The sequence below is a fragment of the Hermetia illucens genome, chromosome 5 (assembly GCF_905115235.1).
Source record: "Hermetia illucens chromosome 5, iHerIll2.2.curated.20191125, whole genome shotgun sequence".
NCBI lineage: Eukaryota > Metazoa > Arthropoda > Insecta > Diptera > Stratiomyidae > Hermetia > Hermetia illucens.
The window spans coordinates 98735634-98872988 of NC_051853.1; the positions used below are offsets into that span (position 1 = coordinate 98735634).

At 41.4% G+C, this 137355-nt stretch overlaps 3 protein-coding genes and 1 long non-coding RNA gene across 5 annotated transcripts in view; all 4 read right to left on the minus strand.

Annotated features, from left to right (window-relative positions):
* Nucleotides 1–1514, minus strand: part of LOC119658224 — a 16696-nt gene extending 15182 nt beyond the window's left edge. Inside the window, exon 1 of one of the 2 annotated variants that reach the window (XM_038065490.1) lies at nucleotides 1391–1514. In XM_038065490.1, the coding sequence (XP_037921418.1) occupies nucleotides 1391–1399 (9 nt within the window). In that variant the 5' untranslated portion in view covers nucleotides 1400–1514. Of the gene's footprint in view, nucleotides 1–1071; nucleotides 1324–1390 lie in introns of those variants that run through there. The other variant, XM_038065491.1, reaches the window with a different exon arrangement.
* Nucleotides 1515–14738: 13224 nt separating this feature from the next.
* Nucleotides 14739–71442, minus strand: LOC119658176. The gene is made up of 9 exons (XM_038065443.1): nucleotides 71328–71442; nucleotides 64857–65209; nucleotides 64613–64781; nucleotides 64243–64551; nucleotides 63765–64181; nucleotides 15907–16259; nucleotides 15677–15845; nucleotides 15308–15616; nucleotides 14739–15248 (listed from the first exon to the last, which is right to left on the minus strand). Exons 1-9 carry the CDS (start codon nucleotides 71334–71336, stop codon nucleotides 14829–14831), a joined length of 2508 nt encoding a protein of 835 aa, XP_037921371.1. The 5' UTR covers nucleotides 71337–71442; the 3' UTR covers nucleotides 14739–14828.
* LOC119658226 lies at nucleotides 29515–31545 on the minus strand. Its single transcript, XR_005250202.1, has 2 exons — nucleotides 31392–31545; nucleotides 29515–30922 (listed from the first exon to the last, which is right to left on the minus strand). It is a non-coding gene; the product is annotated as an uncharacterized LOC119658226 (long non-coding RNA).
* Nucleotides 71443–90508: 19066 nt separating the features above from the next.
* LOC119658225 lies at nucleotides 90509–113579 on the minus strand. Its single transcript, XM_038065493.1, has 5 exons — nucleotides 113428–113579; nucleotides 91811–92163; nucleotides 91567–91735; nucleotides 91195–91503; nucleotides 90509–91134 (listed from the first exon to the last, which is right to left on the minus strand). Exons 2-5 carry the CDS (start codon nucleotides 92161–92163, stop codon nucleotides 90751–90753), a joined length of 1215 nt encoding a protein of 404 aa, XP_037921421.1. The 5' UTR covers nucleotides 113428–113579; the 3' UTR covers nucleotides 90509–90750.
* Nucleotides 113580–137355: the final 23776 nt, after the last annotated feature.

The following is a 137355-nucleotide window of genomic DNA, read 5'->3' on the forward strand; positions in this document are numbered from 1 at the left end:
AGTCTAGATTAAGTGGCGCTTGCTGTCTTGCTTTTTGCTTGCTCTTCTTCTCGGTGCTTCCCTTCAAATCTTTGCATAGCCGGCAATCAAGGGTACTTCCAAATATTGATGCAATTCGTTTAAACAGGAAACAGGGAAACAGCCGGGCAGAATCACCATCAGCCTTGATTCTCTCCACTTCCTACTCCAATAACATAATCGTCAACCATTCAACTCCGCTTATCGTACTCATTTCCCATCCCGGGTTCAGCTGATCAGCTTTCTACCCATCAGCCAGTCCAGGTACCGCTAATCCTCTATACAAAATACATTTTAATTCGCCTCAAGAAGAAGTGAAACGTTGTATCCAATAATAGCAAGTTTATGTGCAGGATCAACATTCTCTTTTGACTGGTCATGCAATATTCGAGAATCATCATTTCTTACAAATTGACAAATTTTAAAATATAAATGAGTTTTAAAATTTTAGGGAAACAGGTGATAGGTTTCGATAAATAAAAGGATATTATTAATATTTTAATTTAAGATGGTTGATGTAAGTGAATGTCGGGGTGGTTAATAGGAAATTGGGAAGAGTATGCTGGCAAGTTAAGGGGTGTTAAAATTGAAGAAAAGGGGAGAACATTACATAATAGTAGATGCATTCTTTTTCCCTTTTGTCTCTGGAAAGTTTCGGCCACTACAAACACGACACAACAGTTTATAATATAACACAGTCCTCAGAGATAACAGTAGTGGTTCCGAAATGAAAGGGGATTCTGCAATCGCTTTGGATAACCCATTCTTAGGGAGCGTTTCAAACCAGTAACAGTAACCAGTAACATTATTGATATCATATGTGGTTGGCCAATACAAAAGCAGAAGCCAAATAATAATAATCCTTCGCCCAACAATTCAGTACCTTTACAGTACATTGGGAGGATTAAGCGTTCTTCCATTACGACTGCCTAGTGGTCTGACCACTTATGGATCGCGACAAAAGTCAAATAAACCGAAAAAAAATGGATTTAAGAGGCACTAGTAGGATGTTAGCAAAATATGAAATTGTTCATTGCTCCATTAATTATTCACCTCAACTTTCGTCTTTCGAGATCACTTTCATCCCTTTAAGGGACGCAGATCATGAATAGCAAATGAAACACAAGTTCGAACATATAAAATTTTCAGCTCTTCACTTCTGCAGGACACTGGCGAGCGGTAGAATTTCCATCAAAATTATTATTCGGGAGACCTTGAGTAGACTCGCTTATATATAAATAAAGTTTGGATATTAAACAATACGTTTAACAGCAAGACGAAAGATTAGGTTCCCTGCAATCACTTTTTAAAACAATCTTGCATTTTACCCGCTGTGGTCCAAACATTAGAATAATGAAGCGGTTTTACTTACTATGCTCATCTAAAGAACACCGTGGTTTTCTAAAACTGGACTAGCTCCGTGGCGCTTTCTGTACCGACTTAAATATTTTGAACGCGTGCAGAATAAGCCTTTTGACCGAACATTCTTATCTAACTCCAAAACATTTTGGTGCTTCCATCAGAGAATTCATAGCTATACTTATGTATCTCCATATGTAGGTGTGTATAGCTTATTTCTATATGTATTTCACGTAAGAGTGTGGTCATGAGTGCCCGAGAGAACACTTTTCTATGATTTCAAATTGCCACCCTTGCGTTATTGTCGCTGATGAACGATGACAAGACATCCCGGAAGTATTATCTGTTCAATAATAGATAGATGTTTTGCTTCATATCTTTTATAGACTTTGTACCGTTGGCATCATTGTAAATAAATACGTCCTGATAAGACAGATTGAATTTTTGAGAAACTTAGGGTCCATCTCAAAAAGCTGACAGTCATGTCATTAAGGATTTTCATAATCATCATTATAAACAAGATCACAAAATTTAACTGGCATCATTATGTTAACAACTTTTTTAGGCAGAATAGCAGTTACTTTGCGATTTCCGGGTCAAAATATTGTAACGAAAAACCATGTACGATCCCTTCTTCCATTCCAGCTGCTAGTGTATAAATACATGCATTAATTATGTTAGATTCTATAAATGATACCTTTTGGACACAGTAAAACTCTGTGTAGGAGACCACTTCGGTCTACTCTCATTTATAATATGTTTGTGCTTCTGAAAAATGGTGTATTCCTAGCATGAACTTAAGGGGCTCAACTAGAGTGTGGGCCTAAAAGAAAGGTAGTTTTTCTTTACTTTTTTAACAAAAAACTAATGGATTGATGTTTTGAAATTTTTAGTGTATATTTTTGGATACGCATTCATGGTGAAATTTTGGGAAGAAAATATTCGAACGCTGCAAACTATTCAGGATTTCCAGAGTCTCCAAAGAAAGTCTCTCCCCCCCCCCCCCCCCCCCCCCCTTTGTTGCAGTGTGTGTACATTTCAGAGGGCGCGAAATACAAAAAATCGTTAAACTAGAAGGTATTGTCTATACACTGACTAACAATTGTGAAAAAAGAAAAGAAAAAATTTAACAAAATGGCGAAGTTTAAAAAAAATTTAGAATTTGACTTAAAAGACTTAAAAAGATCAAGTCGATCAAGCAACATGTTATCTAGTTATAATTGTAGTAAATTCGAAAAATTTATTTTTCAGAAAAACGCGATTAAAGATAAAGTACTGATTTCATTGTTGTAAATCGATAAATATAATATATAATGGAAACAAAATTCCTGGCATTATTACCTTCTCATACGCATTTGTGTATGCGGTCCCTAATAGTATTACGATTATTTAAATCGGCCGCATAACCCGAGCAATAAGTTAGGGGCGGCCCCTCGGGTAGCGCCCAGTTATAACCGACGGGCAACTACTCTTGGAAGGCTGTAACTCATATTTGAGATACAATCTCGAAAATTTTTTATGTTATTTTTAAAAGTATAAAAGAAAAAAATTATTTTCTGAAAATTTTATATTAGCCACTTCAGTGGATTTTAACTTATTGATTTATTAAGTTGTTGCACATGAAAAGGCCGATTTGGCAATAAAGCGAAGTTAGTTGCGATTTTGCTGTATCAAACTACCACCAGTTGGCGCTGTTGGTGTCGGATAATGAGGTATAAATACTCCTTCATTTAATCAAGCAGTCATTTCAGTTTTGACCGTCGTTGCGATAACAGTGAATAAAAAGGAAGAAAGGATGGAAAAGACCCAAGAAAGTATACTTTTTCTATATGAGTTCAAACTCGGTGATAAAGCAGCGGAGGCGACCAGGAACATTAACAGCGCATTTGGAGTTGATACGGTAAGCGCACAAACAACACGACGATGGTTCGAAAAATTCCGGTCAGATGATGTAAACCTTCAAAGTGGTCCACGCGGACATTCAGTACCATCGACGAGCTGCTAGTCGAATCCGACGGGCGTAAACTATTCGACAGTTTCCCGGCACTTGGAGCAACTTGAAAAGGTGAAAAAGCTCGAAAAATGGGTTCGGTATGCCCTTATGGAGCAAACCATGGCGCTTCGAATGGAAATTTGCAGTTTTTTACTCTTCCGCAACAGAATCGATCCCTTTTGCACTGAATAGTGACATGTGATGAAAAGTGGATATGATGCGACAATCGTCGCCGATCAGCACAACGGCTAGATGCTGATGAGCCACCGAAGCATATGCCGAAACCGAGCCTCCATCCGAAGAAGGTAATGGTGACTGTTTGGTGGTCTACAGCAGTTATCCACTATTCTTTTCTGGCACCTGGAGAAACGATAAATGCACAGATATACTGTGCCCAACTCGCAGAAATGCACCAAAAATTGAGTATTCAACGGCCGAGATTGGTCAACAGATAGGGTGCGATATTCCTTCATGATAATGCACGACCTCATGTATCCAGAACAACGGTTCAAAAGTTGAACGAATTGCAGTATGAGACTCTGCCCCATCCACCATATTCACCGGACTTTTCGCCAACCGACTACCACTTTTTTAAGCATTTGGATCATTTTTTGGCGGAAAAACAATTTAGGAATGAAGAGGCCATCAAAATTGCCTTCAACGAGTTTACCAACACCTGAAAATTTGACTTCTACGAAAGTGGCATACATGCTCTTGTACCTCGCTGGGAGAAGTGTTTTGAATCGACTGGCACCTATTTTGATTAATTAAATAAATTTTTGTAAGCTTTACAGTCGTTTCAAATTTAGTACGAAATAGGTCATTTCATGTGCAACAACCTAATATTATTATCAATTTATTTTCAAGAAAGTTCGGAATAAAAGACATATTGAGAACTAATTTTTTCCTTCCGGCATCAACTCCGAAAACCGGAAGTTCGGCGCTTTAATTATGGAAGGTTTTATTCATCCTTTGTGTAAGAATATTTGCGTATAAATAGATCGGTTTTTTAGAGAGCTCATGCGATGGTGTTTTTGCACTGATTTCGACGTATAAGCATGCGTCGGAATCTGACAACTTTTTCGCATATTAACTTTATGTCCAGCTAAGTATTTTGCAAGCTACATCCAAAAAGGCGAAGGTGCTTTTTCTGCAATTTTCGAAATCTGGGGCACGATAGGTCACTATATTCGAGATAAAATGAAACAATGTACAAGTTTAGAAAATTAATATTTCAACGTTTATTTCAAGGGTCGCCATATATGCAAAAAGGCGGTGTTTTATTTTTTTACCAAATGTAGTCATGTGGTATATAAAATGAGGTTCGATTATTACCTTCCGATGCCAAGATGACATCTGCTCGAAAAGTGGGTAGTGCGGGGGGCCGAAAATTATCATTTCTTTCACGGACCCACTCTCAGAAACTACTTAACCGAAAAATCTGAAAAAAATCATAATAGCAAAAAATTTTGCAGCAATGCAGGCTATGATATAAAGCAGTTTGGTGGAAATCATGCTATTACTAACAAAGTTATAATAGGTAGAACTTGTGGCTTCTTTGAGAATGCAAGATTTTGAATGTCAATATCACGCGAAAGTGGGTATTCTCATACAATATGTGCATACATTACGTTCTAGGTTCTAATGGCTTTGCACAAATGGTCAAAATTGGTTTTGAGAGGCAAAATACTCCTCCATCGAGAAGCTGCATGCGATGGTTGGGGTGCGAAGGCAGCAATAATCCAGCAATTGCCATGTGAGATTCGTGGTTATCCATGATGAGAAAGTTTCTTCAGTGTTGGATCGGATTACGTAATATTTGAAGTGCTGCAGCCATTCGAAGAACGTGTCGTTAGTCTGCCATCCCGACTCGATTTGCTACTCCTCTTGCATTCGCACTGCCATGTAGTAAAAGCTTGTCCTTAAATTTTAACAATAATAATAATCGTGAGCACAACAATCCATATTGGATCAGGGCCTTGAAGTGTGTTAGAGCACTTCATTCAAGACCGTAACGGTATACTACAGGATCACTGTACCCCGTAGGAGGCAATGTGGTCAGCATTGCGTTCGCCCGAGATTATTACCCTGATTTGACTCAGGTACTCATTCACAGCTGAGTCGACTGGTATCCGACAATCAATCACGATGCAAATCCCACTGCCATCAGTGAGATTTTAACCACGACCTTTCGAACGACAGCCTTGTGCTTTAACCACTCTGCTATCCGAACAGACATTACGAATTACTTTAATGTAAAGTCACTGTTATTAAGGTTATCCTTTAGCCGTTCAATGAAACGTTTCAAAGAAAATATAACAAAGTTTGGAATTTTGTTCGTGGACAAATGAAGAATGGCGGGATTTGATCGTGGATAAATAAAGAATGGCGGGGTTTGATCGCCTACAATGACTCGTACCGCGTTCGCCAGGATTTATTGCGCCAACACATCTGGTAACTTTAGGTCCTACAACGAATTTGGTTTTATGGGTAGTGCACAGTCCCGTCTCATCCATATTCCACACATCAGCAGCCTTATACTGATGTTAATTGCGCACTTTTTCGTAAGTGTCAAAAAAAGCATTAACGACTGGTTTGTTGGAAGCTGCGGTATTCAAATTCTATTCAAAGCAGTGGCTTACAGTGCCTCTAAGCTGGTGACCTATTGTGCCCCCAAGCACATGTTTATGTTGGGGTGGATATTTTCCTCAAAACTAAAAGATATCAAAAATCTAACACAATGTTCCTGTTCAACGATAACTTTTACATAACAAAATACTTACTTGACAAATATTTTTATTGATTAAACACACTGCAATGGAGAAGAAAAACACTGTTACGTCGCAAAAGGACACGTGAAAAACTAAACTGCTATAACTTTGTTAATAATAAGAGAATTTTCATCAAACTTTCAGTTATGATGCTTCAAAACTAATCTTCCTGCAAAATTTTATGGATCTAGAATGAATTTAAGAATTGTTTGCGGTAAATTTCCAAAATTGAATAATACACCCCAGGGATAATAAAAAAAAAGTTTTGGCTAATTCTAATTTCTTAGTACTTTTAAGGCTTTGTGTGAAACAAAACTTTATTACAATATATTCGATGTCTGTCTGTCTGTCGCATCCAGTTCATTCGGAGATGGCTAGACCGATTCTCACGAAAATTGGGTATTTGATATTGGGTCAAATGTAGAGGAATGAATGTGACTCTGGAAAAGTGTAACAGGTCTTCTTCTCAGTACCTGTCCAATCGAAAAGTCTGAAAAAATCACAGTGGTGTATCTAAATGAAACCCGGCTTCAAAACACATCTCGTTCCGATATCTGCATAAATAAAGTTAATAATAGTATATTACCGTATTTTAGAAATTTTTCCAGAATCCCCCTTAATTTCATACTAGACGTAGCAATTGCATGAGGGATAATATAACCAACACCAACAGCTCTACTAACAAACCCTATCTCCACCTCCATGTGGTGACCGCTGGGAGCCCATTCTTAACGAAAAGCTGCATACGGAGAAGAATGAAAAGGCGTGTCTCCCGCGCCTAAAAATGGGACAAATTTTACCAACTGGTCCTCCGGGTTGGTGGTTCGGTACGGCTGACAACCCTACACGGAAAACCGTAGTTACAAAGCCATAATAGGCGCCTTGGACTAAACGGGTGATACAACGACGAACTCGAAAACGACAAAGGAATAACGATTTGCGCATTTTTCGTGGAACGTGCCCTCTTTGTACAGAGATGATATATATAGGGCTAATGTAACAGCGTTGCAGGAGATGCGTTGGACAGGGACCGGTTTCCTGGAGAAGAGTAGATTCCTTAGACAGCCAAAAAATAAAACCTGCTGTTACCGCCTTTGAAAACATAAGCGAACGGCAATACACTCTGCGCTTGCGAGGCAAATTTAGAAATATAAGCCTCATTAACGTTCATGCCCCTGCAGAGGAGACTGCAGAGTCGGAGAAGGATACCTTCTACGAGGTAGTAGAATGAACCCCCGAAGCCTATCCCAGACATGATATCAAAATCATACTTGGGGATTTTAACAGCCAAGTAGGGAAGGAGACCCTATTCAGGTAATACGTTGGCTCCTATAGCTTACATCAAAATACAAATGATAAAGGACTGGGGATCATTCAATTAGCAGTGTCACACGAATTGGTTGTTGGAAGTACCTGGTTTGCTCGGAAAGCGGTCCACAAACATACGTGGGCCCCGCCAGGCGAGATCACTTTCAACCAAATTGATCACGTGTTGATCGAACCATCTCTAAGTCTTGATGAATGTCAGAACAAATAAGGGCTCGGATCACTATCTCGTAGGTATGGTGCTTCGAGGTTGAATAACCACACCACCCACAATTCCTTCTGACAATCAAGTGACAGTTAACACTGAAGCCATCCACAACACAGTCCTCCGCAACACCTATAAGAGGGAAATGGATGCCGCAATAACCAAAGTCAATAGAGATCCTGGAGATAAAACATCAACAAATGATCTTTACAATGACCTGAAGAACGTTATTATAAATACGGCCACCAACATACTTGGCACCAGCCCCAAAAAGAGTCGAAACGGCTGGTTTGACGATGTATGTAAGCTAGCAACGGAACGAAAGAATGCTGCATACTGAGTAATGCTGCATTCTCAAAGAACGTGGGCACGCGCGGAGACTTATCACGCCCTCCGGCGAGTGGAGAAGCGAATTCACAGTACTTCATCAACTTGTGCTCAGGTTGTGGGACCGCGAATCAATGCCTGGCGACTGGCAAACAGGCATTATTTATCTCATACATAAAAAGGGAGATATCGCACAGTGCGGCAATTATGGAGGTATCACGTGGCTGACTGCCATCTATAAGATATTCTCCACTATCTTGCTAGGCCGGATAGCCCTATACGCCCACAGCATCATTGGCCCATACCAAAGAGGCTTCACTCCATGCAAATCACCAACAGATCAGATTTTCTCTCTGGGGCAAGTGATGGAAAAACTGTTGGAATATGGACATCAGTCGCACCATCTGTTCATCGACTTTAAAGCCGCCTATGATAGCATAGGCAGGGTAAAACTGTACACGGTCATGAGAGAATTCGGTATCCCGACGAAATTGATAAGACTAACTAGGCTGACCCTCACCAATGTGCGAGGCCAGATAAAAGTAGCAGGATCACTCTCAAGACCATTCGATATCAACAACGGTCTACGACATGGGGATGCCCTATCATGCCTCCTTTTTAACCTGGCCGTGGAGTTAGTGATCCGTGATGCTGATGTAAATGCAAGAGGTACGATCCCCTTTAAGTCCACCCAACTACTGGTCTATGCTGACGATATCGACATCATGGGAAGAACGACCCGAGACGTACATAGCGCCGTCATTCAGATCGAGCAGGATTCTTTGGCATCAATGAAGGCAAGACAAAATATATGGTGGCAACCTCAGCACCGAAAACCAACCAACAACATCAAACCGCACTGGTCAAACGGGAAGAATAAGAGTAGGAGACTACAACTTTGAGACCGCTGATAATTTCTCCTATCTAGGGTCGAAAATCACAACCGTTTACAGCTACGATTATGATATCCGCGCATGTTTACAGTCAGCTAACAGAGCCTATTTCAGCTTACAAAAACTGTTTCGTTCGAAACTTCTCACCATTGGATCAAAGCTCTTACTGTACAAGACTATGATCTTGCCAGTCTGTATTCCTCAGAAACTTGGGTTCTTAGCAAGAAAAATTGTGAACTCTTGGCCGCGTTCGAGAGAAAAATTCTCCGAACAATTTTTGCCCCCCTACATGAGATGCCTACAAAACGACGAAATCTATGAGCGATACCATGACCATCAAGTTGAGGATAAAATCCGGCTCAATAGGTTACGGTGGGCGAGTTACTTAATCCGTATGGATGAGGATGATCCAGTCCGGAAAGTCTATAAGGGCAATATCTATTGTAGGAAGAAGACGAGGCAGACCCTGCCTAAGATGGAACGATGGCTGAATTGGTGGACTTCGGCCCAAAACCGGGATATCTGGAGTTCTTTATTAAGGCAGGCCTAGACCGGATACCGGTTGTTGCGCCGTTGATGTTGATAATATAAGGCATAGTTTTGGGAAGTTTGATGGAAATCCAACTATTGTTAATAAAGTTATAGAAGGTGAAGCTTTTACATTTTGTGTGAATTTTGTGCATTCTGAAACGTGTATGACGTCATCATAACATATCAGTTCGTGAATATCATAACAGAGTTAGCTCACGTGAATGGGAGGTCGCAGGGACACATTTCGTTTTAGTTTTTTGATCATTTATATATCAATATCTATTACTTCAAGCAGCCATATGTAAGTATTTATATGTATATGTAAATGAAGCCTAGGAGTAGCGTCGAATTCATTGTACATTGAACAAGCCTTATTCAATACATGTACTTTATATGTACATATGTACACTTTCAGGCAGGTATGATCAATTTATATACATGTATATAGAATACAGTATTCGGTAATTTGTAGGCAATGTTTATTTGGTAAGGTGAGCATAATATGTACATCTGTAATATGCACGAATTTTTTGTAGTTTGAAAAAATATGAAGTAATATTTTGGGTTTAAAAGTTTTTCACATACGATGAAGACAAAACCTTTCTATCTGAAACGTCCAGCTTCCAGTTTCTCGACTTGTTAATAATTTGTGGTGGTAAACCAAATTGCGAATGGAATGTAATCAGTTGTTTGAAAGGAATAACTCTTTATGTGGATTTTTGCTATTTCTATCCAGCGGGTCATGTTCTGATTGCACATATCTGTCGGGAAGATGTTTACTATTGAAGGTGGTGTAGTTGGAGGTTGTTTTAGTGTTAGATCATGGTGCATTGAATGGCACTAAATTAAGTTATTTTCACTTTTATAGTGAAATATATTGATCGACTAGAATTTTAGTATTCTTCACCTACCACCTAAATAAAAAGAATGATGAGTGTATTCATTCATAATTTTTTTTACTATGTACCTATTTTAAATATATAATAGTATACATAGCTGTTAATGATTTTTATTTTATTTTATTTACTTTTATAGTACTGACTGCCCTTATAGGTTGCATATTCTTTTATTTGCAAGTGATTGTATTAAATGCAAGATTTGTATGCATACCTGTACTTTGCTTCTTACTTGTTATGTAATTGTATGTATTATTATTTTCGCTGTCTGTTATCTATCAATTAACGCTATTGATTGATATTGTGATCTAAAGTCTTTTATAGAGTAGTTCCAATTTTTTTTTCTACAGATAATAGTACATTATCTCCTATGATTAATTGAATGGGAGTAGCATTTTTATCTTTGCTATCCTTTGTTTTCATTTTTGCTTGACTTAATAGGTATTTTCCTCTGTTAATTATTGGTTGTAGTCGATATTTAGCTTTAACTGTATTATTATAGATAGGGTCTATGCCAGCATTTTGTAGTTCAGAAAGTAGATTTACTTCCTTCTCGAATATTAATTCGAAAGGGATATAACTATTTATGTCCAGATAGCTGAGTGGTTAGAGTACAAGGCTGGCACACGGAAGGTCCCGATTCAAATCTCACTGGTGACAGTGGGTCGATCTAAGTGATCATCTCTTTAACGGACCCATTCTCAGAAACTGTCCAACCGAAAAATCTGAAAAAAATCAGGAAGCTTCCACTATATGGTGCCTAAGCTCCGAAAGTCCCCTCATACCGATATCCTTTCAAATAAAGTTAATAATAGTATATTACTATAATTTCCAGTAATTAGCTGCATTATTCGCACATATGTTATATATGTTTACACGTGTCCGCCTCGCGCAATTTATATTAAAATGCAAATAACTGGAAACTTGACGCTTCACGCATAAAAGGTATTGTGTTTCCCTATGTGAGGAGCGATGAGGGCAAATGTGAAGAACTTAACCAACAACAGATACAAACACGTTGGAATACCGTAAGCAGGTGCTTCGGGTAAAAAGGTTTTTTGGGTTCAACTTTGTGAGGAACTTTCAACGCACATTTTTGGAGTCGTATATGGCTAAAAACCCGAAATATTCCTTAATTTTTTTTTCAAACTACAGACATACGTACATATTACAGACGTAAATATTATGCTCACCCTAAACAAACAAACGTTGCCTATTACTGAATGCTATACTTAACATATATATGCACTTATATAAATTGACATTCGTATATTGAATACCGCTAGTTTAATGTACAAATATATATATCTGAATAAGGCACTACCCCAAAGCTTTACTGTACATATAAATACATACATATAGTGGTCTCGAGTAATTGAGATTTATATATAAATTATTAAAAACCTGAAAGGAAATATTTCCCTGCGACCCCCCTCATTCAGATGCGTTAATTTTGTTGCTGTATTGACGAATTGATATGTTATGATGACATCATACACCTTTTAGAATACACGAAATTAAAATAAAATGTAAAAGTTTCACCTTATGTAACTTGGTTAATAATAGTTAGATTTCCGTCACACAGTTATGCCTTTGTCGTTTCCTATATCACTGCCAAATCTTGAACTTCTAGCGTGAACTTGAGGGGGTTTCCGGCAAAATTTCCAAAATATGGTAATATACTATTATTTACTTTATTTGTGCAAATATTGGAACGGGATGTATTTTGAGGACAAAACTTCGTTTAGATACACCACCGTGATTTTTTTCTGGTTTTTCGGTTGGATAGGTCCTGAGAACGAAACCTGTTACACTTTTTGGGGTTTATATTTTGAGCCCTCACTCCCTTATGTTTTATGCGATATAAAATATGGGACCAGTTTCGAAAAATACTAATCAAGCCCTATCATTTGATACCCCACAGGGCCATATTCTGTAAAAAAAATTACACCCCCCTTTTGTATGTATGGGCGGCCTTCCTGAAACTCAACACAAATTGGCGCCACTTGCTATACACACACGCGTTCTCGCCCAATTTTGTTAAAATTGATCCAGCCGTTTTCAAATAAATCGGGTGTGACAGACAGACAGAGAGACGTACACACAAAACCTTAAAAGGCTGGCGAGAAGTAAATTCTTCACAAATGCGACTTAAATGACGCGAATGGTAATTATTCTCGTTAATTATGACGTCAGCATCTTGTTTGCATGGCTTCAGATTCAGTAAATTCACCCGAAATTGCTAAGTTTGTGCATTTTAACTCTTTACTCACCCACTTGAAAACTAATATCAGCTTCGGAAAGTGGTAACCGAAACCTTTTATTTGATACTTCATACGTCTGTTCCCAATGAAAAAAAATTAAATTCCCCTTTTGCTTGTGTTAGGAGCCCCTCTTTAAACTCCACCTAAATTTATGTCACTTACTATATGCGTGAGATTTTATAATTCCCATCTGTCCACCAAATTTCGTACGGTTTAGGCGTTTTTGAGAAATGTTTGTATGTTTTGCACAAAACCTCAAAAAAAAAAAAATAGGAAAATTCAAATGTTCTCACGAACTGATTAACGAGAATAATGGACATTCGAGTGAAATGTTAAAGTCTTATACATGAATTAGCTACTTCTCCCCAGTCCTTTGCCCTTTGCAGATATTCGTAAAACAAAACCTTATTAAAATCGATTTACTGTCTGTCTGTCACACGCACTTTCCTCAACAACGGTTCTATCGAATGATATAAAATTCGGAGAAAATGTGGGGGCTATGAATGCTCACGTACGCAGTGAGTTAAATTGTTCTGTGTGGAATTTAAGTTTCACCAAATATGGTCATGTGGAGAATCAAATCAAATCCTACTCGAAATTTTTAAAGGGGGAAAGGCGAGGGCTGAAAAGTGGTCATTTTTTCCACGACCCGTTCTTAGAAAATATGCAATCGAAAAATTTGAAGAAAATCGCAAAACTGTCACTGTATGGTGCCCAAGCTCCGAAATGGCCTTCATATCATACCGATACCTTTTCAAATAAAGTTAATATTATAATAACATATTAGGACAATTTTTAGTAATTGACAGTTAACCCCCCCCTAATTTAGTAATAGAATCATGAAACGCAGTAATATACTATAAAACATTATCCTACAAAGTTTGGCGTAAATCGCACTATTACTAACAAAGTTATCATTACCATCAACGACGCAACAACCGGTATTCGGTTTAGGCCTGCCTTAATAAGAAACTACAGACATTCCGGTTTTGTAAAGAGTTTCACCAATTTAATATCCCTCAAAGCTGTCTGGCGTCCAGACTTACGCTACTGCTCCATTTCAGGTAGAGTCTGCCTTGTCTGCTTTTTCTACCATAGATATTGCCCTTATGATGATTTACAGGATTACCACTATAATATATGATGTAGTGGCTCTTCTCTAGGAAAGCGGCTCTTGTCCTACGCATCTCCTGCAACGCTGTTGTAGCAGCACTATAGTGGGACTGGGAATCGGATAGCTCCTTCTCACATGTTCCATGAGAAAATGAGCAAATCATAATTTTGCTTTCGTTCCTTCCTTCCGTTCCTTCGTAACAAATTGTTTTCCGTATAGGGTTGTCAGCCCTACCCAACCCCAAACCTGCAGTACCAGTTTGTACAATTTGTCCGGTTTTTAGGCGAGGAAGACAATTTTTCGCAGTTTATTTTGGGCTTGTATAGCTGATACAAACAGACGAAGCAATTATGATCATTCTAGTTCATTTTGTAATTATGAACTGGCAGAGCTGTATAAATTTAGGTGGAATCAATCAAATAGTTTTCGAGATAGCATGGTCGTAGTTTGAAAAAATTGTGTTTTGAGAAAAATGTGTTTAAAAGTTGTTATGAACACACACTTGCTCTGGTTTACTAACGTAACTTTTCAAGGGCTTCGATTTTCGAAAAATCGAAAAATTTTTTTGTCTGACACTTTAGACGAATCCCTAATGCAAATAGGAAGCGTGCGGCAATTCGTCAGCCTGAGGATCTTGGTTTTCTTTGCTCCGAAATGTATATAACATTTCGTTAATTTCGGGGCCATTTGTCCAAGTTCTGTGATCCGGTAAGAGAATAAGCATACGCTGTTAGGTGGAGGTGTTTGACAAAAGGTGGCACAGCTCATTGTCCTCAATGTTCTTCAGGGAAAGTAGCATAAAGGGGGATGATAAGATGATAAAGCATCTGAAAATGTAACGTTGGCGGCATCCGCTTCGGCTTCCTCGATTCAGACGTCGTTGTTTGTGGCTCTAATAATATGCACTATAGGTTTCTTGGAAATGTGTCTTCTGTAAAACGGGTTTTGGATATATTTCCTACTGAACCCGACGAAATCTTCCTTCAAAGTGATAAATGAGGAAACATGGTAATTTATGTTTTGAATAAACCAAACAAAAGATTAATTCATAAACGAATGCATTTTGTCTTTAGTGTTCATATAAACTTTAAATAAATTTGAAAACTAAACAAACAATACGAACGGAATACGTTAATATTTACTTATTGTTTTGTCAATAAGATTTTCTAAATCTTTCACGGTATATTTCAGTGACTCGGAAAATCTTTCGCTGGACATTCCAATCAACGTCTTTTGGAGCGCCTTCTCCTTATCTGCAAATTGTTCATAGCTATTATTTTTCGATTCTTTTCGATCCATCGACACCAGTGGTAAGACGCCAATGAGGCAGAGTAGGGCATACATTTCTCGTTGTTTTACTTGATTGATCACAACTTGGAGAGTGGGGATAGATCCACTTCCGAAATCCTTCAGTGCTTCCACGAATACAGGATAATAATATTTTTCGATTAGTTCGATTTTCCGCATAAGCACATCCACTTGAGAACTCGTGGCGAATAAATAATTCAAATCGATTCCCAAGCTATTGAAGAAGGTTCCTTGGTAGTCAACCTAATATTATAGAAATCGGTCAGAAAAACGAGAATCTTTCTACGAAATTGGAAACTTACAAACACTATGTCAGTTGGCCGTTGTGTCTCTTCATCATATTTGAAAAGAAAGTTGTTCACCCACAAGTCACCATGATTTAATACTTTTATATCATTCTGAGGATCAAGTTTTACCGTATTCAAAGCAACTTCTTTGTAGTTATCATGGATTTTCATCAACTTTGGATGGAATCGTTCATATCCTGGTATCTTATTCAATTTTTCGGCAGCTAATTTGATATTTCCTTTAAACAACATTTCGAAAACTTTATCGACTACCGACTTTTCTGTAAAGAATCCGTCACCATAGTTTCTCTCAATTGCCGGATCCTGAAATTAAATTGGTAATGAATCAGAATGGTGGCTCGTTCGAAGGGAGTAACTTTCTACCTTCTTCAAGAGCTGAATGGATGCGGCATGAAACTTGGCAATTTTGTTCAAAGCCACTTTGAAGTGCTGCTCATCCAGTCCAACCTCTCGATCAGCAACTTTGTATCCCAAAACTTTCATATCTTCGAATACAATATTGCAGTGAGGCTCTCTGAAAACATCGAAACATCTTTTCGAAGGAGAAGAAACGATTAATCTGTTTCTTACACTAGCAGAAGATTAATACTGACTTTGGGGCCACTGGTGTATTACCCAATATTTTGGAAAGCTTGGGCAATAACTCAACGTAAACATTGACCTCCTTATCCACTACTCCTAACTCTTCTAGTGAAGCGCGGTGCTCATCTATTGGAATACTTTTCACAATTAGGGAGATTTCCGCATTTCCTGAATTTGGCTGTTTGTATATGACATTGACTCGATAAATTGTACTTGTGTAGTTATCGCCAGGTTGACTTCCCAAAGTTATTTGGAAATCAACAATGTCAATTCCGCTTACGTTGAGCCCATTTTCTAGGCTTCTTTTAAAAAATGCCTTGTCCAAGTGATCTGGTGAAACAAATTTGTTTATTTCGGACGGCATCTGTAAAGAAATGGAGAATTAATTAAGGAAAGTAAAGAAGAGAGTTGATGGCTAACGGTCAACATTATCTGTAATGATAATGTACTTCTGTTGTTGTTCTGTAGTTTATTTAGTATAATAATAATCGAACAGCAACAACAGTTGTAATCCGCAAAGTGTGTTAGAGCTCGTAGTTCCTATAAGGTAACGGTCTTAGTATGGATGGCCTACTATTACTGTTCTTGATTTGATTATGGTACTTACTCACAACTGAGGCAGCTAACGTTCGATACAAATCTTTTTAGAAGCGGCAAGATTTGGCGACACCCAAATGATTTTAACCACTAAACCATCCGAACTCCATTTCTGATCTGAAGTTCAGTTCTTGGATTGGAATAAAGTGAAGAATCCAGTTTGACTTCAATGGTAACCAGCTTCTCCTATGAGCATGTGTTCAGTGTTCGGCAGAATGATGCCGCTTCTTTCATCCAACTAGGTCGGAACCATAACTTAAGCAGTTGGGGTAATGGATCAGAAAAGATATATATGGTTGCACTCAATTTTTTTGGTTTAGAGGTTTATGAGGCAGACTGTTAGACTCCCGCAACAGTATGCTGGAATACCAACTAAAAACCTCTCTGTTATTAGAGAACTAGCCTAGAACCGTTACATCGGATTAGCCCCCTCGCTCGCCGGGCTTAGGGATTCTTTAAGTCAGGGAATTTTTCTCTCGAATGTGAGGGGACAAAAGGGAGGGAATTGTTAGTTCAGGGAACCCCTTGCCATTCGGTCCGCCGTCTACCCTAATCTTCTACGCAACAAGAAGAGCCCAAACATAATGCGCAACACGACTGCACCTGCTAGCACTTTTCAGCGTCTCTTTGACAATGTCGTCTGTAGAGAGTTCTTCTGTTTCTGCATAAAGTTACTGAAGAAAGCCTCCCTACCTTGCACAAGGGAAAGGTGTCTCTTGGTCTATTTTACCAAGAGAGTTGCGTTCGGTAAGTGCGCGTTGACATTAATCAGGGGCAATCACCTCTTTTAAATCTTCACCCTTGTGACTGTAGATAGCTTTACGTTCCTCAAAAAGTAGGGCAACGGGGATCACTCCTGTGATCACCTTCACCGGCAGTTCTGAGAGAGTGCCATAAGTAGACGCCACTCGCAAAACTGTCTATATTTACACTTGGGCAAGGTGCTTACGATTTACCTCCTTTCTAAGGGCATCACCCGATATTACCGTACCGAAGGACAGAACGGGCTGCGTTGTTACTATAAGAAGACGTCTCGAAGTAGACATAGGGCCTCCAATATTCGCCATTAGTCGATGTGAAGGACCGGGATTCTCTTTCTAGTTGAGATGAATACTTACTATTTACTTTTTCCAGCCCAAGCTAAAACCGTGACTATTAATCCTCCTTTCAGATAATACGTTAATATCTGCAGGAGATAGCTTGGCACGCGGAATGAATTTTCTAATGTAATCAAATTTTTGGCCCCTATATGAGGATGGATGATTCCTACACAATGACGAAATCAATGAGCGATACCATGACCTTCCGGTTGTGGATAAAATCCGGCTCAATAGGTCACGGTGGGCGGGTCACTTAATCCGTATGGATGAGGATGATCCCACCGGGAAAGTCTATAAGGGCAATATCTATGGTAGGAAAAGAAGACGAGGCAGACCCTGCCTAAGATGGAGCGATGGCGTAGATCATGACGTCTGACAGCTTTTAGGGATATCGAATTGGTGGACCTCGGCGCAAAACCGGGATGTGTGGAGTTCCTTATTAAGGCAGGCCTAGACCGGATACCGGTTGTTGCGCCGTTGATGATGATGAATCAAATTTTATGGAATTGAAGGATTTTTTAATGTCAAGCGTTATGAGGAGCATTATCCGTCGAGATAGCTCGATGAACCGCATTCACGACATCCATAACAGCTTTCACCGTGGATTATTGGTCTGAACTCGAACGTCTTGAGGATAAGTCCCCGTCAGCGCTGATCGCTTGAGTAAGTCTACCCCTAATAAGCTGTTCCAGTACTTTCCCGGCCATGTTATGCATACACAGCGGTCGGCATGCAGACGACCACCTTCCAAAGAGAAGGAGAAATGTCCTCCTTCAGATAAACGTTGGGCGCCCCGAGCAGAAAGTCAGGCAGTTGCGCGAACATCAGTTTGCAAACTTTCGCCGGAATTCCATCAGGACATTCGTGGACTGCGTCAACGGCACCTACGGACCATCGTTCGCCGTTACCTGAAATGCGTTTCAGCATGAAAAACGTCACCGATAACAAGAAGAAATAATATCGATGAGAAGATGCAACCCAGGTAGACTCCGATTTGGACATCAAAATCATCCTAAATTTTGCATCTGTGCAGCACGTGACATTTTGCGTCATAATATGTCGCTCTGGTAATCGCTGTTAGTTTCTCCGAAACGTCCGGTCTGCGGAAAATACCCCAGATACACTCCCTGTTCACGCTTCCGATTGCTTTCTCGGAATTGATGGAGAGGAGCGAAGGTCTAAATTCCGCGGACTGTTTTTGAAAATGATCCGTATGGTGTTGATGTGGTCAATGTAGGAAGATCCGGATTGAAAACCAGAGATGTCGTTTGATGCTTTCCAGGATGATGATGATGATGAAGGACAGATATAGTTTGCGTTATTGTTACGAGAGCCGAGGTTAATTATATATTATAAACATATAATAGTTTGGGCTCTGATTGATCTACGAAACTTAGGCAAAATTACTTATCGTCTCTCCTTTGGTAACATGTCCATAACTGTCTGTATAGCTGAGTAGTTAGAGCACAAGACTGTCGTCCGGAAGGTAGCGGTTCAAATCTCACTGGTGGCAGTAGTATTTGTATCGCGTGATTTGACGTCGGATATCAGCCGACTCAGCTGTGAATGGGTACCTGAGTCAAATCGGGGTAATAATCTCGGGCGAGCGCAATGCTGACCACATTGCCTCCTACAGGCTATCCTGTAGTGTACTGTTGCAGTCTTGAATGAAGTTCGCTAACACACTTCAAGGCCCTGATCCCATTGGATTGTTGCGCCAAGGAGTATTATTATTATTGGGTAACATGTGGATTAGAGGGGACATTTTTCAAGCATTCTATATAACCTAGCTACTGATAGTAACGACAACAATAAGTCCTTAGCGCCAAGTTTCTGCATTGCACAATTCTATCGAATTCAGTAGGACATCGGCTAGGTTTCATCAAAGAGTAGAATTTGGTTAATTACCATCCAGCTTGGTTCTATACTTTCCTCAGCACAATTCATTTTTCGTGTACTAACCGCCGGTATATCCCATGCCCTCATGGGATCCGGGAATATAATCACCAACATGTAATAGACGCAGAGTCCTACCATTCCTGTCAAATCCTAATCTCGCCCCCACGTTGATATCCTCGGGCAGGAGTCGAAAGACGATGAACGAAGGGTTCTCTGCACTATAAAAGAGAGGTGAGATGATTGTTCGGCCAGGTTGGGGAATTGCCACTCTGTTCTCGGTATATTATTACAAGCCGAAATCGAGCCTCGGATCGGAAATACAATGACGACTACGGCAACGGAAAAAGGAATACAAGTTTGGAAACTGGAATGCGCACTCCTGCTTAGAACTAACACTTTTCGAATTTTCATTGAATAGATCGAAAAGATAGATCGATGGCGGTCCTGTAAATGAAATTATTAAGCGGCAAGATGTTTGACTTCGAAAGCATACTAGTGGGGAAAACGTTTATAACACACCGTTTTACCACTCAAAAAAATTCTCCTGCAGCATCACAGAACTAAAAGATTAATCAACGAAAATATCGCTTCGGGTAAAAGCCAAATTTTTCAACGTTAGGCTAATCAAGTTATATGCTACCACGGAAGGAAAGGACAGCTCCGCAAAAGATGAATTTAATGGTTGCCTTGTGTCAGTAATTTACTTATTGGTGTTGAAAGACTCAACTACTATATTCGGTAATTTCAACACAAAGCGATATAACCAACGAGCGTAGAAGGCTTACTAAGGAACATGCCGGTCTCATAGAGTTGTTTTCTTAACTGGAGAAAGTAGACTTTTGCAGACGCGACGCTCAACCACCTCTCTTTACATCTAGCGTCTTTTAAGTACGCTCGTACCACAGTGGAAATTGCAACAAGAACCATTACCTTGCCAGGGCAGTTTCACCTCTGATATCAGGTTTGATATTAAAAAGCTGCTGGACGAAAAAAGAAGCCGCAGCAAAAACGGTGAAGCGTTAAAAGAACAAATCGAGCATATATAGAAAGAACACTAGGTAGTCGATGGCATTGGCGTGAAGAGAGGTGAACTGCAGAATAAAATTAACAGAAGTAAAGTCATTCACATGACGAGATTAGCATATTGATCAATAACTTGAAGAGACATTATTTAAAATTCAAGTCAAGGATGTACTAAAGATGCTGAGAAACAACAAAGCCTCCAGCGTGAATGGAATGGCAGGGGAGCTATAAAAATCAAGGGATAGGTAGACGGCGACCAAGCTTTATGAGCTTATAGACACTATGTTGTCTGACAAAACTATGCTGCAAGATTGACGCAAAGGTGCCAGTTGCCCTACTAATGAAAAAGGTGACAAACTCAATCAGGAGAACTGTAGAGGGATACCATTGTTGCGTGCACATTGCAAGGTACTGTCAAAACTAATCGAAAGATTGCTCAAAAATTATTGATGGCGACTACTAAGGAGAATTTCGACTTGCAAACTCAACGATTGATCAGTCTCAGTCAACGTTGTCGTCTATTAAATTTTCGTTGACTGCCAACCGCCATATGACAATATCTACCGATCGATGCTATACAAAATGTTGTCTGAATTTCAAGTTTCAGCGTACCCTGTTTAGACTTAAGTAAAAGTACCAAACCAAATAATGAGGAGAATATAAGGGCCAGTGAAAGTGAAGGGTTGTTGTACTGCGAACCGAGAACTCCTGTCCATATTAAGATTCAAAGGTTGAATTAGGGAGGCAAACTAAAGCGTATGGACGACAGAAGTATTCCCAGCTGTCTACTCAAAGGCAAGCTGGAAGATAGACAATCACCAGGAAGATTTCGAAACGGATGAGAAAGATAGGTGTGTAGTTAGGTATCAGCGGCCGCCGAAGCCCCATTAGTGCGAACCCCTTTAACGAGGAGCCCCATTAGTGCTGCGGTGCGCCATTTTGATGCCACAAACTCCCAAGACCATAATTGCTCTGGAGTAAGAACAAAAGGCAGAGCTCAGCCGGCTCAAATCTTCATAGCCAGCCAGTCGCAATCATGAAGAAAAGCTGCTCTTCCATCCTACAGTTAAATATCTGTCTGGGGTCCGGAAAGAGTGTCCATAGCCTGGCTCTAGCTAGAGTTGGGCAATCACAAAGGAAATACCTGAGGAGATGCCCTCCTACAGGTTAATGTCACATGAAGATCGCTATAATCTTGGGATGGGAGGACGCTGCCAGGTTTTCGAAACTGGAAAATGCCGTCGTTGGGCCGGGAAAAATCGATACGAAGATTTCGCGAGGCCAAGCACCTCCATTGTACTGAAGCGCCATAGAAGAAGCAGGAGGTAGAAGAATGTTTAGCTGCTACGCTAAATTAACCCAATTAGAAGAATTCATAATGACATATAAAGAGTTTGTTTCCGAAGAAAGTCGCCACTAACGGATAATGATATGTGAAGAGGCAGCCGCGTAACAAGAGGCGAGCTAAGTTTTAGGAGTAGCATATTCAACACAAAAACGTGAGTCAAGACCTGCAAGCAATCACTTTGAAAAGCAAAATTGAGCATTTCGAAGGTTACGCAAACTGAGTTACCCATCACTAATCCTGATTTGTTGGAGGATACCATCAATATTCTTTCGTCACAAGCTCAAAGTGCGTTTAATCTATCCACTGTTCAGGTAAATCACAATAAAATTCATGCAGTTTCCAGAAAAATTAAAAATTAAAGTGTGATTTTTAACAATAAAATTTTAGCTGCTATACCTGGTCCACAAACTTTCAGTTTCTTCAAAAAAGTAAAGTAAAGTAAAGTTTTGGTTCAATTCTCGCTCCTAGCGTCATTTGCGAGTTCGCGCTTCACTACGGCGATCGGCTTGAACCTGACATTTGACCCCTGACTATTAACACAATAATTTCCGAATGACTCGGAATATCGAAAAATCACTTTCCTCAAATATTCTACACGAAAAAAAAAATTGATTTTCCGGTCCTGATACACGGGATTAGCTTTAAGCCAGATAAATTTCTGGGTGATCCTTCGTCCTACATAAACAGTAAACTTATGCCGATCGTAGATAAGGAGAATGGTCTCTTAGTCAGGTAGATAGGGTTTCAAAAGGCAAAATCTACTCTCAATGCAATTAGTACGGTGCCGAAAGTTTGCAGAGACAGAAATGAAAAGCAATAGAAATTGCCCGTTGACAGGGATGAGAGGGAATGTCTTTAATTCTGCGAAACAGAGCTAAACACTGACGTCCTAATTGGGGGCCCTCAAAGCCCTCGTTGTAGAATTCTTGCTGGCAAGCTCAGACGAGCATATTCAGCTCAGCTGAGCAGCAGACTTCAGACAATGGAATTGAAACGCATCGGGCAATCTGTGGCATTTTGGCGTTACACTTCACTAAAGGAGAGACATCATGACGTCGAAGTGATCCATACAATCGAGCAATTCGGAAAATTATATCTTGGCTAGAAAACGCTGGTAGATCATAAAGCTGAAGTAGTGCTAACCACAAAACAGAGAAAGGGGCGGTCCATAAGTTTAGGATTTTCGAGAAGGAGGGACGCTGATGCACATTGCTGGCATAAATAGATCAACCAATTGCATCACGTTAGACAAAAATCCACAGAAGAAAAAAAACCACGAAACGCACCCAATATATAACTTACGCTATGTACTTCATCAAAGAATCGTCGTATGAAGAGTCGCGTTAAAGACCTAGCTCCGGGTAGTGCCAGAATTGCCAACAATTTGGTCACACAAAAAGGATACTGCAATCTACCCAGTGTTTCTGCTTTTGTGGAGATCTGCACGAAACAGCTAATTGTAAAAAAAATAAGGACTGACTAAGGTATTAAACAAAACTGTAGCAATTGTGATGAACTACACAAGGCACACTAAAGTGATTGCCCAGTTTATGCTGAAATCAAATAAAAGTCACAACCGAAACATCGTTTCATCGCCCCGAAACAAGCATTACTCCAGCCAGCATATTTGCAGGTGCGAGCTATGCTAACGTTTTGAAATCCGCACCTTAAAGGTAAGAAAATACAAGCGCCCCAATCTATAATCTGGAAGGACTTCTCCTTACACTGACTCAAACGATGAATCAATTTCTGGTTTCGATGGAAAACATGATGCAAGAAATGATGCGTAATCAGCTCCAGCCCTTACAGGTCCTTCTCATAACCAAAGGAATCAGCTTAAAATATGTCACTGGAATGCAAACTACGTGAGCTTGTATAAACTGGAAAGACATACTTGCTATTTAAAAAAGAAATCGACATGCTCATATCCGAAACACACCTCACTCACAAAAGCAATTTGCAAATTGATAGGTATTGCTTCTACGACACTAAGCCCACGGCGATACGGAAATACTTATCAGATCCCGCAATAACCATTACCTTCTGGGGGATTACTGCAAAGACTGCCTTCAAAGAACTTCACTCCGATTCCTGGAGTGTATTAGCGAGATAACTACTGCCACGAACTATTGTCCTCCAAAGTTTACACTGATTTTTCAGAGATTCGAAGAACACATTGGGGAACAAATTTCTTGCCGCTGGGGATTTTAATGCTAAGCACACTCATTAGGGATCCATACTGGTCACTCCCAAGGGAAGACAATTGTGGGACGTGCTAGCTCGAGACACACGACTTCATATAATCTCATCTGGACAGCCTGACTTTGGTGTTACCAAAAAATGTGAGGCGAGAGTTGATAACGAACGAGCCGTGCTACGAGCTGTTTTCAGACCTTACGTTCGTCATTATAGTGCTTGGGAGCGTATTTGCTATAACAAGCCATGCAAGTAGGAAATTAACAACCAAATCAACGAATCAATTGAATTTAATAATAAGTAATCGTTGGCGCAACAATCCAATTAGATCAGGGCCTTGAAATGTGTTAGAGTACTTCATTCAAGACCGTAATGGTACACTACAGGATTACAGTGCCTTGTAGGAGGCAATGTGGTTAGCATTGGGCACGAACGTGATTACTACCCTGATTTTGGTCAGGTACTCATTCACATTGATTGAATTTTCGTTAGTATATAAGCACCCATCTATAAATCAACACTTCCTTGAAAGCCAGAGGTGAAATATAAAAAGCCCTGTTGAAATTCAACGAAATAATGACCCTGGCCGCACATCTCTCCATCTCATGCTCATGAATCGCCAATCTTCCAAAAAATAGTACACCGCATGGTATGCTACAGTTGGTCCAAGTAAGACAATGCAGTTTCATGGAATTTTTGAATTTATCTTGGAGCGCAAATTCAGGGTGAAATGCAAAAGCCTGACGTCTCGCGAGTGCAACACTCAAGTTGGAATCCCTGAAAGGCAGTTTACTTGGACCTCATCTATACCTCGGATTTACCAACTGATCCAAATCTGATGACTTCAACGTTTGCAGATGGTACTGCCGTTTTGAGCACCCAGACCAATCCTCAGGTTGCATGAAAAAACTTACAAATCTACCTGGGACGAATTAAAAATTAGTTAAGAAAATGGAAAATCCCCGTAAGTGAAACTAAGTGCTGTCGTGTCAGCTGTCATCCTGAATCGGCAGAATTGCGATAAGGTCTCAATCAATGACAATCCCTCCACAGAATGACGTAGAGTATCTTGGTTTGTACCTGGATAGTCGACTAACGTAAAGAAAACATATTAAGGCGAAGGCAATGGAGCTGAGAATAAAAGGTATGTATTTGCTTCTAAACAAAAATTCTATGCTGCTGGGACTCGATTGCAAACACCTAGTCTACAACGTCGTCATATTGCCAATATGGACTTACGGAATTGAGCTGTGCGGCTCAGCGCGCACATCTAACATCGAGCTGCTACAGAAAGCCCAGTCCAGGATATTGCGAATAGCCTCTGGTGCACCTTGGTATATGCAAAACTAAAGCATCCACAGGGACCTTCAAGTTGCGATAGTGAGAGAGGAGATCTCATTCTAGGTGATAAAGTACAAAACAATGTTATCTTCCCGTCGTAACCCTTTCCCCGGGAGACTGCTACAACAGTTTAGTGAAAGCCGATTAAAAAACATGAACATTCTACAATGTAAATAAAGTCTGAAGACAAATCTGTAATTTTACTTTGAGAATAATGCATTCTATAGCACTGGCGGAGAATACATCTGGTACCATCAATCAATGGTTTAAACTTTAAGATTTGAAAACTTCGTGTTAGTATCTATCAATTTGTCGTTAAAAAAAAACACAAGAAAAAAAATTGAATTAAGCGACTTTCGACCACCATGTGCCTACCATCCAATGTGTTCGATCCAATCAAATTGTGAGTGTGATAGCAGGCGCACTCTATCAATATTTGGGTGAACGAGAGTCGACACTCTATGGCGCAACATATGAAATTGATGAGTCTCATACTTACCGTCAACAACTGGCATAGACTGGGTCTATTCTGGGGTGCCAAAGGGGTCCAAAGCGTTCATAGAAGGTATCGGGCACACCATTGTCACTTCAAGGGCGAGGATTCTCCATATTGCCGGAGATGAGAAATGATTGTGGAGGATGTAGAGCATGCTGGTTTCAGATATCCAAGATTTGCTGCGTACATGGTGACTGTTTTCACCTGCGGATATCATGGAATACATGCCTTCATTGCAAACAACTTGAAATGTTGTCGAGAAATTCATGAAGGCGATCCACAATGTGCGACGGAGGAAGGTGATGAATAACAAGGCGAGCCGGAACTGATATTGCCTGGCTATTAACTTTGTGTTTTTTTATTTGTGTTTCCAGATCCTGTAAATCTTCAAAAGACTCTGGCCTGGCCATGCCAGGGTATGGGATTTATACCCAATAAAACGCCAGAGTATGGGATTTATACCTATTCCTATTCTACTCCGTCTTTTCCACCCCACTCTCGCACCAAGCCTTAACAATACTGATTGGTTCGCTTGAGTACAACTCAGCATCTTCGAGGTGCTTTACGACCACAATCAGTGCTATGTCGTCGGGCCCAATACAGAGCCCTGTGGGACACCCGCGGAGACACTGTACTCCCTGGGTGCATCATCGGTATTATACCAGAGCGTCCGCTCTTGCAAGTAGCTATTGGCAATAGCAGCGAGGTAGGTGGGAACACCAATCGTCGCCAGAGACGTTCGTGTGAGGTTTCAATTGACTGATATGAATGCATTCCCTACATCCAGGATCACCACCACGCAATATTTACTGGTGAAACCCCTTTCGTGAATTGCATTTTCTGTCAAACCAGTAAGCATTTTGAAGCATCAACGGTTGATCTGGTTTTACGGAACTCATATTGCCGATCTGAAAGGTCTCTTTGGCTCTCAACGATCGGGAGTAATCTATTATAAATTACCCGCTCTAGCGTTTTAACATCAGTCGAAGGCAGCAGCACCAGCGTTTACCGCTTCTATGGTGCATGAAAGATACTCTTGGATATGCAGGTTTTGAATAGGTCGGCATCACATTCAGGGGGCGTTGGAAGGTGTCAATACCCCCCTCTTGCCCGGGACATAACCTCTCGATTATTTTCAACAAGAGTATAGGGAGCGTGATCCGCGGAGATTAACAGACTCTGAATCGTCCTGCCACGACTTTATAGGCGCTACGCCACGGATTTATGTCCGCTTCCGAACCGGGCTCCTTAAAACATTCATTTTTACTCCATTGGATGGCGAACTTGAGGTTCTTGCGGGATCCCCTATAGGCATGCTCCTTTTGCCTTTGATCGATATTACCTATTGCCCTTTGAGCCTATCGTCTGGCTCGGTGGTAAATTCTGGCAAGTTCACTATTTCACCAATAATTGGGTCTTCTAGTAGGGAATGAGTATTTCCAAGGCATCGACGCGTCACATGCTTTCTGTGACATGGAAAGCTCTATCCGTCGAGGTGCCCGCTTTGCTAGGCAGGTCTAACCACTCCTGGATGAATGTTTGTTCATCCATAGCTTTTGCAGACTATCCTGACGCTCTTTTGGATTTCAGCTTCCGGGGTGGTCCTCGCTAACTTGCCAGGACATGTCACGTGCCAGGGCAGGGCTGACAAAAGTCAGATTTATAATTGAACCAGATCCCCTTTTCTGTCAAGTGTTCACATCACCTTCCAGAACTACATCCAGTTGGCGAATACTTTTAATAAGCATCGCGCCCTTCTATTATTCTCTTTGCTGCCCCACTCGATGGCTCACCCATTAAAGTCACCGGCTACGACCTTCGGATCTCGTCCCCTTGCGTTGTGAACGAGATCGTCTAATTGATCTTCAAACTCAGGAAGTGTGAGACTCGGTTTTGTCTTGGGGTAAGGGGTGCTTCCCACACCTACAAAGGGGGGTGGAACATTTTTATTACTGAATATGGTCATGTGGGGTATCAAATGAAAGGTCCATTACTTTTCCAAACTGGTTCCATATTTGATATTAGTGAAATATAGGGGAGTGAGAGCTGAAAATATGAACCCCAAAATGTGTAACAGGTCCCGTTCTCAAAAGCTATCCAACCGAATATTCTGAAAAAAATCGAAGCGATATATCTCAACGCAATCTAGGCCTCAAAATACATCCCGTTCTTAAATCTGCATAAAGTTAATAATAGCATATTAGCATATTTTAAAAATTTGACCGGAAACCTCCCTTTCATCCTAGATGCACACAATTTGCCAGTTGTATAAAGGATAACATAAGGCCTAATGTTCAGTTTTAAGGAGATCCAACTATTATTAACAAAATTATAGAAAGTGAAACTTTTACATTTTATGTAAATTTCGAGCGTTCTAAAACGTGTATAACGTCAGCAATGTACAATTCGTCAATACTACACACAGTGATCTCATATGAATAGGGGGTCGCAGGGAAATATTTTGTTATATATCAATATCAATTTTCAACACAGATATTTGTATGTAATAGGTTGTTGCAAATGAATTGGCCGTTTTGGTACTAAAATTTAAAACGACTGTACATCTTACAAAAGTTTATTTATTTAATCAAAATAGGCGCTAGTCGATTCAAAATACTTCTTCCAACGAGATTCAAGAGCATGTATGCCAGTTTCGTAGAAGTCCAACTGTTGGGTGTTGATAAATTCGTCGAAGACAATTTTGACAGCCTCTTCGTTCATAAATTGTTTTTCCGCCAAAAAATGATCCAAATGCTTAAAAAAGTGGTAGTCGGTTGGCGAAAGGTCCGGTGAATATGGTGGATGAGGCAGAGTCTCATACTGCAATTCGTTCAATTTTTGAACTGTTGTTCTGGATACATGAGGTCGTGCATTGCTGTGAAGGAGTATCACACTATCTCTGTTAACCAATCTCGGCCGTTGAATTCTCAATTTTTAGTGCATTTCCTCGAGTTGGGCACAGTATTTCTGTGCGTTTATCATTTCTCCAGGTGCCAAAAGAGAATAGTGGATAACTCCAGCTCTACACCACCAAACAATCACCATTACCTTCTTCGGATGGAGGCTCGGTTTCGGCATATGATTCGGTGGCTAACCAGCATCTAGCCATTGCGCTGATCCGCGACGATTGTCGTATAATATCCACTTTTCATCACATGTCGCTATTCTGTGCAAAAAGGGTTTGCTTCTGTTGCAGGAGAGTAAAGAACTGGAAATGTCCATTCGAAGCGCCATGCTTTGCTCCGTAAGGGGTTGCGGAACCCATTTGTCGAGCTTTTCACCTTTCCAAGTTGTTGCAAGTGCCGGGAAACTGTCGAATAGTATACGCCCAGTTTCTCTGCAATGTCTTTCACAGACTGACATGAGTCGGATTCACCTAGCACACGCAGCTCGTCGTTATCAATCGATGGTCCTGGATGCCCACGTGGCTCACTTTGAAGGGTTACGTCGCCTGGCCGGAATTTTTCGAACCACCGCCATGTGGTTCGTTCGTTTACCACTCCAAGTGCACTGTTAATGTTCCTGGTCGCCTTCGCTGCTTTATGACCGAGTTTGAACTCATACAGAAAAAGTATACGTTTTTGGCACAACGATGGTCAAAACTGAAATGACTCCTTGATTCATTTCATTTCATTTATTTACTCATAGTGACTTACAACTAGACAATGATTACTTAATGCTAGCTTAATAACGGCTAATAGATCTTAATGCTATCAAAACGGGTGACTATTACATGGTTTGGCCAACCCGACCTTCTCTGTAATCTACTTTACTGTGTATATCTTTATTTATATACATCGATCTTGACAATTTGTAATAGAACTTGGTATTTTCAAACTGCGCCCGCACTAAATGACTCCTTGATTAAATGTAGAAGTATTTATACTTCATTATCCGACACTAACGGCGTCAACTGGTGGTGGTTTGATACAGCAAAATCGCAACTAACTTCACTTGATTGCCAGATCGGCCATTTCATATGCAACAACCTAATATATGCAAATGATGCTTTGTGGTAGCGCTTAACTTAGATAAATATATTTGAAGATTATTCCTGCAGTATTCAATATACATACAATTTATATACATGCATGTATAAATATAGGATTCGGTAATAAGCAATGTTTGTTTGTTTAGGGTGAGCATAATATCTACGTCTGTAATATGTACGTATATCTTGTAGTTTGATAAAAAATATGAAATAGCATAAAACTTTTATACCCGAAGCACCAGCTGCCCGTATTCCGAATTGTTACATCAATATTATTGGCAAGTACCAAATAAATTTTGGAATTTTCATATGCAACATAATTTTATGATTCTTGGAGATTGCAGGAGTGTTTCCGTAACGAAGCGAGTAAACCATATCCGAAGAGTGTTCATATTGTATGCAGTTGGTCAGTGCAGCAAGAGAAGGTAAATAAACCGGAAATGAATGGACTTAGATATTAGTAGCATGGGCAAAGTATGAAAGTGCTGATTGCGTCTTGAATTTTGTGCCCCTGTTTTTAGTTTCTAAAACTACCTGTGTTTAAGCAAAGGTAAAATAGAAGACTTCAAACGGTATGCAAGGTTTTGTTAATTTTTTCTGTAACAATAACAAAACTTGATATTCAATTCGTTGTGAAACTGATATTCTACCCCTCAGGGAGTAGTAAGTTAATGCGAAACAGCAACTTCGACCTAACATATAACTTTGTTAATAATATAGACATATTAGAACCTACATTACTGCGAACACGATTATTTGATGAACTTAAGGGGGTTCGCAGTGAATTATCATAATACATTATTAACATTTTTTGAGTCGGCGAAGGGCATTTTGGAGCCCAGATACCATGTCCATGGATCATCATAATTCTTTTTAGATTTTTCGGTAGATTAATTTCTTTGAATGAGTCCTTGAAGTAATTGACCTCTTCCGAAACTTACCATTCCTCACCCTTGCAACCAATATCAACACTAATATCCGACTCGGAAAGTACATATGGAGGCTGCAATTCGCCGTGGTGATTCACAAATCAAATCTTTAAACATAATTTCGTGTCAATAGGTATAATCGTTTTTTGAGAAAAGTGCGTGTGACAGAGATAGAAAGCGATAGACAAATAGTAAACCAATTTTTCCAACAAAATCCCAATAAGATCATTTCATCATTCAGCATTTTCCATCAAGTTTGAAATTTTAGAATTTTACTCGTAGATGTCCCGCATCTGCGTGCATACATCTGAATTAACGAAAGGTATTCATTCTGCCGATTTAATTACCGCACAGTTTTCTAAACAAGAAGTCTCGTTAGAAAACGGAATTAATTATCAAAATAAAATCTTTTCATTTGTAAGATTCAATAGTATAATACAAAGTTTTGATATAAAACGATATGTTTGAAACCAACACGCACTATTAGGTTAGCTATTATACAATCGCTTTTTAAAACACTCTTGAATTTGAACCACTGTTGCCTAAAAATTAGAATAATTAAACAGTTTTACTTACTATGCTCATCTATAGAATACCGTGGCTTCCTGAAAACTCGACTTTCTCCCTGGCGTTTACTTCAACGATTTAAATATTTTAATCGAGTGTGGCATAAGCTGCGAACCGAAAATTATTATCTTATTCCAAAACATTTTAGTGTTTCAATGATAGAATTGTTGGCCATACCTATCTCCATATTTATATATAGTTGTTCTGTACGTGTGTATTACGTAAGTTTTCATGGGCACGTGCTCCTGAGAAAACACTTTTTGCATTCTCAAATCGTAATTTTTGTGTTATTGTCACTGACTAACGATTACTAGGCATCAGCGCAGATAATACTATCTATTCAATCATGCATAAATGCCTTTGTCACATTTTTTTTTGTAGAAATTGTGTGTTTCTGAAATAAATTAAATATGATAACGGCCGTATAATTTACTATAATTACCAATCTACTACTATCATATGTAAATAAATGCGTACAGATAAGACAGTTGGTGTTTTTACAAACTTAGAGGCGACCTTCAAAAATTGAGAGTCATGTCAACATCATCATTTCATTTAACAGAGATCAAAAAATCTAATTGGCATCATCATTTTAGCCGGTTCTATGCAGAATCGAAGTATATTCACTTCAAAATATTGTAAAGAAATATAATAGAAAGTGTTCCTAAATTGCCATAGGGAGCAATAAGAACCAAAATATAAACAACATTCAAGTCAACTCATTAGCTGAACTAATTTATTGACCTCTGAGGGCACTGAAAATTATTAACTATTATCCTCTTCATGTCGATGTCCGTTTTAAGCCTGACTTAGTAAACTCCAATCAGGGTAATAATCTCGGGGGAGGGCAATGGTGACCACATTGCCTCCTACAGTGTACTACTGTAGTGTACCATTGCGGTGTTGAATGAAGTGCTTTAACACACTTAAGGCCCTGATGAATATGGATTGTTGTGCTAACGATTATTATTATTAGTAAACTCCACACATTCCAGTTTTGCGTTGAGGTTCACCAATTCGATAGGCGAATTTGAACGGGGTGAGGTTGACAAAGGCCAAATCTGGATGCAATCACGGGCTTGTAAATCCCCATTCAGCGTATCAAACCACTGTTGTTTCGGCCAGCCTTTTGGTGATTTACCATCGACTTCGACGTTCAGACCAATCTTGCCAAGTGAATTCTCGATAGCGCGAATTACATGATCATACCATCGAAGACGCCTCTCTCACAATTTTTCCACGGTCAGTGCAACCCCATATCGATCGCGGATATCCTCATTTTGGATGTGATCAGAATGTGTCACATCACTAGCCCAACGCAACATTTTCGTCTCCATTACCGCAAGATGCCGTTCATTGTCTAGTCGGCCAAAACTCAGAACCATAGAGAGCGGCAGGACGGACGACATTACATCGATCACAAAGAACACCAGTTGTGGAAGAAAACTTCATTCATTGGCAGATTGCATTGACCCGAGATATTTAAATAGCTCAGTTCTAGGCAGGTCACTGCCGTTAACAGAACTGAGTGATTTATTTATTAAATATCTCGTGTCAATGCTATCAGCCAATGGAGAACTGCGTTATGCTCTTCACGTCGGGAAACGAAAAACCCTTTATTCCTTAGTATTAGACCGTTGTTGAGGATGAAAGGTCTAGAGAGTGATTGTGCTGCTTTTATCTAACCCCGTACATTGGATACATTGAGTAAGCCTACTTAGTCTTAAAAGCTTCCCCGGGATACCAAATATACTGTATAGTGTACATTTTTACACAGGCGGTGCTATCGCAGGCTACCTTCAATTTGATGAAAAGGTGATGCAATTGATCGCTACATTTACTGCTTACCGCATAGAGGAAATCTGATAAGGTGCTGATTTCCCGGAGTGAAGCCCCTTGTTTTTAGGGCCGAAGATATTCTGCGCGTATGGGACTATCTGTAATGCGTGGTATCCGTTTTCTGTCTGCGTTTTTTGTATAAATGAGAGAGAGAGTTTCCAGCTTCCTCCCCTCGCCCTCTGAGAAAAATCGTGGACAGAAGAAGATAACATATTCGAGTCCTCGGTATTAATTCACGGTACGGAGGACCTCTTGTAGCTACTATGGCCTGACAGAAATTCAGGCGGTAGTTTGTCTCGCCGAGTCGTCGCTGAATCCACTCCTAAATGGGGAGAATCAGTGTGCGGGACTAGCGACTCCTCTGCGAGTCATCCCACCATTGCTGCTGCTTTTCCAGTAGTTCTCACCTTGTCGCTTTCGGTATTTTTCATCCTGCTAACGATAGGTTGGTATTTACTGTTTCCTCTCAGGCATATTTCAGGTGTACCTTGAAATTGAATCACAACCCCTGCGTATAACCGGCTTTGAAGTGATTATATGGCCGCCAATACGAACACTAACCGAATTCTTACTCATACGATTTGTAATCAACACAGCTTCCCCTATTTGTTGATCAAGCTGAACCTTCTCCACCCACGCTTTTAATGCACTAATGTTTTCATTAGGGTACACTTTAACATCTTCAGGTTCTTTCGGGAAGATATCCATGGTTAGATGATCTGCAAAACCGGTTATCGCTGCCCTTTTGGCGCGAGAAGAACAAGGACACCATTTTCCATTACGTTCCACAAAAGTGAACCCAGCGCTAAGCTTGCCCCCATTGTACTGCTTGTGTCCTTCATTTGTATCGTACCAAGGTGGCCTCTAAGTAACTTTCAAGTAGTTTAGTCCAGCAACTATAAGCAGTCATTTAAGTTAATGAGCCTTTTATTTATTCGCAGCTAACTGAATTGAACATATGTTTTACGTCCAATATTTCCACGGCGCAGCACTTATCTAGGGCTTTGCATCCCAAATCAGCTTCAAAACCACCTCCACCCTGCCGATGATTGAATGAGCTTTTGAAAAACATACTGTCGCTCCGATAGGTTATCTCTATATTCAATAGTAGGGAAAAGTCTAATATCTTGCCAACCATGTCTATAAGGCAAATCGGGCGGCATGATTATTTATATCCGGGTTAATTATTGGGCCACAGTAGTACAACTAATTTCTGCCTCTTCAATTGAGCGGGGAAACCTCCTTCTACGTTGCAAGCCTCAAATACGCAGATTAACCAGTTGGGTCTGATCGATCTAGCGAGCTTTATTGTCGTTGTACGGTACGGCTCGATGATTATCGGTTCTTCGGCTCCTATGTCATAGATGGCCTGTGAGAGCGGGTTTTGCAATGGATAAGATTGATTTGTATGAACCTTATTTTTTAATCGCCTGCTGTGTGCGATGCGGTGGCAGTCGATGCTCCTTTTCGCTTTGCAAAGCATGCGTTCAGGTACAGCTTCCCACTTCCTGAATATATTAATTTCGTATTTCCGCAATTTTTACACCTCTTTGCAATGCGGACAAATTCAAGGCATCTAAGAGCTCTGCACACTGAGTTGCAAAAAGACCCAGCCTACTTACCAACTGACTGGTCCAAATTGTCTACTTGCAAACTGGGTGGTCCAAACATCAACTTTGAACTCCTTACCCAGTTCCAGAGAAGGGACAACAAACACAAGGGCATCACAGGGAAGGATGATCTGTAGGTGTTTCCAAGTCTGAAGCGGACTATAATCAACGGTGGATTAACTCACCCCAGTATGTTAACCGTATCCTCCTGTTATCTTTCATTGCTCATAGTTTTTTTACAGATTGGGGGTCGATTGCATCACAGTCATCCTGTGACCATTCTCCACATCAAGTTTTCTGACACCTTCAGTTATATAGAGATTCCTAGATGATTTTTCTTTTTATTCCCAAATTGTGGGCAGAGGGAAAGCGCACCTCGAGTGTACGAAGGGGGACCCAAAAAAAACGGGAATTTCGTCATAACTTCTTTATTTCTAAATATTTTTACACCAAATTTTGATCACCTTCAAAGTATTCGCCTTTGACTACAACGCACTTCTCCAAACGATTCCTCCATTGTTTAAAGCATTTTTTAAATTCACTCAACGGGATGTCCTTTAAGCCTTCCAGCGATTTTTGTTTCACCTCCTCCACAGTGGCAAAACGCTTTCCTTTCATATTCCTTTTGAGTCGTATCCATACCACCGCAATTCATCACCAGTAATCACCTTGGAGAAAAATTCAGGGTTCTCTTCGAGCTGATTTTGAAGCTCAAAACATCCCTGAAGTCGACGCTCCCTTTGCTCATCTGTGAGAAGGCGCGGGACGAATCTGGCTACAACCGTTCTCATGTGCAAATCTTCGGATAAAATTCTCTGAATTGAACACTATGACATTTCCGATATCTCACAGAGTTGATCAATGGTTCGGCGACGGTCTTCACGAACAAGGGCATTGATTTCGTCGACATTTTCATCAGTTCTTGACGTTGAGGGGCGAGTTGGTTTTCAATAGACATTTCTTCATTTTCAAAACATCAAAACCAATCGTAAACTCTGGTTTTTCTTAAGGCAGCATCCCCATAAACAGTCTTAAACATTACAATAGTTTCCGCGGCCGACTTCCGCAATAGGCAACAAAATTTCACAGCCGCGCGTTGTTCTCGACAATCGGCCATTACGTTTTCGCCGAAATGTAAAAAGTTGTTTTACTAAAAAAAATCTCACGGGCGAACCGATGGACTCACAGTGAGACAGCTTCGCACATGACGCAGGTGGCGTAACACTAGCGGACCTGTGGTCAAACAATAGGTTCCCCCACTCTCCCTACCCACCACAGCGTAATTCTCGGAACTTATGGGTCCCCCTTCGTACTGTCGTGTGAAATGTTTACCTTAAACCTGTAGTGGAGTTCGCTACATGTCTCGTGGGAAACTTGGTGTGATTATAATTGCATTCTTTTCAACTACTTTTTTAATGCTTTACGGAAGTCCTGAGTCCGACATCTTTTTGATCGTGGTCGGATCCAGAGTTTATTTCTGATGAATTGCCTTTGCCCTGGACGAAATCGTCTCTATACTTTTATGACTGGGGTTAGCTTGTGACATTGTATAAAACAAAATCTTACTAAAATAGGTTTACTTTCTGCTTCTCTATCTATCCGTTTGTCTGCCACATCAATATTCTTAGGAAAGGGTACTACTATTGATACGAAATTTGGTATAAAGATGGGAACTGTGAATCCCTTTGCATGCAGTGATTAAAGTCTTTATTGGTTGAGTTTAAGGGAGAAGGGGTCTCAGTACATACATAAGGAGGGCCTAAGATTGTTTTTCACTGAATGTAGTCATGTGGAGGATCAAATGAAAGGTATCGATTAGTATTTTCCAAAGCTGGCAGTAGTTGCGAGTTGCAAGATGGGGAACCGTGAAAACTGAAAATTGGTCATAAGAATTAAACGAAACCTTTCATACAAAAGAATTCACCTTTCGGTTTCCTGGCTTGTGTCAACGTTATCATCACCTTTACCACGCATGTATTATAATTGATCCCTCTCCTTTGGCATGTTTGATTTACTTTCCGCAATATTCTCAAGACGACGAATTCGGCGTCATCCGGTATGATTCTGAAGGTGGAGCACATTTTCTCAGTTGTCCTTCTGTAGACCATATTTAGTTCATGTGTATTGCATAAACTATATACTGCCCATTCCGGAACGGGCACTCTCCAACGACATTTTCACAGGACTTATTAATTTGCATAAGTAAAGCCTCATATCCGCGAGATGCTTTGCATCCACAATCAGTGCTATGTTTGCGGCATAACTTATTACTATGGCCTTCTCCGGAACTGGAAATCTAAATAAGTACTCGCGTTTGGGGAATTGAAGTCTAGGTGCGGGTTGGGGTTGTTCAGGTTTGTTTTCAGTTCTCTAAACTAAGGTAGGGGAAATCGAAATTTGCTGTTCATCCTAGAGGATAATTGACTGTTTGAAAAGCCACTTACTGTTCTTCGTTAGTTAATTGTTTACACTTCGCCCATCGATTGCATTCGCAACCACGCCTTTCTCGTTCACTGCATTCCAGCACTTCTAGCATGCAAGCATTTTTCCAATTATATTTTCCGGTGCTAGTGTTCCTCCTAATGTCTCCTCTAGATTCTAACTTTTCCTCAGCGAATCTAGGACAATGGAAGAAAACATGCTCCGGGTCCTCCGGAATACTGTCGCAGCTGAAACAGTTGTGTGATCTGTTCAGTTTAAACCTATAGAGATATTTACGGTAACTGCCATGTCCCGTGAGAAACTGCGTGAGAGATCACACTTTATTTCACCATGCGTTCTATGCGTCCACACCTTGTTGCAGGGAATCAATCTGTGGGTCCATCGACCCTTTTTTGCCTGTTCCCACCGTTGCTGCCACCTGCTTAAGGATTCCTCCCTTTCGGCGTTTTTCATTTGTCGATCAGAGGAAGAATTGGGTCCATCATAGATATGTGCCATCTCATCGGCGAAAATGTCGATCGGCATCATTCCGACTACTGCGTAGGCCGCTTCATCGGAGATGGTTCTATAACTACAGTACACTCTTAGGGCGGTTTTTCTCATCTTTTGAGCATTGCATGCGGTATGCAATGCAGTTGACCAAACTGACACTGCGTAGAACACTATATAGAGCGCACCACTATAGCTATAAGCAGTCTACGTGTGTATCGCGGGCCCTCAACATTAGGCATCATCCTTGCCAAGACATTGCTAACACTGGACGCCTTGGTGCAAATATTTTGTAAGTGCTGCCTGAAATTCAGCCTCGCTTCTATCATCACTCCAAGGTATTCAATTGCTGGCTTTGAAGTGATGATATGCTTCCTCATTATAATACGGGCAGTGGTTTCCTTACGCCGCTTCGTGATAAGCACCGCCTCTGTTTTATCCTCCGCGAGTGGAAGACCTGCATCATTCAGCCACTTCTTTATAGCAATCATTGCTACGAATGAATACAATTCCATATCTACCAAATCTTATGGAACAACAATCACCACTATGTCATTGGCATACCCCACTATTGTGGCCTCGCTATCAACTGGGACGTTAAGGACGTCATTATACACGATGTTCTATAATGGAACCCCCGCGGAGACAATGTATTCTTTGGTTCCATTGCCTGTGTACCAGAGCCTTCTCTCTGTTAAGTAGCTGTCGACTAGCGTAGTTAAGTAACTTGGTACACCAATCGCCTACAATGACCTCCATGTGAGGTTCTAACAGACAGAGTTGAACGCATTTTGCACCTCAAGGGTAATCACTGCACAATACTTGCCAGTGCCACCCCTTCCGTGCATCGCATTTTCAGCTAAACCAGTGACCAGTTTGATAGCGTCGACCGTTGATTTGGCTGTACGGAAGACGAATTGTCGGTCTAATAAGCCTTCCGGACTTTCTACAGCCAGAACCAAACTGTTGATTATTCGCTTCAATATTTTCCCCATAGTGTTTAATGGACATATCGGCCTGTAGAAAAATAGTTGACCAGGAGGCTTACCAGGTTTAGGCAACAACAGCAACCTTTGTTTTTTCCATACCTTGGTAATGATCCCATCCGCCAAGCATGCTTCAAACAACTCTACGAATATGTCTGGCCTCGACTTGATGGCCAGCTTAAGGGCTTCGTTTGGTATGCCGTTGAGGCCGGGCACTTTGTTGTCTCCCAGCCTACCACAAATCTCTAGTACTTCTTCCTTCGTTACTGGGGGTATTACAGCCACATCTAAAGATGTATGTAGACTGTAACCCCTTGTGTTCTCCTGAGGGAACAAACCCTGAACGATTTTCAGTAGGAAATCGGGATATGTAATTTGTCGGGCTGCCTTATCTCTAAATCCCAACATCACAACCCTATACGCGCTTCCCCACGGGTCTATATCCGCCTCTGCGCAGAGTCGCTTGCAGCAGTGCTTATTGCTTCGCTGTATATCCAGCTTCAGGTTTCTTTGAGCTACTTTATAAGCTCGCTGTTTCACCTCCTGGTCAATCTTACCTATCTCTCTCTGAGCCACTCGTCTTGTCCGATGGCACACCGACTGAAGATTTGACAATTCACTATTCCACCAGCACGTCGCGGCATCGATGAGTCGCATGCCTTCGCGATACATTTCGTGATATAGAGGGCTCTTCACGATGGTGTAGCTTGTATAGTGTCCTGGTCCAACCATACATCTATGAAAGTTTGCTCGTCAATTGCTTTCGCAGACCAACCTGACGTTCTCCTCATTTTTTGACGAGTAGATTTCCAACCGCTTAACTTGCTCTTTAGGTCAAAGAGTATTGCCTGCTAATCACTATGGGTGTACTATTCACTGATGTTCTATGTCCTGGAACGTCAGTGAACAGTACACCCATAGTGAGCTAATGAAGGACTAACAAAAGTCAGATCCACAACCCAACCGAACCATCTTTCCAGTAAGTATTAACCTGATCATCGTTAGCCAATATGATATGTAACTGCGCGAAAGCCTCCAAGAGACAATGCCCTCTTGCATTCGTCAGCGAAGTTCCCCATTCTGTGGTCCATACCTTGAAATCCCCGGAAATGACTTTTGATTTTCGTCCTTTTGCATCTAGAATCAATCTGTCCAGCATGTCCTCGAATTCGACCAGCGTCAAGCTTGGAGGAGCGTAGCAGCTGTAGAAGTATATGCCGTCTATTTTTGTCCATACAAACGCACTTGTGGGCTGCCTCATACATTCCTCTATGGCTTAGCCCCTGCATGCCCGCAAGGCCGCCCACCTGTTGGATCGGCTACCCATACATTATTGTTAGAGTTTCTATAGGGTTCTTATAGCCACTTTCACCTCTGACTCATGGGTGGTCTGTGAGAGCAGATCTTGCGCGACCTTACAGTGATTGAGGTTGATTTGGACCAACCCCATTTTCTCGATGCACTTTTTTGAACTCCCGCCCGCTGTCCTATCACAAAACCTGCATTTGGGATTCTTGTTACAATCCCGAGCTTTAAAATAGATGCCTCCTGCAAACCGTGCAGCTCGAACGCTAAGGCAGTGCAGATTTCCGCCTCAGAAGTGACCTTATCTAGGTTCTTGTACTGTATAGCGATCTCGTGCTTTGGAGCAGGCAAGGCAACACTTTCCCCAAAGTAAATTTTTGATCTGGCTGCGGAAGCCTTGGGCTTTGATTTCTCCGGCCCTTTTCAGTTCCAGCATGAGATCTCCATTTCGGTTCCTCGGGATCCTGCTAACATTCTCCAAAAGTATTTGAGATCAGGGTCAGCTTTCACTTTTCTTGGTATGTCTGCATAGGACATACTACCCGTGCTTGAAAAAATGATTGCCTCGGGACGGATTCTCATTCTCTCCCTCTACTTTTTTGGCTTCTGTGGTCCAACCTTTGTTCAACCATCGTGTACATTTTGAGGCATCGGCTCCCTTGGTGTTTTAAATACTATTTCCCGCCTACCGAGGTTTTAGGGTCCTTCCTTAAAGTGGGTGGTACGCCTTTTTTTTGGAAACCTGCTGATGTCCTGCATATTCGTCTTCCTTCTTCCGAACCCTCTTTTTCGTCTGCCCATCCGCAAGTCTACGGTTGGTTGTCACCTGCATCGACCGCTTCATCGTTAAAGGAGTAATTCAAGGGCTCGCCTTCAAATATTTCTCATCTTCCCGCGATTTGTTGTATAGAGCCCTGATGGTATGCAGGAAGACTCTTCCAGGTCGGATTTCTGTTCCAAAGCCTCTATTCTTCTTTCCGCACATTTTCTTTCGTCAACCGGATTCCTGTGGGCCAGGTCCTTTTCTGCCTTGGACATTGGGGATATCTCATAATTGTTGAGCTTTTCCTTAACGGATCCGGCTCTCAATACCTAGCTCTTTACGCTCGGATGCGGTTGGCGTCACTGCGGCTTTAAACGACCAACGTTGTCCCATGGGCACATCCTTCTGCGCATTTGCTATGGGCGCTCTAGGGAGTGATGTCTTCGGTTTAAGTACCTCCTTGTCAAAGCTGCTTGTAGCACTAGATGCCACGGTTGGCAAGCGGTCCACCACTGTGGCATTGCAGTCGAGGGATATCGACGACCAGGAGCCTCTTTGCCCACTCCCAAAAGCCGCGGGTACTGGGGTTCCGAGCCCCTGCACGGTTAGTTTATACACCTGCTCTTCGTCCATATTGGTCTATTATCCTTCCCATAGTCATTTTTATACCCGGGTGGGCGTTTTTTTCCCACCTACCCAACCTGCGCATTAACATGCCCATGCACGCACACCTTCGAATGCGTGCAAGTACACACGCATCCGTCGAGCATTTCCTTATCCGCACGGAGAAACGCGCCTGAAGAAAGATCTGGCGACTCCTCACAAGTCGTCTGTCTGTCGGTTGCACGCATTTTTTTTGGAGACGATTATAACGATTCACACCAAATTTGGTACAAAGGTGCGAACTGCGAACGTTCACGCATACAGTAAGTTAAGTCCTTTTAGGTCGAATTTAAGAGGGGGTCGTCATGGATGCCAAAGGGGGTATATATTTTTTTTCACGAAATCTAGCTATGTGGAGTGCCAAATAAAAGGTTTCGGTTAGTGCTTTCCGAAGCGGGTCTTAGTTTTGACATTTGTTGAAAAGGTTGGGAGTGTGCGGGGTTTCAGTGTGTGTTCATCGTTTTAAGGGACCCATTCTCAGAAACTACCGACCGAAAAATCCGAAAAACATCAAGTGGTTGCCACTGTATTGTGACTAGGCTTCGAAGTACCCTCCACACCGATGTCCTTTCAAATAAAGTTAATAATAGTATACTACTATAATTTTTAGTAATTGACAGCAAAACGCCTCTTAAACTAATCCTAGCACCACAAGATTGTAGTAATGGAGGCGATAATATGGAGCATGATCCTACCAAACTTGATCGAAATCGCACTATTCCTATTACGCACTATTACTCATCATCATCAACGGCGCAACAACCGGTATCCGGTCTAGGTCTGCCTTAATAAGGAACCCCAGACATCCCGGTTTTGCGCCGAGGTCCACCAATTCGATATCCCTAAAAGCTGTCTGGCGTCCTGGCCTACGCCATCACTCCATCTTAGGCAGGGTCTGCCTCGTCTTCTTTTTCTACCATAGATATTGACCTTACAGACTTTCCGGGCTGGATCATCCTCATCCATACGGATTAAGTGACCCGCCCACCGTAACCTATTGAGCCGGATTTTATCCACAACCTGGGGGTCATGGTATCGCTCATAGATTTCGTCATTATGTAGGCTACGGAATCGTCCATCCTCATGTATGGGGCCAAAAATTCTTCGGAAGATTTTTCTCTCGAACGCGGCCAAGAGTTAAGAGCTAAGAGCTAAGAGCTAAGAACCCAAGTCTCCGAGGAATACATGAGGACTGGTAAGATCATTGTCTTATACAGTTTTTATAAGCTGAAATAGGCTCTGTTGGCTGACAACAACCGCGCGCGGATTTCGTCATCGTAGCTGTTATCGGTTGTGATTTTCGACCCTAGACAGGAGAAATTATCAACGGTCTGAAAGTTGTATTCTCCATCTTTATTCTTCCCATTTGACCAGTGCGGTTTGATGTTGTTGGTTCGTTTCCGCTAATCTTGGTGGTGGAAATATTTGTCCGTCGTCTTCAGTTGGCGGGACCTCCAACTCGCCGATGTTCTGGTTGTTCAGTAGCTCATCAAAGTACTCAACCCATCGCTCCAATATGCCCATTCTGTCGGAAATCAGATTTTCCTCTTTGTCTCGGTAGGATGAGCATCGAGGTGTAGGTGGCTTCATCCTGCTGACTTGTTGGTAAAACTTGCGCGCCTGGTACGGTTGCTCCGTGTACTTTTCTAGTTCACAGACTTGTTGGTTCTCCCAGGCTTTCTTTTTCCGTCTGTGAAGTCGCTTCTCCGCTCGTCGGAGTTCGTGATATGTCTTTGCGCGTGCCCGTGTTATTTGAGAATGCATCATTACTCGGTATGCGGCATTCTTCCGTTCCGTTGCTAGCTTACATTCACCGCCAAACTAGCTGTTCCGACTCCTTTTGTGGCTGGGGCCAAGTATGTTTGTGGCCGTATCAATAATAATGTTCTTCAGGTGGTTGTGAAAATCATTTGTTGATGCTTCATCTCCAGGTCCTCTGTTGACTGCGGTTATTGCAGCATCCATTTCCCTCTTATAGGTGTCGCGGAGGGTTGTGTTGTGGAAGGCTTCAGTGTTAACTCTCACCTGATTGTCAGAGGGGATTCTGGGTGGTGTTGTTGTTCGAGCCCGGAACACCATGCCAACGAGATAGTGATCCGAGTCTATATTGGCCCCCTATATGTTCTGATACTCATCAAGGCTGAGAGGTGGCGGCGTTCAATCAATACGTGGTCAATTTGGTTGAAAGTGGTCCCGTCTGGAGAGGCTCACTTATGTTTGTGAGGTAGCAAACCAGGTACTTCCAACAACCATTTCGTGTGACGCTGCTAATTGAATAATCCACAGTCCGTTATCATTTGTATTTTTATGTAAGCTATGGGAGCCAGCGTATCGCCTGAATACGGGCTCCTTCGCTACTTGGCTGTTAAAATCCCCAAGTATGATTTTAATATCATATCTGGGACAGGCTTCGAGGGTTCGTTCTACTGCCTCGTAGAAGGTGTCCTTCTCCGACTCTCTGTGGGGCGTGAACGTTAATGAGGCTTATATTTCTAAACTTGCCTCGCAAACGCAGAGCGCATAGCCGTTCGCTTACGTTTTCAAAGCCGATGACAGCAGGTTTCATCTTTTGGCTGACTAAGAAACCTACTCCGAGTACATGGCTTACTGGATGTCCACTATAATATATGGTGTAGTCGCTCATCTCCGGGAAACCGGTCCCTGTCCAACGCATCTCTTGTTACGCTGTTACATCAGCCCCATATTGGGGCAGGGCATCGGCTAGCTGCTCATCAGTTTCATCTCTGTACAGGGAGCGCACGTTCCATGAGAAAATGCGCAAATCGTTATTCCGTTGTCGTTGCCGGGTTCGTCGTTGTGTAATCCGTCCAGTCCGAGGCTCCTGTTGTGGCTTCGTAACAAGTTGTTTTCTGTGTAGGGTTGTCAGCCCTACCCAACCTCCAACCTGGAGGACCAGTTGGTACAATTTGTCCGGTTTTTTGGCGCGGGAGACTCGTGTTCATCCTTCCCCGTCTGCAGCTTTTCGTTAAGAAAGAGCTCCCAGCGGTCACCACGTGGAGGTGGAGATAGGGTGTGGTAGTAGAGCTGTTGGTATTGGTTTAGTAGGCATTTCCCAGGTTTTATGCTCCATCGTGGGTACCAATCCACGTTTCTCCCTGGGACCTATACTACCCTTTGAACACTATTACTAACAAAGTTGTAGTAGGTCTCCTTTGCAAATTCAAGGCTTTGAATGTGAACATCACCTGAAAGTGGATACTCTGACATAATACATGCATATATTACGTGCTACGTACTAATGAGCCAAATACACCTTCAAATGCCTTTATATAATAACTACATAAAACCTTCCGTACCTGAAGCGTCTAGCTTCCGGTTTCCCGACTTGTTTATGCTTACGTTACTTTCATTTCCCTCCTCCTTATTTTCTTGTTACCTGGAAAACAGTAGTCCTCCAATGTTACCTCTTCTTCGAATATGCTTTTGTAAATGTCACTATTATCAAAACATTAATTCCAGGAAGTCTCTAAAAAGTTACCTTGAAAGGAAGCTAAACTTGAAGTCGCATGTGGTTCTGCAGCTCGAGGAATATGCCAGCTTAAGCCCCGATTCACTTGATTCGTTAGAATGGAATATGTAAAATATAGTTTTCTTCATTTTCAAACATAATTTTGGACATGTTGTGTAAGGTTTGTGGTCGATTGGTCGATATTTGCACTCTGTCTTCCGCTCGACGATTGATTGGGCTTTAGCTTGTCTAAACATAAATTGATTGATTTCCAATGAATGTTGTCAATTTTCATAGAAAGGCCTTGGACTTAAATTTATTAATGCCCGATCTAGAGTCAATTATTCGTCAATAATACGCGTTTGTGTTAAACGGTTTCGACTATTTCTTGGGTTGTTCAATTAGTTGTTTTGGAAGCTCCTAAGTAAGACCAATTGGTTATGAGAACAAATAGTAGTTATTCTTCTTCCAATTGCAATCAGATTCCTAGATTCATGGATTCATGATTTTTTTTGCTTACCATGCTTACCAACACTGACCGATTCCGCTAACATGAGAAAGTATTAAGCACCAACATTCGCTGAAACCCCTAAATCTCAAGTGGCTCTGTAGATTAAAATATCAATCATTTCGAAAAGATGATTGTAGCGCACAGATAAATTGATATTAGGAACTATGCTGGATTGGTATCTGAAAACCTTTTAGTTCACATTCAACGCAAGCATTGATTTGTGTTGCATACATCTTCCTTAAGAAGGCAGGACTTAAATGGCTCACCTAAGGTGAAACATGTCCGGATGGCTTAAGGGGGTCATCCCGTGTGAAGGCCGTTTTTTCTGCCTTTCTTTGAAAAATTATTTTGGAGGACTGGATAAAGATAGAAACGTGATTTTTTCACCATATGTTTATTGATATCTCTAGTATATGTGGTAAATTTTTCAACTTAATATCGTTGCTAGTTTTCGGAATACGTGTCAATTTATGCACCCATCTCCAAAAAGAGGTGTTTTTCTGCTGCCACGCTGGAGGGCGCTGTGTTCATCTGATGAAAAAAAACTAAACGGCATTTTAATGTGGACAATATTTCACGGTCCGCAAACTAGGATAATTAGAAAATATTAAAAGGTAAATTTTTTGTTAGCTTTTAAATTTAATTTTTTGGATTTTAGTGTTTTTTTACGGCTTTTTTTATAAATAAAAAAAAACGACCCGTCCGATTGCAATTATCCTAGTTTGCGGACCGTAGAAATATGTACTAAAGAAGTCGTGAAAATTTCAAAGAGTTTGGTTGGATAGATTTTGAGCTATGGTGGCAGCCAATTTTCAAGATACAGTTTCGAGAAAAACGCATTTGAAAATTTAAATGTGATTATCAACAGTAAAATTTTAATTCACCATTAATCTGCTATACCTGGTCCATAGAGAGCACCCTCCATTTCTTCAAAAAAGTCTTGTAAGCCCGATTGTTGCTCTCTGGTTTCAATTATGGCTCTTTTAGCGAGGTCAGTCGACCGTCGTTCGGACCGCCAAATTCGCGCTTCATTACGGCGGTCGACATAAACCTGACATATGTGACCAACTTGACATCCCATTGTCACTAGGATTTTGAGAATGCCATTGAATCCTTCATTGAAAATAATTACAGCCAGAAAAGTGGCTATTTCTACGACCTTGGCCCCAGAATGAAGGTGTTTAAGAGCGAAAGTCTAGATCAATGCATTTAGTGACTCATTGTTATTCTGGGTCTCTGCTCCTAAACGTCTATTCAAGAGATCATCTCGTGACAAATCTTCGTACATTGGTTTGATGACTGTTTGAACTTCTTCAGGCAAAGGTGCCTTCTCGTCGTGGAAACTATCCAGTTCTCCTTTAGCTTCCGCTTTGCCCTATTTGCACCAACTGTCCTCGCCTGCTGAACAATTTTGATGCTGAGGATTTTCGTCTGTAGAATATTTATGGAAGAAAGTTGCCCAAATTTCTTGCTTCATTCCTTCTATCGAATTTGCATGTCGACGAATAGCTAGCCCAAAAAATGTAGTGAGGTCGTTAATAACCTTATCAGTAAGTTCTCCAGCCGCTTTTCCACCAATGCCTTTGTGGTTCTTCTTTGAATTTCTTAGCAGATTTCCCATTCTTTTCTCGACATGTCCTACACATTCCTTTTTTACTACCACGTATATTTTATTATTTACAGAAATTTGTAGAAATACCCGAGAAAATTCCAGCAAAATCCAATATACAATTTGCAAAACTTGTCGCAATTGGAACATCTATGTTCATGCTTGCTAAAAGTTTCTTTGCTGATGTTGATGCGAAGTCCTTTTTCTTCTCTGATAAGTATCGATTCCCATACTCGTTTTCTAGTGCGAGCATGACGTTGAACGTTGAAGCGATCTCCCTTTGTACGATCCATTTAAAAAAATCACTGAACACACAAACACCACAATACTTACAACAAAATATAACTGAGTATTGCATGAAAGCCTTTCAGTGCTCACTCTAGACTGGATTATCCTTTTTATTCCAAACAGCAAATAAGTTTAGACAATTGATTGGTTTTCCACCTTTTTATATTTATACCTGTGTTCGAATTTATAAGGCTCAGGTAAAAAACTAACAGGTAAAAAAAGATTGGATGCTCTTTCTCATCGAGTACTCTAGCCGCGGCTGCAAACTCGTTACCTCTTTAACACTGTAATTCAAATCTCACTGGTCGCAGAGGGATTTGTTATCGTGACTGGATGTCGGATACCAGTCGACTCAGCTGTATATAATGAGTACCTGAGTCAAATCAAGGTAATCATCTCGGGTAAGAAGACTAATGCAGAGATTAGAAAGGCTTTATCCTCTCATAAGTCCACTTATAATATTTGTCTTCAACGGCCTTCGCATTACAATTAACTTCATTCGATATCACCTGATGTGTACATACTATTGGACTCCTAGACTTCCCATCTGACATCTCCTGTCTTCTCCTATAAATCCTGCATGAAAAAGTCAAAATGGGTAAATTAAATACATAGACCAACAGGCGAAACTTCTGCGTTAATTACCAGATACTGACCATTAGATAGCTTTGTTGCCCTGCAGTTAGAAACGCTTCCCTATTTTGATGAGAAAATTGACATATAGCAGATAGAATAAGAAAATAATGTGGAAAAGTATTAACATATTTCTGGGAGAAGTGCTAGCCCGGGTGAAAATATTCCAGTCTGATTAAGAGATGGTTCCTGCAGGACTGATTTTTTACCGCTATTCCATAAACCTATGTCTGCCTAGTTTGAATACAAACTTTCAGATCGGTAGCTCTGTTAGCGTTCGTTTGAAAACTTCTTGAAGAGGACGACTTGATCCTATTTTCACGTGAAAAATAGAGTAGTGCTATCATCAAATACTCCTATTTGAAAGGCCGTTTTTTCTGAATTTTTTTTTTGAAATTTTTTGTGAAGAACTGGATAACTATACCAATACGAATTTTTCACCATGGATTTATTAATATCTCGAGCGTGCATAGTAATTTTTTCAGCCCGATCTCATAGTTCGTTATTGAAATACAGAGCAATTTATATACTCATCTTCAAAAAAGGTATTTTCCTGCTGCCACGCTAGAAAAAAAGTAAATAGCATTTTAAAGTACAGACTTAACTACAGCCCGCAAACTAGGATTATTAAAAAATATTAAAAGCTAAATTTTTGGTGCCGTGTTAAACTTTTTTTTGTGAATTTTGGTGTTTTTTCACGACTTTTTCAATGAAAAAAAAAACTACTGAATGAATCGCAATTATCCTAGTTTGCAGACCGTAGAAATATGTTTTGAATAAGTCGTGAAAATTTCAAAGAATTTCGTTGGATAGATTTTGGGTTATGATGGCAACATGCAGTTTCGAGAAAAACGCATTTAAAAAGTAGAATGCGATTTGTAGCCATAAAACTTTAACTGACCATTAATCTGCTATACCTAGTCCATAAACCTTAGGTTTCTTCTAGAACCACATGTACATCCTTGGCTTCAATTCTTGTCTTTTCAGCGAAGTCACTCGAACATCATTCGGACAGATAAATACGAGCTTTATTACGGCGTTCGACATAAATCTGGCATGTGTTAAACACGTGATAATGTTTAACACTATAATTTCCGAATAACTCCGGATATCAAAAAATAACTTTGCCCATATATTCTACACTATATCTAGATATAATTGATCCCAAAAAAAAATTCGACTCCTCAGATCCGACACACGGGATGACCCCCTTAAATCAAAGAAGAAATGGATTCAACACTGAAAGGCTCTTCTCCATCATATTCAACAGTCAAACAATGGGTTTCTGAAATTTGAAAGGTTGCATGAGCACTGATGGAGCACCACGTTCAAGAGGCCCCGTTACGATAAAAACTGTCGAAATTATTCAACACATTCATAAGAGTTGACGCACACATAACGTGATCTTCCCTTCTGTGGCACTTCTAGCGTACGCATGCAGGGGTCAAGTACTAGCGCTCTAGTTTTGCTACAAATAGTGTGCCTGAAACATGTTTTCCCCATCGGGAACACCACAGTGAGCAGATCTAGTTCGATCAAATACTTGGGAGTAACTCTGCATGAACTCCTCAAGTTCAAACCCCACCTTCAGCTCGCTATCAGCAAGGCACGCGGTGCAGTCAGCGACATCTACTATCTTCTTCGCAAGACAGTAAGTCCCAGCAGCAAAACCGAACTGACTCTGTATAAGACTCTAATAAGACCCGTTATCTGTTACGGAGCACCAACTTGGATCTCAAGCTCCAACCAAGCCATTGCAAAATGCGAGTCATTCGAACGCCGAATCCTTAGACATTGCACAGGCTTGTCTTACAACTGGAAAACCGAAAAGATCGGCAAAAACGCCGAAGTGTACAGGCGAGCCAAAGTCAAACCACTTCGAGAATACGTTCTCACACCAATGGAAAGGTTCTTCGAAAGAACGGAGGACCACCCCAACCCATTAATTCGGCATCTCTACCAACAGGGTAAAACCTCTCCATTGGCCTGCCAAATCGTGAGTTCATCCCTCAGACCCTAAATCCGCATCCTTTTTGAAACTCCCTGCCTGGTAGGAGTGGATAGAGACTAAGCACAGGAAATTGTAATGTGCTTATTGTAAATATTAGTTAAGGATTAATTATGTTAGATTAAGCTAGGTTAAGTTAAAATAAGTTAGGTTAAGTTATTTTTAACTAGGTTAAGTAAGTAAATTTCAACCTTCTCGCGCCTTTAGTGCGGGCGCAGTTTTGAAAAAGCGTAGATTATACTACAAAATTGTCAAGATTCATGTATATAAAGAATAATATACTAAGTAAAGTAAATTACAGAGAAGGTCGGGTTGGCCAAACAATGTAATAGTCACCTGTTTGATAGAGTTAAGATCAATTAGCCGTTATTAAGCAAGCATTAAGTAACCATTGTCTAGTTGTAAGTCACTATTTGAATAAATTGAATTGAATTGAATGTTTTCCCCAAGTTCATCTTCCAACGAGGAAGAAGTACTGCTTTTGTGCCGCCTAATGGATTCCAAGAGAAAAAGAAAGCTCCGGGTGCACATTTAATACCCTTTTTGCTGAATTACTTGAAGATGACGGAGGTTCATTTATAATATATTTTTTTTTCTTTCATATTTAAATAAAAAGCTTCAATTAATTGTACAATAATATAACGTGGTATACAAACACTAGATACCAACTGGAACTCATGTGCCATAATTGTAGATCTTACTTAATTCGCCATAGCAAAGAAGGTAAAAACATTTTTTTGGATGAATAAGATTTTTCGCGACACGAAAGGAATCATTTTCATTAATTACCCTCAGAAGGGTAAAACTATTACTGGTGAATACTGCACAGGGATTTTGTAACTTTTGAAAGACGAAATACGAAAAAACGATCGCACCTCGCGCAGAAAAACATTTTGCTTCACCATAACAACGCAGCAGCCCATACATTGATGGTCATAATAGCAGTACAGAGGGAACATTGGCGACGCACAACTTCGACTTGATGTTGGTGTTTAGGTGCCTATACATCCAGACTTTGGACAAATCATTAAAGACGGATCTAGCGTTGTCAATACGTCGACCAACATTGAGTTCGTCATCATCATCGGCAGAAGCAACGCTGCCCAGATATAACAATCGTTAAGTGCCTCGATGTTCGGATCATTGTTATAACAAGTATTATTTCTGAGAATGGGTCCGTGAGAGAAATTATCACTTTCGACCCCCACACTTCCCAACTTTCCAATGAACGACAAAAGTAAGACTTGCGTCGGAAAGTATTGATCGAAACCTTTCATTTGATACCCCCCCCCCCCACATGAGCATATTCGATGGAAAAAATATCACACCCGCTTTTGAACGAATAGTGGTGGTCTATTCAATTTCTTCGCATCTGTTCGCTGTCCGTCAAGTTTTCGAGATAATCTTTGGTAAATTCCAGCATTATTTTAGCTATTATCTTTGCGGCGGCAGGGAGCACGGAAGTTTTTAATGGCAGTGCAATGCTCATTCATATTCTTATGCGGGTTACTCAGTGTCCGTCCGATCAGAAAGGTAACTTTGCCACTGGCAAACGACAACTAGATCATACAAGTGGTCCATATTGAACTTGGCGAGTCACAACTCTCCAACCCTACTAGAAAGTGGCGGACGTAATTTCGGGAGTCACAGGCAAGCGACTATTAAGTGATTATCGCTTGCAAGGCCGATTCCAGCACCTCTCATGTTACGTATCTTCAAAAGCCAACTTTTAAATTTATTGTTCATCCCAGTGTGGTCAATCGACCTTGTTGCAAGCTCTATACTGGAACAATGTGCCACCAATTACGAGGCAGTGGAAGGTGGAAATGTCCACAAACCTCTCGCCATTATTGCTACCGTGTTTCCCATTACATGTCCTAGCAGGGTGTCGTAAGACCCAACCATTCACATCTCCCATTACGGTCACAATATTACAATATCTTGAACTGCGTGTAATTGTTAATAGAAAACATGTTTTTCCGCTATACTACTTCTACCAGAATTTCTGGAGTGGACAGTGCCGCAAGATAATATCCAGCTTGTAACGCTGGATCTCAGGCGGAAATTGAAGAAATCGACATTCGATATCGTTATCGAGGAAATTAGGCGTATTTTAAAAACCAACTCGCTTCGAGAGACAATAGCCTAAAGTCGTAACTACCAGGTCCGACCTGGTATGAATAACGGTATGTGGTATGTGTTTTGAATTGTGTAGCAATACTATTGAAACAGGGTTTTTGAAAAAACCAATCCCTACTGCTTTCAGACACATTTTTTTGTACCAGGTTTTGTTCCAGGTTGTAATGTTCTTAAAAAAAATGGTTGATGGGTCAAGACTCTTGGTCCTTTGGATAACTATTCTGCTGAGAGGAATTGAGAATAGGAAGTTATTTAGTAAGTAATTTTTTAGCGACCGAACGTAATAGCTTTGCTGTCAACCTTGGAACCCCTCGAATAAAACCTGATTGTGTCTGAAAGCAGACGGATTCTATTTTTTTAAAACGCTGGTTCAATAGTATTACTACACAATTCAAAACACGTATCTATATCATATATGTTTATAACATACATGAATATATGTTAAAATACACCCCCAACATCATACTGGTGAAAAAATATACGTTATAAAAACAGTATGAACCCACCCACCTCCCATTACAGATACAATTTTTAAAAAAATGTTAGTTAAAACGTGATTATCTGGCGATGAAACGACCTGCTTCGGTCTGACTCGTCCCTCCTCCTTTTCCAAACGGGATAGGAAGCATCTTTGGTGGAGTTAATTATATGTAAGCTACTACGAAATTGTTTATTGAAATTTTTCGCACTATGGAAGGTCTTATAAAGCTGCGTTAGGGGGTATTTTGGTGGAAGTGTAGTAAGAAGGAATTAGTAATCACTTTGCTCTCTTATCTTTGCAAACCTCTACATTTATATAATATTATATATATATGTGTACATGGTCCATTAAATGAACTGGCTCTAATTCATAACTTTGATCCATTAAAAAAAATTCAAAAATTGGAAGCTCGACGCGTCAGGTAGAGAAAGGTTGGGTTTTCGTTATATAGCCCATAATATGTCAGGCTATTCACTCTAGGGTAAAAAGAAGCAGACAAGTTTGGCCTACCATAAAATCCCACACCGCGATTACATCCTAGTAGCATTTTATGATTTTGGGATGAACTTAAAAGGGAATATCAAAATGTGCTGCTGTTGGTAACTTTATCTAAACAGACATGAATGTGAAAGATATGGTGACCCCTTTGTAATACATTGGAATAGCTTCACAATTATTTCAGATTTTTCATTTAGATAGTTTCTAAGAATTGGTCTGTGATTCTTAGCTGCACTTTCCACGCACCCCTTAATTTTACCAACTGATAGTTGCAGAGCATTTTTTGAATAATGGTTAGGATTTTGTGAAGTCCGGCCGACTTTTCGTTTTTACTCTGTTTAATAGACCTTGCGATCGTTTTGGGTTTCACGACCTTAATTGATGAGGAAGAGCAAGTTTGAACCTCTTTAATGATTTGCGCAGGTGTTTTCTCCTAAATTTAATAAACACAATTTTCCGTAGAAGTTACGAGCTTTTGTGCAGCTTTGTATTCAATTCAGCAATTCAGCCCTATTCTCCATCTTCTTCCTCCAAATCGTTGACCATCCGACTGTGGCTATATCCCACTGAAAAGTAACCAAATATTAACTGCGAAAGGGAAGTGTTAAAGAAAAGATAATATCCTTACTGAGGATGCAGCCCAACGTAAAATTCGTTTTTACTGATTACTGAAAGACCCGCGAAGTGTCCACGACAAAAATGGTTTTCGCGGATAGATGATCGGACTTTCGGTGTTCTGACATACATGTATTGACCTTACAATAAAAACAAGTCGGGAAACCTGAAGCTGGACGCTTCAGGTATGAAAGGTTTTGTATTTTTCTTAGTACGTAGCACGTAATATATGTGTATATTATGTGAGAATATCCACTTTCGGATGATATTGACATTCATAGTCTTGAATTTGCGAAGAAGCCACAACTTTGACGTATTATAACTTTGTTAGTAATAGCGAGATTTCCACCAAACTTAGTGAGATCATGCTCTATGTTATACCCTATATTGTTGTGAAATTTCGTCATGCTAGCATGAACTTAAGGGGGGTTTTGCAGTCAATTACTAAAAATTATAGTAATATACTATTATTAACGTTATTTGTACAGATATCAGTATGGAAGGTATTTCGGAGCCCAGGCACCATACAGTGGCAGCCTCCTGATTTTTTTTCAGATTTTTCTGTTGGGTGGTTTCTAAGAATGGCCCCCTTGAAGAATGATCACTTTCAACCCCCCGCTCTCCCCACATTCCCCAGAAATGTCAAATCCAAGACCGGCTTCGAAAAGTACTAACCAAGACCTTTAATTTGATACACCACATGACAATATTTTATGAAAAAAAATGTACGCCCTCCTTTTGCATGTATGGGGACCCCCCTTAAATTCGACATAAAAGGATGTAACTCACTGTATGCGTGAGTGGTCACAATTCCCACCCTTCTACCAAATTTGGTGTCACTCGCTATAACCGTCTTCGAGAAAAATGCGTGTGACGGACAGACAGACAGACTCTTGTTGAAAATAATCCAGCAAGAGCGGGGTACTAGCACTTTCAAGCATCCCCGGAATGTGACGCCGATTCCACCAGTCACCAGGGGCGAGTTGCTGGAGATCTGCAGTCGAATAGGCGACAACAAAGCCACGGGTCTGGACGGCATGCCGAATAAGGCCGTCAAATGTAGACCGGATATGTTCGCAGAGCTGTTCGAAACGTGCATGTCCAGCACCGTGCACCGGGCCTCTCAGATAAGCAGTATGGGTTCCGTAAAGCCAGATCAACCATTGATGTCACCAAAATGGTTACTGGCTTGGCCGAAAATTCAATTCACGGAAGGGGTTGTACCAGCAAATATTGTGTCGTGGTTACCCTGGATGTGAGGAATGCATTGGAACCTTATACGAAAGTCTCTGGCGACGATTGGGGTTCCTAGCTACTTGCATGAGCGGACACTCTGGTATAATACCGAGGATGGACCCAAGGAGTACGTTATCTCTGCGGGTGTCCCACAGGGCTCTGTACTGGGCCCACTACTGTGAAACATCATGTACAATGATGTGCTTAACCTTTCGGTTCCGGAACCGGCCACGGTGGTAGGTTGCGCCGATGACATAGCACTGGTTGTGGTTGCAAAGCATCTCGAGGATGCTGAGTTGTACTCAAGCGAAGCAATCAGTGTCGTTAAAGCTTGGGTGGAGAGTGCTGGACTGGCAATCGCGGAGGAAAAGACGAAAGCGGTCCTCATCACTAAGCGCCTGCATTAGAATCGGGAATCGTATCATCACTTCCAAGCCGGCCATCAAATACCTATGAGTGATGATAGACGGAAAACTCAATTTTAAGCAGCACATAGAGCATACTTGTAAAAAAGCATCCATCACGAGTATTGCTCTCGCAAGGCTGATGCCGAACGTAGGAGAACCGCGGCATATTTGCAGGTTGCTCATAGCCAGGGTGGTGAGCTCTATCATGCTGTATGCAGTCCCAGTTTGGGGCAACGCGCTGCAGGTTTTAGGCAATGCATATAAACTGAGTTCGGTTTACAGAAGAACAGCGTTAAGTGTGTGTTCGGCCTTCAGGACCGTCTCAGACGATGCAGCGTTCGTCATCTCGGGAATGATGCTAATTGACATCCTGGCAACCGAAATGATGAACATTTATAACACCAGGTCCATCTCTCCCTTATCCCAGATGAAAAAAGCAGAAAGAGAGGGATCCATGAGCAAATGACAACAGCGATGGGACCAGTCTGAAAAGGTTCGTTAAACTTACAGGTTGATCCCTTCCATCAGGGAGTGGCTGGAGAGAAAGCATGGGGAGATCAATTGTAATCTCACCCAGTTTTTCACCGGCTATGGAGGATACCGTCAATACCTGTACAGGTTTAAATTGGACACCTCGCCTAATTGTACAAACTGCGACGGGGTCTTAGAGGACTCAGCGCACGAATTCTTCCAATGTCCTAGGTTCGTGCAAGATAGAAGGAACCTAAAGGAAACTCTAGGTGAAGTGCTATCACCGGAAAATTTTGTCCGGAGAATGGTAGCTTGCCAGAAAGACTGGGATACGATCAATTCCATGATCGCAGTAATCCAGGAGAAACTGCGAAAAGCAGAAGAAGTGAAGAAGGCGCGGCTACGAACCCCGCGGGAAGACGTAAGGAGACCTAGCTAAAGTAAGCTAACTCCGCCCCGTGATGTAATACGTAAAGGTGGTTCCACGGGGTGGGGGGAGACGGGGGTGATTTTAGCGGGTAAAAATCCAACACTCTGGCGTGCCCAGGCCAGAGTCTTTTGAAGATTTCCACCTGCTCCAAAAAAAAAAAAATACAGACAGACATACAGACGGACAGACAGTAAACCGATTTTAATAAGGTTTTGTGTGTACACAAAACCTTAATTATGCAATGAATAGTTGCTTTTCCTGCATTTACTTCTTGAAGCGAGGAGATGTTTTCCTTTTTTACCACTGTGGCGGCAGTTCCTTTTTAACCGGGCTTGAGACTATGTTTGGTATAGATGATTGGGGAATCAAAGTTGTTGTAATGAAGGGCGTGGTACAATCCTAGGATTGAGAGTTGTTAAGGATAGTTGCATGCTGAAGTAACAAAGGAAAAGTGACTTCATCGAAAAATTTGTTGGAACTGAGTGTGTGAATTTTTTAGGATCCATCAATTCTTCTCTAATTTTGATTAAGTACGTGAGATTGAGATTTTCCAATAGTTCTGCTTCGGATTGATAACATTGCTTGCTAACTATGCGAGTGTTCTGTAGAGTTTAATTCAAACCTAAACAGCTGATAACGCAAACCATATGGAACAAAGAAATTATATAATATAATGGCTATTGTAATGATATTGGCAACTCACAATAGAAGTAGTTAATTCATTTCAACCAAATGGAAGCATCTTATCTTAGCTTTTCATATGGGGCTAATTGAAGTAACCAATCAACCCTTACACTATTTGATCCAGCTTTCCATAGCGTCGACTGTGTCTAGTTATCTACGTACTTTTGACTCAATATTGATATGCTTTTAATTGTAGAATTACGGCACAAAAGTTACACCGATGGTGGACAGTTTTGTTTATCCCACTTTAATTTGCTTCGATAAGTTATAAACGGAGAGGCGGCAACTGGAGTTTTTTTTTTGTCAAGAGAAAAATTCCCATGCTAGAAACGGTGTTTAGGCAGTTATTACCTGTTTGAATTGGAATTTTAAATGGAAGGAGTTGCACAGCTTAGATACTAAGTGTGTTTAAATCTGTAAAACGTTAATTGCTATTGAATAAATAGTCGTATGCTAGGTGTCTAGTGCATCAATTGCACTTACTGCACTACATTTGCACGAACCAACCATAACTTGATGTTGATCCCAAGATACTAGTTGGAAATGCTGGAACAAACCATTGAAAGCGGATTCAGTATCGTAAATGTGAGTGTCATCAAGTTCGGTGTCGATTTCCAATGAAGTGATGTTTCGCAATCTAGGCAGCCAATTTGCCGGGCCAAAATGTCATACAGAAAGGATTTCCCAATAAGTTTGTCGTTTCTCATGTTGACATATATGGCAAGAAACGCCACCTATCACAAATCAAAAAACTTACCAACATCACGGGCTTCAATTTTACATAGCAAGCAATGACGGTCAAAGGACAGTATAGGTCCTAGGGCGAAATGTGAATTGGCACCCACGATGGAGTATAAAACCTGGAAAACGCCTGCTGAACCAACATCAACAACTTTACTGTCAAACCTTGTCTCTCCCTTCACGTGGAGTAAGAAAGAACTCCCCTCTGTAGACAAAAAAGGATGAAGGCGACTTTCCCGCACCTAAAAACGGGACAAGTTGTACCAACTAGTCCTCCAGGTTGGGGAGTTCCGCTGAATTGACAACCCTACACGGAGAACAAAAGGAACCTCCGACTGGATCGACAACAAAACCATGAACCCAGCAACGATAACGGATAATGATTTGCGCATTTTCTCATTAAACGTGCCCGCTTTGTACAGGAAAGGAGCTGACAAATAGCCAGCTGATATCCTGTTCTAATATAAAGCTGATGTAACTGCGTTGCAAGAAATACGCTGGATAGAGACCAGTTTCCTGGAGAAGAATCACTACACCGTATATTATAGCTGCGATCCAGTAAGCTACGTGCTCGGAGTAGGTTTACTAGTCAGCCAAAAATTGAAACCGGCTATTATCGAATTTGAAAGTAAAAGTGAACAGCTATGCTCTGCGTTTGCAAGGCAAACGAAATATAAGCCTAGCTTGTAGCTTACACAAAACTACCAATGACAACGGACTGTAGACTATCCAATTAGCAATATCGAACGTAATCGTTGTTGATGGAGGTTCTTGCTTTGGGTGGAAAGCGGTCGACAAACATACGTGGGCCTTCCAAGACGGGATCACTTTCAACCAAATTGAACACGTACTAATCGAACGCCTCTCAGCCTTGATGAATGCCAGACCATATAGAGGGCCAATGTAGACTCGGACCATTATCGCCACAATCGCCTCTCATTCAGGTTAGCATGAAGTAATCCATAACAGAGTTCTCCGTAGCACCCATAAGGGGGAAATGGATGCCGCAACAACCGCAGCCAACAGAGGTCCTGGAGATGAAGGATCTACAAATAATCTTTATAATCATTTGTAAAACTTTATCATTGATACGTACACAAAGTCGCAAAATTGGAACGACTGGTAGGGAACAATGTAAACTGGCAACCGAACGGAAGAATGTTGCATACCGGGCAATGATGGACTCTCAAACAACACAGGCACACGCAGAAACGTATCACAGCAGGATGAAGCCTTATTAACCTCGATCATTTTGCCGAGGGAAAGAGGGAAATCCGATTTCCGACAGAATAGGCATATTGAAGCGATGGGTTGACTACTTTGATGAACTGCTCAACAACCAAAATATCGGCGAGTTGGTGGTCCCGCCAACTGAAGATGACGGAAAAATACTGCCACCAACAAGCATGGAAGATACAGTCAGTGCAATTCATCGGCATAAAAGTCATAAGTCGCCAGTAGCAGATGGAATTACATCCGAACTGGTTAAATGTGGAGGTGACCTACTACACCAAGCGGTTCATCAACTGATGCTCAAGATGTGGGACAGCGAATCAATGCCCGACGACTGGCAACGAGGCATTATCCGTCTTATACGTAAAAAGGTAGATATCACACAGTGCATCAATTATAGAGGTAGCACGTTGCTGAATACCATCTATAAGATATTCTCCTCTATCATGCTAGGCCAGATAGCCCCAGAAGCCAGATAAAAGCAGCAGGATCACTCTCGAGACCATTCAACATCAACAACGGTCTAAGACAAGGTGATGCCCTGTTTTGCGAGTTACGTTATCGAAATGGTTCTGTGAAACACAAATTCCAGAAAACATGATTTCATACAAAGAATCATGTTCGCTTAAGTCAGAATGGCAAGAATTAAATTTTAAATATCTGTCTAGTTGCAGTGTCTATCAAAACATGATTTCTTGCCAACTTAGCATGTTTCATGAGAAACTATTTGGCTACTGGAAAACTAGATAGTATAGCGACAATTGGTCTTAAAGCCGCAGCGAACACTAACAGATGTAAATTACGGAATTAATCTAATAATGATTGTAGAAATATATCCTAAATGCTAATAAAATTCCACCTAAATCCCTCACGGCTTTCCTTGATGTCCTGGGACTCTCACACAGTCTGGTTCAAACCATACAGAAGCATACCGTTCTGCATACTTGCCCGATGTTGCAGGGAGTTCTCGACGGATTCTCCCATTGACCTACAACCGGCCCATACCACCAGCGCCCCTTTATCATTTAAGTAGGTAAGATCGTCCGGGCCTAAATGCCTGGCACTTAGCACTAAGGTATTAGGTAAAATCCGGCATCTGTCGAGATTGTGACAACTTAGAAATAAGTAAAAAAAAATGTACAAATTGCTTTCATCCAAATCGAGCAGAACGCGCGAGATCTTGGGCTACACATAAAAGAAGCCAAGACGAAATACAACGTCAACGTCAGCCCCAAAAAGTAAAAGAGCGACAACATTAAATGAACAATAAAGGTAGAAGACTACAACTTTGAGACTATTGACAACTTCTCTTATTTAGGGTCGAAAACCACAACCGATTTCAGCTATGATAAAATCCGCGCATGGATGTTGGCAGCCAATAGAGTCTATTTCAGTTTACACAAACTATGCTACTCGAGACGTCTCCCCGTATGGGCAAGGCTCTTATTATACGAGATGAAGATCGGCTATGCACTCTGCGCTTGCGAGGCAAGTTTAGAAATATAAGCCTCATTAACGTTCACGCCCCTACAGAGGAGACTGCAGAGTCGGAGAAGGACACCTTCTACGAGGCAGTAGAACGAACCCTCGAAACCTGTCCCAAATATGATATTAAAACCATACTTGGGGATTTTAACAGCCAAGTAGGGAGGGAGCCCCTATTCAGATGATACGTTGGCTCCCATAGCTTACACGAAAAAAACAAATTATAATGGACTGCGGATTATTCAATTAGCAGGGTCACACGAAATGGTTGTTGGAAGTACCTGGTTTGCGCGGAAAGCGGTCCACAAACATACGTGGGCCTTTCCAGACGGGACCACTTTCAACCAAATTGACCACGTGTTGATCGAACGTCGCCACCTCTCAGCCAGAACATATAGGGGCGCTAATATAGACTCAGGATTACTATCTCGTTGGCATGGTGCTCCGAGCTCGAATAACAATACCACCTAGAATCCCCTCTGAGAATCAGGTGAGAGTGAACACTGAAGCCATCCACAACACAACCCTCCGCGACACCTATAAGAGGGAAATGGATGCCGCAATAACTGCAGTCAACAGAGGACCTGGAGATAAAGCATCAACAAATGATCTTCACAATCAACTGAAGAACGTTATCTGGATACGGCCACAAACATACTTGACCCCAGCCGCAAAAGGAACGGAAGAATACCGCATACCGAGCAATGCTGCATTCTCAAAGAACGCGGGCACGCGCAGAGACTTATTACGAACTCGAACGATAACAGCTACGATGATGAAATCCGCGCACGGTTGTTGTCAACCAACAGAGCCTATTTCAGTTTACAAAAACTGTTCCGCTCGAAACGTCTCACCATAGGGTCAAAGCTCAAGTACAAGACAATGATCTTGCCAGTCCTCATGTATTCCTCGGAAATTTGGGTTCTTAGCAAGAAAAATTGCGAACTCTTGGCCGCGTTCGAGAGAAGAATCCTCCGAAGAATTGTTGGCCCCATACATGAGGATGGACGATTCCGTAGCCTACACAATGACAAAATCTATGAGCGATACCATGACCGTCCGGTTATGGATAAAATCCGGCTCAATAGGTTACGATGGGCGGGTCACTTAATCCGTATGGATGAGGATGATCCAGCCCGGAAAGTCTGTAAGGGCAATATCTATGGTAGAAAAAGAAGACGAGGCAGACCCTGCCTATGATGGAGTGATGACGTAGGTCAGGACGCCAGACAGCTTTTGGGGATATCGAATTGGTGGACCTCGGCGCAAAACCGGGATGTCTGGAGTTCCTTATTAAGGCAGGCGTAGACCGGATACCGGTTGTTGGCCCTTGATGATGATGATTATGAAGATCTTGCCAGTCTTCATATATTCCTCGGAGACTTAGGTTCTTAGGAAGAAAAATTGCAAACTCTTGGCCGCCTTCGACAGGAGAATGCTGCGAAGAATTTTCGGACGCCCATGTGAGCATTGATGATTCCGTAGGTTACAAAACGACGAAATTTATGAGCGATACCTCGACCGCTTGGTTGTAGATAAAATCCGGCTGAATACGTTCATTCAACCCGGAAAATCTATAAGGGTAATATCTATTGCAGAAAGAGAAGACAGGATAGAATCTGCCTCAGGTAGAGTGGTGGCTGAGCCCAGCACATCAGACATCTTTTAGTGATATCGCATTAGTGGACCTCGGCGCAAAACCGGGATGTCTGCAGTTCCTTACTAAAGCAGGCCTAAAGCGAATACCGGTTGTTGCACCGTTGATGATAATAATTGTGATAATGAGGCAATGTGTTTCATGGTATGATAGCGTCATCATTGACAGTTACATTCTGTCTAGCCTGAGCTTTTAAAGAAATATGAACGAGTGATCAGACCGATGAAACCGCACCGAACTAGTGTTTTCTGTGGATGTAGCTCTTGAAACTTTTCAGGTTATCCATTGGCTGATACATGCCAATTTTATTTACAAATGTGAGACAGTAATGCGGTGATTGCGTGCACCACGAATACTTCTAAGTTCCTAAAAAATAGTTTTAATTGAATGATGATTTTCATAGTACAGCTGGACAATTTGGAAATACTGTTATGGCGTCAATCTTACATGATGATTTGCGAAACGGTACTGAATAAAAGAGAAGCAATTCCTTTTTGGCCAAATATTGAAAAAACAATGAAGATTAATTTCACTTTAAAATCACTAAAATTTCGCATTACAGAGACAATTTTGGTTGAGAAACTGGACACCCTGCCCACAACCAGCGGTTAAAATTCAAGAAGTCAACTTCTTGTCCAGCCACGATCGCAGTATTACTTTTTCTTCCAAACCCAAAATGGACCTCCTTGTATCCAGCTGATCAGCTGTCCATACAATCAGCCGGTCCCGCAAACCCTGATTCCCCGGCCTTGAACTTCAATATTCAACGGAGGCACAGCAAAAGCAAGAACTTCGAAAACACTCACCATGTCTCGTCCAGAGTCAAACGACGGCTACAGTATGCAGCCAGTAACTCGATAATCTCATGGCTATGTTGAAACGCTAAACATACATTTTCCTCGTTCAATATTCCCTTTCACTATTTGGAAATTAATAATAAATAAAATTTGGAATTGTTCAAATGTAAATAGATTCTCGAGTTTAGGGGAAAGAGACCAATTATTTTTGGGTTTTTGGGTAAATTAATAAAATGAATTATTTTACCTATTGGAGATAAATGAATATAGGGATGGGAGTGGGAAAATTGAAAGGTCTTTCGAGTAGAATACATTGAATAGATTTGAGGATTATTATATGTATCTGGAACATCCATATCTACCTATGATGTAGATGATCCATCCCGAAAAGTCCAATATCTATGGTAGAAAAAGAAAACGAGGCAGACCCTGCCTGAGATGGAACGATTACGAAGGCGAAGGGGAATTGCTGGACCTCGGCGCAAAACCGGGATGTCTGGAGTTCCTTATTAAGGCAGACCTAGACCGGATACCGGTTGTTGCGCCATTGATGATAATGATCCATATCCACCTACAAACTGCAGTTAAATGAAAATTGATTGTTGTGCGACCCAGTATCGAAGACTACCTATTGGATATAACAAGTAGTCACTGCCCAAAAGCATATCTTTAGCTTACTGCAACCTAGATTGAAATAGTTGTTAACTGCATATTGAGACCGAGGGAGCATAGACATCTGCGAGTGCTTGCATCATAAATTTGAACAAAATAATTTCAGATTATTTTTTTAAATACACATGTTACCAAGTTTAAAAATGTACACTACTTTCAAGATCTATATAAGCTTTCAACAATATCTAAATCTAAACTAACATCACTAATCCAATATGTTAATATTCACTTATGGTTTTGTCAATCATGCTTTCTAAATATTCTACGGTATATTTCATTGACTCCGAAAACCTTTTGCTGGACATTCCAATTAATGTTTTCTGGTACGACTTCTCCTTGTCCGCAAACTGTGAAAAGTCATTCGTTTTTGATTCTTCTTCGTTCATCGATACCAATGGCAAGACGGCAAAAAGGCAAAATAGATTATACATTTCCCGTTGTTTTACTTGACTGATTACATCTTGGAGGGTTGGAATAGATCCAATGTCCAAACTTTTCAGAGTTTCCGTGAATACTGGGTAATAATATTTTTCAATTAGTTCAATCTTCCGTTTAAGAACATCCACCTGGGCACTCGTGGCGAATAAATAGTTCAGATCGATTCCCAAGCTATTGAAGAAAGTTCCCTGGTAGTCAACCTGATTTTATAGAAATTAGAGATAAACAACAGAATCTTTTAAAAAAAACTTGTAAACTCACAAACACTATGCCTATTGGTCGCTTGTCCTTTTCATCATATTTGAAAAGGAAGTTATTGACCCATAAGTCGCCGTGATTTAATACTTTTATGTCATTGTCAGGATCGGGTTCCACCATTTTCAAAGCAACTTCTCTGAAGTTGTCATAAATTTTCATCAACTTTGGATAGAACCTTTCATACCCAGGTATATTGCTCAATATTCCGGCAGCCAATTTGATATTCTCTTTAAATACATTTTGAAAAATTGGGTCTACAATCGATTCTTCTGTAAAAAATCCTTCACAATAGTTTTTTTCGATTGCTGGGTCCTGAAATCAAAATAGTATTGAATTAACTCTTGATATTTTGCATAGTTTAATGATTTCCTACCTCCTTCAGCAATTTAATCGAGGCGGCATGGAATTTTGCAACTTTGTTCAGCGTCACCTTCAGGTGTTCCTCATCAAGCCCAATCTGCCGACTGGCAACTTTGTATCCCAAAGGTTTCATATCCTGGAATACTATGTTGCGGTGAGGTTCTCTGAAAATATGGAAACATCTTTCGGAAGAAGTAACGAAAAAGTTAATATCTGTTTGTTCTACATACATATTAGTTGCAGAATAATATACTCACTTTGGGGCTATAGGAGTGTCACCTAGTATTTTGGAAAGTTTGGGTAATATTTCAATGTAAACGTTGATCTCCTTATCCACAAATCCGAACTGTTCTATTACGGCGCGATGCTCGTCTATTGGAATACTCTTCACAATTAGGAAAATTTCTTTGTTCTCAGAATTTTTTTGTTTGTATATGACCTTGATCCGATAAATTGTGCTGGTGTAGTTATCGCCAGGTTGACTTCCCAATGTTATTTGGAAATCATTGATATCAATTCCGCTAATTTGAAGTCCACTTTCTAGACTTGTTTTGAAAAATTTCTCGTTTAAGTGATCTGGTAGAATAAATTCTTTGATTTCGTGGGGCATCTGCAAACAAAATTGAAAATTTATTGAGCGAAATAGTGTGAAGATTTCCTTTATTTTCGCGACGGGATTTAATGTTTAGCGTGAAAAAATTTCACTTTTATTATTTGATTAATATTTGCCGCAGTACCTGCATGATCATACTCATTCCGTCCAATTGAGTTACTATCCAAACTCTTACCTAGCACTTCTCTGTAAACCATATTGAAGTGGTGGCAACATCTGCAGTGATTTGCGGACAGCACTGTCAGCACATTGCATTAATCTCCGAAGATTGGTCTTGCGATTAAAATAAGATTGCGTGCTTTTTGTTAATATGAGTCCAATTGCATAGCACTTTGGACCTAGTTTTGCGATGAATGCCGGGTTTTATTTGAATTGCCTCTCATCATCTGTTGGAGGAGTCATGGTTGACCAGAAACCGAAGTACAGCGCTGACAAAGAATAGCCCATGGAATGCTGTCAGCTCCTTACCTCCATAGTCTGGCCCGTCACATTATACAAAGATCCACAGATGAAAAAAATTGGAGCTCTATAGCCATTAAGTGCATTACGTAGACCATGTGCCTACCATCCAATCAAACGATATGACTGCAAGTACGGTTTGCATCAATATTTTCGTGAACCAGATTCGACATTCTATGACGCAACATATGCGATCGATGAGTCTCATACTTATCGTCGTCAATTGGCATATACTGAGTTTATTCTGGAGTGGCAAGAGATCGAAAGCGTTCAAGGTATCGGGCACCCCTTTACCGCTTCGATCGTAACGACTCCATATTGCCCGAGATGATTGCGGAGGATGTGGAGCATCATCAACGGCGCAACAACCGGTATCCGGTCAAGGCCTGCCTTAATAAGGAACTCCAGACATCCCGGTTTTGCGCCGAGGTCCACCAATACGATATCCCTAAAAGCTGTTTGGCGTCCTGACCTACGCCATCGCTCCATCTTAGGCACGATCTGCCTCGTCTTCTTTTTCTACCAAAGATATTGCCCTTATAGACTTTCCGGGCTGGATCATCCTCATCCATACGGACCTATTGAGCCGGATTTTATCCACAACCTGGGGGTCATGGTATCGCTCATAGATTTCGTCATTATGTAGGCTACGGAATCGTCCATCCTCATGTAGGGGGTCAAAAATTCTTCGGAAGATTCTTCTATCGAACGCGGCCAAGAGTTCGCAATTTTTCTTGTTAAGAATCCAAGCCTCTGAGGAATATATGAGGACTGGGAAGATCATTGTCTCGTACAGTAAGAGCTTTGACCCTATGGTGAGACGTTTCGAGCGGAACAGTTTTTGTAAGCTGAAATAGGCTCTGTTGGCTGACAACAACCGTGCGCGGATTTCATCATCGTAGTTGTTATCGATTGTGATTTTCGACCCTAGATTGGAGAAATTATCCACGGTCTCAAAGTTATATTCTCCTATCCTTATTCTTACCGTTTGACCAGTGCGGCTCGATGTTGTTGATTGGTTGGTTTTTGGTGCTGACGTTGCCACCATATATTTTGTGTTGCCTTCATTGATATGCAGCCCAAGATCTTGCGCCGCCTGCTCGATCTGGATGAAGGCAGTTTTTACGTCTCGGGTGGTTCTTCCCATGATGTCGATATCGTCAGCACAGGCCAGTAGTTGGGTGTACTTAAAGAGGATCGTACCTCTTGCATTTACCTCAGCATCATGGGTCACTTTCTCGAGGGCCAGGTTAAAGAGGACGCATGATAGGACATCCCCTTGTCGGATGTGGAACATGCTACTCTCAAATGTCCAAGATTTGGTGCGCTCTGACTGTTGTCGACTGAGAATAGCGTTCACCACATGCTAGGTGCTTAAATATCTTGGGGGTGCTGTGGAAAAATTCACGTAGGTGATCCACAATGTATCGAGGAAGTAGAAGCTTCGAAGGAAAGTAATGAATAACAACATGAGCCCGAAGGGATCCCGCCTCGCGACGTGATACCACAAAGCGGGGTGAGCAAAGGTTATTAACTTTAGGTTATTTTTTTGATCAAATTTCTTTGGACTCTGTTCAATTCGGCAATCTCACGTAACGGTGGTCACCTTTCGACTGGGAATAAGTGCTACGATTTTTTGATGCCACCTTTTCTAGTACCGTGGATTCTCGTACGCTTTTCTGATGAGCTTTAGTGAGGTCTCTGAAGTTCATCAATTTTTTTCAGATACATCTCCTTTTTCCGCAAGTAGGCACAACTGCATGATTATAAAGTTGGATATTTTCCCGGGGGTTGACGCAATCCACAAAATATTTATATATAATGTCAGGATAGCACTTCATCTTTACACTTGTTAGTAACAATCTTCTTAATCACAAAAGACGGTAAACCTGCACCTCTTATGGTTTTGATAAATTAATGCAACGTTTTTATCGATCATTCAACATAGAAAATGAGCACACGGGGTACTGTACCAGAGTTAGGAATGTATGTAATAGTATTAACCAACTATTTTCTGGATCGACATTTAAATTATTATTAAAATAACTTTGGAATTTGCGCGTTATTCAAATCGCAAAAAGTGTAGTATACTGTTATATATCTAACAATTGACTGTATCAAGGTGTTGTTGACATTGCAATATGATTGCCACGTATATGTCTGCTTGGATACAGAGATTTTCGTATTCGCACTGGTTCACGTACCTGAGACTTCCAAAGTTCTCTTTATTCGCAACCCCCACAACTCTGTAATCGGAGTCCTTACACTATTCTTCTTTATTGAAATATATGTTTAACACTTAATTATACAGCATTTAATTACGTATATTGACATCGTGCTTATAATCGACGCTGGATGGACTTCTGGATATTCAATATCTCACTAAATATTCCAGAATACTTTGCTAGAAAAATTGCATGTATTCGTATGTGTTTGTATTGAGAATTTGATAGATTTTGATATATCTACCTTTTAGGTTAACTGAAAGGGAAAAAAAAAACGGCATACGAGCAGCAGCTTATTGCAGAAACAATTGCTGGAGAATCTATCCCACCCGACAACGATGATGAGGAATGGTTTCCTGTTTCAACTGATACTCCAGAACGAGAGAGTGAATTTTCCGACAATGACGAAGTCCCTGAAAGCAGGGACAGCGAAATAGAGCAGGATGATGACAACACCTAGGTGGAGATGTTGAACTTGGAGTATCTTCAGACACTGCATATTTCGTCGCTAAAGATCAGACATAAACGGACCGAATGCCAACTGCTATCAAGCGTCAAATTCCGACACGAATATTGTGCGCCAAAAATGAGATCCACATAGAAACACTGGAACATTTCCCTACTTGTTATCTTTGTCTTGGCACGATTAGCATTGAGATGTATAAGGCTTCATCCTGCTGACTTGTTGGTACCTGTAATTTTCGAGTTCGTGGACTTGTTGGTTCTCCCAAGTTTCCTTTTCGGTTTGTGAAGTCGCTTCACAAGTAGCCTATGTAACGACGAAATCTATAAGCGGTAGTATGACCGTCAGGTTATGGGTAAAATCCGTCCCCATAGGTTGCGGTGGACGAGTCACTTATTCCGTATAGATAGGGATGATCCAGCCTCAAAAGTCTACAAGGCAATATCTACGGTAGAAAAAGAATCCTGCCTGAGATGCAGCGATGGCGTAGGCAAGGACGCTAGGCAGCTTTGAGAGATATATATATGTAAGTTATTGGAGCCGATGTATCGCCTGAATACGGGCTCTGTTCCTACTTGACTGTTAAAATCTCCATATATGATTTGGATATCATAGTTGGGATAGGCTTCGAAGGTCTGCTCTACTGGCACGTATAATTTATCCTTCTCCAACACTGTAGTCTCCCCTGTAAGGGCGTGAACGTTTATGAAGCTTATATTTCTAAGCTTGCCCCGCAAATGCAGAGTGTTTTCTTTTCAAAACCGATAACAGCAGGTTTCATTTATTGGTTGACTAGGAAGCCTACTTCGAGCACGTAATTTACTGGATGGCAGCTATAATGTGTGGTGTAGGGGTTCTTCTCAAGGAAACCGGTCCCTTTGCAACGCATGGCTTGTAATGCGGTTACATCAGCCTTATATTAGAGGGGGGGATCGGCTAGCTACTGAGCAGCATTTGGCCTATACAGGGAGCGCAGCCCTACCCAACCCCAATCTGAAGGATCACTTGTTACAATTTCTGCTATTTTTGAGCGTGATAGATTCACCTTCATCCTTCTCCGTCTGCAGTTTTGGAGGATGGAGGTGGAGGTAGGTTTTGGTAGTAGAACTATTGGTGTTGGTTCAGTAGGCGTTTCCTAGGTTTTGGGCTCCATCGTCGGTACCAATCCACGTTTCGGCCTGGGACCTAATCCCCATATATCAGTATTTTTCAGGATCCGATGCAAGGACTTGAGAATTTTTGTTAAATGACGCGTGGCGGATCGAAGTGCTTAAAGGACCCCCCGCATTCCACAGAGCACAGAGCCGTTCAAGCACGTGTGGCCGCAACTTCAAAATTTGTGGGCGGACCTTCACGGTGAATTTGGTTATTTTTTAGGTTTCTGGGATAGCGCTTCCCTGTTGGTCGTCTCCGGCCATTCAGGATAGTCATTTGACCATCGAAAACTCCATATTTGCCATTAGAAATTACCTTGCCACGGATTTCCTAATGACACTTGAGTTATTATATTATTAGCAAGGATTCTTGCTAAGTACGTATTCGCCTACAATTTTAATTGACCTTACACATATTTTTCCAAAGCGATTTTTAGCTTAATGTTACTAGCAATTTCCCACTAAACTTTAAAATTTTCAAGTTTTGTAATACAAGTTCATGTTATATTTTGTGGGATTCCAGGAGCGGTTCCGTAACAAAACGAGTGAACCATAGTGTTTCAATCCAGTAAAATCGTTCATATCTTATGCAGTTGGTCAGCACAGCAGCAGGAGGCAAACAAATCGGAAAAAAATGACAGATACTAGTAGCATGGACTAAATATGAAAGTGGTGTCTGCTTGTTTGAATTTTGCATCTTCGATTTTATAATAATTTCTAAGTTTACTGGCTTCCAAGGAAAGGTAAAACAGAAGTCATAAATTACAAACTAAATATAAGTCGGAAACCGGAAGCGCGGCGCTTCAAGTATGAAAGGTTTTGTTGATTTTTGTTTTTAACAATATTTGGGTAGACGATGGACCCATGCACAAAGCTTGTAGTGTATATACATAGGTAGAATATACTCGAAATTCAATTCGAGTGATACTTAAATTTTATCTCTCAGGAAGCGGTAATTTGAAGCAAAACAAATAACTTTGACCTACTATAACTCTATTAATAATAGTACATTTTTTACCAAACTTTCCAGCAAGATGCTACATATGTATTAGAACGTTCATTACTGCAGATTCGACCGTAGGATGAAGTTAACGGGGGTTCACAGTAAACTTTCAAAATATCACAACTTACTATTATTAACATTATTTAAGCAGAAATCATAGCGATGCGTATTTTGGCGCCATGTGGACTGGTAACCATAATATTTTTCCACTTCAATTGACTTTTCACTTTAATTGACCCCTTTTGAACCTAGCACTTCTCACCGTTGCAATCAATATCAAAACTAATACCTCATTTATTCGGTGAGAAAATGTTGCAACTGCCTTTTACGTATAAGGAGAAACTTAAACATGCTGCAATGTATGTACTCCACCACATTTGTGGGGTTCACAGTTTCAACTTTTCTACGAAATTTAGTGTCAATGGGGCCGACGGTTCCTGAGAAAAGTGCGTGTGACAGCCTGTGTACCGATTTTTTCAAGGAAACCTTAATAAAATCGTGCGTGTAAAATTTTCTGCCGTTCACTTGTACAGGACATTTTTCATGGAGTTCAAAATGTTGTAATATTAGATGTCCCGCCCCTGTGTGCACACATTTGAATGAACGATAAATATTGCTTCTATCTATTAACAATTATTCAGTTTTCCAAACAAGTAGTGTTGTTAGAAGGTAGAATTAATAATCACAGCAAAGTCCTTTTTCGATATATAACAACATATTTGAAACCAGCACGAACGATTAGGTTCCCAACAATCACTTTTTAAAACACTTATAAGTTTGAGCCACTGCTGTCCGAACTGTTTTTACTTACTATGCTCATCTACAGAATACCGTGGTTTCTTGAAAACGACTTGCTTCCTGGCCCTTACTTTAACGTTTAAAATATTTTAATCGAGTGCGGCATAAGCTGGTAACCGAAAATTATTATCATTTATTTTGGTGCTTCGATCAAGAAATTGTTGGCCATACCTATTTTCATATATACTCGTACATATAGTATTTGTATATAGCTTTTTTGTTTGTATATGTAAGCGCATATGGGCATGTGTGCTTGAGAAAAAAAAATTTCTGCATCTCCAAATCATCATTCTTGTGTTATTGGCCTGGCTAACGATCACCATGTATTAGTCGGGATAACATTATCTATTCAATCATGCATGAATGTCTTTTCCTCATTTTTTTTGTGGAAATTGTGGCGTTTCTGAAATAAATCAAGTATGATAACGGCCGTATAATTTATTATAATGACAAATCTGCTACTATGTAAATGAACATGTGTGTAATCGTAGAGGCGATCTTAAAAAACTGAGAGTCATGTCATCTCACGTAACAGAGAAATGGTTAACAGTTTGTGTGATTTCTTACTAAGAAACCAAGTATCCGTGGTATCATGATGACTGGCAAAATCGCCGTCTTGTACAATAAGAGCTTTAAATAGTTGTACACAAAACCTTATTACCTTATTAAAATCTGTTTACTGTCTATTTGTTTGTATGTCTGCCTCTCTGCATATCCGTCTGTCAATCACATCCATTTCCTCTGAAGTGGTTACAATAATTTTTACGAAATTGGTGGAAAGATGAGCACCGTGAATCCATTCACATGCAGCCAACAATATCCTTCTACGCTGAGTTTATGGGGGAGGGGATCCTCATACATGCTAAAGGGGGTGTACATTTTTTTCATGGAAGATAGTCATTCGGGGTATCAAATAGAAAATCTCGATTAGTACTTTTCAAAGCAGAAGCTTGTTTCGACATTAATTGCAATGGGGAGGAGGACGGGGGTTCGAAAGAGGTCAATTATTTCAAGGATCCGTTCTCAGGAAGTAGTCAGCCGGATGATTTGAAAAAATTATAGTGGACCAACCACATGGTATCCCGGCCTCAAATTACCCTACGTTAGGATGTCTACTCAAAGAAAATTAAAAATAGTATATTGCTCAATTCAATCTTCTTTTTCTTCAACCTTTGTCCCGTTTACAAGTGGGGTAAGGTCGTCGTGATCGATTTCGCCATTTGGCTCTATCAAATGCCTGATCTGGATGCAATCTCGAGGCTTTTAAATCCTCTTCCGGCGTATCAAGCCAGCGTTGTTTTGGCCGGTCTCTTGGTTGTTTACCATCGACTTCGATGTTCAGACCAATCTTGGCAAGTGAATTCTCATTATCGCGAATTACGTGACCATACCATCGAAGACGCCTCTTTCTTAATTTTTCCACAATCGGTGCATTTCCATATCGCTCGCGGATATCCTCATTTCGGATGTGATCAAAGCCTGTCACGCTACTAGTCCAAAGCAACATCTTCGTCTACATTACCGCAAGACGGCGTTCATTGTCTTTTATAGTCGGCCAACACTGAGAAGCATAGAGGGCGACAGGACGTACGACATTGCGGTAAATTTTCGATTTGAGACGTTCACAAAGAACACCAGTTGCAGAACGCCACTTCATCCAAGTTGCTATAATGCGTGAAGCAATTTTGTAACGCAGTTCTCCATTGGCTGATATCGTTGCCCCGATACATTTAAATCGGCCAGTTCTGGGCAGGTCACCGCCGCTTACAGTGATTGCACCTATTTCTTGGAGATCGGTCGTCAAAAACCCAGTTTTATTCTAATTCAATCTAAGACCGTGTTACATGAGGCGATCATTCCATTTCTGGACAAGTTTCTCGAGATCATTTTTCCCATTAGAGCTAGGAAAATATCATCTGCATAAATCAATGTATAGGGCGCTGGACGCTGGATGTCCCGTGTCCATAACAAGAGCAAAGAGGGGTGGTGAGAGGGCGCTTCCTCGATGAACACAAACAGAGACACCAAGCGGTTTTGATACGTTCGCCGCACTTCGAACTTTACTTTTCGGATCATAGTGGAACAACTGAATCCAGCGCACGAGTTCTTCTGCCACTAAGTGTCGTCTTGAAGCGTACCAGATGGGTGATGGGTGAAGCGCTTTCTCTAGATCCCGAAATGCAATGTGAAGAGGGTGATGTTTCTCACAGTGTTTCTTCATTCTTATAAATTTGCCAATTGCGAGCGTGTTATAGTCGTTTGTGGCAGAGGTGTTTCTTTTCACGCAACTTCATTTCAACATCGTCATTCCAAAGCCAAGTATCTTGGTTGATGTATAGCTCGCCTGGATTGGTGACCCCGAGGGTTACAGAGGCTGCTTTGTGGATCGTGTCTTTCATCTGGTTCCACGGTTATTCCATATTCGTAATGGTTTGTAATCGTATAAGTGAGATCATTTCTTTCTTCAAACGAAATCGCCACCATTTAATGCACGGCGAGCCAGTGCGTTCCTCATGCTGTTTTATTGGTGGCTTAACTCGCAGGACGGCAATTAACGGCCAATGTTGAGGTGCGATGGTCTCATATGGAACAGCTTTGCAATCAGTGACAGTGTTAAAATGTTGGCGTCTTAGGAGAATACGATCGATTTTGCGTTTTACTGTTCACGCTACATAAAATGTAGGAAGATGAGACAATCTCTTGATGAACCATGTGTTCACAAGTATACGCTAGCCATCCTCAATGCGCGCTCCAAAGCACTTCCCCCTTTGACACCTGTTACCGGCTGCCTTTCCACAAACACCATTAAGGTCGCCAGCAATGATGATATAGTCGCGTGGCACGTGACAAATCTTTTCATCGATAAGTTGCCAGAAGGCGTCTTTCTCGGCATCAGGTCGACCTGCCTGTGGTACGTACGCGGTGAAGAAGTGAAAAATGCGATCAGCTGATATAATGGTGAGCTTCATCAGCCGCTCATCAAATCGTTCGACTTCCTTAATAGCATTGCGGAAACCCTCCGGGATGACAATGCCAAAACCATATTGAGTGTGTGGATTACCAAAACAGAGAAGTTTATAGCCATTTTTTACCGCGTTCGCGATCAATGTCGCAGCTTTTGGCATCAGACCATCGGGTTTCTTGAAGACCGCAGATATCAATGCACCTTTTCCGAAGGGCTCTTGCGAGTTTGTCGGTCTTTCCAGTTAGGGTACCAACATTTTGCGTGCAGACACATATTCGTTTTGTTCGTTGTGTGCGGACTAACTTACTTACGTCCTAATACGTCCTACCGTGCCGACTGAGATGGATGCCCTAGCATTTTTCCGAGGCTTGTTATTCGATCCGATCATCTTGTTTCTAACAACTTTAGATGCAAATTCTTGGTAGGCTTGTTGCGGGACCTGTCACCAAGAGAGATCAGGTAGGATTTACCATAGTAGAGTAACTCAAACTATACTCTACTCTGGTCTCAGCATTTAATTTTTGTTTTACTGAGAATAGTACAAAGTACGTTGCCTCAAACAGTCCTCCTTTACCTGGGCCTGGGATCAGCGTACGATGTTGTGTGTGTATGTGTGTTTGAGGACAGGGAGAGCCAAAACTTCTGAGCACTCAGACCTTATTGGTCCATTATACTCGATTCCCCCGTCTAACGGAATATGCCGGATTCGTTAATCTATCGCAGGATTTGCGCTAGCGGATGAGAGGCTACCTGCTGCAGTTGGAGCACATCAACACCGAAAATCTAATAGGCGGGGCACTCACAGAGAAAATGTTCCATGGATTCCGCTTCCTCATTACAGGATGGACATGTATCATCTTGGATAATTCCTTTTCTGAGCATATGCCTAGCTAGTGAATTATGGTCAGTCAGAGTGCCCACAATACTCCTGCAAGTCTTCCTGCTTTTCGACAGGATAAACTTTGCAGTATGTTTGTTTGGTTGTGACAGGAAGAGTTTGGTCTGTCTAGCAGCATTAAGGCTTATGTCATTATGGGAAGCTTGTTCTCAGTTTTTGATAGCAGCATCAGCCAATGCTACTTACACCCCAATTGCTGGTTCCGGTCGCAAATTCTGCGTTAGCATAGCGTAGATCCAATTTATTAGAGTTTCGTCAACACCATACTCTCTGGCGGCAGCACAGAGCTTTTGTAAGGGCGCACAGTCAAAAGCCCCTTCAATGTCCACGAACACCCCCATCGCGTACTCACCCTTCAGAGTTACATCCTCTATCTTTGAAACCAAAGAATAAAGAGCAGATTCACAGGACTTTCCACGTTGGTAAGCATGTTGGTTTTCATTTAGGGGGTGCGACTTTAGCGCCTTCTTGCGAATGGGATGCTCATTCAGTCTCTCCAGACATTTCGGCGAAAATGATGCTAGACTGATTTGCCTGAAGTTTTTTGAATTAGAATAGTTATCTATCCCAGGCCTTAGTATGAAGACTACCCTCACCTTCTGCTAAGAGGAAGGCACGTAGCCCAGAGCAAGACATCCTCGAAAAATATAAATAATGAGACCTGTTCTCCTGGGTGATGTGCATCCAAGAGAGTCTATATAGACTCAACCCTGGAGTTCTTGAAAGTACCATCCGGTTTTCTAAGAGAGCTTAGAACTTAGAAAGTGGCCGTCGTCCTTATTAAGGACTCTGCACAACCTGGAAGTTTCCCTTTCACCTTCCAGTTCCTCACAGTGTTCTCTAAAAGAGTCACGTTTCGAACGTTTAACGAGCCGTTTATATTCATGCTGTGAGCTCTGGTAGTTTAGCCAGTTTTCGTCTTTATTGGTGTTGCAAGCACGATTTAGAAGTCGATTTCCAGAGTATCTGCAGTTCTCGGTTCCACCAAGGAACGGTTTTACCACGTTGGCCTCGGGAAATAGGACAAGTCTCTTCAAAGCACTCTAAAAGTGTGCAATTCAGAGTTTCGCCTAGTGAGCTTAACTTTGTCGCCAAGAAGTTCATTGAACTTCGTCCAATCCGTTTTCCTAGGATTCCGTCTTTATATTACAGGCTGTTCGTCTGCAATAGTTAGACTAAATTCTAAGTAACGGTGATCTGAGAGTGAGACTTCATCAAGCACTCGCCAGTTTTTAATTAACTCTAAAAACTTTGAAGTGCAGACTGTTAGACCAATTACTTCACTTCTTCTAGATCCCACGAACGTAGGGCGCACCTTACGTTCGCGGTCGTCAGACCAGCTGAAGTCATAAAATCAAACAGCTTCTCTCCTCTAGGATTGCATTTGCTACTGACCCAACGAATATGCTGAACGTTCGCATCGCAACCTATTAAAAGTTCAAAGCCACTTGATTCTGCATACACTATCAGATCCCTTAGTTCTTGCGTCGGTGGAGGGCGCAAAGAATCATAGGGTAAGTAGGCAGAAGCAACGATGACGTTTCTCCTCTTACCATTATCCTGGTATTGAAAGTTCACCGGAGCAAGGTCTTGGGAACAGAATTGTCTCAGCATGGTGGCCTCTAACAATTTTGACATCAGAACGCAGGCCCTCTGACTCGAGTATCTTTCATCGAAGAACATCTTAGTTCCCTTGACTGACCCAATACCACAGATTTTATTAAAACGAACCCATGGCTCTTGGACCAGAAATATATAAAGACAGTCCTGCAACTTTGCCAGCATTGCCGTCAGTAGATAGGAAGAAGTTTTGGCATGCTGCAGGTTGATTTGACTAACTCGTAGCCATAAGTGCAGTTTAATATGAGAACCCCCGCTAACTGAAAAGTCTGCTGCATTCAGTGTGAATCTCACCGGAGTTACCAGCTTGTCCTCACCTTCCACCGAAAGTTCCGCTTTCTTGCGTACGGTTTCTCTATATATCGCCTCACATGGTAGTGTACCAACGTCCATGTCCTCATTCCCAAAAAACTTCGCCTTCTTTCGCAGTGGCTTCCGTTGTTGTCGGCTAGAAGCCCTCCAAGGTTCACAGAGGCCGGGCTGCATGGATCTGTTTTCGTATACAGGCGTTAGACCTGTCGTGTCCACATTACCAACTTCCCTTTCCGCCGTTTTTCCGGGTACAGGCGGAGAAGAAGGTTCTGACAAGGAAGTCTGTAGTCCCTTCTCCTTTACAGCTAAAGTTTTCTTTTGCCCAGCCTTCCTCCCCTATATTTTAGAAGAGTCAGGCAACGGTGTCACCCACAGGCTACAGCCGGCCTGTCAGATTTTCAGTTCCTCTCATTAAGGGAGTTGCTGAACTAGCTTTTTTGGCTGACCGCGCCGTAGACACCGGGTGTAGGTTTTCCACTGAAGTGGAGAGCCTGTCTTCCACATACTTCTTCGTGGCGGAACATGAATTAGGTGAGGTCTCCAAAAGAGCGCGTCTCAGAGTCGCGGGTGGATTCGAAATCGGTGACTTCTTACCACTTGGAGAGTTACAACCCTTTGTTTCCATCTTCATGTGTCAAGCTCCCCCACCACGACAAGGCGGTATCCGAGGGGGAGAGCATACTATGTTACTAGCTCTATTTATTATTACTATATTTTTAAGAAATGAACTGAAACTTTATCCTAAAATAATGTTAAATATGATACTACCAGGTTTTGATGGAAATCACACTGTTAGTTATCATAGGTGAAAAATTTACACTGTTGTGAAGTTTTATTAGAATCTAAGACGTTGAGGCAAGCATATATAGGGGAGGCTACGAACGACTTCCAAGTTATATTTCGCTATATTTATTGCTTTCAGTCAACCAATGGCTCATACATTGGGTACTTTGGATCAGCCTAATCAGTCTTATTAGCCTTTTCGGGGCCAACGACCCCTCTACAAATCATCCCACCATTGCTGCTGCTTTCCCCTGGTGCTAGCCTTATCACTTTTCGGTATTTATTATCCTTTCCAGGGCTATTCCTGCAATATGCACTAGTATGTGAGCTAGTGAAATCCACCCGGGCACAGATAATCTGGTACTGCATGTTGGGTTTCCGATGTTAGATATTATCCGTGCTAATGATAGGCTTATATAGTATTTCCTGCTTCCTCCTAGGCATAGTTCAGGTGCCCTTCGAAATTAATATTCGCGCCAATAACTATTCCTAAGTATTTGATAACCAGCTTTGAAGTGTTGATGTTGCCACCAAAATGAAAACTAAACAAATACTTTTTCCTATTATTAGTAACTAAAACCGCATCCGCCTTTTGTTCTGGAAGGTAAAGCTGAACCATATTCAGCAGAAGGGAACCCCTACACTAAGGTTGCCTCGACGGTCTAGTGGTTACATTCTTCATTTGTATAGTACCAAAATGTCTCATCGATAGGCAACTTTCGAGTAATTTAGTCCAGTAACAATTGACAGCCGTTTAAGCCAATGTGCCTTTGATCTTTCCCAGTTGACTTGACTTAACGTCCGTGTTTCTATGGTGTTGAATTTATTGGAGTACTTTGCGTTACGAATCAGCTTCAAAATCACATCTACCCCATCTATCGTTGACTGAGATTGACGAAAAACAAACTGCTGGCCCGATAGGTCATCTCTATATTCTACAATAACGAAAATTCCACAAAAGCGGTTGCTTATTGGGATTCAGTAAGGAAACTAGTTTATGCCTTTTCCACTGAATGGAGAAAATTCCGTCCACTTTGCATGTTTCAATGCTGATAAGCTGATCTTAGAAGCGAGTTTGGTGGCTAAATTGAGAACAGCATCCAAATAGGGACCATTATTTTCATAGATTCTTCGGAAAATTTCCTCTTTGGAAAATAGGTCAGTTGTCGGTTTCGCCATTCATTATCTTTGCAACTGAGGTTTTGGTTTGGATCCGCCCAAAGTTTCTTAAAGCATTCTTGCTTACAGGTGCGTATAACTTGATTAAGCATCCTTAGAAGATTCGCGTATCGTTGGTGGTTCCTTCTTGTTTGGAGGTATGGAGCCCGCAATTTTGTGGGGCCGCTCTGTGGTTCATTTCTTTCAGCCGAAATCGTTGTTGGTGCTTATTTTTCACTTGTTTGTTTGGATAATTCCACTAATGTTTGATCACTTTCAATTTGATTTTCTTCTGATACACACTTTGAAATATAACCTTAACCATTTACTCTTTCAGAAACCACCGGCCATTAACTTCTTCCGCCATTCAACTCACCTTGTACTTAACACTCGAGCAGTTTAGCGCGCCTTTATTTTTCACGAACCAAGAAAGAAGAAAACCTTGACTCGTCCTCCACTAAAGATGAAAAACACAAAACGTTGTCAGCCCCCTCCCAAACTCTAAACCTCTATCCGCCCCTCGTCAGCTGTCTCCCCAATTAGCCGGTCCTGGTTCCGTTCATTTCTCATTTTACCTTGCCCTTGAACTTCGAATTCAAGTCGGCTCCGTGGAACAAAAAGAATTGCTTGAATGGCTAAATGCATGTATTCTCGTTCTAACCAAGGTCATCCGTTGCGCCTAGGTACATTCAACAATACGTAATGGGAACGAATTTAAGTACCAACAAAAAAAAAGGTCAACTAATATCTTCTCCGGTGAATGTTCGATGCAATCAGGAACTGTTATTTAAGGCAATTTGGAGTTTGTTCAAATGAATTGGGACTTTTAAATTTAAGGCAGAGCGACCGGTTGTAAGGTTTTTTTTTAAAAAAAATAATTAAAAATGTGTGTTCTAAATGGTAAATGTTGGATGCAAAGAAAGGTCAGGATAGGAATTATGCAATTCAAACGGGTAATTGGGAAAGTTAAGGAGTATTATAATGGAAAAAACGAAAAAAAAGGACATCACATATTATTGAATGCACCTGCTCCTGTCGGATGGAACCCGAGAAACGCAGGCAACATATCGACCATATTACAAAGCCGCGGACATTTTTACTTTCACAGCCAGAACTTGAAGTCATCCATGTTACTTTTCTTCGTCGATAAATTATTTTTTTACAATTTCTGGCATTCATTTCCATTATCAGCTGCGCTTCAACCAGGGTTTTGTTCGGACCTCCCTTAAAATAGCGCTACAAATATTTTAGCTTTGCTGGGAGGTCGCACTCAGCAGCTGTCTGGACGACGTCTTCGATCCATCTGAGGCAAGGTCTGCGGCTTGTTCTTTTTCTTCCACATATATTGCCCCACGCCTTTCCGGACGGAATTATCTTCGTCCATGCGGAGGTAGCCCACCAATCGCAGTCTATTGAACCGAATTTCATCCCTAACAAAGCAGTTGAGATTCTGCTCATTATACAGACGAGGGAACTATTCATCCTCGCAAAGAATACCAGTAATTCTTCAAGGAATTCTTCGGTCGAACCCGACTAAGAGTTCGCAATTCACTACTTAAGGCTAAAAGGAAGTTTATTGTTTTGTAAAGTAAGAGCTTGGACTCCATGATTAGTCGTTTCGAACGGAATAAGTAGCCTTTGGTAGCTATTGATATCGGTTTTCAACCCTTGCTAGAAGACATTTTCAACGATTTCAAATTTTTACTGTCCTATCATGACTGTTTTCAGTTGATCAGTCCTCCTTATCCTCGTGTAACCAGCTAAATCAATATTTCTCCAATGTTTCTTGTTTTTCAAGTGTTCTTCCATAAATTTCCGTATAGTCAAGACAATAATCACAGAGCACTTTCGAAAGATCTTGTGGTGAAAGTACAAGTTGGAGTCGTATGTTGCCGAGGAGCTTCATAAGTATGCCAGCTGAAAAGTAGCCCTGAAAACGATCTATTTGCTTTGGTACAATAGAATGTGGCAATCATAGGACTCCTCATTTTCAAATAGAATGTTCGACATGTTGTGTAAAGCCAGGGGTCTATTGGTTAATATTCGCACCCTGTTTTCTGTTAAACAATTGATTGGCATTTATCTTGTCTAAATATAAATTGATTGATTTCCATTTAAATTTGTTTATTTTCATAGAAAGAAATGGCCTTAGACTTAAATTTATGGCGCCGCATCCAGAATCAATTACTCGAGAATAGTAGCCGATGGTGTTGAATAATTTCGAATATTTCTTGGATTGCTTAATTAGTTGATTTGGAAGCTCCTAACTAAAACCAATTGATTATGCGAACAAATAGTTGAGCTTCTATTATTTGATTATTCTTCTTCCAAGTGCGTTCAGTTTCCTATGAAAAGCATAATGGATTCAAGAATTTTTTTGCTTACCTTGCCGATTTATACCGATTCTGCTAGCATTAGTAACCACCTACATTCGTTGAAATCCCCCAATAATCGGGTGGTTTTGTAGCGCACAAAAAAATTGATATTGGGAACAATGCAGGATTGGTGTCTGCAAACCCATTAGCCCATATTTCACCCAAACATTGGTTTGTGTTACATACGTCTTTGCTAAAGCCTGCCATCCACTTTCAGTTCGGTCTGTCAGTAGCACCTGAAGAGTCCGCAGTTGACCGCGGCTGCAATGTGGATGGCACGCATTTGGTCAGTCAATTTTGACTATTCAGGAGGCCGGTGATCGAATGATTCGGCCAACGGGCACACATGTTTGTTTAAGTTGTGAGCGAGAATTTAATGTTTTTTAGGCTGTGAGTGGGAATTTTATGGGCCGATTGACGGTCTGTCTGCCTCTCTGTTAGTTTCTCTGCTACACGCACTTTTGTCAGAAGCGGCAACATCTATTGTTGTTCTGGTAGAAAGGTTGGAACCCTGAACTCTCACATATGCGGTGAATCACGTCAAACTTAAGGAGGGCCTCATATACTTAAAAGAGAGTTGCAACATTTTTTTTGCCGTATATAGCCATATAGGATATCAAATGAAAGGTTTCAATTAGTACTTTTCAAATCAAATATTAGTTTTGGCACTAGCTAAAAATCTACTCAAACACAGTTAATAATAGCATATAATTATAACTTATCAATTTACTACAAACCCCCCTTAAGTTCATCGCAGCTCTGTAAATATAGTAATATACCTCTTAGTATGAGGCATCATTCTGGAAAGTTTGGTGGAAATCCGTGTACTATTAACAAAGTTTCAGAAGGTTAAAATTACCTAAGACAGAAAATGTGAGGAACACATCAAATTGAATATCATTCTACGTTTATACACTACGAACTATCTATTATATAAATGGAACCGTTGTGTACCCAAGTATTCTTACATAGAAAATCAAAAACCGTTGAAGAGCGAAACTTCCGGTTTCCAACTTGTTTATAAATGCTCACGTACAAAAGCATATCGAATTTGCATCCCAATGCCTTCCACATGAAGAGTTGAAGTAATGATACCGCTTGGCTTATCCGTACGTGGATGGTACTTTCCTCCGGCTTAACTGACCGGCTGAACTGAGTGTGAATGGCGGGCTCACGAAGGAAGAAATTAAATGACCCATTTAAAGTGAAGTAAAACCTACTTACATACTACAATACCTACCAATAAATTGCTTTTGAAAGAGGGCTTAAGAAGACTAAGGCTATTTATAGTTTTTGCGATTCAACGGTCTTCGCACTCCTTCGACATCACCTGAAGCGTATATCTTGTTGAGCTCCTTGACTTTCCATCCCACAGTGTAATAGTTTTTTGATTTCCCTTGCCCTATTCTGTAAATCCTTGCGCCCTATGAAGACTGGTTGTTGATGAAAGCTGAGGTGAAAGATTTTTGCCCGAGCTATCAGAAATAAATTGCGCGATGAAAAACCTGCTCAGCTAACCTGATCAGCAATTGGGTAAATCGAGTACATAGGCCAACAGGTGAAACTTACCGGGTTATGACCAATCGGCCGCTTTGTTGTTAGAATTAGAATTAGAGTTAGAAATAATGGGGCGTTCGAGAACCGCTTCCTTAATTCGATGAGAAAAATGTAGCAGATCGAATAAGAAAAGGCCATAGAAAAGATACTATTTTTTTTGGGAAAAGTGCAAGTCCAGGTGAAAATGTTCGGGCATGATTAAGAGATGGTACAAAAGGACTGATTTTTATACTGGTTTTCTATAAATCTACCCCTTCTTAAAAAAGTTTATGTACTTGAAAATTGGAAGTATGCTATCATCAAATACTTCTATTTGAAAGACCTAACACTACTCTAAATCAAAGAAGAAATGGATTCAACACTGAAAGGCTCCATCATATTCAACAGTTAAACAATGGGATTCTGAAATTGGGAGCGGTTGTACTAGCACTGATGATGAACCACGTTTAGGACGCCCCGTTTCGGTCACAACTCTCGAAATTATTGAGCAAATTTGAATGAGTTGGCGCACATAGAAAGCGGTCTAGCGTTTAGAATTCTGCGGCAGTTCTAGTTTATATTTAGGGCGGTCAATTACTAGCGCTCAAGTTTTGCTGTAAATAATGTGTTGAAACATGTTTTCCAGTAGTTCATTTTCTGACGAGGAAGAAGCACTCTTCTTGTGGGGCCTAGAGGATTCCAAAAGAGGAAGAGAACACCAGGTGCACCCAGAAACTAAAAAATAATTGCTCAATTAATTGAAGGTGAAAGTCGTTTATGTTTCAATATTCAATATTTCAATAAAAAGCTTCAATCAATTATTGTATAGTGATAGAACAATGGTGCGATTTCCACTGAATTTGGTATTATCATGCTCTATAGTAGAGTCTTTATTAGTGCGAAGCTTGATGATTCCAAAATAAAGTTGAGCGGGGTTCCTCGTCAATTTCTAAAAAAGATTCTTATAGTGAATATGGTAATATGCTTAACTTTATTTAGACCGGTATCGGTATGCACGTTTGCCTAGATATCATGCGCACGAACTACCATATTTTCAAATATTTGGGTTGGGAGTTTCTTAGAATGGGTCCTTGAAGTAACTGATCCCTTTCAGACCCCGAGAACAACGAATGTCAAAACTAATATCGGCTTCGGAAAATACTAATCGAGGGCCTTCATCTGATAGCCCACACGACTATACTCAGTGAGGAAACATTTTACACCCCCTCTCTTTGCACGTATGAGGATCGATGTGGAATTATGTTACTCCCTGCATGCTATGAGATTGACAGGTTCTACCTCTCCACCAAATTAAGGATCAAAAGGAGTAACCGTTTCTGAGCAGACAGACGGACGGACAGACAGACCGTAAACCGATTTCAATAAGGTTTTGTTTCACTTGGTGCTAAATCATGTCAATGATATTTGGTGTTTAAATATGTATATTGTTTCATTTATAAAATTATTAACCTTGACTTCGTTTTTTAGTACTACATACGTCAACTTCAGTATTATATACATATACAAACATACGTCTCGAGTAATAGATGTTGATATAAAAAAAAAGCTAAAAAGGAGAACTACAATGTTATCACTGCAGTTTGCGCGAAATATCGGAATGGTATGTACATCGAGAGCTAGATTTCATATAGAAACACAACTGTGATTTTTTGAAATTGTGGAAGCAGTAACTTTAGAGACGGTATATTTGCGGAAAGCGCACGGCGGCACGCAAACTGCGGCACTTGTCCTTCGTGGGTTGCCTTTCGCATCCGGAATCAGGCGAGGATTACAAAGAACTTTAAACGTCCGGAATTTGGACACTTTGCCAAACATTGTGAAAATGAGGATGATTACTCCGAGCTATGCAGACGATTCGGAGGTGGAGGCCATATAGTGTTCAGGAGGGCCTTGAATACAACGAAATCAACATGAAGGCAATACAGGTGAACCTCAATCGCTGCGAGCCGTGTCAGGATCTTCTGATACAAACTGTTGCGGGCGAGAGAGCGGACGTGGTTCAAATCAGCGAACTATGCAAATAATAATAATAGGTCAGTACGAGACATAACATTGGTGACCTCAACATCGGAGATATCACCGAGACAGACTTCAATATGTATGTACCTAGGAATTCTGCAAGGAACCCATGCTCGAGTTGGTGATCTGAATGATGCTCTGCTCTCCCAATTACTGCGATGTGTGAAGCTGGTGCTGAAATCGCATCTCTTGGGGAAGAATTAGATAAGCGCATTCAATATATACGCTATCCCTCCACTGGCCTAGGCATTCGGAATATTGCTGTGGACGAAGAACGATCTGGAAAACGTCCAGCGGCGAATACGGACTACTATGTCCAAATTCGGAATGCATCATCCACACTCTGCCGTGGAACGAATGAACCTGCCACGTGACATCGGAAGTAGGGGCGTGGTTGACGTGGCGGCACAACATCATCGCCAAGTCGCTGCGCGCTTATTTTCACAACAAAGAGCAGGCGAGTCCTTTGCATGCGGCTGTCTGTAAGGCAGACTGTGGACTGACTACACTTAACTTGAAAGATTGATCTTTCAATCTTCTGAGTAGGACCAAGAGCGGATCGATGAATGGAAGTCGAAGGCAGTGCACGGTAAACACGTGAATTGCCTTTGCAGCTATTTCTCGATTTACATTTGTCGAACAGATGGCTATGTGCTGGGGACCTCTTTGTTGAGACAGAGGGATTCATGTGTGTCATTCAGGACGGCGTGGTCGCCACCCGAACTCATAAAAAACTCATAATGTAAGTGCGGGTGGAGAACGACCAGTGCAGAATGTGTGGTTTGGTGTTAGAGACCTTGAACCATCTCATTTCTGATTGCACTGATATGGCACCGGTGCAATATACCACCAGGCACAGTGCAGTATGTAAGGTGATTCATCAGAATCTTACATACAAGGGTTGGCTGATCACGGGAACATATTTGGTTTACCGATATGAGCAGCAAGCAGTACTTGATAGTTTTGCTTGCATTACGTATTGGGACCGGCAAGTACTGACTGGTCGGAACATTCCACACAATAAGCCTGACGTACTGTTTGTTGACAAGACGGGTCGCTCCGCGTATATTATTGATGCTGCTATCCCTATAATAGTAACATTGAACGAAAACGTAGAGAAGAAGGTGAACTATGAGCCACTGGCTCGGGAAATCAAAGAAATTTGGCATCTCGAGCGGGTGGTTGCGGTTTCCATAATATTGTCAGCTACAGTTATTGTACCTAAATCCCTCGCGGCTTCCGTTGATGTCCTGGAAGTCTCACACAGTCTGGTTCAAACCATGCAGAATTACACCATTCTGCACACGTGCTCGATGTTGCCGGGAGTTCACGACGGATTCTTTCATTGACCTACCACCGGCTACCACCACCCCTTTAGTTTTTAAGTAGGTAGGGTCGTCCGAGCCTAAATGCTTGGCACTTCGTGCTAATATTAAGTAAAATCCGGCATCTACCTAGATTGTTACAACTTGGAAATAATAATAATAATTATAGTCGTTGGCACAACAATCTAATTGCAGCAAGTCCTTGAAGTGTGTTAGAGCACTTCATTCAAGATTGTAACAGTACATTGCAGGATTATAATACACAATAGGAGGCAATGTAATCAGTATTGTGCTCGCGCGAGGTTATTATCCAGATTTGACTTAGGTACTAATTTACAGCTGAGTCGACTGGTATCCGACATCGAATTACGATACAAATCCCACTGCCACCAGTGAGATTTAAACTACGACCTTCCGTATGACGATCTTGTGCTCTAACCAGTCAGCCATTGGGACACATACAAAATACCAGATAATAATGCGTGGAGTAAGCGGGGAGCAAGCGTTCCTAGAAATCGAAAAGCGATTACAGGATTTTGTTTGTGCTAAGATAAACGGCATCAACTTTTATAGTAACTTTACATGACCTAGTTGAACAATAGAAGAATTCCAGACAATGGTGGACAATGTGGCGACAGAGGCAAACACTAAAGATCCATTAATTATCGGTGGTGACTTTACAATAGAGACAGATAACAAGCATACTAACTACGGAGGTTGTAGGCCACGTTTATGTCTTTGGAATTAGGAATTGTAAATAATGATGAGGCAAACACATATCGTAAAGCCGGTATGGGTTCGTCCATTGACATTAGTTTCGCCAGCTTCTCCCTTCTGCCTAAGATGAGGTGGTGGGTCTGGGAAGAATTCTCTCACAGTGGTCATCAGGAGGTGGTGGTTGAAATTAGAAAGCACAGAATGGCCTCTATAAGAAAGATGCGTTTGAGTTGGGATGGACCAATACAAAAGTTGACCAAGCAGCTAATTCAGTATGTTGCTAGTACATGCGATGCTGCAATGCCGAGAAGAGTTCCCAGCTGAAGAAGCTCACCATGATACTGGTGGAGTGAAGAAATAAAGATGCTGATGGCAAAATGCCTGCAAACCCGGAGAATCGTCCAACGTTCGAGGAGAAGAATGGACTTCCAGGAGTGGCTTTTCTCATTCAAACAATTGAGGCACGATTTGCAGCGAGCGATCAAACATAACAAAAACAGAAACCTTAAAAGCTTCTGCAAATAAACCTGACGTAAAGCCCTGGGCACAGCCTGTAGAGTGGTGATGTCTAAAATCAAGGACAAGAAATTACCGCGTGTAACCGACAAAGATCGAACACATTCATCGAATCAATCGGTGCGGCTGATGTAGAGACCATACTGCGTATCATGGAATATGAACTGCTCCAGAAATGCAAAAAAAAATAAAAGACAAGAAAGTAGCGAGACCCGATTGTATTCCCAATAAAGCAATGAAAGCTACCGTACACGCAAAACTAGACATGTTTATACAAGCAACTAAACAAGTCGGAATGCCGGAAGCTGGCGTTTCGGGAATAAAGGTTTTGTGTTCATCTTACGTCAGAAACTTTCTACACACATTTTTCTATTCATATATGGCTAAAAACCCCGTTACAATTTCTGAGGGTCATATTTAGAGCCCTCAGTCCCCTATGTTGCACCCGATATCAAATATGGAACTAGTTTTGAAAAAATCCCCTCTCATTTGATATCCCACATGGCCACATTCTGTGAAAAAAATTTGTACCCTCCATTCACATGTGTGGGGTTCCGCCCTTAAACTTAACGCAAAATGGTGCGACTTGTTGTATGTAAAGGGAACAAGAGACCACACACTTTCACGCGTCTCCGAATAAATCGAGTGTGTCAGACAGGCACACAGACAAACAGACGGATAAAGAGATATCGACTCGATTCTAATAAGGTTTTGTTTCACATAAAACCTCCAAAATGACTCGACTAAGGGATGTTCCTTAAAAAATGCAGCGTTACAAGCTGGCTTTTGGTTCTGCTGTCAAAAGGAAAGAAACAATCATCATATCGCCCAATATGCCTTCTAGATGCGATTAGGAAGAGGGAATAATTGCCAACAGATTTCACCAGACAGCTGGACATGAAAGGCCTCTTTTCCAATATGCAGTTTGGATTCAGGAAAGGGCGCTTAACCGTTGATGCAATAGAGGTGGTGGTAAACACCGCAACCACTGCCATAGAAGAGGCAAGATGGCGATGGGGCTTAAAAGAGTGCTGCGCAGTAGTCACATTGGACGCGAAAAATGTTTTAACTCAGTAAACTGGTCGACCATCAAAACCTGCTAAACATAGCGTCTAACTAATTTACAGACAGGGAGCTAAAGTACAAGAGCGACATTCTTCCGGATCTATTGACCTGAGGATCCTACTGCTTTTAGGTTTCGTCGACGATATTGCTGTGGTTAAAGTTGCAAAGCCCATCCACGAGATTGAGGCAGGTGGTCTGGAAGATCAAAAGCTGGCTAAAAACTGCCGGACTAATGCTCGCAGATCACAAAACAGAAACAGTTTTCATTACAAGTTGGAAGATCGTAAAATACTTCGAAATTCGGGTTGGAAGTCACACCATAAGATGCAAGGAGGCGGTTAAATATTTAGGTGTGATACTCGACAATATACTCAAATTCAAAGTGCATGTAGAGTACATCCGAAAAAAGGCAGCACTCTCGCGAATATTAGCAACCGCAAATACGTCAGTAGTTATCTTGAGCCATTAGCTCAGTCTTGCTCTATACCGCTCCTGTATGGGCTGCAGCATTAACAACTAAGGAAATCAGGAGAAGTCTATTGCACTCGTATAAATTATGTGCCCTGCATGGCTTACGAACGATATTAAACGACGCGGCGTTAGTTATAGTCGGGCTGCTGCCAGTAGACATCTTGGATGAAGAGATGGATAATAACAAACCAAGACGCTGTGAAATTGATCAAGAGCGAGGAAATCGCATCATCCATGGTCAGATGGTAGACCCCATTTGATAGCTCAACAGAAGGCCGATGGACGTATAAGCTGATTCCGATCGTGCGTATGTGGTTACTAGCTAACGCAGTTTCTACCTGGTCACGGTGGGTGCCGCAAATATCTACACAGGTTTGGGCTGTCCAGGCGAGGAAGAAGATGCAGAGCATGCAAAATTCTATTGCAGTCGCTTCTCGGGGTGGAAGATCAACATTCCAAGCGAGTATCTTCTGGTGAAGTGCTTTGTTCAGGCGGAAGTAGAAGAATCAGTGCCAATCGTAACTAATATGCAAAAAGAGCTCCGTATAGCTGAAAGGGAAAGGCGAGCGACAGTCATACTGGAATGACGGTTTAATTGCTAACCGGCCCACGAAGTAATATTTAACGACAGTTACGCCGGATGAGCAGTTGAAGGATGTTTGGGTGTGATTTAGTGCGTAGGCGTGGATTTACATCCACGAATCGTGCACGGCAGCAGTTTCTGCAATTTGTTTGACAGTGTACAGAACTTCTAAACAAAATACCACAGTATACATAGCGCGCTCCTGCTATGAAAAAGTGGAACATCTTATCTCTGACTAAATAATAACATGATTTTGCTAGTTCTAATGAAGTTCTATTCTATCTGAATGATTTCAACACTTAAACAACAACAACAAAATCTGTGAGCGGTATTGCGACTGCACGGTCATGGATAACATCCGGGTCAACAATCGATTGGAAGATCCTGCCTAGCAAGTCTGTAAAGAGATGGTAAGGGACAACGAAAAGGCCCTCCCCGCCTTCAAGCTATGATGTATGTCAGGACCCGAAGAATATGTATGATGAACGCTGGCATTGAAACTTCCAGCAAATTGCAAATAGCGCAATACTTTACGAGCAGAGCTTCTCTAGGAACGCAAGTGTATGTCCTTTCCATCTAAACTACGTATGTATACTAATGATTGAATCTGAATGAGGCTCTAGTACGCGGGTGTTTCGAGTAGAACACTGAATAGATTTGAGGGTTAGTAAATTCATCTGGAGCATCCATATCTACCTGCAAACTCCAGTTGAGTAAAAATTGACTCTTGAGTGACCCAGTATCGAAAGCTACTTTTGGGTATAAGAAGTAGGCGCTACTCAAAAGCTTGTAGCTTATTGAAACCTAGAATGAAAGTTATTAACTGCATATTGAGACTGGGGAGCAGAGACATCTGCATTTCCTTGCACCGTAAATTTGAATGAAACAGTTTCAGATTACTTTACTAAATTACGACTACTATTACTACTAAATTACTAAATTCACATGTTGCCGGGTTTAAAAATGTACACTCTTTTCGGGGTTGATATAAGCTTTCACCAATATCTAAAACTAAAATAACCACTAAGACAATAGGTTAGTATTCACTTATGGTTTCGTCAATCATACTTTCTTAGTATTCCACGGTATATTTCATTGACTCGGAAAATCTTTTGCTGGACATTCCAATTAGTGTTTTCTGGTACGCCTTCTCCTTGTCCGCAAACTGTGAAAAATCATTCGTTTTCGATTCTTCTTCGTTCATCGATACCAATGGCAAGACGGCAAAAAGGCAAAACAGATTATACATTTCCCGCAGTTTCACTTGATTGATTACATCTTGGAGGGTTGGAATATATCCAACATCCAAACTTTTCAGAGTTTCGATGAATACTGGGTAATAATATTTTTCAATTAGTTCAATTTTTCGTTTAAGAACATCCACTTGGGCACTCGTAGCGAATAAATAGTTCAAATCGATTCCCAAACTATTGAAGTAGGTACCTTGGTAGTCAACCTGATTTTATAGAAATTAGAGATAAACAACAGAATCTTTTAAAAAAACTTGTAAACTCACAAACACTATGCCTGTTGGTCGTTTGTCCTTTTCATCATATTTGAAAAGGAAGTTATTGACCCATAAGTCGCCGTGATTTAAAACTTTTATATCATTGACAGGATCAGGTTCCACCATTTTCAAAGCAACTTCTCTGAAGTTGTCATAAATTTTCATCAACTTTGGATAGAACCGTTCATACCCAGGTATCTTACTCAATATTTCGCCAGCCAGTTTGATATTCTCTTTAAATACAGTTTGAAAGATTGGGTCTACAACGGATTGTTCTGTAAAGAATCCTTCACAATAGTTTTGGTCAATTGCTGGGTCCTGAAATCAAAATAGCATTGAATCAGAATCCTTCATATTTTGTATAGTTGAACGATTTTCTACCTCCTTCAGCAATTTCATCGAGGCGGCATGAAATTTTGCAATTTTGTTCAGTGTCACCTTCAGGTGTTCCTCATCGAGCCCAATCTGTCGACTGGCAACTTTGTATCCCAAAGCTTTCATATCCTGGAATACTATATTGCGGTGAGGTTTTCTGAAAATATGGAAGCATCTTTCCGGAGACGTAACGGAGAAGTTAATATCTGTTTGTTCTACGTACATATTAGTTGCAGAATAATATACTCACTTTGGGGCTATAGGAGTGTCACCTAATATTTTGGAAAGTTTGGGCAAGATTTCAATGTAAACGTTGATCTCTTTATCCACGAATCCAAATTGTTCTATTACGGCGCGATGCTCGTCTATTGGAATACTCTTCACAATTAGGAAAATTTCCTTATTCCCAGAATTTGGTTGTTTATATATGACCTTGACCCGGTAAATTGTGCTCGTGTAGTTATCACCAGGTTGACTTCCCAACGTTATTTGGAAGTCAATGATATCAATTCCGCTAGTTTGGAGTCCACTTTCGAGGCTTGTTTTGAAAAATGTCTTATTTAAGTGATCTGGTGGAATAAATTCGTTGATTTCGTTGGACATCTGCAAGAAAATTGGAAATTTATTGAGGAAAATAATGTAGAGATTTGATAGCTCTCGTTAATTCCTGACGTCCTTTTATATAGGCGACCCGATTTAATGTATGTGGTGAAAAAATTCACAATTATTATTTGATAAATGTTTGAACGATCGTAGTGCTTCCGTCCAGATAAGCTGCTATACAAACTATTGCCTAGCAAGATTTTCAGTACTTTCAATAAATCAAGTTTAGATGAAGTTGCGGTTGCTATCAGTGAAATGTGTGTCAGCTCCCTCCAGGTCTTTAACCTTCATTTATTATTTTGTTAAGGGAAAGTCGCACCGCGTCCTTGAAGAACTATTGTGCCCCTTTTACTGGTTATAGTATACCTATTGATTATAGCATCTCAAGCAGGCCTATAACCGTTAGGAACTTTAGTATGTTCCCTACTTCCAGATCCTTCAGCTTTGCATCTGGTATTAAGTGTTCTCCCAGATGCCTCGATCTACTTTGCACAAGTGCCGAACACTATCTCAGGACGTGTATGGAGGTTTCATCATACTCCTCACAAAACCTGCAGGCAGTGTCCGTATATATCCCTAGCTTCCCTAGGTGATAGTTCAGCCGACAATGACCAGTGAGAATTCCCACTATGATTCGGAGGTTCTTTTTGGTGAGGTTTAAGCAATCCGTTGTGGGTATGGGTTCGTATCCCCCAATAAGCACCCTGGACTGCTCCATCCCTGGTAGGCCCGCACAGTATAGTTTCCTCAACCGTTCCTCTTCATTTTTTAGATTCATAGCCATGAAATCGTTTCCGATTCCACAGAAGGGTTCTGGCCCGTGTAAAGGCGTCCCTGCTCCCTTCTTGGCTAGTTCATCCGCTGCCTCGTTGCCTTCTAACCCAGCATGGCCTGGAACCCAAAGTATCCAGACATTGTTGGACGAGCCGAGTGCATTCAGTCTCCCAAGGCATTCCCATACCAGTTTGCGCCTAGTTGAACCTAAGTGCCTTGATCGCTGTTGGCTATCGGTGAGAATAGCTATGTTCTGCCCCCTGTAGTTCCTTTGCAGATTAAAGGGGGCAGATTTGTCTATTGCGTATACTTCCGCCTGGAATATGCTAGAATACCTGCCCATTGGCTCAAAGTACATTTTCCTTGGACCAATGACACCAGCACCCGCTTTCTCTACTGTGAGGGATCCGTCAGCGTACCAAGTAATCAGTTATTGGTTTAAGCCGTATGTCACAGCCACGCTCTCCCAGTTTGCCTTGTTACTCCAACGTATTTCAAACTTCTTATCGAAGTAAAACCTCGTTGTCATTTTATCCCTTGGGATCAGTAATTCGGGATACCGACTAGAAAGAATATCACTTTGCAGAATATCATGTGCAGATGGAGAGGGGTTAATCCCAGAATGGCCCCCAGGGATGCCATTGGGCATGCCTTCATTGCCCCATTGATACACACGCAAGCCAGCCTTTGGAGCTTTAACCTTCACTCTTCTATTACTGTTCTGTGCCAAGTTTTCCTAGGGTGACGCATCAGTTGGCCATTCCAGGATACCGGATTCCAGATTATATGATATAGCTAGCAACAGAAATGTGATCTTTCTTTAAGTATGACATTTTAAATGCCACTTCTTAACCACAGATCTCCTGGATGAAATCCCCCAATTTTTGAACATATGGGTTCTATGGTTAAAAGGAGGGGTTAAGCTCCGATCACTCTATTTTCAGGACAAAGGTGCATCTGATGAGTTGCCTCTGTCCTCGAAACGTAAGCTCCACAATAATCTACAGATCAATTCGGGATGATTCAGATCGGAAAGCTGCCTACTCTTTGTTGGCAGAGCTTCCAAAACGTTTCACGATTATTCTAGCTATTATGTTTCCGATAGCAAGAAGTGCACAAAATCCTTCTACTTGCGCTCTAAAGATAGGTGCCCTTTTCCGGAATCTTAACGATCTCTCAATATCTGTGTAAAACGGCACGGAAAATTTCTGCAAAGAAACAAGACTTAATTGCCTTAATTCTGGTTGAACGACCTTATGGTGTCGCCATAAACACTTACGTAATTGGGAAAACAGTCGGGATGGAGAAAAGTCAGCTGTACACATGCAAAAGTGGGCTGACAGGTATTAAATGAAAGGTATCGGTTAGCTGAGTGGTTAGAGCACAAAGCTATCGTACGGAAGGTCACGGTTCAAATCTCACTAGTGGCAGTGGGATTTGTATCGTGATTTGACGTCGGATACCAGTCGACTCAGCTGTGAATGAGTACCTGTGGCAAATGAGAGTAATAATCTCGGGCAAGTGCAATGCTGACCACATTCCCTCCTAGTGTACCGTTACGGTCTTGAATGAAGTGCTCTAACACTTCAATACTTCAAGGCCCTGATCCAATATGGATTGTTGCGCCAAGGATTATTATTATTATCGGTTAGTACTTTCCGAAGCCGATACATTTGTTGGAAACGTGGGGAGTGCGGCGTTGAAAGCGAACATTTCTTTCACGGACCCATTCTCAGAAACTACTCAAACAAGAAATCTGAAAAAAAACCAAAAGGCCGCTGTATTTGTTCAAATAAAGTTAATAATAGTATATTACTATAATATTTAGTCATTTGCTGCAAATCTTCTTTAAGTTCATCCAAGAATCACGAGCAATGCACCCACACAATATAGGCTGTTTGATGAGAATCGTAACATTATTAACAAAGTTATAATAAGCCAAATTTGTCGCTTATGTGCAAATTCAAAACTTTGAATGTAAATATAACGCGAACGTGGATATTCTCACATAATATATGCATATATTACGTGCTAGGCACTGATGAGATAAATGTCCTCTCAAATATTTTTATAAATACAGAAAACCTTCTATGAAGCGTCCAGCTTGTTTTTATGTCCTGGTCAATAAATACCAATCTATTTACTGTGGTCGCTTTGAAACCTCAATTGATTCTCGTAGTCATGCTTGAGGGTTGCATGTATGTCGTAAGTTTTAAGCTCCCTATTGGCTTAATTATAAATCTCTGATTCTATTTTTGTTAGATCATCACGGTTTTTTTCTGGTTCCTATGAAACTTCGCTATCCATAATATTTGACGTACATTCTAAAACAGAACCTGTTCCTCCGTGCATGTAGTGACATCTTCCAATGTCACGACACTTTTGAACGGACTTGTACCTAAATTGCGAATGACATCGCATTGATTTTGAACTGTCAGCTTCCGCAGTGTGTGGTTCTACTCATGTCTAATATAGTGGATCATTTTATACCTTTAATGACGTCATGAAATGAATTCATCGAAACCACTAGTTTGTTTTTATGATTTTACTATTATAGAATTTGGACCACAGGTAGCGAAAGGATACCAATTCAAATTTTTCGGTCGTTTTGTCATTTCGCAGAGCGTGATATTTCCTAATATTAACTTCGTTTTGGAATATGTTGAAACGTACTAAAAAGTAAACAATTCAGGAAACCGGAAGCTAGACGCTTCAGGTATAAAAGGTTTTATGTATTTCTTTTATAAAGAGATTTATTTGAGTGTGCATTTGTCCTATTACTATGTAGCACGTAATATTGCATTGCATATATATTATGTGAAAATATCCACTTTCATGTGATATTGACATTCATTGTCTAGTATTTGCACAGAAGCGACAGCTTTGACCTAGTATAACTTTGTTAGTAACAGTGCAATTTCGTGATTCTAGGGTGAACTTAAAGGGGATTTTCCAGTCAATTACTAAAAATTATAGTAATGTACTATTATTACCTTTTTTGAGCAGGTATCGGTACGAAAGGTATTTCGAAGCCTAGGCACCATATAGTGGCAGCCCCCTGATTTTTTTCAAATTTTTCGGTTAGGTAGTTTCTGAGAATGGATTAAGAAATAAAGAAATTAAGATAAAGAAATTATCCCTTTCAACCCCCGCAGTCCCTACCTTTCCAACAAATGTCAAAACTAAGACCGGCCGAAAAGAGCTACCTTACATGACTATATTTGATGAAAAAAAAATTGACACCCCCCTTTTGCATGTATGGGAACCCCCCTTAAATTCGACGTAAAAGAACGTAACTCACTACATGCGTGAGCGTTCGCAGTACCCACCTTTCTACCAAATTTGGTGTCAATCGCTACAATCGTCTCCGAGAAAAATGCATGTCGCGGACAGACAGACAGTAAACCGATTTTAATAACCGATTTTTTAACCTTAAAAAGACTAAACAAGTCGGGAAACAGGAAGCTGAACACTTTAGGTATGAAAGGTTTTGTGTATTTCTTTTATAAAGACATTTGAGTGTGAATTTGTCCCATTAGTACGTAACACGTAATATACGCATATATTATGTGAGAATATCAACCTTCGGGTGATACTGACATTCAAAATCTTGAATTTTCAAAGAAGTGAAAACTTTGACCTTTTATAACTTTGATAGTAATGGTGCGATATCCACCAAACTTGGTAGGATCAAGGTACATATTATTATATATTTCGTGGTGCTAGGATGAACTTAAGGGGACAGCCAATTACTGAAAATTATAGTAATATACAATTATCAACTTTATTAGAAGGGATATCGGTATGGAAGGTATTTCAGAGTTTTCGGTTGCGCAGTTTCTGAGATTGGCCCCATTAAAAAAAATTAATCACTTTAAACCCCCCGCACTCTCTGCCTTCCCAACAAATCTCGAAACTAACGCCAGTTTCGTACTAACTGAGACTGTGGCGCGGCAGGATTCGCAGCATTCGAAATTTATTTCGAATGTTGCGAGTGCGAGCAAATAGATGGCGCGGATCTATCCACTTTGCGTGGGACGCCAAGGGAGTGGAAGATCTCAAAAAAGTGTGCGATGAATAATTTTGTTTTAGGAGACCTGTCACAAATTAGATATATCAAGTTGGGAATTGAACACAGAAGTCTTTTGAGTTCGTTGAATTAAAAAGTAATGTTAATTGTATATTAATGAAAATAACATATGAATTGTTAATTTAAAAATATCTTAAATATTTATAAGAATTAAACTTAGAATTTCAAAAATACATATATGTGAAGAATTACTTAATTGGTGACCGCTCGCGGTCTGCCATCCGAAAAGGGCGATCAGGTAGCAGGTCGTCAAGACAGTCCACGGACCCAGGGATTTGCTGGTACCACCGCAGATTCGGGGATAAAGCGACAAGATGTACGCTACCGTGTAGATTCTCTTCTACCGCAAAAAACTAGGTCCGCGGGGGGTTTTGGCGGCGGCCACCCAGAACGCAGCACCACGTCGCCTAACTATTTTTGACCCCCTCAGCAGGCGCGACTACCTCGTCGACACGGGTGCGGAGGTTTCGGTTCTTCCCGTACCCCAGCATCATCAACTTTTCCCTCAACCGCTCAAACTTGCGGCAGCAAATTCCTCCCGCATAAACACGTACGGGTATAGGCAAGTGGACGTGAGTCTTGGCTTGCGTAGGACGTTTTCGTGGCGTTTCATCCTGGCGGATGTCAGCTTCCCCATACTAGGCGCAGACTTCCTGTGTCACTATGGATTGCTGGTGGACTTGCAAAACAAGTCTCTTATAGATTCCACGACCAAACTTAATTCGTCGGGACATATGGTATCTCACCCAGGCAATAATCTTTCCGTTCTTTTAGAAGACATTACCGACTCTCGTGTTCGGGCACTTCTCCAAAAGTTCAGCCAGATTACTACCAACTGTAGTCTCTCCAAACCAGTGAAGCACAATGTGCAGCACCACATTATCACTACTGGTTCCCCGATCTTCTCGAAGGTGCGTCCTCTACCATCTCAGAAACTGGCAATTGCACGGAAAGAGTTTGAACAACTCGTTCAACAGGGTATCTGCAGGCCCTCAAACAGCTGTTGGTCTTCCCCACTGCATATGGTCCCTAAGCCAAACGGCGAATGGCGCCCATGTGGGGATTACAGAAGACTAAATGCACAGACTGTTCCTGACCGATATCCAATTCCACTCATCCATGACTTTGCGCATCACCTCGCGAATTGCCGCATCTTTTCGACCTTGGACTTAACCAAGGCTTATCACCAAATTCCAGTAGCTCCTGAAGACATTCCAAAGACGGCAATATGCACACCCTTTGGACTCTTCGAGTTCACCCGAATGACTTTCGGATTGTGCAATGCGGCGCAAACCTTTCAAAGGTTCATTCACTCAGTCCTGCGAAACCTCGAATTCTGTTTCGTATATTTGGATGATGTTTTGGTCGCTTCTTCCACTGAGTCTGAGCACTTAGCCCATCTCGAGTGCATTTTTCAACGTCTCCTTGAGGCCGGTTTAGTCCTAAACGTTGAGAAATGCAAATTCCTTCAACAACAGGTGAGATTCCTCGGCCATTTCATTTCCCCTGAAGGAATACAGCCCGACCCAGACAAGGTGCAAGCGATATCAAGCTTCCCGCGTCCAAAGACAGTGAGGGAGTTGAGGAGGTTCTTGGGCATGCTGAACTTCTACCGTCGTTTCCTGCCCAAGGCCGCCCATCTCCAGTCCATTTTGAACGCGTACTTGTCTGGCCCCAAAACTAAGGACACACGAGAGATCGTGTGGTCTGAAGAAGCTATCTGCGCGTTTGACAAATCTCGTCAACAACTGGCTGACGCTACGCTCTTGGCATTCCCTCTGCAAGATGCACCCCTAGCCGTTTTTGTTGATGCCTCTGACAACGCAGTAGGTGCTGCCCTTCACCAAAAGGTGGATCAAGTTTGGCAGCCGTTGAGCTTCTTCTCGAAGCAGTTGAATTCCGCTCAACGGAACTACAGCACCTACGATCGCGAACTGCTCGCCGCATACCTGTCCATCAAATACTTCCGTTTCTCCCTAGAAGGCAGGCCGTTCACAGTGTTCACGGACCATAAGCCTCTCACGTTCGCTTTGAAACAGAAGCCCGACAAAGCGTCCCCTCGTCAGCTTCGACACCTGAGCTTCATAAGCCAGTTTACGTCGGACATCCAGCACGTGTCCGGGAAGGACAACATTGTTGCTGACGCTTTGTCTCGTGTCTCCGAAGTTAACATCCCCGCCTCACTCGATTTCTCGGCTATTGCCAAGGCGCAAGTGGATGACGCAGCACTTCAGAGCCTCAAGTCCAACCCCAAATACAAATTTCGGGAGTTGCCCATCTTCGGCTCAAACCTCTCGCTCTGCTGCGAAGACTCGGAAAAGGGACCTCGGCCATACATTCCGGCCACATTTCGCAAGGAAGTGTTCCACGCAGTTCACGACTTGGCGCACCCCGGCATCAGGACAACAAACCGGTTAGTCACCGGAAAATACTTCTGGCCCTCCATGAATAAGGATATTAATTCCTGGGCCAGAGAGTGCATCGCATGCCAAAAATGTAAGGTCTCCAGGCATGTTAGGAAAGAAGTGGGCTCATTCCCCCGCACTACCAAGCGTTTCCACACCATACACCTCGACATAATAGGGCCTTTGCGAGACTCGCACGGTTATAAGTATTGCCTCACAATCATCGACAGGTTCACGCGGTGGCCTGAGGCAATACCTCTGAAAGACATCACGGCGCAATCATGTGCTGAAGCCCTCTGTCGAGAGTGGATACCTCGCTTTGGCGTCCCTGCAGTGGTCATCACTGACCAGGGAATGCAATTTGAGTCCACCCTTTTCTCCGAGTTAGGCAAACTCCTTGGTTTTAAACGCCAGCGGACTACGGCATACCACCCACAATCCAATGGGATGTTGGAACGTTGGCACCGGACGCTGAAAGCCGCCATTATGGCACGCGACGACCCGTCCTGGACGCAAGTCTTGCCTCTCGTCCTACTCGGCCTTCGAACAACCCGCCGAGAGGAGTTTGCTGCCAGCCCCGCGGAGCTGGTTTACGGGGAGAACACGAGACTCCCAAGCGATCCGGTCTTCGACAAGAGATCGGGTCTCACGGAGTCGGGGTTGGTGCGTCTGCTGAGAGACAATCTCCGACGCATCAAAGCGCCGCCACCCACTCGACACTCGTCCATACCTGCCTGTTCGCCCAAGGAGCTGGACACTTGCACGCACGTGCTGATCAGGACGGATGCCGTCCGGAAGCCGCTGCAGCCTCCATATGAGGGCCCGTACCGCGTTCTCGAGCGGGGAGAACATTTCTTCCAGCTCGAGATCGGTGGTCACAAAAAGGCGGTCTCTTTGTCCAGACTGAAACCCGCGTGCGCCCCGAAGCAACGTCGTGTCCGCTTTGTGGATTAACGGCGAACGAAGTTCGGGGATCAGTCGCTGAAACCCCTAGGTTTCATCTGGGGGCGGAGTGATGTGGCGCGGCAGGATTCGCAGCATTCGAAATTTATTTCGAATGTTGCGAGTGCGAGCAAATAGATGGCGCGGATCTATCCACTTTGCGTGGGACGCCAAGGGAGTGGAAGATCTCAAAAAAGTGTGCGATGAATAATTTTGTTTTAGGAGACCTGTCACAAATTAGATATATCAAGTTGGGAATTGAACACAGAAGTCTTTTGAGTTCGTTGAATTAAAAAGTAATGTTAATTGTATATTAATGAAAATAACATATGAATTGTTAATTTAAAAATATCTTAAATATTTATAAGAATTAAACTTAGAATTTCAAAAATACATATATGTGAAGAATTACTTAAAGACCTTTCATTTGATACCCCACATGACTATATTTGGAGAAAAAGAATAGACACCCCCCTTTTTCATGTATGGGGACCTCCCCTTAAGTTCGACGTAACAGGATGTAACTCACTGTATGCGTAAGCGTTCACAGTTCCCACTTTTCCACCAAATTTGGTGTCAATCGCTACTACAGTCTCCGAGAAAAATGCGTGTGACGGACACACAGACAATAAACCGATTTTAATAATTTTGCTTTGCACAAAACCTTAGGTACTGATGAACTTCAAAAGGTATTAAATTTAGCGCTTTTGGTACTAAAAAGTCAACACTGAGTGCGAATGTCCGGAAGTAATCAATTGGTGGGAACTTTGCAAACTTCCGAGGTCAAAAACTCGCTGTGGTGGAAATTGCCCAGAAATACGCGAGAAGAGGTTCCATGAGTTCCCTTGTCCTTCTTGCTAAGGGGCTTAAAGCCATATACACGTGCAAGGGAGGTGGTTGTTCGTGAAGAATGGCGGCATTTACTAAATAAGTGGAACCTCTCGTGGCAAAATGAGATAAGTGGCAGATGGACTGAGCAGTTCATTGGAAACTTAAGTTCGTGACTGAATTGGAAGCATCGTGAGGCTGATTATTTCTTTATCCAACTAACCTGCACCATTTTGGGAAAGCATGGTCTCCTAATTGTGTACTTTGCAATGGGGTTGTGAAAGACGCCGATCACACCTGTTTTTCTAGGGATAGCAGGATGTTCCTTGAACTAACAGTTTCGCTTCGCTTTTCAGAGTGCAAACGCATATTGCCGGAATTGGGGCAAAAGGTAGAGGAGTACTCTCCAGAGGCCCGTGAACTCGCTTTGCTTAGTTTAGCCTGTATCGCTGGAATTTTTGCACGAGTTAAAGAATGGAGGATTTTGAAGATCCTTTATACCATTATCAAGAGGAACCGCACAATCCAAAAATTAATCATTAATCGTTTTCGATAGTCAAAGTTCAGTCCTTATCCAAGGATTCGGTGGACATATAATTTGACATTTAGAGATTGCTATCCCACAATTTAAATGCGAATGTGTTCTTAAATCGCAGCTAACTACGTTTTGATGGCCGAAATGATTTTGCTTCCACTTGGTGGAGCGGTTAGTATGATTAGACACTCCACCCAGGGAGAGTGAGATTGCTCCTTACACCACTTTGGCCTCCACTGTGCTATTGAGATGTTCCTCATTCTAGGACATAAGTTAGTAGTCAACATTTTGTTACTTTGTTACTGGATCTCTTGCGAATATAGTAAGCATCAATCCAATACCAGGTTCACACTTACTCTCGACAAGTTTGTCAGAGTATAAGAGCACAGCCTCGCAAGAGCGATAGAAGTATTCTATACAGCTCCACTACTCTAACTCGCTTAATCCCAGGTCCATATCCAGCCTTTTTTCCCCGGAACTCGTCCTAAAGTTAGACGAAACGTCCACTCTGGAAGGCATCGGTGACGTCTTCGAGGGCGTTCTCACATTCCAGGATCTAATTAAAATAGTCGCAGCCAAAAAATCAGTCCACATACAGGGTATAGTAACTGGTTCCGAAGCATAAATAAAATTTGAGATTTGTGGATTGCTAGTTACACCTAGAGACGTCTAGGCATTACACGGCCATTTCCTTCTCCTCTCTCAAACATGCTTTGGACCATATATTGGGGAGTTCTCAGTAAAGAATATTATAAATGGAGTGTAACGAGATGCTGCCTGTCCACAGGGATGATCTGTTTTGCTTCATGGTTAGTGTTTGTAACTATTTACATATCTAAGTTTATATATGTGTAGTTAATTTCATTCCCGTTCCTTAATTTTCCAAATGTTGCAAAATGGCTCAATTTACATAAGGTCAATATAAGTTTACGATTCACTGTTTAAAACAGCTTTGTGCTGGCTGTTTGAACTATAAATTCAGGCACTTATAAAATCGAGATGATGGCTTAATGGCTTCAATTTTATCAAGAAAACAATCCAGTTGGGGCTTTGTCGCAGATCATACTGCAATTGATTCAAATTTGGTGTAGTTACTTTCGATGTACAGTAGTTGGGAAACATTGTGGTGCAGCACGTGTAAAACGAGTGGGTACGATAAATATTTTCAGTGTTATCCTGTTTAAGGCCCTAATTACAAGTTTTTTAAAATGATCAGAAAATGTTTCAACACGCTATAAAAAATAAATGCCATATTTCATATTTTGATTAATTAAATTGTGTGTTCCGCTTATTCAAATTTCCTCCTAGCTTTTGTTTCAAACGCGAACTTCAAAACCTTTCAAAATGAAGCCTCTAGTTCCCATTCATTAATCAAACATCTAGAAACATGCAGAGCACTTCAAATTACATGGTACATTTCAACGTTCATGCATGATAAGGTAGCCCATTGGTTTATATAAGGCTAAATATTATATAATCGGGACAAGGTCAGCATGTGCATCAATTTATTGTAGATTTACTTTTTATTGAAGTTGCACCAACATACATATATGATGTTTTCGCGTTGGTACGACATTGCGTGCGAAAAGATGTGGGGAAATAGCACTCACATCGATTATAGTGAATGCAGAGGAAATTCAAGATCGAGCTTTGGATTCCCAGCATACCTTAGCATCTCCAGGATTGTCTAGGTTTATCTAAGCTGAAAATTAAGTGAAAATAAGTTTCAATTTTTATATCAGACGCGCATGTAGTGATCACTAACTGTGGAGATCACCCCATTGAATTCTGGATATGATTGCAGCGTCGGTTCCGACTTCAAACTTCATATGTAAAGCTCGCGACATAAGACGGTCCTTCCCGAGTCAAAACAGATTATCGTCTCCAAAATATACTGGCGAAACTTTGTCAGTTTGTTCCAGCATAATTGAGAGAAATTTACTTTGTACCGATTTCAGAAAAAAAAAGAATTTATTTTCTCAATTTTACCCAAGTTAAATACTTTTGGAATGATTTATTTCAAATGTGACCGCCCTGGTTGACTGCACGACTTGAAAAGGAAACGCTCGTGGTCAGATCTAGCGGCGCAGCCTCACCGCTAGACCGAAACTTTTCCTTGCTGGTCCGGGCACATTGAATGTGCGCCGCCCTAGTACTCCACTCCAAGTATGTAAATTCACGCAGCGGTAGATTTTGCTACAGCGGTCTCCCCACGCACTTTACGTTCGAAGAAGGTAAGCCTCACAAAAGTTAGATTTCTATAATAGGTTATAACTTCCAACTTCCTTTTTAATTGACGGAAGTAGCTGTCATACCCTAACCAGTATTTCATCAGTCTGGCTTCAGTCAATGGCAAACTGCTTGTCTAATGTATTTTTATGGCAATGGCTGATGGACTCACGAAAATATAAATTTGAATGTAGTGCAGTTGTCACGGTGTTGTTAATCCAAACATGATTTCGGAATGTTTCTAATCTTTAAATATCATCATCATCAACGGCGCAACAACCGGTATCCGGTCTAGGCCTGCTTAATAAGGAACTCCAGGCATCCCGGTTTTGCGCCGAGGTCCACCAATTCGATATCCCTAAAAGCTGTTTGGCGTCCTGACCTACGAAATCGCTTCATCTTAGGCGGGGTCTGCCTCGTCTTCTTTTTCTACCATAGATATTGCCCTTATAGACTTTTCGGGTGGGATCATCCTGTATCCATACGGATTAAGTGACCCGCCCACCGTAACCTATTGAGCCGGATTTTATCCACAACCGGACGGTCATGGCATCGCTCATAGATTTCGTCATTGTGTAGGCTACGGAATCGTCCATCCTCATGCAGGGGGCCAAAAATTCTTCGGAGGATTCTTTTCTCGAACGCAATTTTTCTTGCTAAGAACCCAAGTTTCCGAGGAATACATGAGGACTGGCAAGATCATTGTCTTGTACTTGAGCTTTGACCCTATGGTGAGACGTTTCGAGCGGAACAGTATTTGTAAGCTGAAATAGGCTCTGCTGGCTGACAACAACCGTGCGCGAATTTCATCATCGTAGTTGTTATTAGTTGTGATTTTCGACCCTAAATAGGAGAAATTGTCAACGGTCTCAAAGTTGTATTCTCCTATCCTTATTCTTCTTCGTGTTTGACCAGTGCGGTTTGATGTTATTGGTTGATTCGTCTTCGGTACTGACGTTGCCACCATATATTCTGTCTTGCCTTCATTGATGTGCAGCCCAAGATCTCGCGCCGATTGCCGCCTGCTCGATCTGGATGAAGGCAGGTTGTACGTCTCGGGTGGTTCTTCCCATGATGTCGATATCGTCATCATAGGCCAGTGGTTGGGTGGACTTCAAGAGGATCGTACCTCTTGCATCTACATCAGCATCACGGATCACTTTCTCGAGGGCCAGGTTAAAAAGAACGCATGATAGGGCATCCCCTTGTCGTAGACCGTTGTTGATGTCGAATGGTCTTGAGAGTAATCCGCACAGTGGTCAGGGTCAACGTATTCAGTCTTATTAATTTCGTCGGAATTCTCTCAAGGCCGTGTACAGTTTTACCCTGGCTATGCTATCATAGGCGGCTTTAAAGTCGATGAACAGATGGTGCAACTGTTGTCCATATTCCAATAGTTTTTCCATCGCTTGCCGCAGAGAGAAAATCTGATCTGTTGCTGATTTGCCTGGAGTGAAGCCTCTTTGGTATGGGCCAATGATGTTCTGGGCGTATGGGGCTATCCGGCCTAGGAAGATAGTGGAGAATATCTTATAGATGGCACTCAGCAACGTGATACCTCTATAATTGCTGCACTGTGTGATATCTCCCTTTTTATGTGTGAGACAGATAATGCCTCGTTGCCAATCGTCAGGCATTGATTCGCTGTCCCATACCTTGAGCGCAAGTCGATGAACCACTTGGTGGAACTGGTCGCCTCCATATTTAACCAATTCGGCTGTAATTCCATCGGCTCCTGGCGAATTATGATGTTTTAGCCGATGAATTGCACGGACTGTTTCTCCTAAACTTGGTGGTGGCAGTATTTGTCCGTCGTCTTCAGTTGGCGGGACTTCTAACTCGCCGATGTTCTGGTTGTTCAGTGGCTCATCAAAGTACTCAACCCATCGCTCTAATATGTCCATTCTGTCGGAAATCAGACTTCCCTCTTTGTCTCGGCATGATGAGCATCGAGGTGTATAAGGTTTCATCCTGCGGACTTGTTGGTAAAACTTGCGCGCCTGGTGCGGTTGCTCCTTGCGCTTTTCTAGTTCACAGACTTGTTGGTTCTCCCAGGCTTCCTTTTTCCGTCTGTGAAGTCGCTTCTCCGCTCGACGGAGTTCGTGATAAGTATCTGCGCGTGCCCGCGTTCTTTGAGAATGCAACATTACTCGGTATGCGGCATTCTTCCGTTCCGTTGCTAGCTTACATTCATCGTCAAACCAGCCGTTCCGACTCCTTTTGCGGCTGGGGCCAAGTACGTTTGTGGCCGTATCCATGATAACGTTCTTCAGGTGATTGTGGAGATCATTTGTTGATGCTTCATCTCCAGGTCCTCTGTTGACTGCGGTTATTGCGGCATCCATTTATCCTCTTATAGGTGTCGCGGAGGGTTGTGTTGTGGATGGCTTCAGTGTTCACTCTCACCTGATTGTCAGAGGGGATTCTCGGTAGTATTGTTATTCGAGCTCGGAGCACCATCCCAACGAGATAGTGATCCGAGTCTATATTGGCCCCCTATATGTTCTGACATTCATCAAGGCTGAGACGTGGCGGCGTTCGATCAACACGTGGTCAATTTGGTTGAAAGTGGTCCCGTCTGGAGAGGCCCGCGTATGTTTGTGGACCCCTTTCCGCGCAAACCAGGTACTTCAAACAACCATTTCGTGTGACGCTGCTAATTGAATAGTCCGCTGTCCGTTATCATTTGTTTTTTCGTGTAAGCTATGGAAGCCAACGTATCGCCTGAATAGGGCGTAGGGGTAGGGGCGTGAACTTTAATGATGCTTATATTTCTAAACTTTAAATATATCCAGGAAAAGTGGCTTCTTGTCGTCTTCTTTATACTACACACGCCTGTCATTTAGTCAGTTCAACGGGGGGGCGGGGGGGGGGGGGGAACGTCTCCTGAAGCAACACCAACAGCTCTGCTACTAAACCCTATCTCTACCTCGACGTGGTGACCGCTGGGAGCTCTTTCTTAACGAAAAGTTGCAGACGGAGAAGGATGAAGGCGAGTCTCCCGCGTCTAAAAACGGAACAAATTGTACCAACTGTCCTTCAGGTTGAAGATTGGATAAGGCTGACAACTCTACACGGAAAACAACTTGTTACGAAGCCACAACAGGAGCCTCGGACAACGACGAACCCGGCAACGACAAAGAAGTAACGACGTTCCCATGGAACGTGCGTTCCCTGTACAGAGATGAAGCTGCCAAGCAGCTAGCCGATACCCTGTTCCAATATAGGGCTGATGTCACAGCGTCACAGGAGATGCGTTGGGCAAGGACAGGTTTCCTTATAAAAGGGATAGAAATTTGTAGGCTAAGAACCTGCAAATTTTGAAACTTTATTTCCATCGAAACTTCAATTATGCCTCGGATAGGGATTGATCTCACGGCAACGAACTTTGGCTATCGAAAAACACGCTTCTCGATAAATTTGGCGAGGGTCTTCGAAGTGCTTGCTACCTTGGGTGAGAGTTCCAGCGATATAAGCTGGTGCTGGGACTCTGGAGAATACTTCCTCTTGCCACCATAATAGCAATGAGCTTTTGTACTCTGTAAAGCCAAGTGGTAGCAGATGCAAATCCGTTATCGTGCTGCTTCTGACTTCCTCTGCCATAATAATAATCGTTGGTGCAACAATCCATATTCGATCGGGGCTTGAATTGTGTTAGAGCACTTCATTCAAGACCGTAACGGTACACGACGGTAGTACACTGTAGGAGGCATAGTAGTCAGCATTGCGCTCGTCCGAGATTATTACTCTGATTTGACTCAGGTACTCATTCACAGCTGAGTTGACTGGTATCCGACGTCAAGTCATGATACAAATCCCACTGCCACCAGTGAGATTTAAACCACCATCTTCCCTACGACAGCCTTGTGCTCGAACCACTCAGCTATCCGGACATTATATGGTTCTTGCACTAGAAAATTGTAGGAGCAGTTCTGCAGCTCTGTCAGCCTCCCTCCCAGGAGGCAGGAGGAGGGTTTGGCATGCTGCAGGTTAATTTAATCAATCTTTATGTTTTTCGATATAAACTTAGTTTAATGTGTAGTGAAAAATTGTTAGAAGTGTATGCCACGTTTAATGTGTGCCGGGGTTACCCTCAGACCATACTGCCAGAGACTTGATATCCTCGTGTTTGATTTGTCTGAGAATAGCCGCAATTGGAGGTACAGCAGTTTCCATGTCCCCATCCATGAAACGTCTCATCTCATCATGCAGAGCATTCGTCTGTTTTCCACTTAACACCTTCACTTGTTCTTGTGTACGGTTTGCATAGATCCAATCAAACGAACTGATATCAAGTCAGTTTCGTTGACGTCTCTGGCAGGTAGGATTTACTCTGTCCCTTCGCGAGTGCAAACCCCACTAGGGGTTCCGCCAATGTATGTACTATCTTCCGTGCGCAACTCCATTGTGGGAAAGCACAACGAAGATGCAATTTCTGTGAGTCGAAGATCATCATTGTTCTTCGCTTTCATTCAGTTTCATATCCTCTATAATTTCTAGATATGATAAGAAGCACCATATGGGAACTGTCCCTGAGCACATTCTGAATTTTTTGGTCCAGTCCGAATATTAAGCTCAAAACCTTTACGTTTGTAGATTTGTCCTTCCAGACATTCATGAACTTTACCCTCCAGTGTCCGAAGCCCATGCCCGGGATCTGTTCATCCAATATGCGAATGATGTTCCCTGGCTTCCTTCGAGTGCCCGGTATAACCGACATGTTCTGTCCTGTGCAGCTCAGTGTTTATAAAAATGAATGAATGCTGAAACCACTTTATGGCAGTCTCATCAGTACACTCCAAATAGAGGAGCCCATCACGAAAACCTTTATTGTCAAGGGATCGTAAATTGTCCCTCCGACATTTTGTCATTTTTTACGCATACGTCTTTTTTCTTTCCGCCTTCGTGTCCCTACCGTCCGGACCAGCATAGTTGAATTCTCTTCTGCGGCTTTGATCAGCTCCCGGCACACCAGTCCTAACCTCCGCGCGGATAAGGGCACTGCTGTGGAACACAAAAAAACGTGACCCACCACAGATGTGTTGGTCTTACGCTTCCTGGGCGCCTTACTGCTGACAGTGGTGTTTAGTGCATCTAGAGTGGGTCTCACCAGGGTCACCAGCTTGTCCCCACCTTCCGAAGAAGATCCCTCTCCATTGTTTCCGATTCCTTTGGGCATTACCGCATCTAGTGGTGCAGTCACGTTCATGTCCCCTACTTCTGCAATGCCTTCTGCCACCGCCTCTCCCAGTTTCACGCTTGGGGGCCGCTTGGGTCCATTTCCAAATACCGATGTTAAACTAGTAGCGTCCAAGCCACCAGCTTCCTTTTCTTCCACTCTTCCTTATAGGGTGAAGGAGAAAGTTTTCATAGGTAGGATTCTGCCGGTAGCATCCCTTCTTTGGTTCCTGAAGTTTCTATTTGCTGATCCTTCCTCTCCCGGTTTACGTGGACGGGCCGACCGTAGTCAGATTTCTAGTTTCTCCCAAGTTGAGACCTCCAAAATCCCCGTCCCAACCGCGATCTGATTGCTCATGATCGCGGATGTATTCGAAGGCAGTCACTTCATCCCACTTGGAGAGTCAAAATCGTTAGCTTCCATATTCTTGTTTGGACACCCTTAGTGAAGTAGTAAACTACTGCAGGCTCCCTCATCACAAAGTGGTGTCCAAGGGGACCAAGACTGGGTGGACCACCTAGTCTTCCATCTAGGAAAATTACAATGTTTCCTGTTTTCATTGATTTCAACAGTGTTGTGAATGGTAAACGAGAGTATTATTGGGCATCTTGTTTCTTAGAAACAAAAACGAAGTTTTCGTCGCAGACTCTGCCTGAGATGAGCGATGGCGTAGTTCAGGACACCGCACGGCTTTTAAGGATATCGAATTGGTGGACCTCGGCGCAAAACCGGAGTGTCTGGAGTCCTCACTAAAGTAGGCCTAAACCGCATACCGGTTGTTGCGCCGTTGATGTTGATGAAATTCTCGTCGCACAATATCATCATTACATATGTATAGTAATACTATCGAGCAGTCATTGAATTCACTTGCTATTTCTTTCTGATTTCCCGGTCTTCGGTTTTTCCTGTTTGCTAGAAGGGAGACTGACAGAGCTGCGGGACAGTTCCTAAATTTTTTAGTTCCAGTTAAGCGGGCTAGGATTTTTTTTTACGATGAAAAATCAATAAAACCGAGAGCTTGTGTCGTGATATCAATACGGCTAGAAGCAACCATGCTTACACAGTTCTGTTCCCACAACTTAGTTACGATGATCGTAGAATACCTGATTAATGATTTTTTGTGTCCTCCACCGAGGCAAGAACTAAGGGATTTGGTATCGGATGTAGAAACGAGTGGTCTCGAACTGGTTGTGATATGAACGCTGAACATATTTGTTGGGGCAGTACTAAATGCAATCCAAGAGGTGAAAAGCAATCATGACCGCAAACGACGCTACGGACCATGGGAAAGATGACTACTCTAATCTAAAGGACTTCAGACAGATCGGCTTCACAGCGTTCTTGATGTTAGGTTTGAGAGACTGGTTGAGCTTCACATTCGTTGGAATGCCTTTCAGGCACGGTCGCACCCTAGAAATGAAACCCGACATGCTTGCCAGCGTGAAACTCTGAAGATGAGTACGCGATCGGGGTGTTCATGGACATTGGAGTGGTGTTTGACTGAACGTCTTTCCAAAAACTTTGTGATGCCGCCAGAGCATATGGTGTTGATGAGACTTAAATTAAATGGATCTATAATAGGATATGCTAACGCAGAGATGCCTGTGTGTTAAAGTGGGGGTCAAGCGCTACCTAACAACAAAGGCAACGAAAACTGCTCCAAGGAGGTGTGCTATCGCCACTTCTTTGGAGTGTGCTGATCGAGTCACTATTATGCGAACTGCAAATGACGTGGCTGTGCTTGCTGTTGGTCGAAATCTCGCAACGGTGCATAAAAATATACAATGTGCCTTTGATTTGTTGCCTGAGGCAAGGACTTTCAATTTATCCAAATAAGATCACAACGGTATTATTTACAAAAAGGAGAAAGCTGAATGGCCTTTGCCTTCCAAAGATGAGGGGTGCAACTTTTCAACTCTCCGGAGAAGTAAAATATCTGAGATTCAGGCCTCATGTGGTAATGTGGATATACGTTGCTATCATTAGGCTTATGCATCCATAGTATGGTTTGACGATAAATTAGCCATGCTCCAAAGAAGTGTATGCCTGGGTATTACCGGTGCCATGAGCACGACATTCGGCGCAGATCTAAATGAATTACTCAATTTGCAGCACCTGTTTTTTCACTGAAAGCACTGCAATAAGAGGAGCTCATAGATTAATTCGATTAGATCTATGGGGTGAGTCCAGTTCTTGCAATATCTTCTAATTCTGCGGCTCCCATACATGTGTTTAGTAGAAGATATGAAGTTACTCTCGAAGGTATGAAGAACTGGAAAGCCCCAGAGGAATGCATGACGGGATATATCAAGTTTCTACACCGATTGCTCAAAAACAGAACAGGAATCTTGTGCTGGAGTCTACCTCTCGAATAAAAACGGGAAGTGGGCTTTTGTTTTGGGACAATATACAGTGGTCTTTCCTAGACCATGAACGGCAAACTGAGGCAAACTGAGTGATTGACGAAAGGTTGAAGTGCAGTGCATCAAAATCTCAAATGATAGCTAGGCTGCATTGACTGCGTTGAGTAGTCTTTTGACTAAGAATGCACAAACTGTTTGAACTCCATCTCTAAATTCAATACTCTGGATACCTGGTCACTATGGTGTAGAGAGAAATGAAATCTCCAATGCGTTAGCAAAAAAGGGTTCAATCTCCCCCATGCCTGGATCAGAACCAGAAATTGAAGTATCAGTAGCAGTCGCTAAGGCTGTCTTTATAAACTGGGAACAAGCTTCCCATAATGACAAGTGGTAAAGCCTAAATCCTCCTAGACACATCAAACTTTTCCGGTCAGAAGCAAACATACATACCGCAGTACATCCTGTTGAAAAGCGGGAAGACTTGCAGGGTATTGTAGGTATTCTGACAATTGGATGGACAACGTTTGTTTCGAAAAAATCACAGGTGGACCTGTTGGCACTTTCGGTCACGCTGCTCCCAGGGCAGAGGTGAGGCAGCGTCTGATGAGTTGCCTCTGCCCTGGACAAAACCGTCAGTCAAATTTTGACTTTTTCGATTTTTAATGCCTGGGGTGCTACGCTCCAAACTAGGGATCCATGGACTAAGAAATCGTGGGAGTAAGTTGCTCCTCATTTAGTCCGGTCCACCATCACATGGATGTGGACTTAGGATCCCGCAGATCCTAAACAACAACTTAACGTTTGTTTATTTAGGATCAGCCCCGTATTTATGTCTCTGATATGTATGTACGTATGTATATCTGCAGTTTATAACTAAAGGACTCAACTTCCAGTATCCCAACTTGGTTTTGATCAACAGTGTAGATGAGGTAATAAAAAAATCGAACATGATCCCTGTAGACACGCCAAAGCTTGAGTATTAAAAATATTTCATCGTCAAAGAGGACTTTGTCTTGCAGAAGCCTTGAATTTTTAGTTTTCTGAAAAAAAAATCCAGGAACCTTTTGATCAAACTAATAAATTAATAACACGTTATGTTATAACAGCATTTTCAGATACCAGAAGAGTTACAAATTAATGATAATTTACAGAAAGTTGGTAATCGCATTTTAATAAATGACACCAGAGGAGTGTTTGAAACTAGTAATATCATCGTTGAAATCCAAATGCCCTTGGCGAACACAATAGAAAAAGACAAATAAATGGAATCGCGAAAAGTCATAATTTTCTACAGCGTTTTGCGGCACATTGCCAAAACTAGTATTGCTGCTTCTAACTTTGTAACTTTTCGATCCTAGACATTCTTTACCTTTACTTTAGGGAGGGGATGGATTTCAGGCTTAGTGGAAGTAAACTAAACATCTTGAACTAGCCCTTACATATATAATATTGGATGACTTCAGCACTATGACTTTAATAATTTTTTATACTATAAATTTCTGTCTTTCTTACAGGACACAAACAACAAGCAGTTATCATCCAAATTAAAATAAATTCTTTAACTTCTACTGGAATTGAGGCTAAAAAATATTTCTTCTGTCGGTTCAATTATTGCGCAGTCTTCCAACTTGGAACTGTTACAGAACTATCGGTTTTCAAATGCCCGAAAATACAATTTGTGAATGTTTACAATATTCGCATCTTGACTTTTCTCATTTGTGAAATCGTCAGTAAACTCGGTTATAAATAAAATCAGGATCTTTTTCAGCATCGTCGTAATTAAAAGTAAGAATAAAATATAACATTTGACACTAGCACAAACCATTACTTTTTAAGACACTATTGCATTTTTTAAGACTGTTGTCCAGTTATTAAAGTAATGAATGAAATTCTTATTTATTGTACTCATCTGCAGATACCTTATTTTCTCTGAAATCTCGACTTGCTTCTTAATGTTTATTTTAGCCACTTGGATACTTCGAACGTACGGTGCAAGCTATCTCACAGAAAACTTTTATCTGATTTCAAAACATTTTCGTGCTTAGACCATGGAATTGCTAGTCATGGCTACTTACAATTGTAAATGCATACATATTCAGAAGCCGATTTCTATATATCATATATGCGCATGTGCTTGAAAGATTACTTGACTTTAATTTCAAATTGCAACCCATGGCTTATCGTCGTCCGCAAATGGTTACTAGATATAAATCCGACCAAAAGTATCTTTACAGTGACAGATGACTGTTTTTGTTTCATATCTATCGGAGAAATTGTAGCTTTCCTGAATATATTTATCACTATGGCCGCCATATAATTTTCTGTACTAATCTACTACTATCGATAATCAACATATACATTTAGAGTTCAGTCTGCTTACAAACCTAAAGGGGAAACTGACAGTCATGTCGTTAATGATCTGATATTGGAAATTGTGTAATCATCACTTGCAACCGAGATCACAAAACTTAATTGGTGTCATTATTCATATTTCCAGACTGAATTGCAAAATTTATAGTCTCTTTTTTTAAGCATTGAATGTTATTACAAAGGAAAGATCAACACATTTAAGGAGCTTCGGAAAAGTACTAGGGTACTGTAGGCCCCAACTCTATGTAAAAATGAACTAGGGTTGTTAATGATGAAGTCAGGACGTAAGAAAATTTGCGCAACAAATCCCTATTTGAACGCTAAATGTTTTTACTCTCGCAAGTGGAAGAAAAAACGATCTGACGTACTTTCGGGAAAGCGCATCTATATCTATGCTTTGTAAAACTATCGACGGTTGGCTGCCAGGAGCTGCCTCACAGTCCTAACGCGGCAAAAGGTTTGTAAACTGCTGTATTTTGGTAGCCCAAGCACTCAATAAAAATTTTTTTTTGCGTTTTTCGGTTTAAATCGCAATCGATTTTTTTTGGTATCAATTATATCTAGATATGGTGCAAAATGTATGGACAAAGTGATTTTTTGATATTTAGAGTCGTTCGGAAATTCTAGTGTTAAACACATAATAAGTCACGTGCCAGAATTATATCAATCGTTATAAAAAAGCGGGTATTTATCGGTCCGAATCATGTACGAATGACTTCACTAAAAGGACAACAATTGAAGCCAAAGATGTACATGGGTTTCTGCAAGAAACCTAAGGTTTGTGGATTAGATATAGCAAATTAATGATCAATTAAGATTTTATGGCTAAAAATCACATTTTACTTTTTTAATGCGTTTTTCTCGAAAATGCATATTGAAAATCTGCTGTCACCATAGCACAAAATTTCACGGCTTATTCAGAACATATTTCTACGATCCACAAACTAGGATAATTGCGATTCATTTGGTAATTCCATTTTTTATTCATTAAAGAAGCGTTAAAAAACATCAAAATACATAAAAAAAAAGTTTGAGAGCAACTTACTCTCAGGTTTTTTGGTCCACGGATCCTTCGTTTGGGACATGGCACACAAGCATTTAAAAATCAAACAACCAAAAATGACTAACGGTTTCGTCCAGGACAGAGTCAACTCTTCAAACGCTGCCTCACCTCTGCACTGGGAGCAGCCTGACCGTAAGTGGCAACAGGTGGAAAACACGTCAAAGGTGCGAATTCACTTGGATATGTGAAACTTCATTAGTTTGAGCCTAAGCTAGTCTAAAGGTAAATTGCTGTTTAGGATAGTGAGGGATCCTAAGTCCACATCCACTTGATGTTGGACCGGACCAAATGGAGAGCAACTTACTCCCATGTTTTTTTGGTCCACGGATCCTTCGTTGGTGGCATGGCACCGAAGGGTAAACCACGGCTACAAATCATTCACATTTTATTTCAATTTAAATCAGGTTTACGTGGTGGAAGCTTGGCCAATTAATTTAAAGTGCGAATCCGTTTTTCTGGTTCATTCTCCTGATGTAGAAACTTTGTGCGTTACCTCGTACATCCGATCAATTTACAAATTTCAGTAAATACAATTATATCTACTTCACATGTAGAAGAATCAAGAATCTCGTCCTTTTGTGTATCGAAAAAACATATTTCTTGGTTCGAAATTTCGTCAGAATATTTTTGACCCAACAACGGACGCGAGCGGAAAATGAAGTTTAAGTTTTTCTTCATTTGCGGATTAGTAATTTCAAACCGGTTTGCGCGGAGAACCAACTACGGTTCTGCAATGTTATCTTTACATTAATGTAATGTAATCCAGCTGCAATTAATTGAAGCGTTTTCAATTCTCGATAGGTTCACGAGAATGAGTTTGAGAGTCGTCCAATTTGGTCCAGTATCCTGCTGTAGAAACCTTGTGCTCTACTCGTAGGTCCGACCAATTTAAAATGCGTCTCGTCAGCAGAACACAAATTGAGCTAAGGCACACCCTATGAGCCTGGGCATATCATTTCATTCTAAGATTTTGTTTTACGTTTTGCAGATATGGTTAGAAATTTATGCAGACCGGCTATATCTATTTGTTTTCATTTGCGGATTAGCATATCAAACAGGTATATGCCGATAAGCAATTATATAATAGTTCCGAATTTTAATCAATACACCATAGCCAGCTACAATTCATTAAAGCTTTTTGCATTGGAAAATTTAAGTCACATTTTACGTGAATTAGGTCGAGGATTGCCTAATCAATTTGAAGTATGATCTGTTCTCGTCCAGTTTCCTGATGAACAAAGCTTATACTTTACCGGTACGTCTTATCTCGAAAAAATAATAAAGGAAAACAAGTCGGGAAACCGGAAGCTGGGGGCTTTATTTATGAAAGGTTTTGTTTGCTTCTTCTGTGAGTATATTTGAGTGTTGGACTATCCCATTTGTACGCAGTCCGTTATGTATATGCATACATCCGCTATGTATTTGCAAACAAAACCTTAAAAACGTTAAGCATGATTTAAATATATCAAAAAACAATGATTCTTACCAAATATTTGGTAGGCAACTTAAAATTTCACTTTGATTTCAAATCGATCTATGTACGATTGTGGAAAAATTGCGAATTGATGGTATGGTCATATGATTCGCGCTAACGAGAATTCACTTGTCAAGTTTGGACTGAACATCAAGATCGATGATAAACGACCGAAAAGGAGGCCGAAACAATGGTGGCTTGATACATTGGATAGTGAAAGCCACGCGACTGCATCCAAATCAGGCCTTTGATAGAGCTAGAGCTTAAAACAGTTGAAATATGAAAACGTGCACTTCTTGTTGTTAAACATGGTGTTGTCCCTTTCTCCCTTTTCTGAGATATATAAATAATATATCTTTTTTTAGATTTTTTTTTAATGAATTACCTTTTTATGAATCCTGATTTATTTGTGTCAAATTTGCAAAATTTGTCTACGGATATTTGCTGATATTAGGCTATTTTGCCAAGTTTTCATGAATCTTATGCAATAAAAATAGCTGTCGAAAAAAACGGTCTGTGGAACACATAACTATGGTATTAAAGAGATTTGCCGCAGGAAATAAGGCACAGTACAAAACATGAGAGGGGAAAATGCGGATACTTCAAACTTGCCACCTCCCGTGTTAAAGCGCTTTGTCAAGCTAAAATTCTAAATATGGTGTTCTTCACTTTCGTTTTTATTTTATACGGTCTGATGTCGGTCCTTATCCTCCCAAAGTCTCCGTCACCATCCTTCTCGGTCCAGCGAGCAAGTCGTCTAACTTTGGAAACCAAAGAGCATGCAACTTGTCTTTTCTACTCCGTCCACTCATCGGGGAATGTGGGAATCGGTTGTTTCAATAAATGTATTTTTGTTTTTTCATATCATAAACAAATAAATTTTTGATAACTTAGATGGTAGCTTCTGGTTCGTCATACGAATATAATCGGTGCAACTCACTCTTGTATCTCATTGGTCATCGGCCATTGCCTGTCTTTGTAGCTCTTTATTGAATATCTATCCAAATAATTCACCGACAGCAATCTTCAATACTTTAGGTGAACTCCTGTTGTATGTCCGTTCAGCTTGGTTGTTTGCGGTTGGCCCCCTAGCGGGAGCTCCATGGGGATTGTGGTTGGGTTCAAGCGAGCAGAGACCTTCGAGTCTCAGCGTGGTGTTGCCTTTCAACATGAGTGCCGTACTGCTTAGTTCGGTTGAGATTTTGGCAGGTCTTGCATCCACCAGTGTGAATGCTGGGCCATGCACTCGGTATAGATTGGTACCGTCGTAGCTTGTTCCATTACAAAATCGATTCGTGCCTTAAGAAGAGCGTGGGATTAAGTCAACGAAACAGATACTCATGTCAAACCCCCAGGACTTTCGTGAAACGAGTCATGTAAGTTTTCATGTAGCTAGCTTCGTCTAGTGGTTTCCTATTTTTACTTAAGCGCGGGAGTAACTCATTCTCATTCAGATGAGTCCAATTAGTTTCGATGGAACTTTAAATTTATTTCAAACACCATTGATGGATCGATACTACCGTACGCCTCCCTCAAATCAACGAAAATTTGGTGGCGTTAACGTTATATTTCCCAAACTTTTCCAGTATCTGCTTTAAGGGATGAAACTACATTAAAAGGCATTTTTAAGATTTTGTGTAAAACAAAACCTTATTAAAATCGGTTTACTGTCTCAGAAGCGGTTATACTGATTGGCACCAAATTTGATGGGAGGGTGGTAACTGTGAACGCTCACGCATATTGAGAGTTACATCGTTCTACATGATAATTAAGGAGGGTCTCCGTACATGCAAAGAGGTGTATCACATATATCACATATAGTCATGTCAGGTATCAAATGAAAGGTCGCGATTAGCACTTTTCAATGTCAGCCGTAGTTCTGACATTTAAAGCAGAAGGGGAAGGGCGACCCGAGGGGATCCGACCGGAAAATTTGAAAAAAAACTCACGAAGTTGTTACTATACTGTTTCTAAGCTCAAAAATACCCTCCATATCGACATCCTTTTAAATAAAGTTAACAATAGTGTACTACTATAATTTTTAGTAATTGACTGAAGAACCCCCTTAACTTCATCCTAGAATCATAAATCATGAAATTCAGTAATGCAGGATGTAATATAATCCATAATCCCATCAAGTTTGATGAAAATCGCACTATTATTAACAAAGTTTTAGGATGTCAAAGTTGTGGTTTCAGTGCAAATTCTAAAACTAAAACTAACAAAATGTCAGTATCCACTACAAATGGAACAAATATATTTTCCTGAAATACGCAAAACACACAACACAACAAAACACCTGAATTGTCCAGCTTCCGGCTTCCATACTTGTTTGTATCTGTTGTAGGTTTTCATATTTGCTAACAGTATTGAACTCCTAGTGTGAAGCGTATGAGGTTGACTATTCTCTATACAGTGCTTTCCAGATCAAAATATTTGTGTAAATGCCTCTTTAAAAACACACAGCGCAGTTGAATTTTGAACTATGTTCGTTCGCTCAAGGTTCCCCGCATAAAGAGGCATAAACTCTTTCATATCTGAAGCATCTAGCTTCCGATTTCATGAATCTTTTCAAATTATCAGCATAACAAAAATTATTCACTGACTGAAAGAACGAGGTTCTCCAAAGTCCTAGCTAAAAAAACCGATTCCTTGCCTGACTGTCTGTCACATGCACTTTTCTAAAAAACGGTTGTGCCGATTGACACAAAATCCGTTCAGAAGTTTGGTCGTTCAGGAGTGGATTACCAAGAACGCATAATAAGTTCCATTCCAGTATCCCCTCAAATAAAGTTTATAATACAATAGAATCCCGGCAATTCGTACATAGACTGTTCGTGTTACGGCTTCCCTTTATTTTGTACTCCCGATAATTGGTATTCCCGATATTTCGTAGCGAGTCTCTTCATCATACGAATTATCGGGAAGTTTTGAGTTTAACCCTTTCTGTTACAAGTATTGAAGAAACGTAGGATTAAATTATTTGGTTGTATTTTCTTTGGCAATTATTAACTTGTAATTATCAATCAATTTGCTTCCACAAATAAATTTAGTCCTTTAGGGGCAAATGATATGTAGCGATATGGCTACAACGGGATTTCAAGAGCAAAAATTTTAATAAAACCATTTTGGGAGTGATTTTATTAGCACATTGATAATTATACCGTCACAAATATTACTCTTTTAAATGATAATTTAGAAAGCAGTCTTTTGTGTAAAATAAATCCTTATTAAAAACGATTAATTGTCTGTCTACCCCTCTGTCCGTCACTCCGTCTACTCGTCACACCCGATTTACTCGGGAACGGCTGTTCCGTTTTTCCCAAGATTTGGCAATAACGTGTGGTCTGTGAATCCGTTTACTTATATTAAGTGGCACCATTTTATGTTGAATTTCAGGGGGTTCTCTATACACGCGAAAAGGGGATGCATTTTTTTCACAGAATATGGCCATGTGGGATACCACAGGAAAGGATTCAATTAGTACTTTTGGCAACTGCATTTATTCAATTTTTGGCGATCCTTCCGATAAATAAGCCAGCGTCGGCTACCATAATGCTGAAAAATTTCCTCATCTAATAGCGTTTGGTTCCTATCTCTATTCGATACAATGCTACTAGCGCGTCTTTCGAATCAACACCGCCCATGTGTTTGTTGTATTCCTCCGAACGATGTTCATAGGTTCGATACCAACAAATGTTCAAATCATATATGTGGCTTGGTTGTCGTTCCATTTTACAGCCACTATGTTGGTTTGCTTCGGTTCTGTAATCATAGATACCACGATCCTTTTTCTTCAGTAGAGCATCATTTTCTAGAATGCAATCTGAGAGTCGGTTAGGTCGCACTGAACCAACGGTTAGTAATCCATTTTCTTCTTCAAAGCGCAAGCTTGTAGAAAGAAAACCAATTGTCTGTATAAATTTTAAAATTTTTCCCTCAAACCAAATTTTTGCAAAGTTTGATGACAATATCCCCACTGATTCCCAAATCCAACTTTTCCTTGATTGTTCCTTTCCCTATATAAATCTCAAAATCATACATGGACGCATCTGATCCATAGCCAGCATTTTAATCCCCCATTTATGAGGTTTGGCAGATTTTGGTACTGGATCAACGAAGTATGGCTTTTCGATGGAATCAATACTTCATCGATCGAGTTATGTTCTTGCGCTGAGATTTTTGCAAAATTTCATTTACATTTTTCTACAAATGGGTGAACTTCAAACAGTTTGTGGTTGTCCGCTATTCCTCCTCATTATTTTTGTAATTAATGTAATTAATTCTTTTTGAATGAGCCCAGTACATTTTGTATGAAGGAATCTTCACAATGCTCGCCAATAAATGCCCGTACTTCACTTGGGTTTCTTCTGAACTGAATAGAGGTTTCTCAGCAAAACTATGTTTGCGAGAATTTTTCGTTGAAAAATTGCTCAAAGTGCTGCAGTGGTGTTGCCAACTCGCTTTGAAAATCTAATGGGACTGGTTGTAGAACACGCTATCGCCAGCATGTATCCCCGCGATTAACACGAAATTCACATCCTGACTATGCAGTCACTTCTTCTGCCTTATCATCGCCAGGCAAATTCTTTCGTGGAGTACTTTCTGAAATCGAAAACTGTTTGAAATCACTTCACCCTAAATAAATTATCAAAATAAACAAACCGATTTCTGAATATGTAGCTCAAAGTCTACAATCTCCATCAGTATTCACTCCTCAGCTAATTTTTTCCGACTCATATCTGCAATCTACGTCGTCGTAATAGTTGATTACACGACTTGCAAAATACCTTGAAATACCGATGTAACCATATGGCAACAAACAATTACTCCAGAATTTGGGCACTAATAATTAATCGAAAAATAATTGCAAATTTATAAACAATCAAACATAAACACTTTCACACATTACAGAATAAAATTAAATCCAATAAAATTTGCTTGGTTGGCCAAATAATTACATCACGAGTACACAAAAAATGTCTTCATTATTAACACGAACACGCCTTACCACTTTGGTATCTAAAAGAAAGTGTGGGAACCTGATCCTTCCGTTCTCCTTCACATTTCACCCTTGAAAAACGATTTATTGAAAAAGATCATAAACTGGTTTATTGTTTTGTTATTTGGATATTTACAGAATGATTTATCTTGTGTAGCTACGGGGATACAGTGGACATAGAGGGTTAAGGGGGTCATTCAGTGTGAAGGCCGTTTTTTTGGCTTTCTTTAGAAATTTGTTGAGAAGAACTGGATAAAAATACAAATACGAATTTTTCATCATAGATTTATTAATATCTTGACCGTGCATTGTAATTTTTCCAGCCTGACCGCATAGTTGGCTATTGAAATACAGGGCCATTTATAAACCCATCTCCAAAAAAGGGTTTTTTTCTTAAATTCTTTTTTTAAATTTGGCGTTGTTTTAAGGCTTCTTTATTGAATAAATAATAAAGAAACTACTAAATGAATCGCAATTATCCTAGTTTGCGGACCGTAGAAATATGTTTTGAATAAGTTCTGAAAATTTCAAAGAATTCCGTTGGATAAATTTTGGGCTATGGTGGCAGCCGATTTTCAACATGCAGTTTCGAGAAAAAGGCATTTAAAAAGTAAAATGCGATTTTTAGCCATCAAATCTTAACTGATCATTAATCTGCTATACCTAGTCCATAAACCTTAGGTTTCTTGAAGAAACACATGTACAGCCTTGGCTTCAATTCTTGTCCTTTAGCGAAGTCATTCGAACGGCATTCGGACCGATAAATATGAGCTTTATTACGATGATCGACATAAATCTAGCATGTGACTTATCACGTGTTTAACACTATAATTTCCGAACGATCCCAAATATCAAGAAAACACTTTGTCCATAAATTCTACAGTTTATCTAGATACAATTGATGCAAAAAAAATCGATTCCGCGAATCCGACACATGGGATGACTCCCTTAAGGGGGAAGTTTCCAATACTTGCAAAACGAGGGCGCAAAACTTATTTCGCCGAATATTATCGGGTTATCCAATCAATACTTTCTAAAGCCGATTCGAATTTTGACATTTCCTGGAAAGACTGGGGTGGGGGGGGGGGGGGGAGCTGGGAGTTCAGCTTGTGCATTACCAAGAACTCACAATAAGTTCCATTCCAGTATCCACTCAAATAAAGTTAATAATACAGTAGAATCCCGATAATTCGTACATTCACTATTTGTATTCCATTTTGTACTCCCGATAATTGGTATTCCCGAAATTTCGTACCGAATCGTCAGTCCCTTTGCCATACGAATTATTGGAATTTTACTGTAGTAAGTGACTATGGTTTGAGAAAATTGATCTGATGCTGATATCATCAAATCATCAATTTACATAAATCAAACAAACAAAAATCTAACCTGAGCATAACTATGTTTGATATTATAAATATAATAATTTTTGCAATAGCGGATTTTTTAACTCTAATATTAGCTTAGGAAGGATTCCAGTAAAATTTCAAAATTTAATATCATGCTATTATTCACTTTATTTGAGCAGACACGGGACGTTCCTTCTGAACTGGTCGTGCCGATTCACTATTCTGTTGTTGGTGTTTTGCTAGGGAATATACATCTCTGTGGCATGGGGGCGTCATTGCGTTATATGGAGTCCTCTGTTCATGAATCCCCCGCATTCTTATGCTCGTCTCACACTTCCGTGAATGTTTACTCAATCATTGCTTTCACAGGCCAACCTGGCTTTCTTTTCGCTAACACAGTAAGCCGTAAATGAAAGATAACAAGTTTACAAGCGTGAGAAGTCCTGAGAGTTCGATAGGCGAGACGGGTTACCCACGAAGGGTCCTTTGACTGTGCGCCGTTTAAAAACTCTAGAGAGCATCGTGCAGATGAAACTTTTATTAAGTGCTATGCTATGCTAACGCAGGAACGGAGACGACGAAAAGCTGCCTTCACAGAGGTATGCTATCGTCACTTCTCTGGCGAATCTCAAACGTAGAGCAAGCTGGGATGAACTTTAACAATGCATGGCGAAAAATACCATGGTGTCCTGAACCGATGTTTTAGAAACAGACCAGGGATTCGGAGCAGGAGCTTATCTTTATATGAACACGACCAATAGACTGGAACAATATGCAATGGTCATTCAGGCTGAAGTTAATCTTCTTTTTCTTCAGCCTTTGTCCCGTTCACAAGCGGGGTCGGCTCGTCGTGATCGGCTTCGCCATTTGGCTCTATCGAAGGCCTGATCTCGGTGCAATCTCGAGGCTTTCAAATCGCCATCCAGCGTATCAAGCCACCGTTGCTTAGGTCTGCCTTTTGGTCGTTTACCATCGACTTCGATGTTCAGACCAATCTTGGCTAGTGAATTCTCGTTTGCACGAACTGCGTGACCATACCATCGAAGACGCCTCTCTCGCAACTTTTCCACGACCGGTGCAACCCCATAACGATCGCGGATATTCTCATTTCGGATGTGATCTAAACGTGTGACGCCACTAGTCCAACGTAGCATTTTCGTCTCCATTACCGCAAGACGCCGTTCATTGTCTTTTATGGTCGGCCAACACTCAGAACCATAGAGAGCGACTGGACGGACGACATTGCGGCAAATTTTAGATTTGAGACGTTCGTTGATACGTCGATCACAAAGGACACCAGTTGTGGAACGCCACTTCATCCAGGTTGCGTTAATGCGTGAAGCAATTTCATAACGCAGTTCTCCATTGGCTGAAAGCGTTGACCCGAGGTATTTAAATCGCTCAGTTCTGGGCAGATGACTGCCGCTGAGAGTGATTGTGCCTGTTTCATGGGGATCGGTCGTCAAAAATTCAGTTTTGTTTAAATTCAATCTGAGACCGTGTTGCATGAGACGATCATTCCATTTTTGAACAAGTTGCTCGAGATCATTTTTGCTATCAGATGCTAGGAAAACATCATCTGCATAAAGCAGTGTGTAGGGCGCTGGACGTTGGATATCCCGTGTGACGGTGTCCATAACAAGGACGAAGAGGAGTGGTGAGAGGGCGCTTCCTGGATGAACACCAACAGAGACACGAAGCGGTTTTGATACACCCGCCATACTTCGAACTTTACTTTTCGGATCGTGGTAGAGCAATTGAACCCAGCGCACGAGTTCTTCTGGTACTAAGTGTTGTCGTAAAGCATACCAGATGAGTTCGTGTGGTACACGGTCAAACGCTTTCTCTAGATCCAGAAAGGCAATGTAAAGAGGGCGATGCTTCTCACGATGTTTCTCCATGAGTAACCGCGCAGCGTGTATTGCGTCAGTAGTTCCGCAGTTCTTGACAAATCCGGCTTGATTCACGGTTATTTCAATGATTCCGCGAATACGCTTGTCAAGAATGCGTTCAAAAATCTTCATAGTATGGGAAAGTAACCGGATCGGACGGTAATTTGAACATTCTGCTGGACTACCTTTCTTTTTCCATATTGGAACAGTGGTACTTTCTTGCCAGTCAGATGGTGTTCTTCCTTCCTGAATAACCCGATTAAAGAATTCACTCAGCCACAGTGTTGGGTCCCAGCTCTTCGCTTTCCAGAGCTCAGATGCGATGTCGTCAGGTCCTGTTGCTTTCCCCGATTTCATTTGTTTTATTGCGTCCTCGACTTCAGTTGCGCTGACTGGTGTAACTGCTCCAAATGTCGGCAATGATTGTGGAAGTGGAGGATGAGGAAATTCTTCAGTTGAAATCTGCTCGAAGTATTCTCGCCATCTATCCGTTGCGGCTCGACGCTTGGTAAGCAAAGTACCGTTCTTATCATTAACACAACAGAAATGTTCGATATCCTGTGTGCGTTCATCACGGCTTTTAGCAAGTCGATAAAGATCTAGATAGATAGATAGATTTTTGAAATGGTTTGCTCGGGTGACAGCGACCGCTTTCTTTGCTTCCCGGTTGGCATTCTTATAAATTTGCCAATTAGCAGGTGTTTTGTCGTCCAGAAATTTGTGGTAGAGGCGTTTCTTTTCACGGACCTTCATTTCAACATCATCATTCCAAAGCCAAGTATATCGGTTGATGTACCGCTTACCCGGCTTGGTGACCCCGAAGGTTGCAGAGGCCGCTTTGTGGATCGTGTCTTTCATTTGGTTCCATGATTCTTCCACATTTGTAATGGTTGGCAATCGTATGAGTGAGACCGTTTCTTCTTTCTTCTCACCAAATCGCCACCATTTAATGCGCGGCGGGCCAGTGCGTTCCTCACGCTGTTTTATCGATGGCTTAATTCGCAGGACGGCAATCAACGGCCGATGTTGAGGTGCGATGGTCTCATAGGGAACGACTTTGCAATCAGTGGCAGTGGTAAAGTGTTGGCGTCTTATGAGAATATAGTCGATTTGCGTTTTATTGTTCCCACTATAAAATGTGGGAAGATGAGACAATCGTTTGATGAAGCATGTATTCATAAGTACAAGGTCATGGGTGTCCGCAAAATCGATTATACGCTCGCCACCTTCATTGCGCGCTCCGAACCCCTTTCCCCAATGGCACCAGTTACCGTCTGCCTTTTCACCCACATGACCTGTCGACCTGTCTGTGGTGCATACGCGGTGAAGAAGTGAATAGTGCGATCAGCTGATATAATGGTGAGCTTCATCAGCCGATCATCAAATCGTTCGACTTCTTTAATGGCATCACAGAAACCCTCTGAGATGGCAATGCCAACACCATATTGAGTGTGTGGGTTACCAAAATAGAGAAGTTTGTAGCCATTTGTACCGCGTTCGCGTTCAATGTCGCAGCTTTTGGCACCAGACCATCGGGTTTCTTGCAGAGCGCAGATGTCAATGCACCTTTTCCGAAGGGCTCTTGCGAGTTCCTCCGTCTTTCCAGTTAGGGTACCAACATTTAGCGTGCAGACACGTATTTGTTTTGTTCGTTGTGTGCGGACTAACTTGCTTACGTCCTGACGCCGCCCATGCGTCAAGAACCCTTGCCCATTTCTCGACAGGACCGGGGCCCGTCCTGCCGCGTCGACTGAGGTGGACGCCCCAGCATTTCTCCGAGGCTCATGACTCAATCCGATCATCATGTTTGTAACGACATTCTATGCATTTTCTTGGTCGACCTGTCGCGGGGCCTGTCACCAAGAGAGATCAGGTAGGATTTAGCATAGTAGAATAACTCCAACTATACTCTATTTATCTCTTTCCCTGATCTCAGCATTTTATTTTTGTTTTACTGAGGATAGCACAGAGTACGTTGCCTCAAACCCTCCTCCTTTACCTGGGCTTGGGACCAGCATCCTATGTTAATAGCATGGCGGAAGTTAATCCGAGGCTAAAAATAGCGACTAGGGTGATTGTGCGATTGAAAGAGAAGCGCGTCGCAACCTAAGATAGGCTGAACTGAGAGCGCTTAGTCGCCCTCTGATCATTCCAGGAATCGTTCAGGAATGTAGACACTGTTTGATTTTTTTTTGTAAATTCACTGCGATAAATATCCTATGGGCACGTGGTCACTGTGGAATGTGTGTGTATTTGAGGTGGGCTAGTGGCAAAGCCTCTAAACACTCAGACCTTAGTGATCCATCCCATCTAACAGAATATCCCAGTTTTGTTTATGTATTGCTGGATTTTAATTATTAGATATGATTCTACTTGCTGCAGTTGAAGCACATCAGCACCAAGGCACTCACATAGAAAATGTTTCGTAGATTCCGATCGCCCTTAACAGAGTGGACACTTATTATCTTTTAGAATTGCAATTCTGAACATATGTGCAGCTGGTGAATTAGGACCAGTCAGAAGTCTATAAAACTTCTCCAAGTCTTCCTGCTTTTTTCCAGGATACACTTTACAGTATGTTTGTTTCGTACTAACAGGAAAAGTTTGGTGTGTTTAGCAGCATTAAGGCTCAGCCACCTGTCATTATCGGAAGCTCGCTCCAAGTTTTTGACAGCAGTTACTCACACCCCTATTTCTGCTCCTGAACCAAACATGGAGGAAATTGAACCCTATTTTCCTAAGGAATCCGAGATTTTATTTCCCTCTACAATACAATGACCGGGTACCCAGAGTAGTTCCACGCTATTGAATCTAGAAACATAGTTCAATCGATTTCGACATTATTGAACGATTTGTAAAGTGATCAAACGCCCACAATGCAGCTTGACTGTCAGTACGGAATGCGATGCGCCTGCCCTTTCAACCGTTCGTCAACCATCCAGGCTCCCGCCCTTAGGATCGCATACACTTCAGCCTGAAATACCGTTGTATATTGTCCCATGGGGCAAGATTACTTCTCGTTCTTATTTGAGAGGTAGACTTCGACTCCAAAACCCTGATCTGTTTTTGAGCCATCGGTGAAGAAGACGTTAGTATATCCTGACATGCATTCTTTTGGTTCGTCCCAGTTTTCTCTCCGTTTTAGTGAAACTTCATATTTTCTAGCAAACAGATGTACGGAGATCCGAGAATCAGAAGGCATTGCGAAAACTGGATTCAATTCTCACAATAACTCTTCCAATGCTCTGTGACCTCCACGTCCATTTTTCCCCCATAGATTTTATCGAATTAGTCTATGAGCTGCTCTCATTGCAGTGCTCTGAATATACAAATTCAAGGGCTGCAATTTGAGTAATGTTGCGCTGTGCCAGATGTCATGGCTCATGGCATGGTGATACGCAGGCCCACAGTTCTTTGCAGTGTAGCTAGTTTATTACGAAAACCCTTTTGTTTCACCTTAACCCACCACACTACGAATGCATAAGCGAACATCAACCTAAGGATAACAACGTAACATATATCCCTACCACCACACGAGGCTTGCGTCCTAATGTGGAGGCAAAGGTCCACCTACACTTCTTCGAAGGGGTGAAGGGTTGTGCTCCTCATCTTTGGATGGCAAACACCATTCAGTGTCCTCCTTTTTATAAATAATTTCATTCTTTTGGATTTACTGAAAGCCCACGCCTGAGGCATCGACTGTCAAATCAACCAAACGTTATGCTGCCCTAAACAAATACGTTGAGCGTTTGTATCACAACCTATTAAGGGTTCAAGGCCACTTGATTCTGCGTACACTATCTTTCTCTTAGTTTTTACATCGCGGAGGTCACAAAGAATCATATAGTAAGTAAGCGGAGGCAATTATGACGTTTCTCCTTGTACCATTAACTTGGTATTGTAAGTTAAACGCAACAAGGTGCTGGGAACAAAATTGTCTCAGCATGGTTGTTGCTAACAATTTTAACATCAGAAGGCGGGCCCGAGGATCTTCGGTCCCGAGAATATTTTATCGCACAAAAATCCTAGTCCCCTGGATTGATCCGATTCCACAGACTTTGTTAAAACGCGCCCATGGCTTTTGAACCAGAAATACATATATAGGGACAGTCCTGCAGCTTTGCCAGCTTTGCCGCCAGTAAATAGGAACTGGCTTTAGCATGTCGCAGGTTAATTTGACTAACTCTTACGTTTGTAGAAATAAGTCTTGCCTAATATGAAAACCGCCGCTAACTAAAAAGTCTGCTGGATCTGCTGCTTACCGGGGTTATCAGCTTGTCCTCATCTTCCGCCGAAAGTTCCACTTTCTTGCGTCCGATTTCTCTCGACATCGCCTCACTTGGCGGTGTAGCAATGGCCATGTCCTCATTACTTAGAAACTTCACCTTCTTTCGCAGTGCCTCGTATTACCGTCGGCTGGGAGCCTTCCCAGGTTCATGGTATCGGACTGCATGGATCTGTTTCCACATACCGGAATTAGACCAGTTGCGGCCACATCGTCGGCTCCCTTTCTTCCGCTTTTCCTAGTAGAAGCGGAGAAATTTCCTACTGCCAAGTCTTCCACACCTGTTTTTTTTTGGGAGAGTTAGGCCACACTGCCACCGACAGGCCGCCCGTAGTCAGGTTTCCGGTTTCTCTGATTAAGGAAGTTGCTTTACTATTCTTTCTAGCTGACCGTAGGCACTAAGTGTTGGTTTTCTACTGAAGTTGAGAGCCTGTCTTCCACAGATTTCTCCCTGGGAGAACATTAATCTGGTGAGGTCTCTTAGACCCGTGCCTCGACCACAACATGATGACTTCTAATTGCTTGGAGAGTTACAATCCTCTGTCTTCATCTTCATGTGTTTTTGGTGTAGTAGTAAACTACCACGGGGTGCCACGACAAGGTGGTGTCTGAGAGGAGTCACTGTGGAGTAAAGAACAAGTCGGGAAACCGGAAGCTGGACGCTTCAGGTACGGAAGGTTTTGTGTATTTCTTAGTACGTAGCACGTAATATATGCATATATTATGTGAGAATATCCATTTTCGGATAATATTGACATTAACAGTCTTGAATTTGCAAAGAAGCGACAACTTTGACGCATTATAAACTTGTTAGTAATAGTGCGATTCCCACCAAACTTGGTGAGATCATGTTCTATATCATACCCTATATTGTTGCGTAATTTCGTGGTGCTAGCATGAACTTAAGGGGGGTTTTGCAGCCAATTACCAAAAATTATAGCAATATACTATTATTAACTTTATTTGTATAGATATCAGTATGAAAGGTATTTCGGAGCCCAGGCACCATATAGTGACAGCCCACTGATTTTTTTGAGATTTTTCGGTTGGGTAGTTTCTGAGAATGACCTCCTTAAATGAATGATCACTTTCAACCCCCGCACTCCCCACCTTTCCAACAAATGTCAAAACTAAGACCGGTTTCGAAAAGTACTAACCGAGGCCTCTAATTTGATATCCCACATGTCTACATTTAATGAAAAAAAATTTACACCCCCTTTGGCATGTATGGGGACCCCCTTAAATTCGTAGTAAAACTATGTAACTCACTGTATGCGTGAGCGTTCATAGTTCCCAGCTTTCCACCAAATTTGGTGTCAATCGCTGTAACCGTCTCCGAGAAAAATGCGTGTGACGGGCAGACAGACAGACAGACAGACAGACAGTAAAGCCCATAGTGTTTTACGTAGGCACCTGTCGTGAGACTTAATCCTACGGTCCTCTTCAGACACGGATTGATTTTGTGACCACAATCAGAGCCCCGCTGAGACAAGTCACAACGGTACCAGTCTATACCAAGTGCATGGCTTAGCATTCATACTGGTGGATGCAAGAATTACCTAAATCTCTACCGAACTATGGAGTACGGCACCCGTGTTGATACGCAACACCACGTCGAGGCCCGAAGGTCTCTTCTCGCTTGAGCACAACCACAACCACCATGAAACTCCCACTAGGGGGGCCAACCGCAAATAACCGAGCTGTCCCCACATACAACAGGAGTTCACCCGAAGTATGTGAGTCCAGGGGCTTTCCCGGTTCCCATGGTACCAGTATACCTCTGGTAAGGTTTCGTGACCAATTTATCACTTCAGATGAGTCCCCGTGCAGACTCGGGTTTGATCGCCCTAATTAGGTCTTTGGAGCATTCGCCTACTGAATCACGGCCGGCAAGCCAAAGTAATTACAGTGTATCCCGGTGCCACCACATGGAGGTTCTCCTCGACCACTTGGTTTTGGTTTGCCCGATAGGGTTGCCGCCCCATCTTCCTCGCCGCCACCTCTGAGCACCAGACAGACAGACAGACAGACAGTTGATCCCGGCCTGAAAGATCTGAGTGGAAATGTGAACAGAATCCGAAGAACCCAGAAAGGGGATCTCATGTTCGGGCTGAAAAGATCCAGCGGTGGCAAAACTGATGACTTTCGCACTCAAGTGAAAAACTCACTTGGGGAGAATGCCGCAGTGCGTGCCCAAAAATATGAGTTCTATATACAATGTAAGGATCTCGATGAACTGACATCGAAAGGAGAAATTTGTACTGCTCTGAAGGAGCAATTCAAGTTGAAAGAACTTACCGAAGAGTCTGTTGTGGGCTTACGAAAAGCCTATGGTTGTACACAAACGGCCACAATACGAGTACCAGCGGAGGCAGCGCAGATGTTGTTGGCTGCCGGAAGGGTTCGGATTGGATGGGTCTTCAGCCGTTTAAGAGAACAAATTTCACTGAAGAAGTGCTTTAAATGCCTCATGTTTGGGCACTTCGCGAAGGCATGCACCAGCAGCATTGATCGATCCGATCGATGCAGAAGGTGTGGGGAGAAAGGCCATATTGCCAATAGGGGCCCTAAATGCCTACTGTGTGAAGTAAAACAGGGACAGGGTAATCGGCATATTGGCGGAAGTGGTAAATGTCCGGAATTTAGGAAGGCGCTCACTGCAATGAGAAAATGAGGTTTATTCAAATAAACCTCAATCATTGCAGGGTCGCTCAGGATTTACTTGAGCAAGGAAGGAGGAAATTGCCATCATAAGTGAACCATATAGAAACCGTCACGGTGGCGTATGGGTCACAGATTCGACTGGTGGAGCGGCGATATGGGCTTGTGGTCGACAGGCCATACAATGTACTGCAAGTCAGGCAGCCAGTGGCTTTGTGTGGGCAAAAATAAGTGGTGTATATGTATACAGCTGCTACGCTTCACCAAGTTTGGCACTGTCTGAATTCGAGCAAATGCTTGATAATCTTGTTCTCGACGCAAGGGGACGAAGTCCAAAGGTGATTGCTGCTGATTTCAATGGTTGGGCGCTAGAGTGGGGTAGCAGAGAATTAAGGTTTAAATTGGAGACCTCACCCGACTGTCCAAATTGCGATAGAGTCCCAGAGGACCCAGAGCATGTATTCTTACACTGTCCGAGATTTGTGGAAGAAAGGAGGAATCTAGAGGAGACTCTAGGAGAGGTGTTGGTACCAGAAAATCTGGTGCCGAAAATGCTAGCACATCAAGAGAATTGCGAAAGGCAGAGGAAAGGAGAAAAGCGCGGTCACGTGCGTCGCATATAGAAGAAATGGGATTAAGCTAGAGTGAGCTGACTCCGCCCCGTGATGTAATACCTTATGGTGGTTCCGCGGGGCAGGGAGGGAGTCGAGGGTGGTTTTAGTGGGTAAAAATTCCACACGCTGGTGTGTCCAGACCAGTGTCTTTTAAAGATTTCCACCTCCTCAAAAAAAAAAAAAAGACGGACAGACAGACAGACAGTAAACCGATTTTAATAAGGTTTTGTGTTTACACAAAACCTTAATAAACAAGTCGGGAAACCGGAAGCTTGACGCTTCAGGTATAAAAGGTTTTGTGTTTCTCTATGTGAGGAGCATAACGTAGTTCTCCATTGGCTTATAGCATTGACCCGAGATATTTAAATCGCTCAGTTCTGGGCAGGTTATCGCCATTGCCAGAACTCAGCGATTTAAATATCTGGAGGGGCAGATTACTGCCATTGAAAGAACTGGGCGATTTAAATACCTCGAGTCAATGCTACCAACCAATGGAGAACTGCGTAATGAAATGTTTCAAGCATTAACGCCACCTGGATGAAGTGACATTCCGCAACTGGTGTTCTTTGTGATCGACGTATCAGCGCACGTCCCAAATCTAAAATTTACTGCAGTGTTGTCCGTCTGCCGCTCTCTATAGTTTGAGTGTTTACTATAAAGAACAATGAACGGCGTCTTCCGGTAATGGGGACGAAGATGTTGCATTGCACTGGTGGCGTGACACGTTTTGATCACGTCTGAAATGAGAATATCCGCGATCGATATGGGTTTGCACCGATCGTGGAAAAACTGCAAGAGAGGCGTTTTCGATGGTGTGATCACGTAATTCACGCTAACGAAAACTCAACAACCAGCCAGTATTGGTCAGAACATCGAAGTCAATGGTAAGCAACCAAAAAGCCGGCCAAAATAATGGTCGCATGATACACCCGCGCTTCGGGTATAAAGGTTTTGTGTTCATCTTATGTAAGAAATTTCAACGCACATTTTTCTGTCCGTATATAGCTACAAATCCAACATAATCCTTCATATTTTTCCAAACTACGAGATCTACGTACATATTACAGCCATAAATATTACGCTCACCCTAAACGAACAAACTGCCTATTTCCGAATACTGTACACGTATATGCACGTATATAAATTGATCGTACCCATATTTCCGATTTACTTCTTATATCTATCTGAATTAGGTACTACCCGCAAAGTTAATTATCACTACCCGGAAAGTTCATTAGCGCGCAGATATTATATACCTACATAAACACATGTCTGGCTGACAAATAACTAAAAAAATAAAACAAAATAATTCTGTGCGACCCAATTCATAAGAACTCATTTCGTTGTGGTATTGACGAATTGATATGCAGGTCATGCAGGTTGTAGAGTGCACGAAATTCACAAAAAATTGTAAAGTTTCACCCCCTATAACTTTGTTAATAATAATTGGATTTTCTTCAAACTTGACCAAACTGTGCATTATGTTCTTCATTACACGCATGCCAAATTTTGTACTTCCGGGATGAAGATAAGAGGGGTGCCGGGTAAATTTCTAAAATGTGGAAATATACTATTATTAATTTTATTTGTGCAGATATCGGAACCGGATATATTTTGGGGGCTAGATTTCGTGGAGATGCACCGCTGTGATTTTTTTCAGATTTTTCCGTTGGATAAGTTCTGAGAACGAGACCTGTTACACTTTTTGTGGGTCATATTTTCAACCCTCACTCCGCTACTTTTCATCTAATATCATATATTGAACCAGATTCGAAAAGTACTAATTGAGACCTTTCATTTGATACCTTACATGGCTACATTCTGTGAAAAAAAATTTGAACCCAAAACCTTAAAAAGGGCTAGGGAGAATTAGATTCTTCTTGAATGGAATTTTAATATTTCACTCGAATTTAGAATGCTGTTAATTAGCACGAAATTGATAAGTTTGAACTGCTATAATTTTCCCAATAATAGTTGGATTTTCATGAAACTTGGCATATGTATGCACGAGGCTGTCCTCTATGTCGGTGCAATTTAGTACACTTAGGATGAACTTAGGGCGAGTTTTTTAGTCAATTTCTAAAAGTTGATAATATACTATTAGTAAATTTTTTTCAGCAGATACCGGAATAGGACATCTCTCGAAGATTAGATTTCACATAAGTGTTTTACACAAAATCTTAAAAAGTGCTGCAGATAAGTAGATTCTTCATAAATGCGACTTTAATATTTCAGGCAAATGTCAATTATCCCGGGTAATTATGACGTCAGCATCTGATTTGCATGGCTTTGGAAGCGGTAAATTCGCGCGAAATTGCTAAGTTTGAATTGCTATAACTTTGGCGTTAATCGCCAGATTTCTCACCTATATACAAAATATTGTCCTCTATGCTGGTACAAAATCCGGAAGTCCTAGGATGAATTTAAGGGGGGTTTTTCAGTAAATTTCTAAAAAGTGGTAATATACTATTAGTAAGTTTATTTGAGGAGATATCCGAATGGGACATATTTTGAGGCCTACATTTCATCTAGGCGCACCACTCCGATTTTTTCCGGATTTTTAAGTTGGGTAGTTTCCGAAAATGAGTCCTGTCTCACTTCAAGTGCGTACATTTTGACTCATTACTCACGCACTTTGTAATTTGTGCCAAAACCAATATCAGTTTCGGAAAGTACAAAGAGAGACCTTTCATTTGATACCCTACACAACCATATCTGGTGAAAAAAATTTTTAAATCCCCCCTTTACATGTATGGGGAGCCCCCTTTGAACTCCACCTAAATTTATGCCACTCACTGTATGCGTGGAATTTCATAGTTCCCATCTGTCCACCAAATTTCGTTCGGATCGGTTTAGCCGTTTTGGAGAAAAATGCGTGTGACAGACAGACAGACAGATAGACAGACAGACAGGCAGACAGACATTGAATCGATTTTAATAAAGTTTTGTTTTACACAAAACCTTAAAAATGAAATCACAGATGGCTTAGTTAAACTGGGTTCATTTCCTTCCTTACGTTGCCTACCTCACGAAAAAGCAAGTGTCGCTCTGGGCAGAATAATGCCGAAAGTAGGAAGCACTATCGTGTACTTGTGGACTGCTTGAAATTAGGGTTGTGAGCTCGATCTTGCTCAATGTATTTCCAATTTCAAGAAAGGAAATTAAGATCTCATTTAACGACCATAAACTGGGTGAGGCTTACAGAAGGACCACTTTAAGGTTGTGCTCTACCTAGAGAACCGCCTCAGATTATGCATGGTTCGTCATCTTGAAACCATATGACACCACCAGCATGTGCAACTCCAGTCCACGTCTCCTTCATAGTAGATGGTAAACGCCAAGAGGGTGAGGTTCAGAAGTAGCCCGAAGTACATTGGCACGTTCAGGTAAGGGTCGGTTGACACACAGGCTGGCTTTCTACCATCTAGGAATTGTTAAGCAGCATAGGGCGATCAATTATAACCCTTCCTCACGAACATGGAGGACATTCCCAATACCTGTACAGGTTTAAACCGTATTCAAAGTTGCGGTGTAGTTTCAGAGGATTCAAAGTACGTATACTTCCACGGTATAACATTCATTCGTAGAAAAAACGCGGGACTTGGAGGAAACTCTTCGCTCGTACTACTCTCTTGCGAAGAAGGCAAGTATGCCAGAAAGATTGGGGTGTGATCACTCCATGATAGGATCTATCTAGCGTAAGCTGCGGAAGGCGGAGGTAATCAGGAAAGCGCTTTATGAGGGCCACGTATAGAGAGAAGGAGGCCGAACCAGATTGAGCTAGCTGCTCCTCGGGCCAATATGTATTGAGAATAGCCACTGGTTGAAGTAAATCTAGGTTGTTTCATTATTCTTTTTTAGTTTTCAGAATGAGTAACTTATCAAATGAAATGCTTTAAGTATAAAATATCAATTAAGTGTTCTTGAATTTTAATCCACTGTTCAAGGTCGCACATTTGCGTTTTTTTATTTGTTTTGGATTGATAACATTGTTTACCAACTGTCTCTAATTATGAGCCTAAAAAAATTGATAACCGAAACCGCGTAGAGTTATATAATATACTGGATTGATATTCGCGGGGAGGAGCAATTAATTCATCTCAAACAGATGGAAGAACTTTATCGTATTATTCTATATGGAAGTAGTTACAATAAAGTAATAAAGCGATATACCCCTATCAGTATTCACACTGTTTGAGGCGACACCACTAAGCGGCGCTTGTACTCAGTTATCTACTTTAAAAGCGGCATTGCAAATTACGTTACGTATTATCTTCTCAATTGTAGAATTACGTCACAGAAAGCAAATTGGCGGTTGATAATATTATTTGTTTTATTTCAGTTTATTTAGATAGCGAAAACGATCAATAGAGAGACAAAAATTCCATTTATAAATTAGAGTTGATTGGGCGTGTTTTGTGTTGATTATTTCGTGGATCATGATTTGTCTGATCAGTATTAACTGGTTCAAGAAAAGTTTTAATAGAACAGTGTGGAATAGTTGACAGGTGGATTAGTTGAAAGCAACAAAGTATCAATAACAATCAAGTATCATTATAGATTACAGCTGATATTGATTGATTGATAGGATAGTACCACGAAGATACCCTGTCTCTAAAAATGAGAACTTCACTAGCATTGTGTCTAACTTCATGGATCATTGAGTTCGAGTAGACATATTCGGCGCACTGTCATTAGCTGCATGAAAGGTCTTCTGTAAGCCATGCTTGCTGTCAACTAGCAAGATACAAAGCGTCGCGTCACCTTATTAAAATTGGTCAATTGTCTGCCTTTTTTCATGGAAGGTGAAGATCTACAAACATTACCATTGGCCCCTTCTAGAGAATTATCTCTCGGCTTCCACTCTCCCTACAGAACTGCCGCATGTTATTACGCCGCAGAGCTGTAGTATAATTTACTTTGCGCTGGTGCTGACATTCCTGTTCCTCCCTAATTCAATCTTTCTACGCACCTCAACCTCAACATATCCTCCTATTGATGTCGAGTGTTCTCCGGTCTACTCTATGCCAGCTGTCGATTGAATTTCAGCCTTACGGTTCACATCACAGGACATCAAATAAGTAGTATCCCCATTATATGTACCGCTCTTGTGAATGCATTGGGGAAGCATATCCGG

What these genes read in the sequence shown, in the direction of transcription:
- LOC119658176 (XM_038065443.1), bottom strand. An exon ending in CGATTAAATTGCTGAAGGAG is followed by an intron (nt 64,552 to 64,612) that starts GTAGGAAATCAT and finishes TTTTGATTTCAG; the next exon opens with GACCCAGCAATCGAAAAAAA. An exon ending in ACAAAACCATAAGTGAATAT is followed by an intron (nt 16,260 to 63,764) that starts TAACATATTGGA and finishes ATTTCTTTACAG; the next exon opens with ATGCCGTCCGAAATAAACAA.
- LOC119658225 (XM_038065493.1), bottom strand. Translation starts at nt 92,163, where the DNA reads ATGTCCAACGAAATCAACGAATTTATTCCACCAGATCACTTAAATAAG. An exon ending in CGATGAAATTGCTGAAGGAG is followed by an intron (nt 91,504 to 91,566) that starts GTAGAAAATCGT and finishes TTTTGATTTCAG; the next exon opens with GACCCAGCAATTGACCAAAA. An exon ending in GACCAACAGGCATAGTGTTT is followed by an intron (nt 91,135 to 91,194) that starts GTGAGTTTACAA and finishes CTATAAAATCAG; the next exon opens with GTTGACTACCAAGGTACCTA.